The 119,652-nt window shown below is 36.6% G+C and overlaps 2 protein-coding genes across 2 annotated transcripts; one reads left to right on the top strand and one right to left on the bottom strand.

Moving 5' to 3' along the window:
• Positions 1–9,435: 9,435 nt before the first annotated feature.
• Positions 9,436–10,875, bottom strand: LOC145046369 (uncharacterized). The gene is made up of 3 exons (XM_078994650.1): positions 10,716–10,875; positions 10,147–10,661; positions 9,436–9,801 (listed from the first exon to the last, which is right to left on the bottom strand). The coding sequence occupies exons 1-3, from the start codon at positions 10,873–10,875 to the stop codon at positions 9,436–9,438; spliced, it is 1,041 nt and encodes a 346-aa protein (XP_078850776.1).
• Positions 10,876–13,119: 2,244 nt separating this feature from the next.
• LOC145046181 (palmitoyl-monogalactosyldiacylglycerol delta-7 desaturase, chloroplastic-like) lies at positions 13,120–63,580 on the top strand. The gene is made up of 5 exons (XM_078994485.1): positions 13,120–13,844; positions 14,216–14,356; positions 14,441–14,581; positions 63,070–63,176; positions 63,268–63,580. The coding sequence occupies exons 1-5, from the start codon at positions 13,182–13,184 to the stop codon at positions 63,470–63,472; spliced, it is 1,257 nt and encodes a 418-aa protein (XP_078850611.1). The 5' UTR covers positions 13,120–13,181; the 3' UTR covers positions 63,473–63,580.
• Positions 63,581–119,652: the final 56,072 nt, after the last annotated feature.

Raw genomic sequence — 119,652 nt, 5'->3', positions numbered from 1 at the left:
TTGAAAACAATGATTTGTAAACAATTTATGAGTTTGGGTTATGTTTTGGTCAAAAACTACACAAGTAGTAATGAATCAAATTGAATGAGAGGTTGTGATGTTCGAGTTTTATAAAATTGAATGATAAATAGAATGACACAATGATTTAAAAGGAAAGCCCTACAAGGAAAGCCCTTCAGAGGCTGTCATAGGTCTCTAATCATGTTTCCGCTGACTTAAGGATCAGGGCGGAGAGGGTTGAACAAGCCCTTCAGGGACAAGAGAGGATGTCGAAGGCGACCAACGAGGATCTTCTGAGGAGGGTGGAGCTGCTCATCAAATAGAGAGGAGGAGCACATACACGAGATGAAAGAAGTGATCTCTAATGTGAAGGTCATTGTTGCAGTGGCCGTTTGGGAGGCCAAGATCTGTCTTGCGGAGGATCTTGAAATGCGGGTTCCTGGGACGTGGACAGGTGGCGTGAGGCACTTGCCAAATTGTCTTTCAAGCTTGCTACCGCCAACCAGGATCCTGTACTGCGGCTGACCGAGGGGGAGGAAATGAAGGTCGATGATGACCAGGCTAAGGTCTAGGCCTTTTAGGTGATTAGGGTAGAATAATCTTTTGATGTAAACACATGACTCTTGCAAGGCTGTAGGCCTTTTTATTTAAATATAATGGTTGATTTCTCTTCTATGTTTCCTTTCATATCTTCCTTTCGATTTCTTAGCATGATAGTTATGATATTGGGATCCTTGAATAATTAAGATCCCGTAAAACTTGGTTCCTACAAAGAATTTTGAGACAAAATTTTCTTAGTGGATCATCTTTAGCATGCTTGAATTCTGATCACCAAATGGTTTTTTCTTAGGATCCTAGAAATTTTAAGATCCTTAAGCTTTGCAAGTTCTTCGACCTTGGAATTGACTGAGTACAAACCTCAACTTCGAAAAGAACTCAGGTTCAATGTTGATTTCTGATAATAAGGTTCTTCACTAACAAGGATCAATAAGGATCCTTAATAATGAGGATCCATGAAGATGAGTATCCTTAAGGGTGAGTTTTCTTCTTAACGAGGATCCTTAAAGATGAGGATCCTAGATCATATAGGGAAATCCCTCCTTAGAATAGTCCGTTTTGGTTATAGAATTTGACAAAATTCTTGTGTAACACCATAGGTTCAATAGATAACACGTTAATGTTATATACTGGGGAGGACCCCAACTTGTGATATAATTCATGGGAAAGATCCTTACTTATGATAACATGAAAATATTATGATTCTTGTGTATTTTCGGAGGAAAATTCCCAACGAGTGATAACATGAAGATGTTATAGACTGTATGTATTCTCTGAGGCAAGATCATAACTTTGGATAACATGAGAATGTTATAAACCTTAAGTAATCACTGGGGTAGGATCCAACGTGTGATAACATGATAATGTTATAAACCTTGTATGACTTCTGGGGTAAGATCCCAATTTTTTGATAACATGAAAATGCTATAAACCTTAAGGATCTTAACTTATGTTCAAATATAAGAGGGTTGCCAAGCCACTGTGTCCTGAAATGTGTGTCCTAAAATGATCCCCTTATTTGTATCCCATAGTTAGATATCGTGCGTTCAAGTGAGGTGTACAAACCTTAGTTCGTGTGAAAGAGGTAATTAGCTCTTTAAACCTTAGAGTGGATTAAGTACCCTTAAACGTAATTGAGATGATCAGTCTCTAGCTTGTGTATGTAATAGTTTAAAGTTCATATCATTAACATAATGGAATTGTTATGATGCTGAGATCTTTATGTGTTAGGAGGTTTGTGATTCAAGATCATTAAATCATGAGGATCCTTGTACTTTAGGATCTTTAAGCTTGAAGATCTTGGTGTTCCAGGATCTTTAATTTTGAGAATCCTCATGTCTCAGGATCGTTACTTATAGAGATCTTTAGTTGTGTGTCGTCCTGCATGGCAAATGTTAGCTTGATTTTGATGAAGGTTAACCGACCCTACTTACATGTAGTATGCTTTGAGATATATAGCATTCCAAGATCTTGGCAGAACATCTCCTTCAAATGTTTCCAACAAGTATGCTCCTTTTCCTGCTTCAACATGTATGAGATATGGTCCTTCCCATTTAGAAGCTAATTTACCTGCACTGGGATCCTTGGTGTTTTGGAATGTTTTCCTTAATACCAATTCTCCTATTTGAAACCTTCTAAATTTTATATTCTTATTGTAAGCCTTGTGATCCTTTGTTGGTATGCAGCAATGTGTATATTGGCAAGAACTCTGAGTTCATCAATAGTGTCAAGATCCTGGGCTACGGTCCTATCATTGTTTTCTTGATCTTAGAGCAGGTATCTTGCTGTCGGGATCACTACTTCGGTAAGGATCATTGCTTCTATTCCAAACACCAAGGAGTAGGGGGTCTTACCTATTGCTACTTTGGAAGTAGTCCTGTCTGCCCATAGGATGAAGGGAAACTCTTCTGCCTATCTCCCTTTATTCTTATCCAACCTTTTCTTCAAGTTGTTTACTATTATCTTATTGCTAGATTCTGCTTGACCATTAGCTTGGGGATGGATAGAAGTGGACATTATCATTTTGACTCCACAACTTGTGAAAAATTCTCTTGTCCTTTTTCTTATGAATTGGGATCCGTTGTCACATATGATCTTAGTCAAGATCCCGAACCTGGTCAAGATATTACGTTTAATGAATGATACTATCTCTGTGTCTCTTACCTGAACGAAGACTTCAGCTTCGACCCATTTTGAGAAATAATAAGTCATCACTAGTGTTTTGGTCAAAAATTACACAAGTACTAATCAATCAAATTGAATGAGAGGTTGTGATGTTCGAATTGTGCAATAGCAAATGATAAAGAGAGTGAGACAATGGTTTACAAGGAAGCCCTTGACAATGATCACCTGCCTTGATGATTTTATTAAAGTAAAATGATGATTACAAAGAGTATTCTTGTGAGAACAAGTAAATAATTTCATAGAGTAAGCTTCTAGGAAAAAACAACGTGTTGTGTGCGAGATACAAGTGTCAATTTATAGTCTAAACTAGCCAACAAGATGTCCGATATTTCTGGGATCCTCTATGACCAGCTTCACGAACGTTATTTGACCAAGTATTCCAGGTCTTAAGCATAGTTGAGATGATTCTTCGTTGAGAATTAGTCTTCCCTTGACTGCTTCTGCATTTATATAAACTATGAACATAATATAACCATTATGAATGTTAATAAAAAATAATGATGGTGATTGTCGGGATCCTGAGGTAGCTGAGGATCTTGGATATTTGAGGATCCTGAGTATTTCGAGGATCATGGCCCTAGCAACCAACATGAAGACTTTTCCCCTGGGAGCTACTGGAAATTTTCCCACTATATTCATTCCCCATTTCATGAATGGCCATGGAGAGATAATAGGATGTAGAGGTTCTGCTGGTTGATGTAGGATGTTGCTATGTCTTTGACAAACATCACGTTTTTAACGTGTAAGAAATAGTCTTTTTTTCATGGTTGGTCAGTAGTATCATGTTCTTAATATCTTGGAGCATAAGGATCTGCTCCCAGCTTGATTTCCACAGTCTCCTTCATGTATGTCCTTTAGGACTTGTGCAACTTCAGGATCTTCAAGGCATCTGAGGTATGGACCTGTCATAGACTTTTTATAGAGTTTACCTTGAATTATTATGAATCTTGAGATTCTTGTTCTCAATGCTCTTTCGCTTTTTTCTTTCGTTGGAATCGTTCCTTTTTGGAGATACTCCATAATGCGTTAGGTCCATCATCGTGGACTTGTTTGAGGATCCTGTTCGTCAGATTCCTTTTGAGGAGGGATCTGAGGGTCAGGATCTTCAATAGCTGCTATGCTTGTTGGTTGTTAAGGATCACCGGATTTTTCAGAGAGGGTTTCTCTGGCTGGGGTTATGATGTGGGTTATAGGAATATTCTTTTCTGGTGGATCCTAAGGGAGGATCCTAAGTTGGCTAATGCATCTGCTTCTATGTTTTCTTCTCTGGGAACTTGGGTTAGGCTAAAGTCCTCAAAATCAGAAGCTAATTTTTTAAGGATCTCCAGATATAGTGCTAATCTTTCACCTTTGTCACACCCCCGAACCAGACGGCGGAAACGTCCGGGGGCTGTTGTGACTCAATTGAATACCATCACAATGAATATACATGAAACATAACATTATACATCACCAAGCATTGGAATGATACAACTAGTAGCGTTCACATCCATTACATCGTTTCAAAATATTACATTCCAAAATACATGGTTCATTGTTACTTAAACAACCGCTAAACAATCATAGAATACCGTCCTTTCTTCACTTATCTGTTACCTGAGAATACAAGTATTTTGAAAAACGTCGACATGTGAAATGTTGGTGAGTTCATAAGTAATGTTTGAAATCCAATGTTTGTAATGTTATAAAAAAAAAGCCACCAGAAAATCCGAAAATAGAATAGCGTAAAAATATGTGAAGATCCGTGAGTATGCTTGTTTGAATTCTATAGATGTAAGCGTAAGAGTTGTGAAATTCGACATGTAGTTCATAAGTGTACTTGTTGAAAACCCTAGGAAAACCTGACGTTTTCCTATCACTTTGCTTTACTTAGTTTGTGTACTGTTATTTTGTTACGTTAGAGGTATTCGTTGAGCTCCGGAGGCATTGAGTATACAGTGGGTGGTGAATTGTTGTAACGTCCGTTAATGAAAACGTACAGTCGACAACCGTACCAGCGATCCCTTGGGCGTCGCTTGCACTTATTCACACAACTCAATCCTCCCGGACTTGTGTAGTCCCACGACCGGAGGGAAAAAGAGAAGGTGCGAAACCCTCGGTATTTCCCTGCATCGTTCAAGACCATTGCAATTGCGAAGGGCCCGAAGCCCAACCTGCAATCCTGAGTTCCCGACTTTACTAGCAGCACTGAAGGACCCTTGGGGACCAGTAGCATGTTTGCCATTGAAAGTCCTTTTACACGCGGTCGAGTCGTATTAGACCTAACTACATGTAAGCAAGTGTCCTTTGGGCCTAAAGATCATGTCATCGGGCTAGCTAGGCTCGACAAGCATGATTTGCAACTTTTGGGCCTAAGGAGTGTACGTCGACGTATTGAGTAAGTTCCACGAGAGTAAAGAGTTCCGAGAGTTCCATATGTGTATTGAGCGTTGTAGTGTTAGTAGTTTTGGATTTGTTATTGATTCGAGACCGAATCAATTCGTTTGGTAACGATTGTTGGTGATATTGTGTATTGTAATTCATCGAGAGTCATAGTGTCAATCTTTGTTCACAACGAGTGTATTGAATTATCATTGAAAATTTTCTGTTTTACAACCCCTCTTTATTTTGTAAATTTACTTTTTCACCCCTTTAGGTAAAATAATTTCCGGTTTAGTTCTTAAACCATTTTTCTTGACATTTTAACACCAAAAATTATTGAAATTAACATTTTTCAGCATATTTTTCATTGAAAACAGTTTAAGTCCCTGAATTTGCAGTTTTCTCGGTTGTAACCCCTCTTTTTCGCAATTTTTACATTTTTGACCCAAATTGGAAAATTTTTGCAACTTTGGTCCTTTATAAATTTGAAAAGCACTTTAAACCTTTGAAAAGTACTTGTGACACTAGTGGTCCATTGTTTTACAGAAAAAACACAGTCTTGGCCCTCCAAAACAGAAAATTTCGCATAATGGGCTCTATTGGGCCGAAATTGTCATTTTTAGCCCATTAAGCTTGAAATTTATGCTTTTAACCTTCCAAATAGTATATTTTCAGAAAATACATTATGGAAACTGTTTTGACTCATCTCACCCATCAGATTTCGTAATATTTCATTTTAGGCCCTTCAACTTTGTATTTTTAGCATTTTGTGTCAAAAAAATGAGTTTTTAGCCCAAAATGAGTGTTGTCAAGCCATTTGGCTATCTTTCTTGGTATACTTTGCATGTAGTAGTATATTTTATGCTAGTATAAGATATATCTCGGTTTTTAGCAATTCATAACTAGATCAAGCATCAAGATCATACAAAACATACATATAAGCATAAAAATCAACCAAAACATACACATAATGATGGATCTACACCTTTGCTTGTATTCTCCCCCACAAAAACTTATAAAAACCGAAAATAAGGGGGTATGAAGCTCACCTTGGGTGTTGATTCGGTTTTTGAAGAAAGAATGGAAGAAATGAAGTGATGTTTCACTCTAGCACCCTTTGATGATGAATTCGAGTTTATGGAGTTCTAAGACACAAGTTTATGATTTCATGAGAGTTAAGAGGAGATTTTTGAAGAGAAGAAAGAGTCCAAAGCATGGATCCAAGCATTAACTTACCTAGATAATGATTTTGGTGATGGATTCTCCTTGTGAAGCTCTTGATTCACGAAAATTTTGAAGGAGGAGGGAGGAATGCTCTTCAAGACTTAGAGAGATTGGAATTGAATTTTTGTGATGTGTGTGTGTGTGTATCCTCGGCCGAGAGTGAGAGGGAGGAAGAAGAAGAGTGACTTTGAGATGACATGTACATGGAGAAATGGGATTGCATGGAGGTTTGGAGTGTAATGCATGGATATCCATGAGGTATTATTGATGTGGCATGATGAAGTCAACTCTTCATCTTTGTTATGGGCTTTTGGGCCGAAAATAAAAAAAGAGAAGGGTTTTGGGCTTTAATGCCCTTAAGCCCATTATTAGAGTTAAGTTAGATGAGTTTCAACCTAAAAGGAAATATAATATGATTTTTATACTTTGTTGAGCTAGTTTAGGTTAATCATGGATCAAAGCTTTTAATTCATTTCATTCTAGGCCCAACATGGCCCAAAATATTGAAATAAATAAATGTGGGTCCAATTAGAGCCCATTTAAGGGTTCTAAGCCCATGATAGTCAAATTGGAAGCTTATTGGTCCATTTAGGTCCAATAAGGAAGTCCTAGTCCCAAAATGGACCTAATCAAGAACTTCTAGGGTTTCCAATTGCTTGATGTAGTGAATTGGGATTTAGTTTTCCATTGAGTAAGCATCATACATGCTCTTGAGTTTTTGAATTCAACATTTACTTGAGTATAGTGATTACAAGACACAAAATTTCTACTTGTGACAACCTTTCACTGCATAAGATCCATTGAAGTGATTAGTTAGTAATAAATAATCAATGAATACCTGAAGATCCCTAATTTGAAGATCCTTAGCCAATTGTAGTCCCATGATGAGTGCTTCATATTCGGCTTCGTTATTGGTAGTGTTGAATTCGTAACTCACTGCCCGGGGTAGGATGTCCCCCTGTGGCGACTTTAGTATGATCCTTAGCCCTATTCCTTTTTTATTTGAAGCTCCATCTTTGAGCAATATCCATTTTTTCAAGTGTTCATCTTCTAGGAGTTGCTTGGCTTCCATGTCTACTTCGTTTTGTAAATCATCACTAAAGTTTGCCACATAGTCTGCTAATGCTTGTGACTTTATGACGGATTTTGGTTCATATCTGATGTTGAACGTGCTTAACTTCACCGTCAATTTTCCATTGTTCCTGACATTTATGGTTTTCTCATGACATTCTTAATAGGATAATTATTTTTTATATGTATAGTGTGTGTTTTGAAATAATGTCTTAATTTGGTAGAAGTAGTTACTAAGGCAATAATTAATTTTTCGAGGTGAGAGTACCTGGTTTTGAGGATCCAGGAGACTTTTACTTACATAATAGATAGGATGTTGGTCTCTAATAAGATCCTTGGCTAAGACAACACTTACCACGTATGAGGATACTGAGAGGTAAAGGATAAGTGGTTCCACATCTATAGGCTTTACTAGTAATGGCATGGAATTCAAGTATTTTTTGAGTTCTTGAAAAGCTTTTTTTGTTATCTTCAGTCCATTCGTACCTCTTGTTCTTCTTTAAGATATCGTACAAGGGTTTACATCTTTATGAGGATCTTGAAATGAACATGTTGAGTGCTGCTACCCTTCCGGTTAGACTTTGGATGTCTTTTGTTGGAGATGGAGATTTCAGCTCGATGATTGCTTGCCCTAGGCTTGCTTCTATTCATCTATTGGTTACCATATATCCAAGGAAATTGCCCGACTTCATCCGAAAGTGGCATTTAAGTGGATTCAACTTCATATTGTATTCGTCTAGGATGTCAAATGCTTCTTTAAGAACCCTGAGATGATCTTCAGATTTCATTGACTTCACCACCATGTCGTCTATATAAACTTCCATGTTGTCCCCCAACTTGTCTTTAAACATCCGATTCACCAATCTTTGATATGTCGCAACTGCATTTTTAAGACCAAAAGGCATTGCAGCGTAATAATATATACATGTTGGTGTTATAAACATTGTATCTTTTTGATTAGATGGTTCCATATGGATTTGTTGCAATTCTACTGAATCATCCATGAAGGTTAAGAGTTCGTTGCCAGCCGTTGCATCTATCATAGAGTCAATATGTGGTAAATGGAAAGGATCCTTAGGACAAGATTTGTTATGATCTATGTAGTTTACACATACTCACCCTTTTTTCGCTTTTCTTTTGTACGAAAACCACGTTAGCTAGCCATCTTGGGAAGTTCACTTCCTTGATCATTCCTATCTTGAGGAGCTTCTCTACTTCTTCTTGGATGATATGATTCCTTTCAGGTGCAATCTTCCTTCGTTTTTGGTGTACTGGTCTAAAAGAAGGGTAAATATTAAGTTTGTAAGTGATAATACTCTTTTATATACCTATCATATCTTCGTGTTTCCATGCGAACATCTTGCTTTGGGTTCTTAGGAAGTTTAACAGATCTTGCTTAATTTATTCAGACATTGAGGATCATATACGGACTTTAGCAGGATCCTCGATGCCCAGGGGCACTTCCTTCGCATCTTGTTCCTTCGTTTCTAGAGCATGTCGTGCCCTCTGCCTTAATTGTTATGCTTGTCGAGGTTTGGTCTTAGATTTCATAGAGGTTTTGTAACATTCTTTCGATTCTTGTTGATCTCCCATGATCTTCATTGTTCCCCACAGAGTAGGAAATTTTACACACTGATGATATGTTGATGGAACCACTTTCATCTCGTGGATCCATGGTCTACCTAGTATCACATTATAAGAAGATAAGGTGTCAATAACACATAAAATATGTATAGAGTTTACCCCCTCTATGTATATTGGTAGCTTTATCTCCCCAATCGTGTGTTTTGTTTCCCCGCTAAATCCTAGGAGGACCAAGGATCTCTTGATTATCTCTGATTCTGGGATGTTCATCCTTTTTAGTGCGTCTAGGAGTATGATATTGACCGAGGATCCTCCTTCAACAAGGATCCTTCTGACGAAATGGTTAGCCATCTACAGTGTTATCACGAGTCCGTGATGGTGAGGATATTGAATCCATTCCATGTCTGTCTCGTCAAATGTGATTTCCTTTTCACTGCTAACCATGGTATTCTTCTATAGTCTATCTTCCTTTTCTATTTTATAGACCATGGCTTGTCTTTTAGCCTGAGAATAAGAAGTACCACATATGTGAGATCCGCCTGAGATAACATTAATTATCTTAGCGTTAGGGGGTAGAGATCCTGGTGTCTCTGGGATCTTATGACCATCCTGGCTGTTCTCCTTGGATTTTTCTCTTTTTCTCCGGAGGATCTCTTTGAGGTGTCCCTTGCTAAGGAGGTAGCTGGTTTCTTTTCTTAGGGCTATACAGTCCTCCGTCATGTGATCAAATTCTTTGTGGTAAGCACACCATTTGGACTTGTCTTTCCAACTGGTGGACTTGTTATCCCTCTTCGGCCATCTTGCTTTGTCTCCAATATCCTGCATAACATGAATTATAACTAAAATATCCACAGAAAAACAATATTCAGTGATCTTAGGAAGTTCCTCTTCTCCCCCCTCATCTCCGAGGGCATTGACCATGTGATGATCCGGTTTGGAATAGGGCTTCGATTTGTAGGATCTTGGGGTCGAGGATTCGACCTTCATGTTGGGATTCTTATATTGACTTGAAGGGTTGCTTCTCTTCTAGATTTCTTTATCCTCTTCAAGCCTTATGAACCTCAACGCTCGGCACCTGACTTCGTCCAATCTTTTACATGGGGTCATCACAAGGTCTTCATAGAAGGGTGAATCCTTCCTTAGTCCCATCTTGAAGGCATGTACATCCGTAGCCAGGTCGATGTTGGGGATGCTCAGAGCTTCCCTACCAAACCTATTAACGAAATCCCTAATTCTTTCCTTATGATCCTGAACCGCTCGATAGATATCACTAGTGATCTTCTCGAAGGTTCTGCTGCAAGAAAACTGGTTATTGAAAATATTGACTAAGTGTGTAAATGAAGTAATAGAGTATGGGGGGACGTTTAGCAGCCATTTGAGAGCTGATACTGTAAGGGTTGAACCGAAGCCTTTGCATAGGCAAGCTTCCTTCAAGTGCCCTGGGATGGGAATGATCTTCATCCTTTCTTGGTATTGTGCTATGTGTTCTTCAAGATCTGTAGTTCCACCATAAATCTTCATGCTAGGAGTTTGAAAGCACTTAGGAACTTCGGTATCGGCTATCGCAAGAGAAAATCTCGAGAACTTATGACCTGTTGGAGATGCTTCTTGTATGGGTTGGACCACCCTGGGTACGCTTGAGATCATTTGTATCAACTGTTGAAGTTCCCTAGCCAGTCCTATATCAATATTAGTATAGTTAGTATTAATAGTCTTATTGTTTAATAAGTTACTAGAATCAATGTTTCTAGGAGTATTGAAAGGCTCATTGAGATCATTGATCATAGATGCTCGGTTGCCCATAGCTGTCGCCCAGGGTGACGCCACAGTGGTAGGAACCGTGTTCTTCTGGTGACTTTCTGAGGATCCTGCATTATCGAAGTTCAGTATCATTGATTGTACGACTATGGGCGTTGTTTCCTAGGATTTTTGAAATTTCGCCTTCATCTTCTCCACTTCTCTAGGCAATGCTCTATTCTCCTCCTGTTGTTGGGTCACTTGTTGCGTCATTATCCTCATCATAGCGAAGACTTATGCAGTAGTGACCGAGGCAGTCGGATCCTGGAGTCCCGAAGATCCCAAACTTCCTTGGTTGGTGACCGGAAGGGGGTTTTTCTTGGAAGTTTCAGGTGTTTTCTTTTGACCAGGGGTCCACTCGGAGGAGGCGGTAGGTTTTTGGTTGGAATGAAAGGTGCTGAGGACGAAGAAAGGATTAGTTGTGTAGACATGATTTTTTTGAGGATTTTGAACACCACGGACCCATGGTAGGCGCCAAATTGTTTTGGTCAAAAATTACACAAGTAGTAATCAACCAAATTGAATGAGAAGCTCTGATGTCCGACACAAAACATTGGGAGGTGATTATGATCACCTTCATTGACGATTTTATTAATATAAAATGATAATTACAGAGAATTTTAGTAAGAACAAGTGAATAAATTCGTAGAGTAAGCTCATAGTAAAAAGTAGTGTCTTGTGTGCGAGATACAAGTGTGAATTTATAATCTAAACTAGTCAACAAGATGTCCAATATTTTTGGGATCCTGTATGACCAGCGTCACGAACGTTATTTGACTAAGTATTCCGAGTCTTTAGCATAGTTGAGATGATTCTTTGTTGAGAATTGGTCTTCCCTTGACTACTTCTACACATGTATTAGTTATGAACAAAATATAACTGTTATAAATGTTAATAAAAATAATAACGGTAATAGTCGGAATCCTGAGATAGCTAAGGATCCTAGATATTTGAGGATCCTAAATATTTTGAGGATCTTGGCCCTAACAGGTTGATTTTAAAAGTTTAAATTTCTTGTGATTTTTATGGATGTTACAGATAATATGCACATCAATTTAATGTTTTTTTTTTACTTTGCCTCTGTAGATGGATTTAGATTAATTAAAAAGTGCATAATGATTCTACAATAAGAAAAGGAGACATGAAATGCTCTAATCACCCATGATTGCAAGTGATAATCATTCAAACGATGATATCAAGAATTAAAATTTTGAATCCGGAGAGAAAAGAAATCTAGCCTGGTTGTGAGCAATGATTTCTCCCCCAACTAACTCAAGATATGATGCAACTCAGTTGACGGGATCAACATGTTCTTGTCCAAATTATAGAGTTCAAATGCTTGATGGAGCTCATTGATTGCTCTGTCTTATTAGTCTTCGGTGTTTTCTTTATAGAATCCAATGTTTTCTTGGTCTTCGTGTTGAGTTTAGTCATCACTTGCTTCACCTCTTCACCAGAGTTGTCAAATCCATGAAGCATTTGCATGGCCACATTGCTGGAAGACATGAAGGTCTACATCGGGATTAAAATCGGTCAACAGACACAACCATTTCAACGACTCCAACAAACACACACACATAGTGTCGATAAAAATGGAAGATCCAAAATCTCTAGAATCTTTGTTATATCATCGATCTTCCTTCCTTGGTAGAGCTTGCAAGCTCTCTCTTATCAACGAAACAACGGAGGGATGAGAAAGAGAACATTTAAGTTTTGCGAGGTATATGTAGTTGATGTTGTCGATGCCTAGATGGTGGGGGAAGAGGATGTTAGTGAGATTCAGATTCACGAACAAGGCCTCAACAAGAGTCACTAGCAGATTGATGGAAGGTATCCTAGTCGTCCGATCAGATCCAGATTGATGGAAGGTCATGGGGTTTTGTTGTCGGTGTTACAGGCCTATTGTCTCCATGTCACAGTGGAGGAAACGAATATCAGCAACAATAATATACTTTTTTTTTAAACTTTTAACATTTAAACCCAAACCTTTAGGTGGCAATGGTGTGGCTTATTACCACCATGTCACCGGTGACAACTAAGCATGGTAACATACAAACTGGCATGTATTAGGGTCGAAGTCTTGTTTAACAGGTAAAATGTAACTTTAATGACTAATTGTGCAAAAAATTAACTTCAATGACTAATCCAGGACAAAGCAAAAACTTTGTTGTCTGCAATGTCATTTTCCCTGGTATTAAATTCTAGAGAGCTAAACAACAACTTTTGTAGACATTTCTACAAACAGTTGGTGTTCATCAACACTACTCGGCAAGAGAAGACCATTAATTAACACTACAAGAACAAAAGCTAAACAAAATAATTATGGGTCGTTTGAGAACCCTAAGGATGAAATTACGTTTGCAAATAAACCATCACAACCTTATGATCGACATAATCTCCACATGGGTTTTCGTTACGTGTTTGTCGCTCTCGGTATGATTCGCATGACTTTGATGTCGTCTTCATCTTTACCTATGAGAAATTTAATTCAAGATGGGGATAAGAGAGACGCATCCTTTATATACCAAGCAAACAAGACAGAGCATAACATACCAATGGCTCTGTTACGGCCACCACCTACCATCGCATTCCACCAGAAACTTCACCACCGTCACCGTCTACCATGTTCACCATCGCACCTCTACACCGACCGAAGAAAGGTTTTACAATCAAAAACTAGTATCATCATAACCACCACCCACGACTATCGACAAGAATTGAGAATTGTAAATGTGGCGTCGCATCCGGATAGCGATGGAGAGCGAAGTAGTATTCTGTTATCGGAGGTGGTGGAAGAGCAGCCGAGAGAGGTGTGTACGGGTAGGAGGAAATGGAATGCTTTGGACATCACCACCGCCGGAGTGGTGGCGGGAATGCATTTGCTATGTGCTTTTGCTCCATTTACTTTCAGTTGGGGAGCTTTATGGCTGGCGTTTGGGTTGTTTATGGTGACTGGGCTTCTGGGAATTAGTCTTTCCTTCCATAGACATTTATCACATAAAAGCTTCAAGATCCCGAAATGGCTTGAATACACGTTCGCTTATTGTGGAGTTCATGCCCTTCAGGTGAATTAATTAGCCTTTTTAATCTAAAATACTTTCATAGCAAACATATACGTAATAATAGAAATATAATAAGTTTGTTACATTAAATGATTTAAAAAAAATATGTTGTAGTTGATAGAATAAATTATGATGTTGATATGTTTTTTTATTGAGTTTGATAAAAGGTTGTGTCTCCTTCTGTAATGGTTGGATATAATATTTAAATGTCTTAGCTTCGGTAATGGTTTCTTTCAAATGTATGTTTCTTTCAGATAATATTATTTAAAAACCTTGACTTAATCATATTTTACTCGATCCTCAATTATCAAACAAACCAATGTTGCATATGTCTTCATTTATGACATATCATTATCGTGTTTTTATATTTAAAGGGAACCCCAACGGATTGGGTGCGCATACATTGGTACCATCATCAATATTGTGATTCAGAAAGAGACCCACATACCCCGACTAAAGGATTATGGTTTAGTTACATGGATTGGTTGTTTGACACCGATAGGATTGCAAAGATGGTATATATGAATACAACTAATTACAAATTTCACAATATGATTACCTTTGAGTTAGTTATTTATTTATTTATTAGTTTTTTGTAGTGTGGTGACCCAAACATTATCAAAGAGATGGACAAACAACCGTTTTATAGGTTTCTACGAAAAACTTACATCTTACATCCGCTAGCACTTGCTCTTCTTCTCTATGCACGCGGAGGATTTCCCTTTATTGTATGGGGAGTGGTATGATACTTCTATTCTTTTTGTTTTAAATTATTATAAACTTCTACGTGAAATATGATCTTGGTGCCTCATAGTTCAAAAGAAAAGGATGAGCAGGTTTAATGATTTACTGATTTTTGGTTATGAACTTTCCGTTATCGTTATCATGCTGGTGAGTATTTAAAGGGTTTCCATTAAAGTTATCATGATGGTCAGGATTTAAAAGGTTACACCGACATACTCACATAAGTCATGTAACCTCGAAGTATATGTGTTATAATCATTAGAGGATGTTTGTAGAGGATAAGAATGGTTGATATATATTTTATCGTATTAATGTTCTACTAGTTTAGCCTATCCTTTTTTAGGCCCCAGCCCATATCCTTTTATTGATTGTATATTTGTAATATACATCAACTTCAATATTGGATGTGTTTGGCACCAAGCTTTTGCAAGTGTTTGGAAAATTCTAGTTTTTAGTTTTTAACAAAACACTATAGTTTAGACAAAAGCTCTGTTTGACAGTACGAGTGTTGAGCTTTTAGTTTAAACAAAACGCTCCAAATTTAAAACTTACTTCACGTAGTGTTAAACAAAACGTTACTGAACTTTTGAAATTAATTTCCATAATTACCCTTAAAAATATACTTATATATTTATTTATTTTTAATCAATTGTCCTTTCATGTAATTTTATATATTTCAAAAGCTTCCAAGTACCTTTGTCAAACACTCATATAACAAATAAAAACTAAAGTTATTCGTTACCAGCTATTCGCTACATGCTACCCGCTACTTTTGCCAAACACGTCCCAGACCACGCATTACATCTTCCTAGGCTATACATTCCATCACCATCGCTTCTGATGCCTTGACCAATCCACCTGCAAAATCATAATATCGTGTCACATTGTTTTTTTATGAAATGGTTCTCTTTTGACTTAGTGAGTCACCTCAAACCACCTATCTTCCTACAAATTTCTAGTAGACACTAATGAACCTTCCCACCTCTCTTGTTATACTTTCTCTACCACCACTCCTAACCATTGGTCTCATCCCAAACGGCCGAACCCAGGTCATCATTAGGCTCGACAACCACCGAGGCTACTCCCAACCCTACTAGGCAACTACCCTACCTAACACTCGACCATTACCGCCCTACAACCTTCCTACCATATGACAACTTGTGCCAAAGTAGCAACGCCTCAATTTACTCACCTCCTTTACCTCTTATGCTCTTTGTTCTTATATACACGTTAAACATGATTCTCACCGGCTTAAAGCAATCATTGTGGAATATTATGCTCTTACTTCCAATAGTATGTGGTTATTCGTCCCATGACACTAGGTGTTAATGTAGTAACATCTATATGGTTATTTAAGCAGAAACTTAATGCAGAAACTTAATGCGGATTGAACTCATGTTCAATATAAGGCATGGCTTGTTGCCAACTATTAGAGTTAAACTAGGGATTGACTATGACAAGACTTTTACCCTAGTTATCAAACTGAGTTTTTTCAATACTATTCTTAGCATTTCAATCGCTATATATTCATAGTCATTGTTATATATATATATATATATATATATATATATATATATATATATATATATATATATATATATTTATATATATATATATAAAGTTTATCATTAATTTAAGTTATAATGTTGATTGACCTACTTACGGGAGAGGTGTCTAGAATTGTTACGTGACATGGTTGTTGGATTTTAGAAAGACTATATGCTGAAATGGTCATGTCTCCAAACTATCTAGCCTGGTTAATCCTTATTTTGTAGAACTTTCAGTATTTATTAGGATTAGTGAAAGATCTAGTTTTTATTACCAGATTGTCATAGAAATTAATAGGTTAAAATATAATAAGTTAATACTTGTTCGTTGTGCTATCCACCAATTGAATCGATAGTAAAATCGCTCGGATAGCTGACAATCTGAGTCATTGTCAATGTGAGTTATCTTGTTATACCATGTACTCTAAAATGTGTGTGTGTGTGTGTGTGTGTGTGTGTGTGTGTATATATATATATATGTTAGGATAGGGAACGAGTTGAGTAGAGCTGGTAGTATAATTTCTATATGCTTAAGTGTCAACTCGTAGAGTAGAAAGTATAATTGTGCATGTTCTAGTAAAATCTAAACCGGAGTCTCTATATGTATAATTGTTGTAAGTAAAGGATTAGTTACAAGGTGGTGGCAGAATGGTTAAAGAAGTCGGGAGCCTATAGGTCTGCATGTTAACAAAATGACAAGTAGGCCGTTAGTACACATAGACCAGTGTTTACGAAATGGCATGTAGGTCGTAAGTATACATAGACCCGCGTTGACGAAATGGAATGTAGGCCGTAAGTACACATATTAATTGCGGAGCGTGAGCCATTATATGTATGCATGTATAAGCATTGTGGTCTATGGTATTTTAGAGAACTCACTAAGTCTAGCGCTTACCTAATCATTATAAATGTTTTTCAGGCACTTCGTGAGAAAGGCAAGGTTTGATTGTACACATGCGCATTCACAACATGTTTCCGCTAAATGTAATTATACTATGATATATTTTAATAAAAAAAATGAAAAATTTTGTTATGAAAAATCGGCACCTTTTATATATATATATATACACATTGAATCCGGTGTAGACTAAAAAAAGTGAAGACTACAAGAACAATTTTCTATCACCCACTTCGTTAAAAGTACAAACATCAAATGCAATCTTTGTATGTGGCATGATCGCATGCAATGTTCGTCCATAGACCGAAATATAGACTCATAATACGATCCCATGTTATGAACGTCTATGCTTTATTATTCCGTGTTTATTTTTATTTTTTAGTGTATTTAAACTCGATTTAAGTTTTTAATGTTTTTTGAGTTTTTTTATGATGTTTTTACTCTTTCTTACTTTTTTTAAACTATTGGTTATTTCTAGTTTTAAACTTTAACAGTCATAAAAGTTTAGAATCATAAGAAATTTAGAATCATAGTAATTTTGGATTAAAACACTATGGATGGTATCATTTGGAATAATATCATTTTGGTTCATTTCATCTTTGGATCATAATAAATTCAATTAAACCAAATTTTTGTTTGTAACAAAGTTTGGAACATTAACAGTTTGAATCATATAAATTTAAATTATAAAATATATAATTAATGATAATAGAATTTTTTTGGAACATAATGTTTTACAATCATAATAATTAATTAATGACCATAAACAATGAATCATAATAATTTTGAATTATAAATATTTTAATGTATTTAATTTTGTATTATATCATTTTTAATAGAAATTTTTTCATAAGTGTTGCATGTGGTTTCCAAAAAAATTGAGTTGACTCATTAACTTTTTAGATCACCAACAATGGTCCATGTGGTTTAAAAACTTTTAGTTGATGGTCCGTCACGCAAAAAAACAATTTATACCCTTTTAATATATTTTAATTTTTCATTGGTCAAATTGTAATTTAAAAATAAAATAAAAAATAAGATGAAGCTCTCTCTCTCTCTCTCTCTAACCCATAGTCTGCTACCATTTAACTCAACATTCTTTCTTGAAAATTAAAATACACACACATAACTCATACATACATACACTAAAAATAAAAACAAAACACACACACACACATACACAGGGAGAGAGAGAGAGAGAGACTTGTCCCCATTCTATTAAGAGACATACCTAAATCCTCTAATGCCACCTTAAAATGATCTCCCACCCAGGGTAATCGACAAATGTTATCTTTATCAACATACACTTCTCCCAAATTAGGAATTATGAAGTCATTCTCCTGGCACTTTGATCCGGTTTTGATTTAGGGATTTAACCGATTGGTTGGAGAAATTTAAATGCCAAATTGCTGAAAATCAATGAACATAACTAAGAACTACAAGGTACCGCTTGGAAAGATCATTAATAAAAAAGATCAAACACTTGGTGGACATCAACCATACTTTAGGTTCATGGGTTGCAACTTCACTACTCTTAAGTCAATGCTCCTCTCTTCTTCCCACCCGATCTAATACTCTTAGGATGGAAGGAGTGTTAACACTCTTAACACCTTGTCACGTCAGTTTTTTGAGTGTCACCTCATTTTTCTCCATTTAACACCTCATCTTAGTATTTGGAAAGGAGTGGTAACACTCCTAGCACTCCGTTTTTTTATTTTCTTTTTATAATTTAACTAAATTACTTTATTTTAATACACAAACATTTTTTGTGCACAAATAGTGAACAAAGTTTACTTTTTTAAACCACAAAAAATTAATATAATATAAATTATATTTTTTAAAACACAAATATGACTTAACACTGACAGACACAACTTAATACCTAGAAAGACGATTTAATAAGTCAAATCACGACAAACATGAATTAACACTGATAGACTCGACTTAATACCTACAGACACGACATAATACATAAAAAACACACTTCATAACTAAATCACACTTCATAAAAAACACTAAAGCAATAGGTCTTCCTCCAAAAGTTGGCCTTCCAATTCGTCTTCTGGTGATATATTTAGATGAAGATTGTCCATCGTCCAAAGATAATCGGTCAAATGGTGGCGAAAATCGCGATAGATTACTGCACTGTTGATTTTCCTTATTCTTTGTAGCCATTCTTAACCAATATATTCTAGTGGTTGTGTATGTGGAATGACTTCATTCTTGTCACACACACCTATGAAATTTCCTTCATGTGAGAGTATCATATTCTGCAATATGATACACATATACATCACCTCTATCATAGTAGAAATATAACGAAACATGGATGCTTTGGCAATTATCTGCCAACGCTTTTTAAGTGCTCCAAACGCTCGCTCAATATCTTTTCTTGCTTTTTCTTTGACTCTCTTAAATCTTGACCTATGAGGGTCATCCAGACATGACAAACTTTTAACAAAACCATAAAGTTCTTGATAGATCTCATCCACAATATAGTACCCAAATTTGTATTTCATTCCTCAAAGTACAAATAGCGAATCTGGGGTAGTAGCATCATATACCTTGTTAAATATTGGTGATTTATTGAGAATCTAATATCATTAAGCGAAACGGAACTACCGAAAAAGGCATGTCGGATCCACAAATCCTATGAGGCTACTGCTTCAAGCATGACCATAGGATAATGATAATTGCCCTTAGTGTATTGTCCACGATATGCATTAGGACACATACTCTATTTCCAATGCATGCAATAACATCCCAGGTAAACCATGCACATTCTCATGATGAGCATATAACTTTTGTATGTCACTAGAAGTAGGATGATGCAAATATCGTGGACAGTACAAAAACATGACAGATATGCAAAATTCGGTAAGATCTTCTCGTGCAGTATGTGCAGATGTCCTAAAACTCTTGTCTAGTGCATCAGGGGGTGGCATCTGCTAACATACAAAATACAGTAGTACATTTTTGAATTAGATCAAAGCCTAATGTACTTCTTGCATCCAGGCGTTTCCTCATATACTCAAACACTTGAACTCACACCTTCAACAATACATATAAACAAATTTTTATGCATCCGGAACTGTCGGTGGAAATATATCCTTGAATGAGAGCATGCTTGTCAAAATAATCATGCAAGAGATGTTGGAGGCTGCTTCACGTGTTCTTTGGATATATTTTCTTCCTTTATGTTGCACATCATTCGATTCATGGTTGTTAAGATTTTGTTCTAGCCTATTACATATGGAGAAGACCGACTGTACTACACTATCAAAAACATTGTCCGATGAAGACGAGGGCAATATTGTTTTTTATAGGAAAGAAACAATTTACGAGAAAAGGATTGGTAGTTTGTGTGTATGAAATGTTGAGAGTGTGGTGTTATATATAGTCGATGATATGGGAAAAAGTGGATGAAATATTGATGGAAAATTAATGAAAGTTGATGGAAATTTAAATGTATAAAACTTGATGGAAAATTTGGTGGAAATTTGAATGTTATAAATTATATTGTATAAAACATTTTTTATTAAATTGTATAAAACATTTTTTTATAAAAATTGGTGGAAAAATTTGGTCCATAAACTCTATTTTTTTAAAGACAAACACTTAATATTTAAATAAAAAGGTTACATTAATTTCAAACATAAAATACGATTAAAAATTTAAAACATGACTTACTTCCTAAATACTAGACTAAAGCACGAGTTAATGCTTGATGAAAAAACATAAATTAGAATTGTATCTAATACATAAAAACACTACGGCTTATCCTAGTTGTATTCTTTAGCGAGATCCCGCTTTGCATTGTTAAAAATCCGACGATGCTCCTCGGACAAGTTCTCTCTCGGGGTTAAGAAAAGCTTTAATGCACAATTCCTTTCTTTTACTGCACGATTCCTTTCTTTTATCTTTCCCAATTAAAAAATCCTCAAGCTTATTGTCCAACCCTTTAATATCGGTCATTATCTCCTCCACTTCAGTCGATGAACTTTGTGCCCCTTTCAGCTTTCTTTTTGCTTTGTCTCGTCCCATAGGACGAGTTCGAAGTTCATATGGCTCATCATTGTTGAGGTTAATCCCTCTGATACATGCATCAAAAGATTCACTGTGGGTTGAATCTGAAGTTTTGCTTCGTTTAGACATCCCCGCGTAATCATCCGGACTTTTCAGATCAAGCCATTTTCGATTTCCCTTCACAACTCCCCAAAACGACTCATTGGAAAAAGATTTTTCGACTTGCGCCTTCTAAATCTAATGAAATTTAGCCATGATATCCACCTCAGTTGCACTGCTTTGGGGGTTGTGCATCACATTCAGGTAGATGTCGTTCAACTCCAATGCGGCTCGTTTTGCGGTCCTCCATTTCGAGTAAAGTTAACCGAGATTGCAGTACTTCCTTTTAATGCGTTGATAAAAATTAAGCCAAACATTTTTCTTTGAAGGTTGTTGAGTCTTGGTTGTTGTCATGGATCGGGTCCTCCGACTCATCTAGCCATGATTGCGATAGTGCCCTCTCTTCATTATCTATCCACCCTCTATATGGATCCTTACTTTTTTTTTATACTTGTCGTTCGACTTTGGGCTCTTGAAATGACTCTTGAACGGGATCTTCAATGGGGCATTCATCGGAAGAATTGGTTGACATGCCGAGTAGGTAGCGTGGTTAGGATTGAAAATTACTTTGCGGTCAATGTTGAGAAAATAATTGAGTTTCTTGAACCATTTCAAACGGATCAAGATCGACATCAAGACGAGGTGTTGGTTGAGATTGGTTGTGGTAAAATGTCATTGGTTGAGAAGAGAATGGCTTGAATGAAACATTTGTGGAGCCATTATAGGAAAGTAATAGCTAACGGAAAAGTGAATAGGTTGATCAAATGATGGTCGATAACATGGTGTTGATGGAAGGGTTGGGGATAGATGATTTGGTGATTGAGTGTTTGTAGATGGAAGGTTAAGTGGTGGAAGGTTTGAAGCTTTCTTTTTTTGGTTCTTAGGGTTTTCTTTGTTTGGGATGAGGACATTTTTTTGGTGAATTGAGAGAGTTTGTGAGAAAGATAATGATATTTTGTGAGTGTAAAATGTTGAGAGTATGGTTTGATTTATAGTAGTTGAATGATAGTTGAAAATTTTGATTTTTATTATATAAAAACCTGTTTTTTATATTTGAAGGAGTTGGTGAAAATAAAAGTAGAATTAAATTGGGGGTCAAAGGCAATTAAATTGGATGGTCAAAGGCAAGTGGATCTGAGCCACTAAAAGAAAACAATCGTTCATCCAATTGCAGCATCTTTATAAAGAGATAAACTCTCGATTGAGTTTTAGTTATATTTGTATCTATATAAGTTGGAATTCGTTTTCTTTGGAACAAATTTGAAAGAAAACAAACCGGATATATATATATATATATATATATATATATATATATATGCTTAGGTTATTTTGTTTTTACTAACTACTGTGTGTCAGAATGCACAAATCTGGACTACCGGATGGAATACAATCAAAGGTCATGATCTGAAGGTCTATGATATTAAAATAGGATAACATGTATCATATAATCACACAAATTTTAGCATAAGAGCATTTTAGTCAATTAACTTATATTAAAAAAGGAAAATTTTGGATTTTTAGAGATAATTAATTCCTTTAATTTATAAAATCTAAATATTTTAAATTAATTCAATTTTAAAAATCCGAATTTATTCTGTCAGAATGACAGAATGCCAATCATAAACTAGTAAATATATTTTTTGATTTTATTCTGTCAGAATGACAGAATGCCAGTCATAAACTAGTAAATATATTTTCAATTTTATTCTGTCAGAATGACATAATGCCAACCATAAAGTAGTAAATACATTCTGAAAATAATACACAAAATTGATTCTTGAACTAATAATATGCCAAATAATTACATTGTATGATTGTGATTCATTGAATAATAACAACATTCTAAAAGAATAAAAAATGTAATTCTTAAAAAATAACAACATTCTTAAACATTGAGTGTGATCATTCTTTGATTCATTCTTCAAGCATTTCCCATCAGGTCTTCAAGCCATTCTTCAAGCCATTTTTATCACAAATTCATTGCTAAATATTTTGTAGTGATATATTGTAACAACTTCACATTAAATATATAAATAATTAACTAAAATTCTATCAGAATACAACAATAATATTATTATGGAATACTCTATTCTTGCATAATGGTTTTGGATATTCAGTTTCTCTTTATGTATAAAAAATCATGTTACAAGAAAAAAATAAACCGAATATCCAAACCACATGGAACATAGTAAGGGAACATCAAAGTTTATGTTTTTCAATACCAAATAAAAACAAAGAAGACGAAGATGATAGTTTTTCATTAAAATCTCATCAACAGCCTCATAAGCATCTTGACGTGCTGCTTCATGAACTGGTCTTGCATAATATCGAGGATCATGAGGTTTACTAGGGGTCTTTAAATTGTCGATTCATCGCATACCAATTTGAAAACTTGTTTTGCTTCTTCGGGTTCCCTATGTTTCTTCTTGATATCATCGATGTATATAACTACAAATTCTGACAGAATAAGGAACTAGCATCAACCTATTTTTTATGAAAATGACATCCAACCCAATCTAAATTAAGTTATATAGTTCTGAAAAGAATAAGGAACAAAGCAAAGGAAAAACATTAAATATTATTAACTATTTTTTCATTGAAGCATTTTATCGAACACATGGAGGCCATGACAGAGTGTTATTGTTTGTAAACAAAAATTCAAGTGACATCCATAGTTAAGTTGTAGATTATTTCATAGGTCTTTTCTGCGACAAATTTATTCGTATCTAAAATTTTGAAGTTCTGAAACTTAAACACTGGTGTACAGCAGAAAAAGAAGGAAAATGAACTTGAAATACCAAGAAAAAATAATCAGTGTCTTGGGTTATCGGTGTAGAAGTATCAATTCGTGAACTTCCGACGTAACCCCCAAATCCAACAGCTATAACACCTGATGGTAGCAGCGAAGCTGCTAAACTGCTATCAATCGATTTCAAAATCATTAATTTAAAACAAAATTAAACAAAACACATGTGTGTATCTACTTGTGAAGGAAAGAGAGTCAAGTTTCTAATTGGCTGTTGCTGGAAGGACGAGCTTTGCTTCTTGCTGCCTCTCGCTTCTATCTACCCATCATCTTATGAAGAACAAACCTGGATTTTCGCGGTGGAAGACGGTATCGACGATGGCTATTGTTGGCAATGATGGAAGTGTGGAACGAAGGTTTTAAAAACCTGACTGTGGTCAATGATTTCAAGGCCTTCTATGGTGATGGTAATGAAAACGATGGTTTTGTAGGGTTTAATTGATATCTTTATTTAGGGGATATTAACTAAATGATTTATTTTACCATAATTAGATGTGTTAATATTACCAAAATACCCTTTTTATATTTATCTATTATTTAATTTTTGCTAAATTTTGATTGATGCGTTTAGGAACACAATAGTAGTATTTAAACCTACCTCTCTCTCTCTCTCTCTCTCTCTCTCTATATATATATATATATATATATATATATATATATATATATATATATATATATATAGAGAGAGAGAGAGAGAGAGAGAGAACAAATTTAAGTATCTAACTCATTTCTTTTGGAACCAGAAAACTTGTTTTTGAAGATTTTCCTTTTTAATATTGCCTTTTTTACATATAATCTTTAAAAATAAAGTGAGTCAAAACTAATTTATTTTTGAATTTTGTCTTATAGAAAAATTCATAATATATAATATATAACAAAACTATTATAAGAACAAAAAATTTTACGTTTTAATTCTCATAAAAACTTTGATCTTTTTTTTTAACAAAACATAAGTATATTAATAACATTATTTTTAAAGATTTTTTTTTATAAACTCACTAAAATAGAAGATAAAGAACTAACACATTTGTTTTTTTGAAGTTATTTTGAAGAAGCTTTTATATATATATATATATATATATATATATATATATATCGTTTATATTAATTATAAAATGATAATTATAACATTTAGTTGATGTAAAATTATAATTTATTTGAACTATTCGTGTTATGTGTGTGTAAAATTAATTATATATTTCAAATATTTTAATTAAATACTATAATGATTTATGTTTTTTATAATTTTTTACGAGGTTTTAATTTCTCCATGATGATTATTCCAGTTATCAACCACTGTTTGTAATGTAACATAATTTTAATTTATAATTTATGTTATTTTTTAACTATTATTATTATGAGTTAATTTAAAAAACAACTTAATTGAATTTTAGTTATTTTAAATAAACAGATTGATATATTAATTTTGGTTATACATTTTACACTACATGGAAGCCAACTTAATTATGTATATCATATTGATAATTCAAGAAGTCTTTCATTTATGACAATGTTTATGATTAACAACATATTTAAGTTAATAAATTAAGTATATTATATTGAATTATGAAGAGTTGAAAATTTCAAATGAATGTAGTGAATGGGAAAATGCTTCCTTTTGTTAAACTTCTTAATCTGTTAGATGGTCGTTAGTAGTTAGTTAGCCTCAAGGGCAATTTCATCGTTTTATTTATACAGTTAGTTATGGTAGTTATAGCTTAACTGGATGATTTGTGTATGTATATTCTTCCAGTCTTCGTGTTAAAGTTTAATTAAAAGAGAATATTTGAAAATCATTCTTTAATTCTCTCTAATACAACATGGTATCAGATTAAGTGATTTCGTTCTTGCATTTGCCAATCTTTCAATTCATTTCTTGTTGATTCGACCTTTTATAATTAGTTTATTCATTTCATTCTCAATTCATCTCGATCGTGTATTAGTCTGAATTAGGTTCATCAGATATTTTTCCCCAATTCTTTCAGCCCTTATTTCACTGCTTCATCTAATAGCATTATATTCTCGTTTCCACTTTGTTCGCTAGTTTTGTCTATAATTCATGGAAATGATCTACGATTATGTTGTTAGAAACAAAAGAATAATATTGGCTTTATTGATTGATTAATAGTTAAAACTCTTGAATATGATCCTAACTTTTCCAACTGGTTTCATGGAAATCCCTTGGTTATAAGCTAGATATTAAACTTAACCCAACAAAACTTTGTTGATAGTCTTCTATTTTTTCCAACAACTAATGAAATATGGTCTGAATTGAAACGTACATATGAACAGTCTGATGGTGCTCTATTAAACCAAATTTAACAACTTTACTCTCTTTCACAAAGATCTGATGATTTTCCCTCTTACTTCACCAAATTGAGCAAAATTTGGGACGAATTAAGAATTGTTCAAAATTTCCTTGCATGTTCTTGTGCTTCTGATTTTGCTATTAACAAATTCCTTGAAGATCAATGTCTAATTTGACTACTGATGGGACTCAACGAATCTTAGAATTTTGTGCTTCTGATGTTGCTATTAACAAATTCCTTGAAGATCAATGTCTAATTTGACTATTGACGGGACTTAATGAATCTTACAATGTTAGTAAGACTCTAAAAATCATAGAAATTTTAAAATTATAAAATCAACCATTGAACAATCATTGTTTACAAAAAGAGTCATTGTTCAAAAGTATTATTCAAAATCAAAGTTTTCCCAAGATCCAATAACAAAAAACATGAAGATATGCCTTCGATTTCCTACGATCATCCGAAGTACCTGAAACAATAAACGAAAACTGTGAGCCAAAACTTAGTGAGTTCCCCCAGAGAACCTGATGGGATTTATACAAACAATCCTATGTGTGCATGCAACCCTAGATTTGGATCTATGTCTTCACTATTAGATATACAACATTATGAACACATAAAGAAACCCTAATGAGACCTACTATTTTCGAAATTCACCAAGAAGGTTAGATTACATACCTCTTGTTGTTATATTGCAATAACAACTTAAATCTTCAAACCCTAAGTCTTGAAAGCAAGCACCACAAGTGTAGTGCCTCTAATGGCTCACAAACACCACAAGCAATTGGAGGAGATATATAGAGAGAAGAGGGAGGTAGAAATCGGCCCTTAGAACCCTTTAGGAAGCATAGACGAATTCTTATGGCAAAGGGGTGTTTATATAGGTGTGGAGATTAAGGTTTCAGTCCTTATCCTTATCTCGTTGCTTGCCCACCAAGTAACAATAAGATAAGCCTTGAATGCCCTTATCTTTGGACGATTTCAAGGATCCATATCCTTTAGATTTCGTCCACCCATATTTAGGATAATCCTTACCCTACTTTGTAACTATCATATAATTACAATTCAGACCCTCTAGTTTAATTAATTACACTTGATCACAAAATTAATTCCTAATTAATTATTAACATATATTAATTAAACAAATATAATTTACCCTTTAATATATTATTCTTAATAACATATTAATAAATCATAATAACCTCTATCTCTATTATTTCTCCAGTCAAGATGCTTTGGTGAAGGCAACCCAAAAGGACCATGCACAATAGGGTCAAGTACTTACCAAATATGGTTACAGGCTTAGACACTAATCCAACAATCTCCTACTTGGATAAGTCTAGTAACCACTAATGTAAGTACAACTCGATTAGCAATCGTAGCTCTCAAAGACGCTGTCAAACTCTGATCTTATCAGTAACCTGTCCTTTAGATAAGGGATCATATATTCCTCCATTCTGGATATCATATAGACGTGAGACATGGATTGAAATCATTCTCTCAGTCTATGTGTTGTTTCCTGATTTCCGATTTACGATGACTGCCTAATTGAACAAATCAAATTAGCCCTAGCCTGGCCGAGCATTTACGTTTTTCATCACTAAATCATCGAGGGGCCCACATATATCGCTTTTATCCAACTTTAGGTAAAAGGAACGGATAAAATTCGACTCAATGTTTGCTTGCACTCACTCACCAAATCACACACAACAATAAGTTTTATAACACCAAGTTACTGGTGCGTTTACATATTATCAATGTGTAACCGATTTGCAAGATACAACTCACACATGTCGGTTTCAAGAATACACGATATTATCGTCTCACCAATCGCTCGTGATAAAATCCATGAAGCAATCTAGGTGAGCGCGGGTTTAACCCAATGCTCAAAATCATATTCATAAGCACTTATGAACGTTGAAGCAAACCTTTGCTATGTATAATACACTTTTAGACAATCTACAACCAATGCATGACAGTCTTCATTCATACTTACTTCCAACGCATGACCGACTATGGTCCGTTTGAATAATTCGATTATTCTTAATAAACTCGATTATTCTGGAAGTCAAAACATGAAAAGTGAAACACAAAATTAATATTAATCCTATATGGTCCCAAATCCTTGAGTATAAATAAAACACCTTTATTTAATCACCATATTGATTACTCATTATCCATTGTTTAATGTTTCAAATAATCAACTTTATAACTCGAATTATAACCACAATTGTCCCATGCTCCAAGCATGCGCACTTTGGTTTCCTATGGTCTATACTTTGTGAAATTGATCAAATATACACATTTTTCAATCATACTCATTTCACAATTCCCAGTTCTTATCATAAGTACAAGAACATCAAATTCTTGCCACTTATAGAATATGCCAAATTCTAGTATTTTATGCAACAATCCTCTTGTGAAGTTATGGCATAAAAAATCACAAAGACTCGGCCATCGAAATCACAAGGTACTCTATTAAAATAGTTACAGAACAATTCTATAGATGTGATGTCTCTCACTCAAAGCACATTCCTCGAATATCCTTTTGCATTCAAAATTTTAATCTAGACATAAATTGTTAATTTCCAATTCCCAATTATGGAAACATTTCCATATTTACCATATGGCAACTCATTCTTAATAGAATCTTATCTATTCATAATAATGTTGATATGGTCTATTCAATGCCATACTTCCAACTACTCATATGCAACCAATCCTTAGCGAACTTATGATTGTCCTTTGACAGTTGTTTAATTATCTTAGTCAAAACCGATTCTTGTCCTTTTCCCTCTTAATGCGCTAGACATTTGGAAAAATTTAGAACAGTCAAATATTATAGCATTTTCAATCGGTCCTATACCCGAAGCGTATGGGACACGATGCATAATGTCTTACATAAAGATACGATACTCTATCAATCTTCTGCCATAATATTTTATGTGTCACGTTCTTACAATTCGATCTATGAAGGGGACGCCATACTCATAATCAAAATTTAAGAATTCACTCTGTATCTTTTGACTAAATTTATTAAAATTTCTAAATCTAAGCCTTAGATTTTTTTTGAAACGAAGTACAATATTTTCTCCCTTAATTATAGCAAAACAACTTTTCAACTCTTACAACTTTGCAAAGTATAACTCTTGTTTTCTATAATTAATATTGCTAACTTGCGATACTTGATATCATGCTCCCACTTACATGATGATTATTTCTTTACCAGCATAACACTTATACTCCCACTAGCTTCGGCATGTATTCAAAAATCAGCTGAATTTGTAGAAACTCATAAGTATCTATCTAAGCTTCTCAAATTCATACACTTTTCCTTGGACAACTCATATGTATATGTCTGAATGATTCTAGGACTCATATCAATAAGTCTAAGATGTTCAGACCCATTTTCCATTTCCCACAATTCAAAATATGAAGAGGTATGCTGTAATCATACTTGAATTTGAGAAACCCAAATCACATAATGCTATCTTCAAAATCTCTCTTAGTGAAAGCGTTTCCTCACAACCATTCTCATGAAGGAGAGAAACCTTATGACACTTAGATTTTGCGGTGTATACATTTCCATCCATGTGAATTCTTTATAACCATAATCTCAAGATAATGTTAGTGACAAATCCAAACTCTTATGGATAGAACTTGTTCTTCTTAATTTATTGCCATCAAGGGTCCCACCATTAGTTCCAAGTTATTGAGCAGCTCACCCCTTCATTTTAATGCACTTTTCATTAAACAAGGTGCCTTGCCCCTATACAATCCACTGAGAACTCATAGAACTCACTTGCATAATTAACTCAATTCGGAATAGCACAGACACAAAATGGTGTCAGCACGATAGGTTTGTAGACCTAAAGTCGTGTGCTAGTGATGATTGATAAGGTTTATTCTTGATTTGTTCTTGAAAGCTTTCAAGACCATTAAGACTCCCACTGACTCCTTGATATATAAGGTTCTCTTGTCAAGAATCATTTCTTGACAAACAAATATTCAAGAGTTAGTGTAGTTTTATCAATACAAAACATCTCACATGATTGGTCCTAGTTGATGTTTATCTTATCCAAGACATCCCAACTTACCAATTTCAAATGTGCAAGAATAAGATAATCCTTTTTCCAAATTCCACATTTGAATGTTATAAACCTTCTTAAGACTTATCACTTAATTCACAATCTTGGAGTATAACTCTAAGACTTGACATTGGAACGAAGTATGATTGACTTCTTGATTTAACCATTTCCACAATTATCGATTCCTTTTTCTTAGACATACAAATTGTACTAAGATTCACTTAGAGGATCAATTGAGATATGGTTCTTAATCATTAAGTCCTATCATAAAACATAATAAAATGTACTCTCCCTTCTTCTTATAATAGAGAAACTTTTATCTTTTTGCCTACTTTATTCTTCTTATTCGTTCCGCTATTGATTCAAACTCTTTTAATCAACCCAGAATTATACTCAATCTTATAAGTATAACCATATTCACTATACTTTAGTAAATCATGACGAATATCTTTGTTACTCTTGTGGTAGACTTGATTAACGTACAACCTGGTGTACTCAATCTCTTAGTCCTTAATTTGACACTTTGTCATAAATTAGTCTAAATTTCCCAAATGTGAAAGTTTTTCATTCATCATGCAATACTTGTTGCACGATTCCAAGTTCCTATCCACTTGAAACTTTGGCGATGAGAAACTCTTCCTATTTGGTAAATTGTTGACACTTCCACAAACAACTTAATTAAGAATCAAATCCATTTTGCTAATAATAGAAGTACACAAAAATCAATTTTTCATATACGCCATTGTAAGGATAAGATAAAACCAAAATTTATTTTATTCATAAAGTAGCGGAAAAACATGTTCTTACAATGCAAAATTCAATTGAAATACTATGTAATCAAATACTCCTAACAAATCTATCATAACTTCCTAAGCTCAAAATCTGATCTTCGAATCCATGCTATCGAAATCCATTTCTTCGTGATCAGACTGATCTTGCTCTTCCATCAAAGTTCCTCTCTTTTCTCTAATCCTGCAAAAACATGAAAATGTAATCTTATCACATTATGTATAAAGAATAGGAATTTAATGGAGTTAGATAATGGATTTTATACCTGAAGTAAAGTCATACTTCTTGACTCTTTCATTTCTTATACTCTTCAGTTTCTTCGGGCAACTTCGTATGCATTTCCCTTTCCCTTGGCAGCAGAAACAGATGGGTTCTTCTAGAGTGTCCATGGAAGCATGGTTGGTTGAACTACTAGACAAATATGCTCCATTACTTTGCTAAATCATTTCTGATTCAGCAGCAATAGGCATGTATGCTAAGTCAATGAGGGTCACGTCAATATCTATCATATAATACTCTCTTATGAACTTATCATATGATTTAGGGAGTGACTGAAGAACCCAGTCCACAACCAATTTATTGGGAAAAGATGCACCCAGCATAATCAACCTATCAATGTGTGATTTCATCCCTAGGACGTGAGCACACACGGCTTTACCATCATCATGTTCCATTTCCAGTAGGGTTTCGGTGATCTTGAACCTTTCAATTATTTGATCTTGTGGGTCAGGGAGAACAACGGGAGGAGGAGGAGGAAGTGAAATTAAGCTAGTCCATGTTGATCCTTCGCTTTGGAACAAGCTTTTACTTTCAATAGGAACACCTTTTCCTTGGGATTCGGGAAGACCATGGTTAGAGTCAGACATCTACAAAACGGGAGAAATTTCAAGTTAGTTGATTGAATCCTTAATGAAACACCCAAATGAGACATTAAGGCTAGAATCCAACAACATTATTTACACATTAGAAGAGGGATGTCGTAATCCAACATGCAAAAAATTTGGAGGTAAGTGAATGATGATTCACTAATTCTTCACCAAGAAAAAAAAACATAAAGGATTAAGTTTTAAATGTATTAAGAACCCCTAGATTTCCTTTGAGAATCATTGAACTTTTCAACGGCATGTTTAAATCTCGATATGCCCCTCTCGTTTGTGACTGGGATGCCGAGGATCACGAAGTGGGTGTGAATAACCATGAAAATCTACATGGTGCCCTCATTGTTACAGTCACCTATTCAATGTGACGGTAACCCACACACACTCCATCGAACTATAACAAACATTGAGTCGCCCTTTGCCACCTTTGCTTAGAACCCAATTGGTGTGCCGGTTAACCACACACGCTCCACTAACATCTTAGCAAGGGTACAAAGTGTAATTTCATAGGATTGCATCAATTTCACTTTTGCCTAAAGTAACTAGGATTGGGAATTTGTAAAAGTATTTAGTTACTTTACATAGATTCATTATACTTATTAATGAAGAGAGGATTGCTCTATCCTACCCGTTCGGCTAACGACCCTCCACTAATCAAGGAAGCGGTGGGTAAGAGTGGATACCCATTAAACGACCATCTTATAGGCTATAACCTTATACCTCCCTTATAGATCGGCTTCATGAATGAGGCCTACTAACGGTAAGACTAGCATTTTAGTTATACATATATAATATTAAACTTTTAATGTTATACATAGTATAAGGGTGTATTTTACACTTTTAAAATACTAGGTGGTTTAAATTACACTTTTAATTAACCAATATTATTATGGATTTATTAACTCTCTTTTAATTATACACTTAATTAATTTAATAAAACCATAAGGGTTTAATTTGATTTTTTTTCAAAATTTGGGTTTTAGAATTTAGACTTTCAAAATTAAACTTTTAATCAACAATTTAAATTCCAAAACTTTAGTGCAGTTTTTGAAACTTTTCAAAACAATTATGTTTTAATTTCACTTAAAATTTTCTAATTTATGACATTTAAATTAAAATTTCAAATATTAAAACTCTTGATTTAATAATTATCTTGAATTAGATTATCAATTTTAATTATTAAATCATAAGGGATTATCTAAATCACGAGGATAATTACCATTTATACATTTAAGATATCCTAATCCCTTAAAATCTTCATAGATTTCGAAAATAAGGATGAGATATTCCAAAATCCTTAATTACCATATATAACAATTAAAGGATAATTACAAGATATGGGATAATCCAAATCCCTAACATTTAGGATCTTATCTTGGGGAGGAGGCCAATTTCGAAAATCAAGGGGTTATGACAAACCCTAGATTTCGAAATTTAAAGGTTTAAAGAAAGGATTTGAAAATCTTTTTCAAGCTTTTGCAAATTAGGGTTTGGAAACCCTAATCTCGAAAAACCTAGCCTACTAGGGTTTATTGGCAATAAACCCTAATATGTCAAGTTCATACAATTGTATAAAACTAATTGAAAACAAGTTAACCAAAGGCTCTGATACCACTGATGGGATTTATACAAACAATCATATGTGTGCATGCAACCCTAGATTTGGATCTATGTCTTCACTATTAGATATACAACATTATGAACACATAAACAAACCCTAATGAGGCCTACTATTTTCGAAATTCACCAAGAAGGTTAGATTACATACCTCTTGTTGTTATATTGTAATAACAACTCAAATCTTCAAACCCTAAGTCTTGAAAGCAAGCACCACAAGTGTAGTGCCTCTAATGGATCACAAACACCACAAGCAATTGGAGGAGATATAGATAGAAAAGAGGGAGGTAGAAATCGGCCCTTAGAACCCTTTAGGAAGCATAGACGAATTCTTATGGCAAAGGGGTGTTTATATAGGTGTGGAGATTAGAGTTTAAGTCCTTATCCTTATCTAGTTGCTTGCCCACCAAGTAACAATAAGATAAGCCTCGAATGCCCTTATCTTTGGACGATTTCAAGGATCCATATCCTTTAGATTTCGTCCACCCATATTTAGGATAATCCTTACCTTACTTTGTAACTATCATATAATTACAATTCAGACCCTTAGTTTAATTAATTACACTTGATCACAAAATTAATTCCTAATTAATTATTGACATATATTAATTAAACAAATATGATTTACCCTTTAATATATTAGTATTAATAACATATTAACAAATCATAATAACCTCCCTCTCTATTATTTATCCAGTTAAGTTGCTTTGGTGAAGGCAACCCAAAAGGACTATGCACAATCGGGTCAATTACTTACCAAATATGGTTACAGGCTTAGACACTAATCCAACAGAACTAACAAACAACATATAACAGCATAAACTGGGTCCACAGCTAACATATTGGATTACCCCTGTGCCCACAGTATGAGACTGGCTTCCCCTTCAGGCCTACAACTCGTATTTGACTTGCTCCTAAGCCCACAACATAAGTCTGGCTTGCCCTCCAGGCCCACATCTTATGACTGGTTTGCTCTTGGGTTTGTTGGCTACCGCACAAAGCAGTACTACTTCAACTCAACCATACCAAGTCAAGCTATACATAACATATAACATATATTCGACAACATATGAATATATAGCTAGTGATCAAATAAAGAGACATATATATAGATTACTACTACATCCTATTTACAAGGATACCGATCTAATAGATCACTATATCATATCAACATCCTCTATACTAGGATACATAATCTAGTGGGTTAGCATTGGTGCCTTTGACCCAAATGTACATTGAGGAAAACTCACCTCTCAGTCTACAAGGATATCTGACAGAACACAACTTTGAATGGCAACTCAACTGGACAGCTAAGCATCAAATAATAACATATTTCAGATACCACTCAAATTACCTAAAATACCCTTAGTTCAACTTGGTCAAAGGTCAAATTCAACAAACCAGCAGAGTATGTTGGGTGTACTCATCAGTATGTGGGGTGTACTCCATCTGACCCAGAAGTCTGGATCTTGAATGCGTACGCAAAGCGTACCTCTTGGTACTCCCAATCTACACACTTGGTCGACCCTTTTTCTCATTAAGATCTTGATACAGCAAGTCCAAAATACGTCCAAAGTCAGATCCAAGTCCAAAATGTCAACTTTGACCATAAAGTTTCCAACTTTATGGTCTTGCATGGCCATTAAGTGCTCAACACTAAACACCTTAACTACTTAACCCATTAACACCTTGTAGCACATGCATGGAAGGGAATAAATGATTAAGACCACATTTTTATGCTTCAAAACACCTCAATACGTCTGAAAGGATAGCTTAAATGGATTGGAGTAGCTCATACTCAAAATACCTAACTATTGGGACTAAATGGACACAAACTTCATGGCTAACTTAGATCTATGCATAGCCTCATCAAGATCAAACCTTTTTACCTCCAAGTGATGACAAATGGTGATGAGATTTTGGATCCAAAGAGTCTTACTCCGTCACGATGATCTTCTCTTCTTCCTATCTCCTTCAAGGTAACCTAAACACACACCCAAAGCTCAAGAGTGCTCAAAAGTGGATTAGGATTCGCCAAAATCATTTGGAGGTGTTGGAGGCTGATGAGAGATGAGGTTTGGAGGCTATAAAGTTGGTTAAATAGGGTCCAAAACCTAAAAATTAGGGTTTGTGGCTCACATACATACGCCCCGTGTACATGATCTCGCCGCAATAATTAAAAAAATGCCACTATGGACCATTTCGCAAGCTTTCTCATGGACAAGGGATAAAATGCAATAATTCTTATACTTAAGGTTACAATTAGAAATACCTCATCATTGGAATGTTACAATTCACCCCATCTAAACTAGACTTTTTCCTTGAAGTCCACTGGTGTGAATAACTCCAAAAAATACTCACGCATCTCTGACTTAGGTTCCCAAGTATATTCAGAACCCTTCCGATGCTGCCACTAAACTTTAACTAACGATACCACCTTGTTGCATAATGTCTTCGTCTTTCGGTCCAGGATTTCCACTGGTCTCTCCACATAATTTCGGTAATCATCAACCTGAATATCCTCTAAGGGAACAGCATCCAAATCATTCGACATACACTTTCAAAGCTACGAAACATGGAAAGTGTTGACATCTGGCTGAGCTCCTCAAGAAAATCCAATATGTATGCTACCTTGCTAGGCCTGGCTACCCCTCAAAACAAACTAATATATTAGGGCCCTAGCTTGCCCTACTTCGTGAAGCGTATTACACCCTTCCATGGTGATTCCTTTAGTAAAACCATATCTTCGACCTGGAACTCCAACTCGGATCGCCGCTTATCAGCATAACTCTTATGTTGACTCTAAGCTATTTGAAGTCTCTGCTTGATCTGTTAGATGAGCTTTATCATCTAAAGGACTACCTCAGTCCTTCCTGTGACCCTATGACCAACCTCTCTCCAACATATTGGGGTACGACACTTCCTCTCATAGAGGAGCTCGAAAGGCGGTGCATCGACACTGGAGTGGTAGCTGTTTTTTGTATGAGAACTCAGCTAAAGGAAGGTAGGAGTCCTAACTTCCAACCAAATCAAAGACTCATGCTCTCAACTTGTCCTCAAGTGTCTGAATGGTCAGCTCACTCTGACCGTTTGTCTACGGATGATAACCGGTGATGAGATGCAATCTCGTACCCAATTCCTCTTGGAACTCCTACCATAAACAATATGTGAACCTAACATATCGATTAAATACAATGGAGAATGGAATACCATGTCGAGCATCGATCTCGTGCACATACAAGTTGGCCAATTTCTCGGCAGATGAGCTCTCGCGGATAGTTAAGAAATGGGAACTCTTTGTCAACTGATCCACTATCACCAAAATTGCATCATGCCCCTTATCCATCCCAGGTAGCTTGGTGATGAAATCCATAGTAATATGTTCCCATTTCCACATGGGAACCTCCAAAGTCTACAATTAGCCATTCGGCCTCTAGTGCTCGGCCTTGACCATCCAACATGTAAGCACCTCTCGACATACGAAGCTATCTCCCTTTTCATGCACGACCACCAGTAACTGAGCCTCAAATCCTGATACATCTTGGTGGCTCCGGGGTGTATTGAAAACCTAGACATTTATGCCTTATCCAATATGGTCTGTTAAATCCCACTAAATACTAGCACCCAAACCCATCCATATCGGGTTAATAATCCACGACTGTCAATAGCAAACTTGTCAACCTCAGCCCTGAGCCTCTCCTGCTTCTAATTTTCCTTATTGACTCCTTCGGTCCAAGGCTACCTGATCAAACCCAACAATGGAGAATCAATCGAAATCCTCATACAACGACTCCCAATAGCAGAACTAGCCATCTTGCAGCTCAAGCACCAGCCACTACATTGGCTTTCCCAGGATGATACCGAATCTCACAGTCATAATGATTGACTACGTTAACAAACCTACGTCGCCTCATATTTAAATTTGGTTGATCCATTAGATATCTCATATTCTTGTGATCCGTGTAGATAGTACATGGAACCCCATAAAAGTAATGTCACTAAACCTTGAGAGCAAACACTACTACTCCTAATTCAAAATTGTGAATCGGATAACGGACCTCATGCGACCCTAGCTGCTGAGAAGCATAAAGCCTTCGACGTTGCATAAGCACTACACCCAAGCTCGTGATGGATGTATAACATAATACCACAAATCCAACACCCTCAGGCAGGGTCAACACTGGTGCCTCACACAACCTTTGTATCACGGCCTCAATCTTGGCCGAATCGACCAAAATCCTAGTTAGGTTAACATACATCTGTTCTCGCCTCAAAACTCCTAGAAGCTCTCAAAGGTGCTCCTTATGCTGCTTCCCGATCTTGGAATACCCACAGATATCGTCAATAAAAACATTGGTTGCTTGATAAATCATTGGCCTGCATACCCGATTCATCAAATCCATAAAAGTTGTAAGTCAATTGGTGAGCCCAAATGGCATCACCACAAACTCTTAAGACCATAATGAATCCGGGTCGCAGTCTTTTCCACATCCTCCTCTCTGACCCTCATTTGATGATACCTTAACCTCAAATCGATCATGGAGAACCAAGATGCACCTTGCAACTGATCAAATTGGCCATCAATCTCTGGAAGGGGATAATGGTTCTTCACCATCAATTTGTGAAATTCTCGGTAATTAATGCACATCTGGTGTGAACCATCCTTCTTTTTGACAAATAAAATCGGTACTCCCCACAGTGAACTACTCGGTCTGATGAATTGCTTGCCCAACAACTCCTAAAGTTGAGAGAAAAACTCATGCATCTCAGGTAGTGCTAATAGGTATGCCACCTTGGTAATCAGAGTCGCACCAAAGGCATGTCGGGTAACTCTTCTAGGAAAACATTAGCAAACTCTCTAACAAATGGCACATCAAAAACTAAAACCTCTGTCCCAACTTGGGTGTCAACCACATATGTAAGATAACCTATACACCCATGTCGCAGATACTGTCGAGCCCTGATAGCAGAACAAAAGACTGATCCAATCCTGGTACCCTCTCTATAGATAACTAGTTCTCCCCCACTTCGGGTTCAAACTACCACTCGCTGACCCTCGCAGTCGATCATATCCCCAGATCTACTCATCCAATCCATCCCTACTATCACACACATAATAATAAATAGAGACATACTGGTAACAACGTTCGACGCTACCATGACCTGCTCTGTTGTGAGCTGAAAAGCATGACCTCGAGCCCTTGGGGGTTCCCCCTTACCTTGATGTCCATCCATGATCCTCCTAGTAGCCGACGTTGGGGCATACATCGGCCTTACAGCAAGCAAGTGACAGTTAGCCTTTACATGGTCAACTTGCTCACAGTGATAACATATCTGGGTTCTCGGCACTAGGACCTGTTGGCAACAATCCTTGGCATAATGTTCCTCCTTTCCATATTTATGGAATCCTAAAGAAGATCAAAAAACACCATCATGAAACTTTTTGCATTTGCCACAAGTGCGGCCTCTGTGTCCTCCAGATCTCGAATCAGCGGACTTGAACCACTTCGTTGTAGGTTGTGACTGCACATGAGCCTACCTCAGCTCCTTCACCTAGAGATCCATCTCAAGCTCCAGAAGTGTACCATAGGACTGAGTGGACACAAACTGGTGGAATTTCATCTTTATGATGCTCAAGTACCGGGTCTTTTGAGCTTGCTCAAAAGCAGCAAACTCAGGAAAAAATAGAGATCTCTCAGTAAACATCTTGGTGATCTCAGTCATCGAGTCAGCCCCCTGCCTCATGTCCAAATACTCATGGGCCAAACTCTCCTTTTCAACGAATGGAACATATCTCATGTGAAATATCTCATAAAACTACTCCCATCTTACAACAAACATCTGCTCAGGAGTGTACAATCCAGTCACTAATCTCCACCAGTCCTTCACCCCTGCCACAAGTGCGGCCTCTGCTTTTCGCACTTGCCACAAGTGCAGCCTCTGCTCAGGAGTGTACAATCCAGAAGAAGGTTTAGGGTGCATTTGACCTTCTGATCATCAGGGCAAAAGCACGTAAGGAAACACGCCTCAACATCGGATAGCCACGTTATCGCAATGATCGGATCCTAAACTCCATGGAAAACCAGGGGCTTCATATTGTCAAAGTCCATGTACTAGAAGTCTCTCTCTCTACGAACCCCAACAGCTGCAGCAACTGTGGTAGCTGTAGCAACACCAGCCTCAAAAAGTGACACATAATGATCATCGAAAAACTCAATCATGGTAGTCTTAATAGAACCAAAAAAATCCAGTATCAATCCCCGGAAAGCAGTAACAACCTCAACAGAAGTCAACTCCCTAATCTGATCGTCGGTCAACCCTGGCCTATCCTGGCCACCCGCTTCAGCTCCTGAACCTGATCCCCTCATGAGCACCATACCGAAAATAATCCAAAAAATATTAGACAAGGCATATTTCATAACACACGAGCCATTCTAAATAATGAAACCCTATAGGTTGTGACTTCCCTGCTACACGTGCAGATCTTGTGCCTCAGGTAGTACCAACCCATACATCCTTCCACACCTACCCGTATTTTTCTCAGAAGATCATCATAACGATGCTAACAACAAACACTAGGATACTCATACTTTATATTCTCAATCCATATAGAATGGCTAAAAATTCTTCAATTGGCTGGCTGGTCACACATAAGCCCATCCACAAAACTTCCACCAACCCTGCATCACTCGTGTATTCTAATCATACATAACATTGGATCCTATAGATAGTTGAATACTTGATATTACCCTAATCCCTTTATCAAACAAGAACAAGAAATAAGGCCAAACCAAACATTCTCAGTATATAGAATCTTAGTTATGTACAACTATGATGCATACACAAAGCAACTACAGTAATGATGTCAATTCCATACAAGAAATAATCCTAGGATATCATGCATCACATATCAGGAAATTCTATCATGCAATTCCTGAAAATCCCTAGCCTACCACTAATATGTTGTTATAACATAAACATAATATCAATAACAATGTGGGTAACTTGGGGTATACTTTCTTGCTTTGGATGATTATACACATCGCATACTTCCTTGGTTACATTTGAAAACAATTTGAAAATATGAGCCAAAGCTTAGTGGGTTCCCCCACAGTACCAACACACAACATATAACAACATAAACTGGGTCCAAAACTAATAGACTGGATTACCCTTGAGCCTACAGTATGATTCTAGCTTGCCCTTCAGCACCACAACTCATATCTTGCTTGCTCACGAGCCCACAACATAAGTCTGGCTTGCCCTACAGGACCATATCTTATGTATGGCTTGCTCTTGGGTTTGTTGGCTACTGCACAAAGCAGTACTACCTTAACCCAACCATAACAAGTCGAGATATACATAATATATAATATATATCTGATAACATATAAATATATAACTAGTCATCAGAGAAAGAGTCATATCTATAGATCACTACTACATACAACATCCTATTTACCTGGATCCCAATCTAACAGATGACTATATCATATCAACATCACTTATACTAGGATACATAATCTAGTTGGTCAGCATTGGTGCTTTCAACCCGTATGTACAATGAGGAAAGTTCACTTCTCAGTCTGTAAGGATACCTGATAGAACACAACTCCGAATGACAACTCAATTGGTCACCTAAACACCAAATAATGCCAGATCTCTAGTAGCACTCAAATTATGTAAAATACCCTAAGACCAACTTGGTCAAAGGTCAAAGTTAAAAAAACCAGCTGAGTAAACCCAACCAAGTCAACCTAACCAAGTTAACATAGTCGAGTACACTAGGTGTACTCATCTATACGTGGGGCGTATTCTGTTTGACCCAGAAGTCGGGATCTTGACTGCGTATGCACAACGTACTGCTTTATACGCCCTACGTATGCACCTAATCAGCCTCTTTTATTATTAAGATCTTAATACATCAAATCCATATGTCCAAATTCAGATCCAAGCCCCAAATGTCGTCTTTGACCATAAAGTTCCAACCTTATGGTCTTAAATGGACAATAAGTGCTCAATACTAAAACCTTAACTTACTTAACGTATTAAGACCTTCTATCACATTCATGGAAGGGAAGAAATGATCAAGACCACATTTATGCTTCTAAACACCTCAAGACGTCTGAAAGGACAACTTAAATGGATTGGAGGAGCTCATACTTAAAATACCTAACTAATGGGACAAAAAAGACACAAAGTTCATGGCTAACTTAGATTTATGCGTAGCTTCATCAAGTACAAATCTTTTTTTACCTCTAAGTGATGACAAATTGTGATGAGATGCTTGATACAAAGAGCCCTACTCCTTTAAGATGATCTTCTCTTCTTCCTCTCTCCTTTAAGGTAACCAACACACACACACACACAAAGCTCAAGAGTGCTCAAAAGTGGATTAGGGTTTGTTAAAATCATTTAGAGGTGTTGGAGGCTGATGAGGGATGAGGTTTGGAGGCCATAAAGTTGGTTAAATATGGTCTAAACCCTAAAAATTAGGGTTTGTGGTTGATGAACATAAGCCCTATGTACTCTAGGTACACCCCGTGTACTCTAGGTATGCCCCGCGTACGTGAACCCATCACAATAATTACAAAAATACCATTATGGTCCATTTTGCATGCTTTCTCATGTACAAGGGATAAATTGCAATAATTTGCATACTTAGGGTTACAATTCAAACTGCCTAATCATCGGAATTTTACAAAATTGTAACAGGCCAAATAATCACGATGAAGAATTTACGCTTAGTCTCTATAACTGATTCCATCATTCATTGGGAAGAAAGACAAAGAGGTATCATAATTGCTTCAATCCTTCATCTTGATGCTATTGTCGTGCCCCTTTCTAGTGATAACAACTTGAATGCTTCCAAGAAATCCTTAATCTGCAATCATTACAAGAAGAGTCACACTAGGTCCTGATGTTACATATTGAATGGATTTATTGCCAATTTCAAATTCACAAAATCTAAGAGATTATGGTAAGTCGACAATTCAAAATGTTACAATTATAACTATACTTACAATCTCTTCAAAATAGTATGCACACTTACTATAACTTATTAACGCCAAAAACATCACTCACTATCAAGTTCAAAATGAAGTGAACTCCTCAATCACAAAAGGAGCTATGGTTGATGAAGGTAACTCTTGTTCATTCTCCAAGTTTGCTCAAACTACAAAAATATTCTCTAATACCTTGATGTAGTATAGAGAATCAAAGAATAAATTCAAATATTCTCCATTAACTAAACCTCAATATGACGTCCGAAAGAATATATATATATATAGCGTTAGGTTATAACGTTGATGAACAACTATTGTGCGGATGTGTGGACATTGCTATTCTATGAGAATTACTAAGAGAACAAGTTGTTTAGTAATGTGAATACGTTGAACCTCACACAACTATTTTCATTTCCATGCATTCTCACTAATTCTTATTCATTTTTGTTCTCACACATCGTTTTCCCCTCATTTTAATTCCTACAAAATACGACTCAATACACATTCAGACAACATCCTGACACAATGAGAATAATAAAAAAAAAAAGTTTATAATAACATTATAGACGATTTAATTAGCAAGAATACGTAGTAGTGACAATAGTTATGTAAGATTGAATATATTCAAATTATCAAACAACATATTGTCTTTGTCATTCTCACATAATAACATTGTCCACATGTCCACACATTAGATGTTAATCCACATTTGAACCTATATATATATATATATATATATATATATATATATATATATATATATATATATATATATATATATATATATATATATATATAGACACACACACATACTTATATTTATTCTTATATTTATAAAAATTAAATATGTGTAATATTATAATATTCTAAAACAATAATTTTAACATATTTTAAATTGACATATTCTAAACTATATAATGTTAGAATATATTGCATATTCTATTTTTACGAACAATAGAATACTAGAATATTTAATTAAAAAAATTTGGTGTTAGAGTCTCACAAAATTATGTTCGTCTCAAATGAACTCTTATATATATATATATATATATATATATATATATATATATATATATATATATATATATATATATATAGGTTTCGGTTCTATGGAGAACAAAAAACTCTAAAAATCATAAAAATGCATAAAAAAATACTTAGAGATCACAAAACTTTTTTTTGAGTATTTTTTTATAAAAAATCGCAGTTTTTTATAAAAACTGCTAAAAAAATCAATTTTTTTTATATAAAAAAAAGTTTTTTCCAATTTTTTTTCCAGCGATTATCTTTAAAAACCTGCGATTTTTTCTTAGAAAATGTCAAAAAAAAAAAAGTTTTGTGATCTCTAGGTATTTTTTTTTATGCATTTTTAGGGTTATTTTGTTTTCAAAATAACCTTTCCCTATATATATATATATATATATATATATATATATATATATATATATATATATATATATATATATATATATATATATATATATATATATATATATATATATATATATATATATATATATATATATATAGTGGCTAAGTAGCTCAAAGTTGAAGCTATATACTTATTAGGCCCTTGGATGTGGGTTATCGCCTCCTTCATTTCTTTTGTCTAGTCATCACAATATCGTTTCCCTCCGCATTTTCCTCTCACCCCATCACTGATAGGAAATGGTCACATATCATTCACCTCAAAATATGCAACAATATAACATGTAAATAGAGAGAAGTATAGTGGAATCAATTTGTATAGTCGGTCCACTGCACAGATGCACTCCACTAGTTGTGGTGTTCCCCATGCCCCACACCAGCCACTTCAGCCTACCGATATATATACACCACTATCTTTAATGAAATTATTATGAATAAGCAGTCTTGTAAAATTCTCAACTAGGTCTCCATTAATCTCTGATTAGATCCTAGGCACTTCCTAATCGACTAGAAGTCACTTAGCGAGTAATCTAATCGTTGCTTATAAAATGAACGAAACTATAACAAACGGTGAAATTTTAATACGTAGAAGATGTTCTATCTCAAAATGAACTATTTTAAGAAATGATCAGTGTTTTATTAGTTATATTTACCTATTTTGTTGTGATATTAGTAATATTTATGAATTTTGTTATGGTATTAACTATATTTATTTTTTTTAAATAAATCGAATTAGCCATTTAGGGTCCCCGCTTAATCGTCCGATTAGTTTCCGCCTAACCGATTAATCCTTTAACCCTAATCCACTGACTAGCTTAAGTCGAGTGTTTTTTAATACATTGTAAAATAAGTTCATATTAACATTATGTTAATAGTCAAATATGTTCAAACAATTACATGTTTTTTTATATTTCTAAAGTAATATATATATATATATATATATATATATATATATATATATATATATATATATATATATATAATAAAAATAATGATATTTATAAACTGATTGATATATCTAGATAAAAAGAATACTATTTAATAACATTAAGAGAAATTTTCATTAAAATCTCATTATTTTACACTAATTTACAAATAAGTACCAAACTAAAAATTTGTTCACGAAAAAACAAGAATTATCTATAAAAATGACAATTTGGCCATTTTGTTCCAGTTTACTGGTTTTATTAAGGAATTTGAAACATTTAAGTCTTATTATTTTATCATAATTGATGAATAAGTCCCAAAATATTTTTTTTACGAAAAAACATGAATTACCGATACAAGTAGTAATTTGATCATTTTCTTCTTATACGCATATTTTACAATTTTTTTTTGTTGACTTGTACGTCTAGTCATTGATTGAGCCGATGAGATGGATATGATGGGTTATATAATGATATTTTCAACATAAAATCTCATATCTATCTCATCAGCTCATTTAGTGACTAATTGTCTTGGTTAACAATTCAACCGATAAAATATGTGTTACTGGGAAAAAATGCGAGAAATGAGCTAATGAAATCGATATGTTGGGTTACCTAAAAATAGATAGATAATTTGCAATTTATTATAAACTACATATGTAACATCCCAAAATACAGACAAAATTTTTATTTTTAAGTTCATTCAAAACATATATTACTCATAATAAATCAGTCAAATGTGTATCATGGTAGCATATTATCAGAGTACAAAATTCCAAAATATATAATGTGGAAAAAACACAGGGTGATGCGATGCAATCAAGTCGGGCCTGTCCCCTTCAAACTGGAAGTACCTGAAACATAAACTAAAAACCATAAGCACTATCAAGCATATCTAGGTGCATGCCTACTCCTTCTGTTTATTTCAATCAAATACTATCAAGCATACCTGGTTGCTTGCACTCTCCTTCGGTCTATTTCAACCAGATACTATCAAGCATATATGGGTGCTCGCAATCCCCTCCGGTCTTATTTCAACCGGATACTGGGTCTATTTCACCCTTATTACTACAATATAATATCACAACAGGAATCACAGAGTCATCAAGCAAATATAGACATAATTGAAAATTGTCACAAAGACAATCATCAAACTACATCATAAACTAGTGAGTTAGCATTAGTGCCTTCGACCCACAAATACAACAAAGGAAAACTCACATCTCGATCGGTAATCAACTATTGCTGCGCTCATGATAAGCTACATCAGTGCTACTCCACACCTATATAATCATGTAAGGAAAACCTTAGATTTTCCCTTCAAAACCAAGAGTTCACCAAAACTCAACTCATATCAGAAGTCAATGCCTAAGGTTAAAGGTCAACTTTCTCATTAGCTCACCCTCACATCGTGGCCACTTAGGCTCATGTCATGAGGATTGACTCGACCCATACCCACTCAGCGATTCGACCCAGTTTCACTCATCCAACAAAATCCTCATATAAGGACAGCCACTTGGCTCACATTGTGAGGTTCCATTCCTCATGTTGTGAGATCGGTCTTGACCAATTTTTAGCATTAAGCTCTTAATCCTTTAATAAATACATCGGGACTCTCCAAAACACCTTCCTTGACCCTAAGGACCATAAAAATCATCACTATTCATTCATGCATGTCCAATGCATTACTTGCACACTAACTAGGTCAAAAGAAGTGTAGTAAGATCAAGACTCGAGCTTGCAGTCCAAAACCCAAACCAAAACTCATATCCAAGGACTGACATACAGAAGATGTTTCAGCATAAATTTGCCAAATTTATTGATCTCATGCATGTTAAACAACCCAACCATGCAAAAAAATGGTTCCAAAGCTTAGATCTAACATGCATAAGGAAAAAAGATAAAATCTTTATGACTTACAAATGCTCACAAGCTCAACAAATCCAAGATGTAGAAGTTAGATTGCCAAAAAGATGCACCACAATAGCCTTCTTTTACTTCGAAGAACCAAAAACGTCAAAGTAATCTTTTAAAATTCACCAACTATGGCCTAAGGTCTCAATGAGGTCGAAGTTAGGGTTTTCAGGGGGCTAGAGAGGGTGGTTGAGGATGGCCGATCCTAGACCTCTTATTCCATCAAATACTCGAAAATTAGGGTATTGGGTCATCATGCATAGCTCACGTCGTGAGACCTTATGCCTCGCATCGTGAGATTTGAGGATGAAAATCAAATAGTCAATGGGCATTCTCATCTCTTGACCACCATGACTCATGTTGTGAGCCTCCTGAAAATGAAAAAAAATTCAAGAATTGAAGTACCTCACGTATTTGGATGCTACAAAAAAAATGATGAAGTTATTGCTAGTTTATGTGCTTATTGTAGTCTTCATTGGATGCATGTCATATTCCAACAAATATGCAATGCAATAGGATATCAAGTTTTATGGTAGATGTAGCATTATATAACCAAATATATCCATCTTACCAGCTCATTTAATGACTATGCTTCCCAATCAACAATGAAACCCATAAAATGTGTGTTATAGGGAGAAAAGGGTCAAATCATAACTTTTATCGATAATTTATGTTTTTCGTAAACAAATTTTAGTATGAAAGTTATTTGTAAATTATAGTGTAACTTCCCAATTTCTTGACCAAAAATTTCATTTTTATTTAAAGTAAAACTTCCCAATTATAAAAGAAAAATTAAGAAAACCATCTATTCCTAATTAAAGTTATTGAAAATTAGAGTAATATAATGAACGTGAAATCCTCAATGCTATTGATAAGTGTGTATAGTCCCGCCTTTGCCTCCCCATACCCATCGATGATACTTGAAACAATAAACAATTGGGTAAACATAAATCTTAGTGAGTTTCCTCAAAATACCCCAAACGATAAACATAGAAACATGTATAACTACCCACAACCTCCAGGTTGGAATGCCCATGCCCAGACCCAATCAGTCCTCGAACTAGAATGCTAACATGCAACGGGTCCAATCATCCATTGGGCTGGAATACCCAGGGTTTCTTGGCCTACCGTCTCAACCCAAATGCTCTTCTCAAGCCTCTGTGTCTACAACTTATAGCTGGCCCGCATAGGGTATCTTAGCCTACAGCACAAAGCAAGACCGCCTCAACCCAATGCCGCCATATGTCGACATACAAACAATCAAGGATCAAGTAAGCACATAATACATGCAAACAACAATCTTACAGCTCACTACCGCTTACTAGTCCTCACACAACACACTATCCCGCTACCAGCTAACCTCCATGAAATTTGTAACCATAAGTAATCAGTGGTGAGATTGCCACTCGAACAAATGATCCTACTCTTGAGCCACAACCAAACAAGGAACGGGTAAGAAATCCTAGATTAAGAGTTCTCAGGTTATCCTAATATCAAACCTTAACATTATGTCATTTTATGAGCCCACCCATCTCTAACACAAGGTCCAAGGTTTTTGTGAAGTTGTTCATTAAAAAGTAGGAAAATAATATTTTACAAGTGAGGTTCTTGGATGGGTTTCTCAAGTGAGGTTCTTGGATGGGTTTCTCAAGTGGGAGGAACAAGTAGTTGGGTGGAAACGATTTCCATTTCACAAGTGATTCTTGATAAAGAAAATTGCAGGGTCTAAAGTATAGTTTGCAACTTCTATAACTCGTTCGAGATTCGGTTCAGCTAATTATAGGCAACTCCAATTTTGTTGTGTGCTCATTGTGAATTGCTATGTCATTAGATTTTTTCGGTTTATGGAATCCTCTACGAATCAATTTTATATAGAGGCGGAGATTCATGTCGCACACACCAAATGCTTGATTGAAGTCCTCAAAGAAATTAAATATGTTCTTCGATGAAGAGTATAGCTTCATGAGAATTTTGTACATATCTATGTATTAGAAAACCCATGAATAAGTATAAAGAAAGGGATATCACTTTGTATCGATATTTCATGTAGTTGTAGGGAAAAACATATTGTTAGGTGTAAGTCCTCTGAAGGAATGCCACAATATAAACATTTTTTAAAAGTGTTTTGGTTAACAGTGATTGAAGTTTTGTCCATAATAATGGTGATATTAAAAAAAATGTTTTGTGGAGCCAAAATAGTGTTTCCAAAATTTCAATTATTTACTTACTAAAACAACCTTAGAAAAAGCTTCTTACTGTTGTTTTCCCATGTTATGGAGAACTCACACATAAACTATATGTTTTCTCTCCACATCTGTATGAAATATTGATACAAAGTGGTATGTAAATCTTTATACTCATACGTTAGGTTTTCCAAATACATAGATGTACACAAAATACTCGTGAGCCTATGTGTAACGTCCCAAAAACCATGGTAATCTTTTTCATTTTAGAGGATATGAAAGTTATTTTTCATAAAACCATAAGGCATCAAAATCATTATTTCACCACATGACATAAAATCAGAGTATCAAAGTTATAACATCTCCCAAAACATATAATGACCAATGGATGATGTGCACAGTCACACATTCACCTATCCTTGATCCTTAGAAGTACTTGAAACGTTTAAACCCACAATTGTAAGCTAAAAGCTTAGGGAGTTCTCCAAAATACCTAACCCAACAATACACATACAATGCATGCACATAAGGCCTTTAGCATAGGGCTAGACCGCCTCATGATCCTACAACATGTAGTTGTACCTCTCTCCTGATCCTACAACATCTATTTAGACTGATCTCCTGAGTCTACAACATCTAACTAGATCTCTCTCCTTGGTCTACAGTATCGACTAGAACGTTTGGTATATTGGCCTGCATCACAAAGTTGGACCGCCTCAACCCAACCACAGTATGTCGACATATGCACATAACAATAACAAGCAAGCACATGTAATCATAACAAATCTATCTAGCTAATAGATCACTACATCATATCAACATCCTTATACACAAATGATACATACTACAGTACAAAGTATAGTGAGAAAACTCACATCACAAACAAGTAAACAAAACCATGACTCATGTTGAAGTACATACTTCTATAACCTACATATACAACAATTATAGTTAAATCCTCAATCTATGGCCTAAAACCCTCAAGTTAAAAAAAGAGCCAACTTGGTAAAAAAATGTCGATGGTTAGCGATCAAAGTCAACATCAGTCGGCTACCACATCATGACCAAGCATAGGCCACGTTGTAACAATCTTATGACAAGATAGTCATGAGAACCCTACCACCATGTCGTGGTGAACATACCACCACGTCATGGCAATTGTTGCGGATATCTTAAAGGGATCCCACCGATTCATAAAGGGATCCCACATACAAAAACATACTGAAAACATAGCAATTTACAATGAGCAAACAAATTTTTTTTTAACTTCCCTTTAATCACCAAAACTAAATTTTAGTGAAGCCATAGAAGTCACACAATGTACTTCACACTCTACAATTTTCATGATTGAGAATGACTTTCGAAATGGAAATCATTGTCACCTAATTGTTTCATTTTAGCCACTTGAGAAAGCAAGGCAATAAACTCACATTTGAATTACTATTAGATTCCATCTATGTGTTGGATTTGCATAAATGATGAGTATTCAATCAAAAAAATTATTATCTCATATATAGACCAATGAGGTAGATTATCATGATCGATAAGGTAAAATTTTTGACCAAGAATTGGTATTCAAACAAAAACAATATCATAAGAATACTTTATCTATAAGTAAACATACGTATGTATATTAAAATATATATGTATGTTATGAAATGTTAATTCTTGAGGAAATTGTGAAAATATTAATGGTAAAATGTGATTAAAAAAATTTAATGTTAAACATATACAAAAGAAAATTAATAATAAAATACATATACCATCAACACTAAAATATATGTTATCTTCCACGTGGGATGACACGTATCATGTTACGTGGCCAGTAACCCATTATATCAATAATGTTAATTGTATTTTTTTAACAGAAGATGAACTTAAAATTTCAATGATTATATGTATATAAAAACCATAATTTGAAGATAATACATATAAAATAAAAACTTTAATGTTATTATATATATATATATATATATATATATATATATATATATATATATATATATATATATAATATTTTATTATCTTTAAAAAAATATTTTCCCTTAAAATATTTAGTGAGAGCGGTGATTTTTTTTCCTAGGTATACTATGTAAATGGACATGTCCATATACATGGATCGCTTATGAAATCTTAACAAAGTTAGACTGTTAAATTTGTTATAAAATATGATCAAATACCAAGATAAATTATACAGTAAGGAGAACTTTATTTCAATACTTGTGATGAAATCATCAACTTTCTAATACATATGGCTCACTATTTATACTACCAAAATAAGATGAAATATGAGTTATAATATAAATACACATTATGATGGTGCTTTATTACACTCATAAAACACATTGAACTGGTTGTTACTAATACTAAATAATGATGAGAAGTTATGTGAGAAATGATGAATCCAATGGTCACTCAAAACTAATATTTCATAACACTCCCCGTTGAATGACAATTGTGTCATGCATTATTAAAGCCTTAATAGGTAAAACCTGCTGGAAAAACACTTTATTAAGGAAAATAGTACATGATTAATGATGGATAGTAGGAATAATTGTCTTGTTAAAAACCTTGCTAAGAAAACCCAGTGGGAAAAGCATAGTTAAGGAAAAAAGTACAATATGCTTCTAACTCCCCCTGATTATCACATCAATTGATTTACTTAAAGCCCCGCATGCCAATGTTTCGTACCATCTTTTCAATTTTGGATGTAGGAAGGGCTTTAGTGAATGAATCACCCAAGTTGTTACTTGCTTCAATTTTCTCGATGTTGATGCCACACTCTTTTTGAACATCATGAGTGAAAAAAAAAACTTAATTGATAAATGCTTTGTTTTGTCTCCTTTGATAAACCCTTCCTTGAATTAGGATATACAAGACACATTATATTCATATAGTATGGTTGGAACATCCTTGTTTGATGTTAGACTATAATTCTCATGAATATGATAAGTTAAATTTCATAACCAAATATAATCACAACTTGCCTCATGAATTGCTATAATCTCTGCATGGTTAAAAGAAGCAGCAACTAAAGTTTGTTTAACAAAACGCCATGAAATTACGGTACCTTTACAAGTGAATAAATAACCTGTTTGGGATCGATCTTTGTGTGGATCATGAAAATATACAACATCTGCATAACCAATTAACTCCACATTTGATGAATTTGAATAGCATAACCCCATATCCATTATACCTCGAAGATATTGAAGAATGTGTTTAACTCAATTCCAGTTTCTTCTTATTGGGCATGAACTATATCTTTCTAATAAGTTTACGACAAAAGATATATCAAGTCTTATATTATTAGCAAGATACATTAGTGCACCAATAGCACTACGATATGGTACTTCAAGATGAAGAAGTTTTTCATGTTTTTCACAAGGCCGAAATTGGTCTTTTATGGTATCTAAGTGCCTTACTACCATCGGGTTGCTCAATGAATATGAGTTATCCATATAAAACCTTTTAAGTACCTTTTCTAGATAACATGATAGATATACAAAAACTCCATTTTTGGTGTGCTCAATTTGAAGAGCCAAACAAAATTTTATTTTACCAATATCTTTCATTTCAAAATTTTATTTTGAACAAGAAATGACATTTTCCGATTCTCTAGGAGTTCAAATTATGTTTAAATCATCTATGTAAACAACAAGTATCACAAATTTTTATACATATCTATTTTATGAATACACATAGGCTTAACGGATCATTTTTATAGCCCTCTTTCAACAAAAAATTGCTTAAACAATTGAACTACATACGACCAGATTGTTTCAATCCATAAAAAATTTATTTATTTTTACCGAATATACTTTTCTTGAATTAGAAGTTTGTGCTTTTGGTACCTTAAAACCTTATGCTATTTTCATATAAATATCATTCTCAATGAACCATATAAATAAGCAGTAACTACGTCCATCAAACGCATATCAAGTTTTACATGTGTTGCCAGACTTATTAGATAACAAAATATAATTACATCAACCACATGAGAGTATGTTTCTTCATAATCAATTATGAGGCTTTAGGTAAAACCTTGTGCAACAATTCGTGCTTTATATTTTATAACTTCATTTTTCTTGTTTCTTTTGCACACCAATACCTATTTGTGTCTCACTAGTCTTACTCCGTTTGCTGTACAAACTATAGGTTCAAAAGTTTTCGTTGAGTAAGAGAATTAAGCTCTTTGTTGATTGCATCTTTCTGTTTTGGCCAATCTTTTCTATTTCTACATTCTTCTATAGATTCAGGTTTAAGATCCTCATTTTCTTCCATAACCTCACACACAACATGCTATGAATAATTATCATTGACATCTATCTTATTTCATTTCCATCTTATTCCTATCATACATAATTTATTGAGATCTCTTCATTTTCATAATTTGTAGGTACATCGATTTCTTTTGTTATGTCACTGGGCTCTTCTAGAGCTTCACTAATCTTTTCAAAAGATTTTGTTTTCCTATTTTTAGACCATCGGTTATATTTTCTCCCTTGGAGGATTTTTATCTTTCGAACCGGTTGGTCTTCCATATTCCAGGCATGCCTTAGATTCGTTTGTAGTTGTATTTTTCCTTCTAGGATATCAATTATAATTAGGACATTTACACTTGGTACATGAGACTTTGTTACTCTCTTAGGGTCAGTAAATGCATCTAGAAATTGATTTGGTACATTTTGTAAATGAATTATCTTTTTCAGTTCAAGTTCACATTGACTTAAACGAAGATCTAAAACTAAAAGTGATAATTCATTCCAAGAGATTTTATTTTCAAGCTTCTTTATTTCTCCCCCTAATGTTGGAAAAACTGATTCATCAAAATGACAATCGTGAAATCTAACTGTAAATAAATATCCAGTTGATGATTCTAAATATTTTACTATAGATGGAGATTCATATCCAACATAAATTCTCATTCTTCTTTGACGACCACATTTTTATGTGGTGAGGTGGAGAAATAGGTACCTAAATTGCATATCGAAATGTCCTTAGATGGGAAAATTTTGATTCCTGACCGCAAACCAGTTTAATAAGGGAGAACTTATGATAATTAGTTGGCATGATGTGTACAAGTGATGTTGCATGAAAATTTTTATGTCCATATGTCGATGTAAAAAAATTAGAATGCATTAGCAACGGTCTTGCAATTAACTAAAGACGTTAGATTAACGACTCAACTAGAACATTTTGTGTATGAACATGTGCAACAAGATATTCAATAGTTATCCCAATCGACATGTAGTAGTCATTAAAGGTTTGTGATATAAATTCTCTAGCATTGTCAAGTCAAATTTTCTTAATTAAATTTTCTTAATTAAGTAATCGGGAAAATGTGTGCTTAGGTAAGTTATTTTTTCAGGTAATCTTGCAAAAGCAAGATTATGACTAGAGAACAACATACATGTGACCATCTAGTTGACACGTCAATTAAAACTATAAAAAATCTAAATAGTCCACATAGTGGATGAGTTGGTCCACATATATCCCTTTGAATTTTTTCTAAGAAACTAGGACTTTCATACCCAACTTTATTCAATGATGGAAGAGAAATTAGTTTTCCTTGAGAGCATGCAACACAAGACAATTCATTAGCTTGAAAAATCTTTTGGTTTTTCAAGGAATGACCACTTGAAGATTCAATTATTTTACGCATCTTAATTTATTAGGGATGGCCCAACCGGTCATGCCAAACTTTGACTATGTTATTATACCTTTTATATTCAATAGCATAAGATTCAATCATTTTAATATTTGTATAATACAACCTGGAGGACAATATAAGTAATTTTTCCAAAATGCTTTTCATACCCGATATCATTTTTTTAATATTGAGATACTTTTATTATCATAATTAGTTGTTTCAACATGATATCCGTAAGACCGAATATCCTTAAAACTTAATAAATTTATTAGTGATTTGGATGAAAATAATGCATCACCAATTGTAATTATTGTCTCTTATAGTAATACTATATTCGGTCTTTCGGTGCCTTCAATAATTTTTTACACTACCCGTTATTGTATTAACATTTTGCTTATCCAATTGATAAGTAAGTAAAATAATTTTCATTATTAAGAATGCTATGTGTTTTTGGACTGTCTCCAATACATATATCTTCCTCATTTCTTTTGTGAATGTCCATATTTCTCTTCAATAGATAAATAGAAATAAAGCCATATTTTATTACTTTGATAAGATTATGACAACATCATTTCTCATGAAACAAAACTACATATTGATCTTCCATCACCATCCATAGTACCACTTGTCCCTTCTGGGTAGACAAGAAAATCAACAACATGAAAATATGTCATTTATGGTTGATCTTCGTGAAAGTCATTTTGAATAAAATTTGTTTCAATATTCTTTCTTTTTTTTAGATTTTAGAGAAGCTTGATAATGATCTACAAAATGATTTAGAGAGTGGCATGTACGAGAACAGTGACCAATCATTCTACTTTCCTTGACCACTTTTATCATTAGGATGTTGATTTTTGTTATTTTCCAACTTCTGCTGGTTACTTGCAATCTTGTTATTGTTGTTACGATAATTATGACAACCTCCACGACCTCGGTTCGACCCATGGCTATTATGATTAGATGATGTTGCATTCACTTCAGATAATGAACTAGAACGGGTCGGACGTGATTAGTGATTTTTCATCAATAGTTCATTATTTTGTTCAGCCACAAGAAGAAATGAGATTAATTCATAAACTTCTTAAAACCTTTCTCATGATATTGATGCTGCAGGAGCATGTTAGTGATATGAAAAGTAGAGAAAGTTTTCTCTAGCATGGTTTTCCATAGTAAAATACTAATAAAAAAAACTTACATGTTAATGAACAGTTATTTAAGAAAGTCAATAAAGTAAGTTGTAAGCATTGTAAATGCGAGCATATAAAAAAAATACATACCTGAAAATGACAAGAACAGTAAGGAGTTAGAGCTCTATGTTAGAGTCGGGCTGATAACATGTTATACAATATGATCAAATAACAAGAGAAATTATACAGTGAGGAGAACTTTTATTTCAATATTTGTGATGAAATCATCAACTTTCTAATAGATACGGTTCACTATTTATACAACCAAAATAAGATGAAAGTTGAGTAATATTATGAATACACATTATTACATTCATAAAATACATTAAAATTGTTGTTACTAATGCTAAATAATGATCGAGAGGTTTGGAAGAAATGGGGAATTCAATGGTCATTCACAAGCTAATATTTGATAATAGAATTGAAGTATAATTTTCATTATACATTTTTAGGATATATATACTAAAGTTCTAATATTTTCAAAGATTTGACAAGAAAAGCCTATCTTTTTTTGATAGAGTAAAGTCCTAGTTACCGATAATTTTTTTATATGTTAACCCTTTTTTGCTGGTTAGCACGTAATTAGGACTTTACTATCAAAAAAATAAAGTTAGAACATTCTTGTCAAATAGTGGAAAATATCGGGACTTTAGTGTATAGTCTTTGTTTCCTTAGAATCAAATAATTTTATCAGCCGAGTGAGACCCTATTCTTAGCACACAGGAACTTTTAATTGTGATTTTTGTCGTAGCACCACTATTTTCTTACAATCATCATCTTTACCCTGCTACAATCACGATTAGAGGAACACATGCAAAAGAGAGAGCGAGAGAGGGTGAGAAGACTTGTAATGCTTTCTTCTTGTTTTGCCACCAAATCTTAAACTGAAAAGAGGGAACAGAGTGTACAAATACAAATACAAACAACACATGTCTAGTCAAAAGGGTGTGAATGTGGAGAAGGGATAAGAAGGGAAGTTTCATCTTTTCTAGTTTCTTAGTTCTCTATTTTTAGGATTGCAAAAAGCCAACAAAACCTCGGTTCTTTTGTTCTTTCTTGATTTTCTCTATTTTTTCAATGTTGGTTTGCTGAAATTAAAAACAATTATCTAACATGAAACAAACGTTAAAGATTTCAAGAGGATCTAGCTAACCACATGTTCCAATAACTCTTATGCTTAAAGACCATCACACCATCAAATTTCTAACAAAAAAAGGGGATATATAATAACTTCAATAGACGGTTACGCCCTTTTACTTTTTTTGGTAATTTTTTATAAATTTTCAAATACTAATTTAGTTTAAAAATAAAAAATAAAATAATTATCCCCCAACCCTCTCTCTCTCTTTCTTTCTTTCTTTCTTTCTTTCTCTCTCTCTCTCTCTCTCTCTTTCTCTTTCTCTTTCTCTCTCTCTCTCTCTCTCTCTCTCTCTCTCTCTCTTTCTTTCTTTCTCTCGTTTTAATACCTAGAACACAATCCATCACCATCATCTTCTTCAAAACCTAGCTCCACCCTTCTTCCTTTCTCACTTATCGATCCTCTCCCCCCATCCAGTCGAGCACCATGTTCACATATTAGATGGAAGAAAAGGAAACCCATCAAGCAACACAACAACCATCATTGTTGAAAAAATCAACCCAAACATCTTTGTCGAGCTCCATCATCCACGAGACCAGAGCACCAAAAAAAAAACAAATCGGTGGTCTAACTGCCACCAACAACTCCGTCCTTAGATACACCGCCAAATCCAAGTTTCAAGCCCCTTTTTTGTGTTGTGGTATTAATAGTAAAGGTTAATCTTCATATTCACATTTATTGGTGGTTTTTTATTTCGAGGGTTAGGACAATCGACGTCGCCACCATCTAATTCTCGTACTCCGCCATTACAACCTCCAACCATCATCACCGCTACAACCAACAATGACCATTGTCGCTGCAATCTCCTATGGGTTTTCTAACCTGCAAAACTACCCATATATGATGGGTAGAAATTAGAAGTCTAGAATCGATCCTCACAACATGCTTTCAAGCTAGAAATCCACAGACCCTTATTACTGTTCTTGGTTTGGAGTCACGTAAAACTCACAAGATAAAGTTTCTAAATCGAGGATACGAGGAGGTAATTTTGCTCATTCGGTTTCTTGTTTGAGTAATAACCATTTTGACCTTAAAAGGAACTATTCATCTCCTAAAAAGGAGAAATTTTTTGGATGGGAAATTGTCAAATGTAATTGGGAAGCTCTTTGAATTTAAGGTTTTTTCAGTTCCATTTCAGAATCAACGGTGAGTTGTCAGATAAAATTTGGGGGTTAAAGAGTCTTGAAGTGATCGACATTAAAGGGAATTTTGTTAGTGGAGGCTTATCCATAAAAAATTTCTCAAATTTAAAGAAGTTGCAGGTTCTTTTACTAGAACCCTAAGAATCTTTTGACAAACGATTTGCTATTGGTTTTTGGACTTTGACTTGGGTAAGATTATAAAGTACTTTGTTGTTGAAGGAGAATGAGGTTTCATTGTGTTTTTATGGGACCTGTGGTAGGGTTCGATCAGCAAGAGGCTGGTCAGAAGGAGGGTTATGTCGATGGTGTTGTGGAAGATTGTTAAAGATGAATATGAATAAATTTGGGTTAGGTTGCTAAGCTTAGGAGGGAAATATATATATATATATATATATATATATATATATATATATATATATATATATATATATTATTTTTGTTAATTATTTAAATACCAAAATAAATAAAAAAAATAAAAAAAAAGAAATAAAAAGTGTAAAAGTGACTATTCAAGTGTTTGAGAGACAAAAACATGGAAAAACCTTAATTTTGGATATTTAATGTAGGTTTGAAACTTTTTGGATCTTTTTTAAAGTTTTTTGAATACCACAGAAATAAATCACATAGTTTTATCTAATTTAATATATCAAAGTATTTAAAAATATATAATAAATTATATCGTTAAAAAGATCACTCAAAATAAGACTAATGTTATATATTATTGCTAAAGATTGTCTTTCTAATTTTATAAAAAAGGTAAAAAGATTTTCTTTTTTAATTTAAATTTTTAAATACGTTCAACCCAATTCTCAAAACTTCGATCTTGCCCCCCAAATAAAGAGTAATGCCATTTAACCCCTTAAATCTAAAATCATTTGTGGTGCCGATTGTTAAGCAAACTTAAATACATATAAAACAAAAAAAAAACAAAAAAAAAATAGACTTTGATTTGGTAGTATCTAACTATTAGCTTCACGAAAGCCGTAGATTAATAAACATTAAAAACGTTTCTCATGTTAAATATTAGGTGTAAGATCTATATATTAAATGGGTTAATTAAAAAAAATATAAAAATCTAAATATTTAAGAACTTTGGATTTACAAAAAATAAGAAAAATAATGAATTATTAAAATTGATTTTTTTATCCTTTAAATTTAAATAAATAAAAAATCAAACTAATGAGTTTTAATTTTGGAATTTTGAAATAAAAAAATAAGTCTATTAATGAAATTGATTTTTTTATCATTTAAATTTAAATAAAAAAAGAAACTAATAAGCTTTAATTTTGAAAATTTTAAAATCACAAAGTAAGTTTATCAATGAAATTAATATTCATTTATTGTTACATTTATTGCAATTATTACATTAAAATATTTTGTGGAATTTAATAAAATAGAAAAACTCATAACATGAAATGTGGAAAAAAAAAATTAATTCAAAATAACCACAAAATGATATTTGACAAATTAAATGAGAGAGTGACAAGTGACAAAAAAAACCCTTCATTTATTCGAAATTATCCTTTAACTATTTCTTCCTATAAATCCCTGTATCCTATTAAATAGTGACATGTGTAATATTTAATGAAATTTAATAAATTTTATTATATTAATATGACATATGTCATCATTTAAATGACCATAAACAAAAAGTAGGAAGATATTTAATTTCTCTTCTCAGGAAAAGAGAAATTAAATATCCTTTTACTTTTTGTTCTTATAAATCTTGATACCAAATTAAATAGTAGTATATGTAACATTTAATGTTAATTTAATGATATTTTGATACACTAATATAACATATGTCATCATTTAATTGTTAGCATAATTTATAAGAACAAAAATAGGAGGATAATTAAGTTCTCTTTTGAAAAAATTTATGTGAAATGAAATTTCACAACAAAAGAAGGCAAATGAATGTCAAATGAATCTCGGATATTTCCACAATTGTGTAATTACAAACTATAAGAATAGGGTTACACAAATTAGGTTTGGGATCTCTTATTTGTTAGCAAAAACAAGAGAAAACCATAGTATACATTGCTTTCTTTTGTCTTTTTAGAAAATAATTTATAGAAAACCTTTAGGAAAAAACTACACTTCTGCAGATCCAAAACGTATTAAAAAAGGAATAGGCATTTAATTTTGATTATTTGCAACTTCTTCTTTTTTGTACATAATAAACCAACTAACTTGTTTTAACTGTTTAAATTACACAAATATTACCGGCTAATACCTGTTTTAACCGGTAACTCAAAGGGAAAATGACTTAGGAGGGTAACTACCTTTTATTCGTGTTCATATATTGGCAACTTCTTATTTTTTGTACATAAGAAAGCAATTAACTTGTTTTAACTGTGTAACATCCCAAAAATCATGACTAAAAATTTCGTTTTTAATTTAGTACTAAAACCATAATTGTCAAACCATTAATAATACTCCAGCATTGGGCCTCGCCCGGCATCAGGCCCCACTTGCCATCGAGCCCTGCGCGGTATACATATCTGTCTCTCTTAGGCCCTGTCTGTCTCCGGGCCCCGCCCGCTAAACACATACAATCATATAACATGCTAACACATAAATAAACATACTCTCCTGTATCCATATCCTAAGAAACATACTCTGCTAATAATGTGATACGGAACTTCGTCCGTACTCAACTAGTTCCAGCCAGGGCTTCAACAGTGCAAGGTGAGTCTCCTCACTGTGTGAATGGGTCTAAGGCCACAATGCCAGCCAATATAGTCTATGAGTAGGAAGACCCGAGGGTCAGCCCTAGGCATTGTATGCTAGTATGTTATTCCAGACCAAGGTTTGATGTTGGGCAGGTGCCCGAGGAATGTTTGCATGTTAGATTATACTTGTTCTCTGTGTGATAATTGTATGTGCCTGGTATAGAGGTGAGTGTGGGCGAGGTCCCGTATCCCATCACTAGCTGAGTACGAACAACGTTTCGTATCTCATTATTAGCAGAGTATGTTTTTTAGGATAGGGATATACTAGAGTATGTTTCTTTATGTGTTAGCATGTTATATGATTGTATGTGTTTAGCGGGTGGGACCCGAAGACAGGCGGGGCCTAAGAGAGATAGATCTGTATATCGAGCGGGTCTCGATGCTAAGCGGGGCCTGATGTCGGGCGGGGCCCGATGCCGAAGTATTAAATTAATGGTTTGACAATTATGGTTTTAGTATTAAATTAAAAACGGAATTTTTGGTCATGATATTTGGGATGTTACACATTTAAAACAAGTTTGTTGCTTTCTTATGTACAAAAAATAAGAAGTTACTAATATGTGAACACGGATAAAAGGTAGTTACCCTCCTAAGTCATTTTCCTTTTGAGTTACTGGTTAAAACATATATTAGCCGGTAATATTTGTGTAATTTAAATAGTTAAAACAAGTTAGTTGCTTTATTATGTACAAAAAAGAAAAAGTTGCTAATATGTGAACACGGATAAGAGGTAGTTACCCTCTTAAGTCATTTTCCCAATATATATATATATATATATATATATATATATATATATATATATATATATAAACAAATATATTTTTTATACTAAGGATACAATTTCAAGCCGCTGCCAGGGGCTCCTTGGAACATAGAGAGGACCCTATAGAGACGACTAGTCGTCACTATAAAGTTGGCAAATTAAGTTTGACCTCCAAACTTAAAATGACGATAAATCATCTCCATAGGTTGAGCGGGAAGGAAAAATGTTTCATGGGTATCCGAAAAGTTGTAAGGTTGATATATTATCCTAAACATACATAAATTTAAATATACGTTCTTATCTTAAAATCCAAACGCCTAACAACCACCATCTCAATTTACTTTTGATCATTCTCAACTACAAGTTCCAAATAGTCATGATGTCAATGAAGAAGATGACGAAAGTGGAGAATATGAAAATAAAGGTGATGAAAATGAATAAAATGATTAAAATGATGAAAATGAAGAATGAGAAAGTAGTTCTAGTAAATATGATAATTTGGTTGTTTTGTTTAGTTTGGTTTGTATCAAACATCTAAACAATTTCAAAACAATTTCAAATTAGGTTGTTTGTTTTTTTGGTAAACCAAGCATGTAAGATATTTTTAAACTTTCTATCATATGGTATTTAAAATGATTTAGATTTAAATATACTGTTTTTGGTTTTATTTTATATGAAAATTTTATTATATATATATATATATATATATATATATATATATATATATATATATATATATATATAGATATATAGATATATATTGCTAATTTAACAATTCACAAGGGTGGTTAAAGATGTGTAAAACCTATTCAGTACCTATAGGTATGGGACAACTTATTGTTGCTATAGGTTTACTTATTGCGACAGTATGTCATTGCTATAGGTGTGGCTATGGCGACAATATGAAGTCGTTATATCGATAACTATGACGAAAATATAATATCTCTATATGTCTCTCTATGGGGACGATTTGTCGTCTCTATAGGGATGCCTATAACTACGAAGGCTATGGTAACGACAATATGACCTAAAGTGACAAATCTATGATGACGAAGTCTATGGCGACGACAAGTCGTCGCCGAGGTCTATGGTGATGAATTTGCACTCTATAGAGATGATTTTTGTCGTCCCCATAGGTCCAAAATCTCGTAGTGGCACCTCCCGAGCTCATGCTCACAATGAAACAAAAATTGAGCTAAACATATCTTGACTAAAATGCTTGTTTTGTGAAATAGAAATAGGTTTTGATTGGTTTATGTAGATTTTAGTGTCATATCTAATAGTCATTAAAAATGTTTAAAGTTCTTTTTATAGAAAATGAACCTGTCAGTGACAAATTTTATTCGATAGCAGGCAATGAGGGTAGTATGCTTGTACCATATGTCATGGCTAGTGAACGCGGTGTGCCACGGATTGGGACACCAAACATGGGCGACAACTGATCTTTCTCGTAATATTTGGTAAACGATAACTTCTATTAAAAGTAACCATGATTTCATTTTTAGCCATACATGCTAGTAAAGATAACCAACAATCATGAACACGAAATAGGTGGATTGGAATACTATCATTTGGAGAAGGATGGCACAATAATCATCATGCATTTCAGTACTCAGCAAAGTTTGGTTTAGAATGGTGGCAAATTGATCTGGCATGGTATATGATACGCCTCCTTGAAACTATCGGGGTGGCGACTGATGTTAAACGACCATACCAAACTGATATTCAAAGAAAGATAGTTCATTCCAAAACCTGATCACCCTTACTCTAGTTTTGGTTGTGGAAGTCCTCTAAAAGGTTTTCTTATTTGTAGTTTTTTCATATGTAACTTTAAACACGTCATTTAGGGGTACATTGAGTCTTTTAATAGTTATCTCTTATTGAAACAAATTGATTTAGTTGTTATTATTGAATTAATAAAGAACATTTATGTCTATACATGCTTTCTGTTAATATTCTTTCTTTTTGTTATTGTAAATGTTGTGGGAGCGAAATGACGTAATTATCTTAGAATGCATATTAAGTTCATGAGAAATTGTAAATCCTCACAACTCTCTCAAGCCAGGAAGCAATGTGTGCACTAAATTTAGTACAAACTTTGGTATAAGAAAGACAAGTTTTTGAGGGGATTGACATTCATAGTATTCGTTTTAAGAACAAGCTGAAAACTCTTAAAATGAGTATTAAGAAATGGTGAAATGAGGAAAAACTTAAAAAATTGGCAACTAAGACGGATCTTCTTTAATTGACATTAGTAAATTGGTTTATGATGGGAAAAGTGAATTGTCTCTAATGGAGTAAATAAGTGGAATTAGATCTAATTTGTGTATTTTGGAGAAAAAGATTTAAGCGATATTCTCAAAAATCGAATATCAAGTGGAGTATTTATGGGGATGAGAACTCCAAATATTATCATGGGGTTTTGAAGAAAAAAAGACGACAACTTCAAATTCAAGGTATTAAAGTTGCTGGCGAGTGGAGTACAAAAGTTCGGTTAAAAAGTTTTTTTTTTCTTTTTTTTTTTTAAGAGAAATTAAAGAAAACACAAGTTATTCATGTCATAAGTAGAAGTAAACGGCTTAAATAATTGTCGATAGAGCAAGCTAATGGTTTGGAAGTTCCTTCCACTCTATAGGAAATTAAGCATGTCGTCTGGTGTTGTGGTAGTGAAAAAGCTCCAGGACCAAATGGTTTTAATTTTGTATTTACTAAAAGATATTGGGATGTTTTACATCTTGATATTCTGGATTTTGTGTGTGTTTTTGAAATATCAAAGATCCTATCTTGTTGCAATTCTTCTTTTATTACCTTGATTCCAAAGACCGGGAGTTCTTTAGTGATTAATGACTAACGTCCTATAAATCTTGATGGAATTCAATACAAAATTATTGCAACGATTTTAGCTATGAGATTAGCAGATGTTATTAATTCAGTGGTCAGTCTTGAACAAACAACTTTTGTGAAAGGCCGTCTAATATTAGATGGGCATCTAATGGTTAATGAAATTTTCGAATGGTACAAGAAAAAACGAAAATTCATGTTGCTTAATATTGATTTTGAAAAAGCATATGACTTTGTAAGTTGAGATTTTTTAGATCGTATTATGGATTCTCTTAAATTTGCTAAAAAGTGGCGTTCCTAGATTTATGCATCTCTTATGTCCACTAAGGCATCTATCCTTTGAAATGATAGCCCTACCGAGGAGTTTGATTCGCAGAGAGGGCCTAGGCAAGTAGATCCCTTGTCTACTTTTCTCTTTATCCTAGTTATGGAGGGGATGTATGTTACCATTGAGGATGCAATGGATGCCAACATTTTCTTGGGAGTTAGAATTGGTATGGATCTATTTTTTATATCTTTTTTTACGTTGATGATGTTGTATCCTAGGGTGAATGGGATAAAGAAAATGTTATGAATATGGTTAATATTTTACAATGTTTCTATTTTGTGTTGTAATTGAAGATAAACTTACAAAAATCAAATCTTTTTGATTAGTGCTCATTGGGTGGAGGTTAATAGTTTTGGTAGATTAGTTGGATATTGGCCTCACAAACTCCTGATTTTCTATCTTGGTCTTCTGGTTGGGCAACCGATAAAAGAAAATTTGTACAAAAAGTTATCTAAGTGGAAAATAGATACGTTTTCTATTGTTGGGAGGTCTATGTTGATTAAATCGGTTTTAGATCCTTTGGGTTTGTACTATATGTCGATTTTTTATGTCGGGTAAAGTTGTTATAGAGTTTGAATCCATGCGTGTGAATTTTTTTGGGGTGAGAATGAAGATAAGAATGATGGATTGGGTGAAAAAGGATTTGATTTTGGCTGGTAACATAGTGGTGGTTTGGACATTGGAAGTCTTGTGACTTTCAATCTTTCTTTAGTTCAAAAATGGAGATGGGGCTTATTAAATAACAGTAACTTGATTTGGGTTCGGCTTATAAAATCTATCCATGGTAATAATGGTGGAATTGAGATTTCGAGATATTCTATTCGTGGAGGGGGTCCTTAGTCTAAAATCATTGCTTCGTTTGCTAAATTAAAGAAGAAAGCTCCATTTTAAAGAAAAAAGTGGGAGATCGTGTTGCAACTAGATTTTGGACTGATATATGGACTCGAGATCAACTTTTTTCTTCTAAATTTCCTAGGATGTTTCATTTGGAATCCGAAAAGATTGCTTTAGAGTAAATTATTGAAATCATCCTTATGGTTTGGTTAAAATTGCATGTTTGGTCCCTAACTTTTCTTTTGCACTCGGATCGTCCATATGGTTTGATTTTGTTGTGTTTTTCGTCCCTTACATACATAAAGTTAGGGACCAAACATGCAATTTCGACCAAACCATAGGGACAAAAAATGCAACAAAATCAAACCACAGGGACGATCCGAGTGCAAAATAGAAGTTAGGGACCAAATATACAATTTTAACCAAACCACAGGGATGATTTCAGTAATTTACTCATTGCTTTGTTTTTAATGGGTTTATAATTTAAAGAGGGGTAGAAATATTGCAATTTTCTCAGCTGTGTGATTTGTTACAAGATACATGGTGGTAAATGGATCGATGATAAAGTCCATCTTGTGGTTGATAAGCAACTCGTTGGAATCGTTCCTTTCCATGGAAAGTAAAATTTTAATTTGGCATGTTTTATTGGATAAACTCCCCACTAGTGTTAGCCTTAGTTTATGAGGCTTAGATATCCTTTCTATCCTTTGCCCGATTTGTTCTTTAGAAATTGAACAGCTTGATCATTTGTTCCTTACATATAAAGTTGCGGCTATAACCTAGAATGCAATTTTCAAATGGTCAGAAGTGAACTTCGTAGGGTGCGATTCGGTGAGTGATTTGTTTACGTTCATTGACAACTTCCGAAACAATGATAAGAAAAAGTCTCTTATTGATGCGATGGTCTGTGTTACAGTTTGGTACTTATGTAAGTTTAGAAACCAGAAAGTTAAATCTCAATGACTTTTCAAAGACAAAAACCAAAACGAGTTTGGAAAGTTAAATCTAAAAAATCAAAAGTTGATAATAAAACAAATGAACCAGTTTCGAAAACTCAAAAAACAAAAGCACAAATTTGCAACAAGAATATTCAAAAAGTTGTAAAAGAGGAAGGTGTTTCGATGTCAAAAGCACGAAACAAAGTCTATTGGGAAATTTTCAAGGCTTTTCAGAAACAAAAAGCTTTCAATGTAAATCCATTAGTCGAAAGGGAGCTCCATGGATTGATACCTAATGTTGATGTTGATGGGGAACGTAACAATTCTAATAGTTTTCATGATGTTTCCAATAATGTAACGGATGAAATATTCAAAGATGCACCTTTGGAGTTTGATTAGGCATATCCACTAATGGACAGATGGACACAAAATCATCCAACAAAATAGGTTCTTGGTGATCCTCATGATGTAGTGATGACGCGTGCACAAATTTGAGCTAAAATGAGATACTGAATGTTCACTAGGAATTCTGTATGTTTAATGTGTTCTTTTCTAAAATGGATGTGAAAACAGTTAAGGTTGCATCGGAAGATCCTGATTGGATTGTTGCAATGCAATCACAACTTGCCAAATTTGAACGAAATAAGGTTTGGAGACTAGTTCCAAAACCTGATGATGTTTTGGACATTGGATTAAAGTGAATTTTTAAAAATAAAATGGATAAAGAAGGTAATGTTGTTCGAAACAAAGTATGACTAGTTGTAAAAAGATATTTGCAACAAGAAGGTATTAACTATGAAGAAACCTTTTCCCCTCTCGCAAGACTTGAGGTTCTTCGAATATTTATTTCTTATGCAGATCATAAAGATTTTGATGTCTTTCAAATGGATGTTAAGTGTGCTTTTGTCAATAGACTTTTAGAAGAAATTATGTCGAAAAACCACCAGATTTTGTAAATGTAAAATTTCCTAATCATTGTTAAATAATAGATAAGGTTGTCTCTGGCTTAAAATAAGCACCTCGAGTCTGGTATGCAACTCTTTCCAATTTCTTGAAACCCTCTAAGTTTAAACAAGGATCAGTTGATCCTACTCTATTTTGAAAGAAAGTAGGGGATCATTTGATGCTAGTTCAAATTTATGTAGATGATATTATTTTTAGCTCGACTGACCCTTCGTTGTCTAGGGAATTTGAAAATATGATGAGAATCCAGTTCGAAATGACTATGATGGGTAAGATAAATAATTTTCTTGGATTGAATATTCATCAATGTAGGGAAGGAACTTTCATAAATCAAGAGAAGTACCCTCGAAACTTGCTTGAGAAATTTGGCATGCTGAATAGTTTGAAATTGAAAGTACCGATAACACTCCACATGCTTAGGTCCTTCATTGGATAAGCCTGTTGTGGATCTCACTTTGTACAGAAGCATGATAGGTTCTCTATTATATCTAACTGTTAATAGACTTGATATAAAGTTTGATGTTTGCAGTTGTGCCAAGTATCAATCGAATCCTAGAGAACCCCATCTAACAGATGTGAAGAGCATATTTTGATATCTCAAAGGAACTGTGTCATCGGGTTTGTAGTACCCTTCAAAGATTGGATTTTTCATACAAACATTTTTGGATGTAGACCTTGGTGGGTGTCAACTTCGCATAAAAAACACAGCTGGTGGATGTTTACTTTTAAATGGGAAGCTTTTTAGATGGAAATCGATGAAACAAACACGTGTTTCGATTTCCACAACAGAACTTGAGTATGTTGTTGCTGCAGCTTGCACTTCTTAGGTTATATGGATTCAAAGCCAACTTCGTGATTATGCAATCAATATAAAGTAGATAACTTTATATTTTGATTCACAAAGTGTAATATGAATTTGATATAATCTGGTTAAACATTCAAAGACAAAGCACATATCTCTTCGATATCATTTTATCAAGGATGATGTTGAAGATGGTTATATCAAGGTTCATTTCATCAAAACCACATATCAACTTGCAGACATACCACAAAACCTTTGGATGAGAAATCATTTCTAAGGATCTTAAATGGTTTGGGAATGATTGATGCAAATTCACTTCCTGGTTTGTTATCATCGTAAATCAACAGATGTCAATGTACTGCTGGAGCGTTTAGAGGTTACTGTTCATCATTCAGCATTCAACTACCATCTCTTTCAGAATGCCTCTAAATGGTTTAGATCAATCTTCGCTATCTGGGAAGAAATGTAGTTCGATGTACATTGAATGGAAGTGTATACTTCTTACATCGAATGTTCGGTAACATTTTGTTGTTTTTGACTTCATTATTATAAAACAAAAATTCTGAAAAGATTTTCTCATTTTTGTCTTTAAACAAAAATTTGAAAAAGATTTTCTTATTTTGTCTTTTAATTTCAAAAAAAAAAAAAAGTTTTTCTTTATTCTGTTATGTGTTTTAAATCTTTTTTGTGTCTCACAGAATCAATATATTGTAGTGGCCAAAGCTCAATGGAATATATTCAAAAGCGGGACATGTACAACTTCGAATCTTTGCACTAGTCAGGTGTCCCTAGAAGCATTTTGTTGTATGTTGACCTTAAGCCTCAAAGAATCAATGTGTTTCAAAGCCTTAATGAATCTCTCACTACGAGTGTTCCTACCCAGTCAGGCTATATTCACATTTGTGAAAGTGCTACCTATCTCTTCTAGTTTTTTAGTAAAGAGATTACTGCTAAGTCCATATTATTTGCAGAGTTACATAGTATTTTCTAAACCAATCTTTTTCAACAAATTTTTTCTTCACGATCAAACACTTGACATGCATATCCTTGAAATCTCTGGTGAAAACCAACTTGAATGTAGATATTGCACAAGTTTGTGTTTATGATCCAGATTCATTTTTCCGTGGTGACGGTGAAACCCAACAATCCCAACTTTTAAAGAATTGATGGTGAACTTCATGTTCAAGATTATAACAAAACATTTGTTTCAGTACCATATTTCTATATTCTAAATCATATTCCTTTTGTTATGTGTGATCTTGACAAATTGTTCTTTAATCAAGACATTTTAACACACATGATCCAGCTTTTATTTAGAATATGATTTTCGTCTAAATATCTTTTCGAACTCTTGTCACTTCGAAACTTTTCTCACCCTCACTTGTTCCTGACTACACCGGTCATACAAGTAAATTTGTTCACTCAACTCACACTTATGTTAAGTTGTGGTTTTGAACAAAATTGTGCCTACATTTGAAGCCTGTGTAAAAAAAGGCCTTTCGATACTCATTGAGGAGTATTCGATTGTATTTCACGGGAAACCACAGAAGTAGTTTGTAATCTGTCTTGCTGTCGAATGAAGTGATCTTTCCCTGAGATCCACCAGATTTACATCAAATATTTTTTGATGTCACTATATGCACATGTTTAAAAAAAATTATTCCCGCTATTTCTTTGGCACACATTTGCACTGAAATCTTCTAGGTCTTGGATAATACCAACTCAAGCCTAGATTTTGCAAAGTCTAGCATATGATTTCATTTTTCATCCCAAAAGAGAATGAGCCTTACCACATAACGAAGGTAATGTGTTCTCTTGGTGACGAAGCTCTATTGTGACATTTCAAAACAAGTGATAGTTCGTATCTCACTGGGACAAATGAAATGTTCGGTGGATGTGATGGTTCAATTTTCACGGGTTTTTACAAAATTGTGATCATCAATTTTCTACCATGGCGACTTTTCTAGAAACCAACCCACTCTACTAGGTAACACGTGGCAAGATGTTATTGGTTAATGGTTCAAATTCAAATTCTACGTTGGTTATAAAAGGAATTTTGTGGCTTAATTTGAAGACTTTATGCACTCAAGTCAAATTTTCCCAAATTTTCTTTTCAAGGTAATCGTCTTTTCACAAACCCTAACAATGGCGACACCAACTGGTGATGTTGATCCATCAAATACCACTACTGAAGAAGTAACTTCTCAACCATTGATGAAGATTCAGAGTTCCAAATTTCTTGTTCAACCAGATGTTATCAAGTATCCTGAACAATTATAGATATTGATTGTTGCTCTCGATCATTCTATTCTTTCAACGATTATGTCTTCTTCGTTCTCAGTACCTATTACCTGGTTATTACTAGCCGATTTAACCGCAATGTTTAACAAGACGAAGAAAGTGGTGACATTTCAAGTAACGAATGACAAATTGTACAAGCTTACGAAGAGACAATTTGCAAATATGATGAAGCTTCTAAATATAGGTATGTTTTATGAAGTTACGACTGAACAAATAGTTTACATGTTCAATGAGATGGGTCACCAACCACCACTCACCGGAATCAGTCATTTTTGCAAGACTTCTTTCTCCTGTGTATGGAATTTCTTATTTGGGATTTTTCTATGTTGTTTAATTGGTCATAGTTCATAGTTTGATAAAGCAAAATTGGAAGTGTATGCCATGATTGTAGGTCTTTACTATGATCTGAATGCCGATTTTGCAACTGAATTGTGGGAAGAATTTGGAATAGGGATTTCTCATATGAATGTTACGAATGGAGCATCATGTGCTAGATATTGGAGTCTTATCCTTCGCAACGTTTATGAGAAAGAGGGTATTTTGGTACATTCGTAGGATGCAAAGGTGGAATTTTCCATGTATCACACCCCAAAAGTTGTTACTAGTGCTCCAAGTCTGTTTCCAAGCGTGGCTAGAATTCCAGATGCGATGTTATGCAAATCAATCCTGCTAGTCCAATACTTGTTCAATATTTGACCATTGTGAACCCAAATGTGCAAGTTGGGATTTTATTGCCCAAGGGGGTTGAAGACACGTCGAAGGGTACTAAAGCTTCAAAGAAAACAAAGAAGCCTAAACAAACTTAATCTATTCCTGAGCTAATAGAGAAAGTGGTTACGGAACCACTTAATGAGAAAGTTGAAAAAGAAGCTTCCAGGGAGTTTGTACCATCGAAGACAGGTATTCTAAAACGTACAAAGAAACGTGCTCATCGACCATAACATTCTCTTAAAAGACCAATCATGGAAGAAGTTCCTGTTGAGCCCTTATCTTCACGTAAACCCCAAATTAACAGGAGGGGTGTGCGTATTTGTGATGTTCCAATTGTCGTCTCACCTTCTTCAAAGAAACGCAAAGCTCAAGAAGTAGTTAAGAAGATTAAGAAGAAGAAGAAACAATTGGCTGATCCACTAGACGAAATTGTTGAAACATATCTTGATAGTGGAAACGAACAAACTCCTGTTCGTTATGAATAAACTGAATTTGGCTTCAAGACACCTCACAGGGACTCCCCAATTAAGTTTACTTTCTAGGTGAGTGGAAGTCTTGGTGGCAATGTACATGTATCTCATATGGATACAACCACCAATTTGGGTGAATCTCCATCTTTTACCATCCCTGTGAAAGCAGTTGTCATACCACCCGAGGTTTCACAAAATGAGTCGGTTACAAAGGACGTTCGAATCTCAGGCATCCTAGTGTACATATCTAATATGGACACAAATGTCAATATGGGTGAAGAGATGAAGCATATCAAATCCCACAATACATATTTCAATGAAACCTCTTCTATTCCTACCACACTCATTTTATTTTCTACTATCGAAACTATAGTCATTGATACTTCAAATTCTTTATCACGTTTCTCATCTCCAATCCCATCTTCATTACCAGCTTCTACCATATCACCAACATTCTCAAACATCATGCATCAACCTATTACATCTCTTTTCTCTTCTCAGTCCACTGAAGGTGAAAAGAAAGTTCAAGAAAATGAACCTGATGATGATGATGCCATGGTCTCCTTTACTGATATTCAGTTTGAAACTGAAGAGGAGAATATTCCTGATCACATACTCATGTCAGCAAAGTAGTTTAAAATTCTCAATCACAAGTGAAATTCATTGTTACAAATCCAGGCCGTACAGGATGACGACATAATGTTTGTGGTGTTGAGGTGGATTTTATACTCAAGTCACAAGAGAATCATTTAAAGATGGCCATAGAGCAGATTAAGTAGCAACATGAAGAGATTTTAAAGCATCATGATTGAAACTTTGAATACGAGGTTACAAAACTTTGTGATTTTGCAAAGGAACGACATGCGATTTTTGTTTAGAAAGTGAGAAGGTCGAGGACTCTGTCAATCTCAAAGTCGTTGATCTGAAGTCCAAGATGATGAAGGAGGTTGAAAAACTTGAGAAGAATTACTCTATTCTTCATGGCAAGGTGGATATTTTTGTTGTTGCAATTTCGAAGCTTGTGGAGTATCACACTTCGTTCTAAACCAAACTCGATGTCAAGAGAGATCAAGGTTATAAAGTGTTTGCAAAACTGGAGAAGTTTTTGGTAAGCTTGAAAGAGTCTATGTCAAAGATCGATTTCTCCCAACAATCTATAGTCTCTAAGGAATCCATCTTGAAAGCTTGTTCGAGGGCTTATTACAAAATTTTTGATACTATGTGGTCAGAGCGAACAAGGTTGCTTGTGACTTCTTAGTTGTTGATTTTCCTCTAATGAACTTAAATAACCTTATCAATGTAATGAAGATTCTAAGCTCTATGGATGTGTCAAAGCTTCAAGAAAACAACAAGGATGATTTTTATTTGGTTTTGCTCATATCAAAGTTTTCAGAATAATAACAAGAAGGAGGTAGAATCATGTTATTAACACAAGTTTAAATATCTAATTCGTGTTAATGTTTATCTCATTAGAGACAAAAGTGTAGTTCGTAATTTATCCGTTATGTCATTGTAACACCCCATTTTCGTCTTACAATATAAACGAAAAATTACGTGAATATAAGTTTTTGATAAAGGATTATTTTGGATAAATAGTCTTGATGAAATTCGTAATAATCGTAAAAGTGAGAGTTTGGATATAAAGAATGCCTAAATATGACTTCGTGTGAGGTGGTTATGATTTTTAGAAGTTTCAGTATATAGTAGTGTGTGACATAGAAACCAAATTTTAGATCGGTCGATTGTTAGGGAAGAAAATATAGACGAGAATTGAAGATCCCCTAATTAGGAGTTCATTGATATATAGATAGTCAACAATGAACCTCTAGTGAGAGAGATATGATTTCTATACAAACTTTAACAATCTAAGCCTCTTAAAAATATAACTTTAAAAATAATGTCAGGATCAGCCGACAGAGTCTAACTGAAAGTTGTCATAGTCGTAAGTAGCCAAGCACTGATATAAGGAAGATCAAAAACAGAGGTTGTATGAGAAAGATACAATTTTCTAAAGTTTTTCGAAAAGTACCCTGTGTAGGTAGGTGCGATACGCACTTGTAGAAAGAGGATACGCGGAACAACAAAGAATTGACACATGGCAACACTCGACACTACCTAAAAGCATGGTGCACAAAGTAAAAGCCATGACACACCCTAACTAAATTTTTCCTATAAATAGTAGCCCATGCGTCATTCCACCTCACATAATTCCCTGAAATCTCATTAAATCAATTCTCCTCTCGAGTTTAGTTTTCCTTAAATTTTTGGAAATAATTTGTAGAGCCCAAATTCGTTGAAGGGTTGAACAAATAGAAGCTCTCAGGCCATAATTTTTCCTGTGCGATTTCCTGGTTTTTGTTAGAAACTCCTATAACTTAAGCTGCACTTACTACACTTTAAGTGTAACTTATATTTATATTTATAGTCGTTGTTATGAATGTATAAATAATATTTATCAGTAATTCTTGTTATAATACTTATTGATCTACTTATAGGAGAGGTATCTAGAATGGTCATGTTGGCTTACTCGTTGGATTTCAGAAAGGCTATATGCCGAAATGGTCTTTCCTCCTAGTTGTCTTGCCTGGTTGATCCTTATTTGATAGAACTCTCGGTATTCATTAGGATTAGTGAAAGATCTAGTTTCATGATCAGGTTGTCTTAGGGATTAATAAGTTATATAGTAATAGAGGTTAATACTTGTTAGGTGCATTGCCCAATAGTTGGATTGCCAATATGATCACCTAGATAGATGTCAGTCGTCTGAGTAATTGTCTAGGCGAGTTATCTAAATATATTATGTATTATAATATATATATATATATATATATATATATATATATATATATATATATATATATATAAAGAGCTAGTATACTAGAACTGATAGCATAATCCCTAGGTGTATAAGTGTAAATGTGCATGTATTACTAGAGTCTAAAGTTTAGTCTCTAAGTGCATAATTTTTGGGATATTGAATTGTTCAAAAAGATTTAGTTAGGGGATGATGTCAGAATGAAAAGGAGGCCAAGCTGTAGGCCTACATGTTGACGAAATGACATGTACGCTGTAGGTACACTTAGAACCATGTGTTAACAAAATGGCATGTAAGCTGTAAGTACACATATACCCATGTGTTGACAAAATGGAATGTAGTTCGTAAGCACACATAAACCAGTGTTGACGAAATGGCATGTAGGCCGTAAGTATATGTAGCCCCATGTTGAAGACGAAATGGATGGTTCATAAGTCTAACATATAGATATTATTGGCATATTATGACCCATTATTTCTATGCATATATATATATATATATATATATATATATATATATATATATATATATATATATATATATATATATTATGGGTTCAAACCCATGTAGTGGAGAAAAAACCCTTAATGCAATAGTGCAAAAGGAAACTTAACTTGGATTCAGCGTCAAGATCCAAGAAAGTTACAACACAAGAAGCTTTGAGAGGAGTTATTAGCTTCAACTGTTGTTTTGTAAATGAGATAATAGAAGTTTTTGTTGTAAAGTAAGAAGAAGACATCAAATTGTGAGTTTAAACACTACAAGAAAAGTTGATTTTTCTAGGGAATGAATTTATTGCAAAAGGCTGAAATTCCGTTGCAAAATACGAATTTCTATGGGGCTTGCAATGAACCATTTCCATCCCTAAAAACCTCGTAGTTAGGGTTTACAATGGAAACAATAATTCCACAACAATCGTGACAACGAAATGAAATTCATTGTAGATGGTATTCCGTCATGGATTCCATAGTAGAATTTTGTTATGAATTCCGTAGTAGTTCTTCCATCACAAATTCCATTGTAGTGGATCTGTAGCAAACTCTGTGGTGATGAATCCCAAGTAAAACATATGGTTATGGATCCCTAGCAAATTTTGTGGCAATGAATCCATAGAAAAATCCGGGGTGATGAATCCCTAGAAAAATCTATGGTGATGTCTCCCTAGCAGAATCCGTTGTGGTGGATTCCTGGCTAAATCCATGGTGTTGGTTCCATAGAAAAATATGTGGTCTATATGATATAGCAGATTCCATAGAAAATTACTCAGACATGCTTCTGTAACAAAGTCTGTTGCCAAATTTCCGTAACACAGTCCATAGACACATTTTGTAGGAATATTTTCGTTACTGATGGATAAAGTTGGATAACACAAAGTTGGATAGGTACTGATGGATAATTAATTTACAAATTAATTACCAATTATTTTGGACAAATATATAAAAAAATAACATAAAATGAAATAAGATTTATACCATAAAATAAAATAAGAAATATTTATTACATGGAATTGAAAAGTAACCTAATTCAAATAAAAATTTTTGTGAGAAATAAATCAACACTCTATGATATACTACTTTTGCAGTTATTTAAAAATGTTCATAACCATCATTACCGATTGTAGTTGTCATCTAGGTTGTTCTCATTTTTTGTTGTGTTGTTCATCTTTGGCCTTCATTATTTTCTTTAGTTTTTAGTTTTTCTCTTTTTGTTTCCTTACAATCTCCCTCAATTCTTCTAATTCATCATTTTTTTCTGGAAAGAGGCTTATTGGACCATATTTGAAGAGTTTAGGACCATTCTCATCATCAATACCCAACACCATAGACACTTCAATAGTAACAAATCAATAAAATCATGCACAGTCATAGTTATTCCCCCTTGAATTTAAGAGATAGGTAAATCGTCCTACGAAATCTATGGTTATGATTTTTCCATGGACATTTGCTTAGACATGCTACATAGAGCACACACAACCTATCACCCTTAGGCATCTGCTTCTATCATGGGCCAATAAAAAAATGACTTTCCAGGTGAGCTAGAGTTTGATCAAATCCAAAGCCTAATCTAACTCTGGTGTCTTGAAGGATTGTGACACGCCTTTCTTTTCCCAACATACTCTATCGTTCATGAAGATGTGAGTAAAGGGGCTTTGCTGGCTTGCTGGCTAGTGACTTAGTATGCATGTTGGCTTAAAGCTCTTAGCCTATTTTGAATGCTAGATTGGGTTGGTGTTCGGTTAGAAAAGGGAGACCAACTAAGCACCTTGCTCTTAGGACCCTTCAGTCAAGCTTCTCTAGTGAGACCTTTCTTTTAGACAGACGATAGATTCAAATATTGGTTTGGAGTATTTCTCTTATTATGTAGCTAACTAGGAGTTACCAAAGGTTGTTAAAATAACTCATTAGCTATTTCACGGAATAGAATCAGGCCTTTACCGATGAAGTGTTGGATCACAAAAAATAAGTAGGATAATAGCTCCAAGTTGTCTAATGTAAGCATGTTCAATATAAGCTTGCTATTGGTCAATAATCTTGCAACATATAGATTTATCAACACATAAAATGATACAACATAATATGCTAAATGGAAACCAGATACCATAATATGATTAATACCATGAAATTACATCCATATACATTTACAAGACTCAGGATGAAAATACCCGTTCAATACAAAAACATCCAAATCCATATCCATATTATCTAAAACTTCAAATAATCATATATTGAAAAGATTTTGTTTTCTAACCTGTGCTAAATTATATATTCTCTAAATGAAGACTTGTAATTAGAAGTTGTGAAAGCAGAATATACCTGATGCTTCACATATGCATGCTAACTTACTTGTCAGTAAACCATATGAAAGAAGATATATGAAAGAAGATAGATGTCTGAAAGCCAAAATATACTTGCAAGAGCTACCGCAATCAAATCCAATCAAACTTAATCTTTTAAAAATTACCTTTAGTAATTGATTTCCTAAAACATGTGATCTGTTAGCATATCCCTAAATATATGCGAAAACATAGAATGTTCTAAAAAATGGTAACCACATGGTCATAGAAATATAATGATATCATAGAACTATAAACTATACCAATGTTCAAATGATTTACCAACGTTTTTTTTTCCTTTTTTCATCCTTGTTGACTTTCGTTTCAACAATATTTTCAATTAATGACTAATGAAGCATGACATTGCAATTGAGTTGGATTCAAAAGAAAACTCAATTTTCAATCAACAAGTCCTCTCTAGTTCCTACTGTGACCTAACTCAAACACAGTGTGAAACAATTCACAAAACCATGCTAAAAACACAAAAACCATATTATCAGAAACTAGAATGAGAATATCAGGATATCGAACTCCCCAAAATCAGAATAACAAAATTCTGTAATAAAAAACCTCAAAATGAAATGACTACAATGTCGAGCTTTCAATCGCAACTTAATCTTATAACAGGGCCAATATCTTCATGATAAAGGATAATATTGGAGAAGGTGTCGAATGTAAGAAAAAGAACAGCAGGGACAAATGGTTTTAGATTTTTTCATTCCTCTTCTTTGCCAATAGGAAACAGTCGGTAAGTAGAATAGATTACAAAGTGATGGAGTTGGTTAGAAGAGGTGGAAATGCGACATGGTGGTGTGGAGGTCCTCGATGGTCAGTGGCTAATGACTCTTGGTTGTGTGAGAGTTGAGGTTGTTGTCGCCGTGTGTAACATCCCAAAAATCATGACCAAAAATTTCATTTTTGATATAAGGATTCGTAAAATAATTTATAGAAAACATCATTAAGTTATTTCAGTTCATAAAAACCATAGATCATATGTCTCGAAAGCATGTCATAATATGGTAACAATCTCAGAGTACAAATCCCAAGAATCTCATTGTGGAAAATTATGTGTGTGTGTGTGATGCGCTGCTACCATGCCGACTCCTTTCCCTTCAAAGAGGAAGTACCTGAAACCAACACTGAAAATCAGAAGCACAAAGCTTAATGAGTTCCCCCATCATACCACATACTGTACATAACACATACTATCTAACATATCCGGGTACTTGCTACCCCTTTTGTCTCTTTCAACTGGTAACTTGCCTAGCATATCAAGGTGCTAGCCTACCCCTCCAGTCCTTTCGACTGGTAACATGCCTAGCATATCAGGGTGACGGCCTACCCCTTCAGTCATGTTGATCAATACCTCGACTAGCATTTCAGGGTACTTGTTAAGAGTTTTGGACAAGATATTGAATTGGTATTTTAAGTAGTTACACGTGCATCAAATACTTTGTTTTGTTGAAAAATATTATTATTTAGTATTTTGATTTTTTTTCGAAGTTGGAAAAAATCTTTTACAAAAGGTTATCCTAAGGATCATTTTGGTATTGTGAAAACTATTTTATTTATTTATTTATATTTTTTTTGCAGGCTTGACTTTGTATTTGGATGATCACACCTATTTATTTTCTTTGAAAGTTGATCCATGTATACTTTCTAGGCTTTTCAAACCTAACAGTTTTATTTTAACATGTACTCAATTTAGAAGAGTTAACGAACACTAAAGCCAAAATTTACTTTTGCATACTTGGTAGACATTGTAGAGGTTGTATTGTTGCATACTATTTATTTAAACTATTGTCTTTTGAAAACTTGCGTTACATCATCGTATTGTTGTATGTTGTTTATATAACAAATAAGAAACCTAAATGGTATGTAGCAGACATGAACAAAAAAGACAAGTCGCAGACCTGTCATGAAAATTGATCGAAACTAGACTGGAAAATGATTGGTTCAGAAAAATATTGGTCGAGGCCTTTCTAAAAAAAGATACGACCAGTCTAAATAAACTGGAAACCAAAGTTTATATACATATCATTTTTTGAGTTAATCACATATTATCTAACTTATCCCTTATTTTTTTTATTAAGTTTTAATGTATCACTTTTGATAAATTTTAATGTATTATTCATGTATTAATCACATATTTTGTTAACATAAAAAACCTAAAATGAAACAAAAAAACTCCGAAACTGAATCGAAAAGATGCTCACAAAGGCCACAAGATCAGACTAATAACATACCAAGACTAATTCCAAAAGTGACTATATAGGAAAAATCCAGTTAGAAAAGGACCATCGGAGACCAATGATCAAACCATTTTAAAACTGACCCTAGACAGGTCTAGAACGGCTATTGTACATATATAATGTGTGCATAGTAACCTTTCAATTTTGTACCCTAAGAAATGACATGCTTGCATAGTACATGTGCAATTTAGTGTTGTAGCATAGCAGCCCATAAATTGGTGATGCACATGGAGGTAGTTGGGAATAAGGGTATGTTTGGAGGTGGTTGGGACTAAGGGTAACTTTACCAACTGTGAGTGCAATTTTTATTTCTGAAAAGGCATTTTCTTTCTATGAAATGGGCAAAATTATATAAAACACATGCAAAATTATATAAAAGATAAAACCTAAAACCTAAAAACTTTTAAAACCTGTCAAAAACTATTTAAAAAGTCTTTTATATTAACAGTTTTTTGTTTAATATTTTGTTTAATCTAAAGTACATTTAAAAAGTTCAAAGTCAAAACCTACAGATTTTTTTTTTTTAAAAAAAAAACTTGTTGCATAACAATTAAAATAACTAAAACAAACGGCATACGCATAGGAGTATTATTTATGAAATATCTTAATGCGTAAAGTTTATATGATAATTCTTTTATATGAATTAACCAAATTTTCTATTTATTTTTTTTTTGGAAAGGGAACTTCCCTAACGAGGGTTTCCGGGCCAGCTTTTGCGCACCGACTAATCCCCGCTGCAAACATAAAGCTTTGCCTCATACCCTGGAGTCACTGCAGGCGAACCTCCATGGCCACAAGGGCTGAGTGGTGCCAGGATTTGAACATGGGTCAATAGGTTATCCACCATATATTATATTAAATCGAAGAAATGTTTTTTTATGTTATTTTGTATTTATCATTTAACTCATCAACTAGTTTGATCAAATTATATTACATTTTCAGAAAAGTTATCAACTAGGATGTAATTTATAACTAGAGACTAAGATGTTGTCTGCATTTCCGAAGCAAAAATTCAAAAATTTTGTGGACCAACTCTGCAAACCTTTGCAGTAGAAGAGGTGTATCAAACGATTGCAAGCTGTAATAAGAAGCGTGTTTGTTTTTGTTAACATCTACAATTGTTGCAGACATTAAAAATTTAAAATAAACTAATTTAAAAAACAACATTAAAATGAATTAACTTATGTAAATCAAATGGAAGAAAACAGTTAAAGGAATATAAATTTAATATATTAAATGGTAAATGTATGAAAATAGAATATAGTATATAAGTAACGGACCATAAACATAATATTAAATATACTTCATGGACACTATTTAAAAAACAACACATGTTTTTGTTAGATTTTTGGGGGAAAAAAAAAGGGGGGGGGGGGGGGGGGGACACACACTCACACACAAAATTAGGGGTCTTTAGAATTGGGGTCCTAAGCCCTTGATTAGTTTTGCAAAGGATAGAATCGGCTATGCCAATGGAAACACAATCGGATGAAGACCCTCATCTGATGAAGAAATCGTTGCCCTTTCCCTCTCCTCTCGCAATCATTTTTCTTTTTTGCTTGTATATTGTGCATTAGGACTTGTATATTGTTCTTGAAAGATAAAAGATAGGTATAATATGGTTTAAAAGACATAGACAGGAAATAATATGACGTTAACATTGCGTATAATGGTGAAAATAAAAAAATATTATAACTAAGATCCTTCATTTTGAAATCGATCGTCCTTGGGAAGTTTCTACTTCTCCTAAATATATACACACCCACTCACACACAAAATTAGGGGTCTTTAGAATTGGGGTCCTAAGCCCTTGATTAGTTTTGCAAAGGATAGAACCGGCTATGCCAATGGAAACACAATTGGATGAAGACCCTTATCTGATGAAGAAATCGTTGCCCTTTCCCTCTCCTCTCGCAATCATTGTTCTTTTTTGCTTGTATATTGTGCATTAGGACTTGTATATTGTTCTTGAAAGATAAAAGATAGGTATAAGATGGTTTAAAAGACATAGAAAGGAAATAATATGACGTTAACATTGCGTATAATTGTGAAAATAAAAAATGATTATAACTAAGATCCTTCATTTTGAAATCGATCGTCGTTGGGAAGTTTCTACTTTTCCTATATATATATATATATATATATATATATTATCAAATTGAATTTCTAAGACCATATGCTATACTCTCCACGACAACGGTCATTGAGAGCTTCCAGATCAGCCACCGGAGTAACCATGAATGACCCCACCACAACCAGAGTACTCTTTGGTGTGAACAAAGAGAAAGAGCAAAGATAGAGAAAGAAGATGGATGAGAGAGAAGAAATCGATCAAGAGGCCTTTATTGGGCCTTGCGTCTCGTTCTTGGCACCACGATCCATCACGAAAACGACAAACTAGGACCCGTCGGGATGGTGTGCACAACCGCTGTCCATGGCGACGTAAACCACGATCAAGTTCGTGGTCCATATACCGGATAGCCTAAGTATGAGTTATTGTTCATTACAAATTCATTCTAAGCCGTTGGATGATTTTTCTCTTTTACATATACACATATGAAAGCATGATTCATTGATAGTTGGACGTGCATTGTATTGTTATTGGACCACCTCTATATTTTTTTTCTTCATTGTCATTTCACATACACATATTTACTGTTCATTTCGTTTTTCATTTCTCTCCCTAAACTTTATTTTCTTTTTTATTCATTTCCCCAATTATTAACTTAATATAACGATTAGGTGCCCAAAAGATAATTAACTGCACAAAAATTCAATTCATGAAATTGGTCAATCAAATACAAATCAAATTTAGGGTTTCTAGTTTATACAATAACATAATCACTAGAATAGAATCATAAATCAAACATCAAATCATATGTTTTGAGTCAAGAAATCAATATGTTTTGAACAAGAACTATAATTTAGGGTTTCTTAGCCACAGATGGCTAAGAACAAATCAATAAAAAAGAAAGATGGAATTGGAAATGTTTAATGCTTACAAATGGGAATCAAAAGTGTTTGCAATGATTAGAAATCTTCAAAAGTTCCCAAAAATCTCCCAAAATTGCCAGAGAAAGCTTCCAAAACCGTCTTTTTTGTTTTTAAGTGTCGATCTCCTCCAATTTAGCACCACAATTAATTGTTCACGTGCATTCCATGAGACCATGCATTTTTAGCATGGCCATGCCTTTTGCACATTTGTTTTTAGCATGGCCATATGTCTTGACCCTATGTTTTTGGCATGGTTCATGCTTTTTGCTAAAAGTTCAATAAGTCTTCACTATTGGATCCTTCTTCGGTCTAGCTTCACCACCAGTCATGTTGCTCAAATATAAGATGAGAAAGGACAAACGCGGCCCGTGTCGGTGTGACACGAACCGTGTTTCAAACATAGTCCTTTGTTATGATGACAATGCAACAACGACTCCGGTTATGTCTTAATGTTTTCTTCCATGGCATGATCGGTCCATCTTCTCTTCATGCTCCATGCTCCAAGTTTCATGCTCCAAGCTCCATGCTTCATAATGCTTACAAAATAAATCAAAAATAGTGAAGTACCATGCATTCATAATAAAATATGCAATTACCCAAACAATTAACTAAATGCAAGAATTATAAAGTAGAATGCTATGAAAGGACGGGCATAAACATGCAAAATAGGTGCATAAAATACACCTATCAAACCTCCCCAAGCTTAAACCTTTATTGTTCTCAAGAAAGAACAAAATGAAGAATCACCCTAGAGAAGACGATAGGTGACTAAAAGAAATTAAGATGAAAAGAATGGAAGGAGTGAAAAGGACCTAAAGGGAATTAAGAGTGAATGCATTCAATAAAAGAAAAACTAATGAAAATAACATATGTACAAAAAGATTAACAAAGCTTCAAATATTTCATTTTCGAACATCAATGTAATAAACAAAACAAAACAAACATATTAAATCCAATTAACCTCATTGTATCATACAGTCGAAGGTGTACCTATCGTTCCTTGAGATAACTTGGCATTAACCCCACAAATATATATATCAAATTTAAAACATTTTTTTTAGCCACTCAACAAAATCAAAAGTTGCAACACTTGTCCACTTTTACCGGTATTAGGTTAGCACTGTTGGATTAGTGTCTAAGTCCATAACTATTTTGGTATGTACTTGACCCGATGGTGCATGGTCCTTTTGGGTTGCCTTCACCAAAGCAACTTGATAGGATGAATTATGGAGAGTAAGGATTAAATATGATTTATTAATATATTATGGGAATAATATATTAAAGGAGAAATTATATTGTTTAATTAATATTAGTCAATAATTAATTGGTAATTAGTTTTGTGACTAAAAGAGATTAATTAAACTTAAGGGACTGGAATTGTAATTATAGGATAATTGCAATTTGGGCCATGGATTGCCTTATATTAAGGGATGGACGAATTCTAATGGGAAACCCATAAGGAAATCGTCCATGGGCTTAATTAAAGGAGTCTATGGGTTGCTTAGGGCTTAAGCATCCTTGTTAGATAACCCTAAATTAGGGTTTCCTTGTTAGATAACCCTAATAGCCCAACTATATAAAGACCCCTTAAGGCTCAAAAACGTGGCTAAGCTTCTTGTAAGGTTTTACACACGTTTTTAGCAGCCTCCAACCTCTCTCCTCTTCATCATCTTGCTTATGGTGTTTGTGAGCCATTAGAGGAGTGACACTTGTGACTCTAAGCATTCCAAAGTCAATACAAGGAGATTTGGGATTGTTATTGCTACATAACAATCAAGGTAACACTATAAACTTATTCTCATGTTAATATGATTATATGTATGCTAGAATTAGGGTTTATAGTCTTGGATTCAAAGCATGTACAATAGAGAAACCTAGATCCAAGCATTAGGGTTTGTATGAGCACATAGGATGTCTTATGACCAAAACCCATCAGTGGTATCAGAGCCTAGCTTGGTTTCAATTGTATTGATGCATTGTATAACTAAAAATCGTTTTTTGGGCTTTATGGCTGAGGTACTCGGCGAGTAGACCTCAACTCGGTGAGTACAGTGTGGTACTCGGCGAGTTCGAGCGTCAGATAATGCTTATCTCGGGATTTCTTGTTGTTTTTGTATTAGGATAGTTACCTTATCATATTAGATCAATATAAATCCGATTTTATGATATATATGACTATATTCTTGATCTAATTAAAGATAATTATCAATTAATAAGATAATTGTTTCCTTATAAGATAATTAATTAATTATCTTGAGTAAATTGATAAATTGTTTTGCAAGAAATCATTAAATAAATCAAATATGGATAATTATGTGATTAAATGTTAATTTAAAATTATTTGTTATTTGATCCTTGTTGTTATGAAAGGTTTCATATTTTCCCCTTTAGGTTTTATAGTTTAAATTTGAACCCAAAAGTTTTGGTGTTTTGAAATTTAAATAGTTAAAACCCTAATGTTTTGAAAAAGGTTTCAAAACTTGCCCTCAAGTTTTGGAATTTAAAAGTTGATTAAAGGTTTAATTAGAAATGTTAAATTCTAAAACCGTAGTAATGTTTTGAAAAGTTCAAATCACACCCTTATGGTTTTATTAATTAATTAAGGGGTATAATTAAAAGAGATTTAATAAATCCATAAAGGTTTAGGTTAACTTTTTTAATTGAATTAAAAGTGTAATTGTTAAAGTTAACCATATAATATTTTAAAAGTATAAAATACAACCTATACTATATATAAACATTAAAAGTCTAACATTATATATATGTATGAGTAAAAGTCAGTCTTACCGTTAGTAGGCCTCATTCACGAAGCTGGTCTATAAGGGGTGTTTAAGGAAATTGCCTATAAAATGGCGATTGAATGGGTATCCACTCTTACCCACCGCACTCTTGACTAGTGGAGGGTCGTTAGCCGAACGGGTAGGATAGGACGAAACCTTCCATTATAAGTATAACGAAATACAAAGTAACTAAATGTTTTTCAAATTCCCAATCTTAGTTACTTAGGCAAAAGTGAATTGATGCAATTCCATGAAATTACACTTTGTGCCCTTGCGAAGACGTTAGTGGAGCGTGTGTGGTTTACCGGCACACTAAATGGTTCTAAGCAAAGGTAGCAAAGGGTGACTCAATGTTTGTCATAGTTCGGTGGAGCGTGTGTGGTTTACCGGCACATCGAATAGGTGATTGTAACATGTGAGGGCACCATGTAGTTTGCATGGTTATTCACACCCGCTTTGTGATCCTCGGCATCCCAGTCACAAACAAGAGGGGCATATCGAGATTTAAACATGCCATTGAAATGTTCAATGAATCTCAAAGGATCTAGGAGTTTTAAAACTTAAATTTCTTTTTCGTTTTTCATGGTGGAAATTAGTGAATCGTCATTCACTTACCTTCAAATGTTCTGCAATTTGGGTTACGGCATCCCTCTCCCGATTTGTAGGATATTGTGTTGGGTCCTAGCCTTGGAATTTATTTGGGTGATTTACCAAGGACTCAATCAATCAACTAACTTGAATCCGTTTTTCTCCCGATGTCAAAGTTCGACAACTATGGTCTTCTCAAATCCCGTGGAACAAGTATTCCACATGAAGATGATATTCCACGATTCGATCGAGGAACAAGAAATCATGCTTCACTTCCTCCTCCTCCTCCAATTATTCTCCCTAACCCACAAGATTGTAAAATTGAAAAGTTCAATATCACTCAAGCCCTTTTGGCAAGTAAACATAAAGAGGGCAAGTCGGTGTGTGCACACGTCTTAGGGATGAAGTCACACATTGATAGATTAAGAATGATGGGATCCGTTGTCGGTGAAGCGATGGCTGTTGATTGGGTTCCTCAGTCACTTCCTAACTCGTATAGTGAGTTCTTAAGAGAGTACTATATGATGAACCGCGACATGACACTTATAGATCTCACCTACATGCTTATTACTGCTGAATCAACAATGGTTTGGCGCAATAGAAAAGCAAAGTTGATTGGTGAATCTGCCTTCAAGACCTCTATGGATATAGACAATGGCAATGAAAGACATGCAATGATCGAAAAGTTTGATCATAAGAGAAAGGCGATGTCTGAAGTAGTTCCATGTGTTGTTCCAAAGGAGTCAATTTGCTTTTATTGCCAAGAGAAGGGGCATTGGAGACGAAGTTGCCCTATTTACCTAAGAGATCTAAGAGATGGGAGAGTCAAAAGTATGACTACGCTTTAGGTAAGAATCCACTATCTAACTCCATTAAGTTCCTATTCATTGATTCTTAATACATGATGTGATAAGATTGCATTTGAATGTTGTGTAGGATCGGTGAAAAGAAAGGAAGCTTTATAAGAGAGCAAGATGAATCTAATCACAAGAGATGGATCTCGATCTCATGGACTTGAAGATTGGATTTTGAGCTTAGATAGTTATGATAGAGTTGTTAGAAATTTTCTTTTTTACATAGTTTTCAATAGATTTTGCATTGTAAGGACAAATGTTTTTCCGCTGCTTTTATAAATAAAATAAATTTTGTTTGACTTATTTATTTATTTGTTTACTTCCTTGCAATGAAATCGTTATGTGAAAATTGATGTTTGCATATTTCTACAACGAATGGATATGATTCTTAGTTATGTTATTTATGGAAATGTCGAGAATTTACCAAATAGGGAGAGTTTCTCATCGCCCAAGTTTCAATTGGACAGAAACTTGGAATCATGCAACTTGGTTGCATGATGAATGAGAAATTTCGTATTTGGAAATTGGACTAATTCATTGACAAAGTGTCAAGTGAAGGACTAGGAGATCGAGTACACAAAGTTGTGTGTTGATCAAGTTCACCATAAGAGTAACAAAGATATTCGTCATGATTTACTAAAGGCTTAGTAAATATGATTACACTTACAAGATTAAGTGTAATTTTGAATTGATTAAAGGGTTTAGATCAATAGCAAAACGAATAAGAAGAATCAAGTAGGCAGAAAGATAAGAGTTTCTCCATTCTAAGAAGAAGGGAGAGTAGCTTTTATGCTTTATGATAGGTCTTAATGATTAAGAACCATATCTCAATTGATCCTCTAATGAGTCTTGGTACAATTGTATGTCCAAGAAGAGGAATCAAAGATTGAAGAAATGGTCAAATCAAGAAGTCAATCATACTTCGTTCCAAAACAAGTCTTAAAGTCAAGATTGTGACATTGAGTGAATAGTATTAAGAAGGTTTATAACATTCATCAATTGTGGAAAGTTGTGATGTCTTGGATAAGACAAAGACCAACTAAGACCAAAATTATGAAGTGTTTTGTTTTGATATAAGCTACACTAACTCTTGAATATTTGTTTGTCAAGAAATGTTTTGATAAGAGAATCGTATATGTCAAGGAGTTAGTGGGAGTCTTAATAGTCTTGAAAAGTTTCAAGAACAAATCAAATAAGCCTTATCGATCATCACTAGCACACGAGTTGAGGTTTACAACCTATTGTTAAGACATTATTTTGTTTCTGTGCCAATCCAATTGAGTTAATTATGCATGTGAGTCCTATGAGTTCTCATTTGAATGCATAAAAGGCAAGGACCTTGATCAATGGAAAGTACATTGATAGGAAAAGGTGAGCTGCTTAACTACTTGGAAAACGTGGTGAGCAGCTGTGCTACCATAAGGCAAGAAATCAAGATTAAGGAAGTTCGATCCATATGAGTTTGAATTTGTCGTAAACTTTGGTTTTAACAAATTCACATGGATAGGAACACATACACCGTATAAATCTAAGTGTCATAAGATTTCCTCCTTCATGAAAATGATTGTGAGAAAATGATTTCACTAAGAAAGATTTTAAAAGATAGTGATTGTAAAATTGTATTCTCGAATTCGATCATGGTTACGGCATCCCTTTCCATAATTTGAATTGTGAGGTTTGGCAATTAGTCTTAATTGTTAAGACACACATATGAACTATCTAAGGCAAAAGTGTATAAGTTCAAGAAGCCTTGATAAAAGATTATCAAAGCACTAAGTATTAGAAACATGAACTTAAGAAATTCAATAAGTATTGTTTTCTGAAAGTTAAGATGTTTATGAATACATGTCGAAGCTAGTGGGAGCATAAGTGTTATGTTTTATAATAATAATCATGATAGTGGGAGCATAAATGTTATGATTGTATGATTATTAAGACACGTATTGCAAAGTTAGCAATATTAATTATAGAAAACAAGAGTTAAACCTTGCAAAGTAGTAAGGGTTATAAAGTTGTTTTGCTATAATTAAGGGAGAGAATATTATGCTTCATTTCAAATCTAAAGGATTAGGTTGTAGAATGTTAATAAATTTAGTCAAGGGTACATAGTGTGTTCTTAAAATTTCGATTATGATTACGGCATTCCTCTTCACAATTCGAATTTTGAGAACATAGCAAATAAAACATTGTGCATCATGTCCCATACGCTTCGGGTATAGGATGGATTGCAAATGCTTTAATGTTTGACCATTCTAAAATTTCCCAAATGTCTGGTGCATTTAGAGGGAAAAGGGACTAGAATTGGTTTTGACTAAAATAATTAAACAACTATCAAAGGACAATCCAAAGTTCGACGAGGATTGGTCGCTTGTGAAGTAGTTGGAAGTATAGTATTGGAAATTATGGAAATGTTTCCATATTGGATGGACAATATCGACATAATTACGAATAGATAAGATTCTATTAAGAATGAGTTTTCATATGGAAAATATGGAAGCGTGTCCATATTGGGAAGTAAATATTGAAAATCTATGACTAGATTAGAAACCTTTATGCAAAAGGATGTTCAAAGGAATGTACCTTGAGAGAGAGAGACATCATATCTAAGGAATTGTCTTGTAATAATCTACGTTAGAGGACTTTGTAATATCATTGGCAATAGTCTTGGAGACTTTGGTGCAGTGACATTACAAAAGGATAGTTGCATAAAGTGTTAGAATCTAGTATATTCTATAAGTAACAAGAATTTGATATTCTTACACTTAAGAAAATGGATATGGAGTTGTAAAATGAGAATGATTGGAAATGTGTTCAATTTGTCTATTTCACAAAAGTAAGAACCATAGGTAAACATTGTGTGCATGCTAGGAGCATGGGACAAGTGTTGGAATTCAAGTAAGAAGTTGATTACCCGAAACGACAAATAAGGAGTAATCGATATGGTGATAAATAAAACGTGTTTTGTTTATACTCAAAGGTTTGAGGCCATATGGGATTAGTATTATTCTTGTGTTTCACCTTGCATGTTTTGACTTCCAGAATAATTGAGTTTATTAAGAATAATCGAATTATTCAAACGGGCCACATTCGTTCATATGTTGGAAGTAGATATGAATGAAGACTGTCGTGAATTGGTGTGTGGATTGTCTAGAAGAGTATTAGACATAAGCAAATGCTTGCTGCAATGTTCATGAGTGCTTAGGAATATGATTTGAGCATTAGATTAAACCCACGCTCACTTGGATCACTATCTCGAGTGATTAGTGAGACGATAACATCTTATATTCTTGAAACCGAGATGTGTGAGTTGTATTTTGCTGATCGGTTGCAGATTGATAATATGTAAACGCACCTGTAACTTGGTGTTATAAAACATATTGTTGTGTGTGATTTGGTTAGTGAGTGCAAGCAAGCATTGTATCAAAGTTTATCTGTTCCTTTTATCCAAGGTAGGATAAAAGCTATATCTTTGGGCCCCTCGATGGTTTAGTGATGACAAACGTAAATGCTCGGCCGGGCTAGGGCTAATTTGATTTGTTCAATTAGTCTGTCGTCATAAATCGGAAATCGAGAAGTAGTACAAAGAGAATGATTAGAAATCATATCTCATACGATATCTAGAATGGAGGAATATATGATCCCTTATCTAAGGACACGCGTATCTGATATGATCAGAGTTGACAGCGGCTTTGGAAAGCTACGATTGCAGATCGGGATCTGAAGTCATACGCAGAATAGTTGTTAGACTTATCCAAGTGGGAGACTGTTGGATTAGTGTCTAAGTCCATAACTATTTTGGTATGTACTTGACCCGATGGTGCATGGTCCTTTTGGGTTGCCTTCACCAAAGCAACTTGATAGGATGAATTATGGAGAGTAAGGATTAAATATGATTTATTAATATATTATGGGAATAATATATTAAAGGAGAAATTATATTGTTTAATTAATATTAGTCAATAATTAATTGGTAATTAGTTTTGTGACTAAAAGAGATTAATTAAACTTAAGGGACTGGAATTGTAATTATAGGATAATTGCAATTTGGGCCATGGATTGCCTTATATTAAGGGATGGACGAATTCTAATGGGAAACCCATAAGGAAATCGTCCATGGGCTTAATTAAAGGAGTCTATGGGTTGCTTAGGGCTTAAGCATCCAAATTAGGGTTTCCTTGTTAGATAACCCTAATAGCCCAACTATATAAAGACCCCTTAAGGCTCAAAAACGTGGCTAGGCTTCTTGTAAGGTTTTACACATGTTTTTGGCAGCCTCCAACCTCTCTCCTCTTCATCCTCTTGCTTATGGTGTTTGTGAGCCATTAGAGGAGTGACACTTGTGACTCTAAGCATTCCAAAGTCAATACAAGGAGATTTGGGATTGTTATTGCTACATAACAATCAAGGTAACACTATAAACTTATTCTCATGTTAATATGATTATATGTATGCTAGAATTAGGGTTTATAGTCTTGGATTCAAAGCATGTACAATAGAGAAACCTAGATCCAAGCATTAGGGTTTGTATAAGCACATAGGATGTCTTATGACCACAACCCAACAAGCACATGGAACAAATTATTATCTTACTTTCGCCAAAACATGCCATGAAAAACATGCTCAATCATATTCATTTTACAAAGCATGACAATGATCGACTCCAGCTATTTGTTGACTAACAACAATATTTTTCTAAAAAATATTTTCTAAAAATTCTCTAATATTTACTCAGATTAGTCACATGTTTCAAACCACTTACACTAGTCAAAGTAGTTCACAGTCAGTCCCGATGTCATAAGTTCAAGTTCAAGTCCAAGGGGATCTTTTGACAGCCAAACAATTTTCCTAGTTGTAATTATTCATGCAACTGATGTGTTTTTTCTTTTGCATTTTCTTGACTCTTTTTTACTTAACTCTTTTATATTTTCTTTCCTACACAACTCCTTTGAAGTTCTGTTTGCAAGGGCGCACTTTCAAAGTATCAAAAGATGCACTCATGCTTAAATGTTGGCTTGACGCGATATACCAAGATGGTGTTCTCAAGGAAGGTGCTACTGTGGCATAAACAGAGGAGTGCAGTTGTGAGGGAAGAGTACACATCTACATGTTTAAGTTATTTTTTTCATCTAATTCTTTATTTTTTTGTCCATGACTTTTAATTGTTGGGAGATATCACAGTCTATTACATTGAGAGACTTCTAAGACATTTTTAAGGGACTGATGTAAACATGTAAAGACCCGTAATTATAGTTAGAAATAATGTCCCCAAGCAGGATACTTAGAAAAGAATAGGTAGAAAGGAATTTTTTAAAGCACTGGAAGATTCGGGTCACTGAAAATTTATATTCATTTTATGATTCTTTTGAATTTCGAGTTTGGGTATGATCGAGCATGTAACGTCCCACAATTTTCATTTTTAAATTAATAAGAAAATTATCCCAAAACATCATCATATATCCTAAGTGGAACAAATGTATCGATACATTATAAAATATCAGAGTTATCATGAAAATTCTGAACAGTATTGTGTATGTACGACAATCACCCCGAACTCTTCCCCTTTGCACCAAAAACACTTAAAATATAAACTGAAAACCAAAAGCACAAATCTTAGTGAGTTCCCCCCCCCCCCCCCCCCCCCCAAAAAAAAAAAAAAAAAAACAAATACCACACATATCAAACACATAATGGACCCCGCCCGATGAGTGTAACGGGCCCCTCCCTAACTCACATAATGGGCCCCACCCATTGAGTATAACGTGCCTCACCCTAACTCGCATAACGGGCCCCGTCCTCTAAGTATAACAAGCCTTACCCTAACTCGTACAACGAACCCTGCCCAGCATACAAACATACAAGTATAATAAGAACTAGCATATAGAATAGCTAGTGGGCCCCACTCACTAAGCATACAAACACATACATAGGCAAGTGCCACGCAGACATCTAATATCCTAATATAATAAACCATGGTTTGGCATTAGTGCCTTCAACCCGCTAAACTTGGTGAGGAAGACTGAACTCAAGCTGTTGAATCACTAGAATAAATCTCTAGCTGTTGGTTCGATAAATACAAGTACTATCAATATCAACAATATCCAATTTATTAACTAGATCTCAGTCCATAATCATAGGTCTAATCTATTGGCCCAGACCAAGGTCCAATCCATTTATTAAGAGAGTCCACACTATAATTAACAATCCAAGGCCCAATTATGGCCCAATCTTCCAAACTGGACCCAAAACCCACCATAGGCCTAAAATCTAATGAAGCCTAACAGGCTATGAAACGACCCAAAAATACGACCCAAAAATTTCGTTTTTCAATATAACCAAAACCATAATCTGAGTGTCATATCATAAAACCATACGTGATGTATCCCAAACATAATAAAAACACTGTGCGGAAAACTGTATCATACTATGTCAAGTCAAAACAAACTAAATCAATTCCCAGGATAAAAGCTAAAGCTGTGGTGTGTGCGATGCTATCACCCCGAGCTCTTCCCTCTGCTTGCGGAAGTACCTGAAACCAAAACTGAAACTGTAAGCACGAAGCTTAGTGAGCTCCCCCAAACTACCACATACCATACAATATATAAATAAGCACATATTGGGCCTTGCCCACTGCATCAGACTGAAGTCTGGAACTAGCTGCATCGGACCGAAGTCCGGAACTGACTAGGACCTTGTCCCCTGCATCGGACCAAAGTCTAGAACTAACTGCATCGGATTGAAATTCGGAACTAACTGCATCGGACCGAAGTCCAGAACTGACTGCATCGGACCGAAATCCAGAACTGACTGCATCGGACCGAAGTCCGGAACTGACCGATCATGGCATAGCATAAAACATAACACTATCATAATCACATATACTGCATACTGCATCGAAACAGAGTCCGGAACACATAACACAAACATGCTTGTATCACAAAGACATCAAGCACTCTAACTACGGGAAGGAAACTCACCTCGTAAACTGGCTACTGATTGTATGGCTCTGGAGGCTAACTGATGCTGCTCCGGTACCTCCCCGGCTACAAGTCCATAAACACACTCAATCAAATACTAAACACTGCACTTGGGTAAACTGACTCTTTTACCCTTGGTCAAAGTTGACCCTCATTTGACCTGACTCGCCGAGTTGGGCCGCCAACTCGCCGAGTCCCTACTCTCACTCCTCAACCCTACTCGCTGCTACTCGTCGAGTATGGCATCGACTCGACGAGTACCCTCTCGATCTAAGAACTCAGACAATCTTCATCCGACTCGCCGAGTCATATGAACAACTTGACGAGTTGTTCTTGAGCTTAAGAAGATTGCCTTGGACTCGCCGAGTTGTATGAACAACTCGCCGAGTCCCTCCATTACTAAGTCTACCCTCAACTCGCTGAGTCCACCCCACTACTCACTGGTCCCACTCAACAGACACCGCTCAAAAGGAAGAAATCGGGGACTCGCAACTCGACTCGCCGAGTCACCGCCATGCAACTATTCTACACTCGATTCTGCTCGAATCCAAAACATACAAATGACAAATCTGAGTCCAATAAGCTGGTTTACCACGTAAAGTTTCCAACTTTAAGTGTACAAACACATGAACAAGGGAAAAAGGCTAAAAGATGCTTAAAAGGGGTAGATCTAGGGTTAATATGCAAAATAGCTCCATAAAGGCAATAGATCTGGGCTCTACAACTCCTAAATAAACAGATCTAAAGATATCTCGGCATAATAGGGCTTCCATATCAACATAAGGCTTGAGAAAAGCATCAACTAGATCTAAAAAGGGTTTTTAAGCATAAAAGGGAAGGAAATCTGAAGAATACCTCAAAGAGCTCTTGTTTTCCCTTGAATCACTGTTCTACAATCCTTCTCCTTGCTCCTTTCTTCTTCTCCTTCTTCAAGCCTTCACAAATGCACACAAAAATCACTTACAATCACTCAAGAACGAATTAGGGTTTTCTCACAGCTTCTGAGGGTGAAGGAGGCGAGAATGGGGGCCATAAGGTGGCTTAAATAGTGGGCAACCCAGGGATTTAGGGTTTCTCCCAGACGGACAGACTCGCCGAGTCTCCAGCTAACACGTGCTCGAAATCCCGACCCTACTCGGCGAGTCAGGCTATGAACTCGCCGAGTCCCTCTTGCAAAACTTCAAAATAAATATCAAGGAATTAACATACCGGAAACGGGTCATTACAATTCTCCCCCACTTATCTCAGACTTCGTCCTCGAAGTCTGCTACGGCTGAATCTGCAAATATCTCTGGGTAGTGCGCTCTCATCTCTTCCTCAGCCTCTCACGTCCACTCAGACCCCTTCCGGTGCTGCCACTGCACCTTCACTAACTGAATTACCTTGTTCCTCAAGGTCTTGGTCTTCCGGTCCAGAATCCCGACCGGCCTCTCAATATAATTCAGGCTGCTATCAACCTGAATATCCTCTAGGAGAACGACTGCTGACTCATCCACCAAACACTTCCTCAACTGAGACACATGGAAAGTGTTGTTGATCTGACTAAGCTCCTCAGGAAGATCTAACCGATAAGCAACCCGACCCACCCGGGCTAAAACCCTGAAAGGACCAATAAATCTGGGGCCCAACTTGCCCCTCTTCGGGAACCTGATGACACCCTTCCAAGGTGAGACCTTCAGAAGGACCATATCTCCCACCTGGAACTCCAAGTCCGAACGCCTCCTGTCGGCGTAGCTCTTCTGCCGACTCTGCGCAGTTTGCAGCCTACTACGGACCTGCTGGATCAACTCAGTCGTCTTGAGCACCACTTCTGTGCTCCCGATGACTCGCTGACCGACCTCGCCCCAACAAATCGGGGTCCTACACTTCCTCCCATACAGCATCTCAAAAGGAGGTCGATCAATGCTCGCATGATAACTGTTGTTATACGAGAATTCCGCTAACGGAAGATACGTATCCCAACTGCCACCGAAATCTAGAACACATGCCCTAAGCATGTCCTCGAGAGTCTGAATCGTCCTCTCGCTCTGCCCGTCCGTCTAAGGGTGGAAAGTGGTGCTGAAATAGAGACGAGTACCCATCTCGTCGTGGAACCGCTTCCAGAATCTGGATGTGAAACGGACATCTCGGTCTGACACCACCGATACCGGCACTCCATGACGTGCCACAATCTCTCGCACATAGATATCGGCTAACTTTTCCGCCGATATACTCTCCTGGATCGGAATAAAATGGGCACTCTTCGTCAACCGATCCACTACTACCCATATCGAATCCACTCCTCGTGCGGTCCTGGGGAGCTTGGTGACAAAATCCATGGTGATGTCCTCCCACTTCCACACGGGAATGTCTAACAGCTGCATCTTGCCGTGAGGTCTCTGTTGCTCCGCCTTGACCTTCCGGCAGGTCAGGCATCTCTCAACATACCAGGCGACGTCCCGCTTCATGCAGGGCCACCAATAATCAGGTCGAAGATCTCGATACATCTTCGTCGCCCCTGGGTGGATAGAAAATCGAGACTTATGAGCCTCGTCCATCAATACCTGCCGTACTCCACCCCAGTACGGTACCCACACCCTCCCGTGAAGCGTCAGCAATCCCCGACTGTCATAATCAAATGAGGCTACTCGGCCTACTATCCTCTCACACTTCTACCTCTCCTCCTTGAGGCCCTCCATCTGAGCCTCCTTGATCCGCTCCAACAACGGAGTGATCACTATCATCCTCAAACACAGATCTCTGATAGGGGCCGCCGACACTTTGCGGCTTAGAGCGTCGGCCACCACGTTGGCCTTCCCTGGATGATAAAGGATCTCACAATCATAATCCTTTAGCACATCCAACCACCTCCTCTGCCTCATGTTCAAACTCGGCTGATCCATAAGATACCTCAAACTCTTGTGATCCGTGTAAATAGTACAACGGACCCCATAAAGGTAATGCCTCCAAATCTTGAGGGCAAACATAACTGCCCCCAGCTCCAAATCGTGGGTAGGATAATTAGCCTCGTGAGGCTTCAACTGTCTCGAGGCATAAGCTATCACATGGCCTCGCTGCATCAATACTGCTCCCATATCTGTGATCGAAGCATCACAATAGACTACGAAGTCCTCTACTCCCTCTGGCAAGGTAAGGATCGGAGCCTCGCACAATCTCTGTCTGAGGGTCTCGAACGCTGCCTGCTGCTCAGGCCCCCAATGAAATACCACCGACTTCTTGGTCAGTCGGGTGAGCGGCACTGCTATCTTGGAGAAGTCCTGAATAAATCTTCGATAATACCCTGCCAACCCTAGGAAGCTCCGAATCTCAGATGGAGACTTCGGGACCTCCCACTGCATCACGGCCTCTATATTGACCGGATCTACCAAAATACCCTTCTGGTTGACGAGGTGAACCAAGAAACTGCACCTCGCGCAACCAGAACTCACATTTGGAGAACTTTGCGAAAAGTCTCTACCTCCTCAAAGCCTCCAGCACCTCCCGCAAGTGCTCCGACATATACCAAGATATCATCTATGAATACTATCACTGACCGATCCAGCATCGGCCTGCACACGCGGTCATGAGATCCATGAACGCGGCTGGGGCATTGGTGAGCCCAAATGGCATCACCACAAACTCATAATGACCATACCTGGTCCTGAAAGCAGTCTTCTGTACATCCTCATCTCTAACCCGCATCTGATGATAACCGGAGCGTAGATCAATCTTGGAGAACCAAGACGCTCCCTGAAGCTAATCAAACAAATCATCTATCCTCGGAAGTGGGTAACGGTTCTTCACCATTACCTTATTCAACTCCCGATAATCAATACACATACGATGCGACCCATCCTTCTTCCTCACAAACAGGATCGGCGCTCCCCAAGGCGAACTGCTCGGCCTAATGAAACCCTTGTCTAACAGCTCTTGCAGCTGTGTAGACAACTCCTGCATCTCAGGGGGAGCTAGTCGATACGGTGCTTTGGCTATCGGAGCCGCACCAGGAATTAGGTCGATCCTGAACTCAACCTGTCTCTCAGGAGGTATCCCCGGCAAATCCTCGGGAAACACATCCGGGTAGTCTCGAACAATAGTAACATCATCAACTGTCGTCTTGCCCTTCTCCCGGGCATCCAAGATGTAAGCTACAAAACCGGCGCAACCCTGCTGAACATAGCGCCTCGCCCTTGCGGCGGAACAAAAGGTCGGTCCTCGTTGTGGCCTCTCGCCCTGAATCACTAACTCTCCCCCACTGGGAGTGCGAACCCTCAATAGCTGAAGCTCACAATCAATCACCGCCCCATTGGGCCTTAGCCAATCCATGCCCACAATAACCTTATCCCCACGCAGGGGAATAGGTACCAGGTCCACTGAAAACTGCTCATCAAACATCTGAAGGGAACACCCTCTATGCACTCTGCCGACCCTCACGGTCCTATCATCTGCTATCTCAACCTCTAATGGACAATCCAGCTCCCCAGGAGCTCTACTAAATCTCTTGCTAAGCGCAAGCGATACGAATGATCGGGTAGCCCCCGAATCGAACAATACCAAAGCAGAAATGCCGTTCACAGAGAACGACCCTAAATAAAACATACCATCATAAGTAATATTCAAACGATAATAATAATAATTAAGAGATGAAGGGAAGATACATACCCGTCACCACATCAGGAGTCGCTCGCGCCTCCTCTTCTGTCATCTGAAACGCCCTACTCTTCGCCACTGGCGCATCAGTTCGGCCCTGCCGGCCATCTGTAATCCTCAAGGTGGCAGGGGCAGGTGCAGCCACCTTCCCTGCTGTGGCTAAGCTTGGACACTGGGACTTTTTATGTCCCCTCTGATTGCACTGAAAGCAAATCAGATCTAATGCTGCAACGGCAGTAGCAGGGGCCGTACAATCCCTACTCAAATGCCCAATCCGACCGCACTTGTAGCAGCCGGAACTCCCTGCCTTGCACGCCCCCTCGTGCAATCTCCCACACTTGCCACATTGACTGTGGCTCTGCTGACTCCTAGACCTGTGATCTGAAACCTTGGGCTTTTTGCCCGAACCGCCTGAACCCGAAACCGCCTCCAGTTTCCTCTTCTTCTCCATCTCGAGATCAATCTCCCTCTCCTGAGCTCTAGCAATCATGTCATCCAGCGTTTTACAGCTAGACCGGCTCACAAACATGCGGATATCACTCCGCAACATCTCATGATAACGGGCCTTCTTCATCTCCTCATCGGTTGCATACTGAGGAAAAAGAAGAGCCCTCTCCCTGAACTTGGCGGTGATCTCCGCCACTGTCTCTGTAGTCTGGGTAAGGTCCTGAAACTCCCTAGCTAACTGCTGCACCTCAATGACCGGTGCAAACTCCGCCCTGAACCTGGTAGAGAAATCAGCCCAGGTCATGGCGTCCAATGCTGCATCATCCCCGATGGCATGTCCGACCTCCTCCCACCAATCCTGTGCCCTATCCTTCAGAAGACAGGACGCCAATGTGAACTTGTCCCCCTCGGGACACCTGCTAGTGCGGAAAGCGTTGGCCACATCCGCCAACCATCTGGTACTCGCTATGGCGTCCCGCGCCCCATGATAGTCTAGAGCTCTGCATGCCCTGAACTCCCTGAACGTAAGTGTGTGCGACCCCATCATGGCCGCCATCTCGGCACGGAAAATACCCAATCTCTCATCCATCAGCTCTAAAATACCCTCCTTGATTGAACCGAAGATCACAGGAGTCTGCTCCAGTATGATTCGGGTAACCTCAGAAGAAAGGAACTCTCTGGTCTGCTCATCCATCTGCCCGGCCTCCGGGCCTGATCCTGATCCTGATCCCCCTCCGGCATCTGAACTGCCCCCTCCGGCATCTGAACTGCCGACTGCTGGTCTCGAACGCAAAACTACCATTTTGAAACATATCATAACAACATCAGAACAATGAAATATCTCAAGGGATCATGATATTACTACTAGCTTCCTGGTCTTGTCTTGGCCTTCCTTGATTCGAGTACGGATCCTCTACTTTCAGTAGTACGGGCCCATACTACCTTCCACATCTATCCGTACTTTCCTCAAGAACTGCCTTGACTCCACCAAGTCACTTCTACTACTGCTGCTCTCTGCTACTCTCATCCTAGGCATGCCCTTGGGAAACCTCAGGCTCAACTCAACTAGTCCTTAGCTGCTGAAGGTCTCCTTATAATGCTAATTAGCCACCACCTGAACACCATCACATGTGAAGAGGATCAGATAATCTTTCAAGTAAAAGACCCGTCCCTATAACGGTTGGACTCAAACTAGAGCTGCGCAATAGGGCCAATTCCAGCACTCTGGGATTATTCAACCCTGATCACATGTGGTGTGACGTGTTCACCTAATGGCTAACTCCCATCACTCAGAACCCCACAAAGCACGAAGCAAGCAGCATTCAGATAAGGGAAACATACTCAGGCAAAACTATTCTCATAACGAGAAACTGTACTAGCATAGGATGCTAAGCTCATACCATCAGGCATAACCTAAACAGGCTATCCTACTGATGTTTACTCAATACTAGCATGCAATACTCATAAAGCTGTAACACATAAAGCAGGCACATAAGGCATTCTCCTAGATCCTTAGTCCTATACTAGCATGTTGTTCTACTGAAACTGAAACTGAACAAATAACTTGTATGGGTAATTTGGGAGTACTTACTTGAGCTCGGCTGATCGCATGCACACACCTCTATCTCGTTAAAAAAAAAATTCTTTCTTTCTAAGTGCTTTCAAAATTCTTTTTAGAAGACGTATTCTTAAAAAAAATCTTTTTATTTCCCCTTAGTTTGAGTTCAGATACACCCGGAAGTGTATCCGAATCCCTCAAACCAGGGCTTTGATACCAACTTGAAACGACCCAAAAATACGACCCAAAATTTTCGTTTTTCAATATAACCAAAACCATAATCTGAGTGTCATATCATAAAACCATACGTGATGTATCGGACTAGAGTCCGGAACTAACTACATCGGATTGAAATTCGGAACTAACTGCATCGGACCGAAGTCCAGAACTGACTGCATCGGACCGAAATCCAGAACTGATTGCATCGGACCGAAGTCCGGAACTGACCGATCATGGCATAGCATAAAACATAACACTATCATAATCACATATACTGCATACTGCATCGAAACAGAGTCCGGAACACATAACACAAACATGCTTGTATCACAAAGACATCAAGCACTCTAACTACGGGAAGGAAACTCACCTCGTAAACTGGCTACTGAGTGTATGGCTCTGGAGGCTAACTGCTGCTGCTCCGGTACCTCCCCGGCTACAAGTCCATAAACACACTCAATCAAATACTAAACACTGCACTTGGGTAAACTGACTCTTTTACCCTTGGTCAAAGTCGACTCTCATTTGACCTGACTCGCTGAGTTGGGCTGCCAACTCGTCGAGTCCCTACTCTCACTCCTCAACCCTACTTGCTGCTACTCGTCGAGTATGGCATTGACTCGACGAGTACCCTCTCGATCTAAGAGCTCATACAATCTTCATCCGACTCGCCGAGTCATATGAACAACTCGACGATTTGTTCTTGAGCTTAAGAAGATTGCCTTGGACTCGCCGAGTTGTATGAACAACTCGCCGAGTCCCTCCATTACTGAGTCTACCCTCAACTCGCTGAGTCCACCCCACTACTCACTGGTCCCACTTGACATACACCGCTCAAAAGGAAAAAATCGGGGACTCGCGACTCGACTCGCCGAGTCACCGCCATGCAACTATTCTACACTCGATTCTGCTCGAATCCAAAACATACAAATGATAGATCTGAGTCCAATAAGCTGGTTTACCACGTAAAGTTTCCAACTTTACGTGTACAAACACATGAACAAGGGAAAAAGGCTAAAAGATGCTTAAAAGGGGTAGTTCTAGGGTTAATATGCAAAATAGCTCCATAAAGGCAATAGATATGGGCTCTACAACTCCTAAATAAACAGATCTAAAGATATCTCGGCATAATAGGGCTTCCATATCAACATAAGGCTTGAGAAAAGCATCAACTAGATCTAAAAAGGGTTTTAAAGCATAAAAGGGAAGGAAATCTGAAGAATACCTCAAAGAGCTCATGTTTTCCCTTGAATCACTGCTCTACAATCCTTCTCCTTGCTCCTTTCTTCTTCTCCTTCTTCAAGCCTTCACAAATGCACACAAAAATCACTTACAATCACTCAAGAACGAATTAGGGTTTTCAGCTTCTGAGGGTGAAGGAGGCGAGAATGGGGGCCATAAGGTGGCTTAAATAGTGGGCAACCCGGGGATTTAGGGTTTCTCCCAGACGGACAGACTCGCCGAGTCTCCAGCTAACACGTGCTCGAAATCCCAACCCTACTCGGCGAGTCAGGCTATGAACTCGCCGAGTCCCTCTTGCAAAACTTCAAAATAAATACCAAGGAATTAACATACCGGAAACGGGTCGTTACAGGCTAGTTCAAGTCCAACACAAAAGTTTGGTGGCCCAACAAGGCTCAAGCAATGGAAGCCCAAATAATAGCCAAAAACTAAGAATGTCTAATTTAAGCCCATCTACTGAATACGTGGGGCGTACTCATCCTTGGGTTAGTACACACAACCTACTAGCTAGGTACGCCAAGCGTACTCAACAATGTGTCACCCCCACTCCATTAACCACTTAAACTGTTTAGACCCTATTCCATACTCTCAAACCCTGACTCAAAAGATGACTTATCACATAAAGTGTGCAACGTTACATGCATGCATGGCTTAATGGGGCTCTAGAGTTCAAAAGAGCTTAATCAAAGGTTAAGCACATGCATGAGTCAATATACACCATAAAGTTTGATTTTTTATGCATAAAGTACCCTAAAATGTACAGATCTAAAGGGGTAAGCTTATGAAATGACCTTAGCTCACAAGGACCAACCAAAAGGGACCAAAATAGCCATAAACAAACCAAAGTATAGATCTATATAAGGAGATGACAAGTTGTGGACTTTATACCTCAAAAGTCACAAAAGTATGATACAACTCTGGATCTCTAAGCTCTTCTCCAAAGAATGTGTCTTAGTCCCCTTCTACCCCCTCAAAATACACAAAAACAAACCAAAATGCTTCACAAGAGCTCAAAATCACCAAAATAAAGGCTAAGGGCGAGGTTAGGGTTTTCAACATATGGAGGCTGGTCTAAAATTGTCCGGAGGTGAGTTTAAGATGCTTAAAGAAGGAACAAACCCTAAATATTAGGGTTTGTCGCAGGCCTGCGTATGCCCTACATACTCTACACATATGCCCATCGTACGTGGGTGGAGTCCACGATCAAAACCTCGGGCTAGAACACCAAGCATACCACCTAGTACGCCCCGTATACTAGCTTAAGGACCAAAAAGCAAGGTTTCTAAAATAAAGAGGTTAAATGTGAAACTTACCAAATACGAGTGTTACAATTCTCCCCCACTTAAATCAGACTTCGTCCTCGAAGTCCATTGCTCCAAATAACTACTGATAGTGCTCCCTCATCTCATCATTCGGCTCTTACGTCCATTCTGAACCCTTACGTTATTGCCACTGTATTTTCACCAACTTAACAACCTTGTTCCTCAAGGTTTTCATTTTTCGGTCGAGAATCACCACCGGTCTCTCAATATAATTCAGGTGGTCATCCACCTCAATATCCTCCAATAGAACCACTTCGGATTCATCCACCAAACACTTCTGCAGCCGAGAGACATGAAACGTGTTGTGGATCTGACTGAGCTCCTTGGGAAGATCCAAGCGATATGCAACTCGGCTCACCCGGACGAAAACCCTGAATGTCTGATATACATGCAGCCCAACTTGTCCCTCTTCCTGAACTAGATGACACCTTTCCAATGTGACATCTTCAGGAGAACCGTATCGCCCGCCTGTAACTCAAGGTCTGAACGGTGCTTGTCGGCATAACTCTTCCGCCGGCTCTGATCCGTCTGGAGTCTACTCCAAACCTGTTGGATCTACTTGATAGTCTTGAGTACCACCTCGATATTCCCTATCACCCGCTAACCAATCTCACCCCAACATATCAGGGTCATACATTTCCTCCAGTATAACATCTCAAAAAGAGGTCGATCGATGTTGGCGTGATAACTGTTATTAAACGAAAATTCTGCTAATGGAAGATACGTATCCTAACTCTCACCAAAGTCCAAAACACATGCCCGTAACATATCATATAGAATATGAATGGTCCATTTGCTCTGACAGTCAGTTTGTGGATAGAAGGTCGTGCTAAAATGCAAACGAGTACCCAACTCATCATGGAACCTCCTCCAAAATCTGGAAGTAAACCTGACATCCCTGTCTGATACCACGGAAACTGGCACCCCATGTTGTTCCACAACCTCCCTGATGTATACCTCCGCTAAATTCTCTGTAGATATACTCTCCTGGATCGGGATAAAATGCATGCTCTTGGTTAATTAATCCACGATGACCCAAATCGAATCCACTCTTTGTGCAGTCCGAGGCAATTTCGAGATGAAATCCATGGTGATCTCCTCTCATTTCCATATGGGAATCTCCAAAGATTGCATCTTTCCGTGAGTTCGATGATGCTCAGCCTTGACTTTCCTACAAGTCAAGCACCTCTCCACGTACCAAGCCATATCCTTTTTCATGCATGGCCTCCAATAATCAGGATGAAGATCTCTATGCATCTTCATCACCCCTAGATGAATGGAGAACCTAGAATTGTGTGCCTCATCCATCCGAACCTGACACACACCACCCCAATAGGGATACCCATACCCTACGATGAAGAGTCAACAACCCTCGACTATCATAATCAAAGGAAGCCACCTAACCCACAATACGCTCACTCTTTCAATGCTCTTCCTTCATAGCCTCGATTTGAGCCTCCCAAATATGCTCCAATAGCAGAGTAATCACGGTCATCCTTAAACATAAATAATTGATCAGATTCGTGTCTGCCTTGGGGCTGATAGCATCAGCCACCACATTGGCCTTTCCCGGGTGGTAAAGGATCTCACAATTATAATCCTTCACCACATCCAACCACCGGCGCTGCCTCATATTCAGATTTGGCTGATCCATCAAATACCTCAGGCTCTTGTGATCTATGTAAATAGTATAGCAGACCCCATAGAGGTAATGTCGCCAAATCTTGAGGATGAAAACTACATCCCCTAGCTCCAAATCATATGGCGGATAGTTCGCCTCATTAGGCTTTAGTTGCCTCGACGCGTAGCAATCATGTGACCCCTCTACATCAAGATTGCCCCAAAATCCGTGATCGAGTCATCACAATAAACCAAAAAATCCTCGACACCCTCCGACAAGGTTAAAATCGGTGCCTTGAATAATCTTTTCCTCAAGTTCTCAAAATCTGCCTACTACTCAGGACCATAGAGAAAAGTAACTGTCTTCTTTGTCAACAAAGTCAAAGGAACAACTATCTTAATCTTGGATGAATCTCCGATATTAACCTGCTAAACCAAGGAAACTCTGAATCTCATATGGAGACCTCAAAACCTCCCACAACATCATGGCCTCGACCTTGGCCAAATCGACCATAATACCATTCTGGTTGACAAGGTGCCCCAAAAATTGCACCTCGCACAAGGAGAACTTACACTTGGAGAGCTTTGCGAAAAGTATCTCCCTTGTCAAAGTCTCAGCCACCTCCTTCAAGTGCACCTCGTGCTGCTCCTGGGTTTTGGAATAAGCCAAGATATCATCAATAAATACAATCACATACCGATCCAACATTGACATGCATACGCGGTTCATGAGATCCATTGGCCAGCCCAAAAGACATCACCGCAAACTCGTAATGACCATAACGAGTCCAAAAAGCTGTCTTCTGCACACCCTCATCGCTAACCCTCATTTGATTATAACATGAACGCAAATCAATCTTGAAAAACCAAGATGCACCCTGAAGCTAGTAAAATAGATCATCAATCCTCAGGAGTGGATAACGGTTCTTCACTGCTACCTTATTTAGTTTAGGGTAGTTAAAGCACAGATTATGAGACCCATCCTTCTTTTTCATGGATAATATTAGTGCTCCCCATGGCGAACAACTCAGTCGAATGAATCCTTTGTCTAATAGTTTCTTTAGTTATGTAGACAGATCCTATATCTCGCGAGGAGCCAACCAATACCGTGCTTTGGTTATCGGAGCCGCAACTGGAATCAAATCAATCCTGAACTCAACCTTCCTTTCCAGAGGCACCCTAAGCCAATCCTCTGGATACACATCTGGATACTCCAGCACGATAGGCACATCATCCACTGTTGCCTTACCCTTATCACAGGTATCCATAACATAGGAAACAAACCTGAAACAACCCTGCTTAATATAGCATTTGACCTTCATATTAAACACAAAATCGGCCCATATTGAGCTCTCTCTCCCTGAACGACTAACTTTCCCCTACTTGGGGTTCGAATCTTAACTAACTGCAGCTCACAATCGATCACTTCGCCATTAGGCTTAACCAATCCATGCCCACGATAACGTTGTTGCCGCGTAAAGGAATAAGAACAAAATCGACCAGATACTGCTTGCTAAACAACTGAAGAATACAACCCCGATGAACCCTCGCTACTTGGACAGATCAATCATTTGCAATCTCAACATCTAAAGGACAATCTATCCCCATGGATCTCCAACAAACCTCTTGCTAAGCGCAAGAGACAAAAAGGATCAGGTAGCCCCCGAATCAAACAATACCAATGCAAAAAAAATTGTTCACGAGGAACGATCCTAAAATAAAACACATAAATATAAGTAGGAAATTCAACATAAATAAAGACATAAGGAAATGATAAAATACGTCACCACGTCAAGAGCTGCACAAGCCTCTTCGACTGTCAGCTGAAAATCCCTACTATTCACCATAGGTGCATCTACCTTGCCCTGGAGGCCATCATTAATCCGTAGAGTTGCAGGAGCGGATGTTGACACTGGTCCTTCTGTAGTCAAACTAGGATAATGGGCCTTCTTGTTTCCTCTCTAATTGTAATGAAAGCAAATCATATCAGATATCGGGGTGGTGATGGTGGTAGTAGTACAATCTTTACTGATTGACCCGTCCGACCGCACTTGAAGTAGCCAGAACCACCCATCTTGTACACCCAATCATATGTCCTGCTGCACTTTCCATAGTGGCCACAGCTCTGCTAGCCCTTCAATATCGTAATAACCTTGGGCCTCTTTCTCGAACCCTCTACACTCTACACATAATCTAACTTCCTCTTCTTATCCATATCTAAATCAATCTCTATTTCCCTAGCCCTTACTATCATATCCTTCAACGTCCTGCAACTAGATCACTAACATATTGTGGAACCAAAAGTGCCCTCTCACGAAACATTGCGGTGATCTCAATCATTGTCTCAATAGTTTGGTGTAGATCTTGAAACTCTCATGCCAACTAATGCACCTCGATCATTGATGCAAACTCATCCTTGAATCTAGCTGTAAAATCATCAGATGTCATCAAATCAACAAAATCATCACCAACTGTGTGCCCAACCTCCTCTCACCAGTCTCGGGTTCTATCTTTCAGAAGATAGGAAGAAAGTCTGACCTTTTCCCCTCGGGACAACTACTAGTGCAGAAAGTGTTAGCAACATCCGCTAACCACCTCCTGCTCGCTCTCGGGTCCTTCGCCTCGTGGTAGTTTGGAGCTCCATATACCCAAAACTTCCTGAAGGTCAATGAACGCGCCCCAATCAAGGCCACCATCTCAGAATGGAAAGAGCCCAAACGAACCTCCAACAGCTCTACAATACCCTCCTTGATTGTAGTAAAGATTACAGGAGTCTATTCGAGAATGCAACAATGAACTCCATCTGGTCATCCAACTGCCCCGCTCCAGAACCTAAGCCTAAGTCCTCACCAACACTAGAGCTACCAACCTGTCTGCCTCAAAGAGTCACCATACTGAAAATAGACCATATAAACCATTAGAATACACATCAAAATATATAGAGGAATCACAAAGTCTACAAGGTTCCTGGTTTCAACGCAACTCTCCTTGACTCGAGTACGGGTCCTTTGCTTCCAGTAGTACGAGCTCATGCTACCTTCCACATCTATCTGTATTCTGTACTTTCCTCAAGGATTGTTTTGAATCATCCAAGTCACCCCTTATTCATACTACCAATTCTCATTAACAGGGCCGGTCCAGACGGTGGGCACCCGGGCGACCGCCTAGGGCCCACATCTCCAAGGGGCCCAAAATTTATGGTCCTAAAGTTGGTTCAAACTCAAAATAGCTCAAAAGATAAACAATTTGGTTTGCTTGTTATTGCTAATTGAACCAATCTATAGTGAAGAATAAATGATATCTTTTTGAATCTTTATTATATTTATCTTTGAGGGGCCTTTTTTTTCTTTTCGCCCCAGGCCCGATTTATGTTTTGACCAGCCCTGCTCATTAAGATAAGGCTCCCATCACTAAATATCTTCCTAGGCTTTCCTAAGGCAGTCACCAGGTTACTCTCCTCCATCAACTGTAGAAGGAACTCCCATTAACTCCCCCTAACTAGCTCACGAATACTATTACATATCATCAAAACCATATAATTTTTTAAATGAGAGTTCTCACACTACAACGATTGGACTCAAACAAGAGCTTCACAATAGAGTTAAAACTAACTTATCAAATTATTTAGTCTCAACAATACATAACTTAACATATTCTCTTACTAGTTAGTTGAAGTTAATGAGAACAACTAAAAAGAACAAAGCAAGCAGTGTTTGAGCATTGAGTGATCGGAACCAAGCATAACCTAATCGGAAAATCTTATCACTAACTGATCAATACTAGCATACAAGTCTATAAGCTCACACAATAGGCATACAAAGACTTCTCTCCTAACATTCTATCATGCAAATACTGAGCATATACTTAGACCTAACTACCATACGATTCACAGATTCACAAATCAAATCATAACAAATAACATGTACGAGTATTTTGGGAAAACTTACTTGAGCTCAGTCGATTGCATGCACCACAACATTTCTCATATTAGAAAACCCTTTACTTTAAAAACATTTCCTTATTGAAATATTTTTTACTAGATCCTCACTTTGAGTTCAGACACACACGAGAGTACCTCCAAATCCCTCAAACTAAGGCTCTGTTACAAACTTGTAACGTCCAAAAAATAAGATCTAAAATTTTCATTTTTAAATTAATACAAACAGTATCCCAAAAAAATCATCATATATCCTAAGTGGAAAAAATGTATCAATACATTATAAAATATCAGAGTTATCATGAAAATACGGAACAATATCGTGTGTGAACTGCAATCACCTTAAGCTCTTTCCCTTTGCACCAGATGTACTTGAAACATAAATTGAAAACCGTAAGCACGATGCTTAGTGAGTCCCCCCCCCTAAACAAATACCACATACCACACCCTAACTCGCACAATGGGCCCCACCCAATGAGTATAACGGGCCTTGCCCTTATGATGAGATAAAAACTCCAAAGATTGAATGATTTAAATAGGTAATAGAAAAAAAAGAGCACAAGAATGGATCAAAATATGCTTAATGATTCAAAGTCATGCCCCGAAAGAAATCGATGAAGAATTGCTACTGTAGAGGTGTGTAGGGTTACAAGGCTATTTTTAAAAGGATTAACAAAACACGGTGCATGCATGCACCTTAAATAGATAAACCCTAATAACCAATTAACAAGTGGACATGCCCAAACCCAATTACATAATGGACTATTCTGTTATACACAATAACACAACACTTATACCAAACAATCTCCCCCTTTGTATCAATTGAGGCGGGCGGCTCTTCACTACTGTGTTGGGGATGACTATGAGAAGAGTCTTATGAAACTCTATGTACCATCGTATCATATCAGATTAATCCTTCTTCATAGATTTGTCATTCAGTTTATATTGACATGTGATCTCCTAAATAAACTCCAAGCAAGTTATAGAGAACAAATGCTTATCAGGCAATGCGAAGAGGCACTTTTGCAAGTTACCACAAGCTTCTGAACCACGGTGAAACATCACGGGCTAGTTATCTATCTCGATCTTACCCATCTGCATCTTATTAATGTCTTTTGCCTTACCAGTGGGGGGGGGAACAGTGGGTTTCCTCTTCAAAACATTGGCGATTTCAATGTCAAACTTCGGCACTTCATAAATGTACGAAGTTAGCATTCGCTTTATATTCCCCAGAACAGGTTCATATTTCTTTTCTTCTCTCAGAAGGAAATGTAATAAGACGATCCAATCATAGGGATTTAGGCATGGCAGATCAGCCAAGGAAAACTCGTGAACAACACTTTCAGATCCTCTTGCTGTTTTGAATTTGACATTCACGAAGCTCCCTGTTTCAACAGGCCCCTATGACCTTCACATCAGTAATATTTTGTGTACTTTAGGTTAGGTACTGAGGCTTGGCATGGGTCAAGTAAAACTCCATCAAATATTTATCAACGTTCTCATCTGATGGAGGAGCATTCACAGTTGCTTCAAAACTGCGAAAGAGAAATGCTCTCTGAGTGATAGGTATGTCGAACAGAGAATCCTATGAATTCTACAGATCAAAAGAAGTTATAGGTTCCAACCAATGAATGCTTGGGTTTTCAACAGCCTCACTTATCATCTGCTCCAATGTCCTTTGTGGAAACAAAGTCTTTTGACTTTCCAAAGTGACTTGAGCTTCACGATTTGCTCGCTTCTTTTCTTCAGCTTCAGTCGTAATGCGAGCATTTTCATCAAGTATCTGATCATGGGCCTTTCTCTTTAGCTTATCATCTTTACTTTATTCTTCATCTTTGCTTTCCACCAGTTTTTCTTTGCCTTTAGAACCCGAAGCTACATTATCCTTCGGTTTACTAGAGACTTTCGTTTTTTGTTCGTCATGACTAGATGCATCAGTATTGGCCTTTGGAGGTTGTTAAGGTTGTTCTTTCGATGATTCTCCCCCTTGTTTTGGAAGGAAGGGGGACTCCAAAACAACCTCAATTCGATTAAGCATGAAAAGAGAAGGGCGAAAATTTTCAGCCAAATGCCTTCGAATAGGGATTGTAAGTAAAGCATTATGAGTATCAAGAAGATTGGAGAGCAGAGCATTAACATCACCAACATAACTCTTAATTACAGCTCGTTCAAAATTAAGCTCCTCATTTTTTTTTTGCATGGACGAGTATTACAGCTTGAACTTTGACTTTTGTTGTTTTGGCATCAAGTTCGTCCATCATCTTGCTTTCAACTGCCAGATATTTTTGTAGCTTATCAATTTTTGTAAAGATTAAGGTCTGAAACTGAGTGTTATCCGTTTGCAGACCAATGCAAACATGCACAAGAGCTTATTTTTTATTTCGTAGTGTGGTGTTAAGACCCACAATCACCTCATTCGCCTTAGAGGTATTTGACTCAGCAGATGTTTGTAGCGTTTGCATAAAGGTCTGAGCATTAGAGATTAGTTTTTTGAATTTTGAGGTCGCTTCTTTGCACATAGTAGTTGAATCAGAAACGGCTTCATTCTCCTTTTCTAGATTCTCCTGATGTTCTTTCGTCATTTTATGGGAAAAGGTTTCAACATTTTACTTAGAATAAACATCACTTGATGAAGCTTTTGAAGAACTGATCAACGAATCTAGCTTCTCGTTGATAGCTTTAATCTGTCTTTGAGTTACAGGGGCGTCATCATCACTATCCTCCTGAGCTATGAAGGGACTGTACTGAAATGATTCGAAATCGAACCCATCCCCTCCAGAAAATGTATTTGAATTGCCTTTTCTCAGAGGAGAAATAGGAGGTATTGAATGACCAACTGTGAAACCTGAATCCCCTGGCCCTGCATCAGATGTGTTGACAGTGACAGGAGGGTCAGTGGTCATGTTTGTGGTAGTGGTGGTGGCTGTAGAGTCTGTGAAAAAAGGATTGGAATGAGAAAGAGTGGTTTGAACTTGCAAACTCATAGGGGGTGGACACGTTGCAATAGAGATGGGTATTGTAGAAGCATTGGAGATGGAGGAGGTGTTTGGAAGAAATCATTTGAAAATTGTACCTCAGGCTTCGTAGTGATAGGGTTGAGACTGGTGATTGTGAACTCTAAGCAGTGTCATCATCTTCGTTGCGAGCACTCCCATCCATGTGAATCTCAGACACAGATTTACACTGTGATCCTCCTTCATCTGCACTGGGAGTAGGAGTTATTGGTTTGCGAGTGGCTTCTTAACTCATTTCCTTTTCAATGTTTGGGCTGGTTCGAAGGGACTAGCCTTCCCAGCTCATTTGTTGCATCCTTCTTTGGTTTGTCTACTTCACCAACTGTGTTTCATATCTCAGTTGTAAAGGGAAGAGTGCCTAAGGATGGAAGTTTTTCGTATTCTTCAAGGATTCTGCTTGTAGCTAGCACACTATGAAACATTGCTTCAGGAATGGAGCCCACGAACGAGAACTTGGAGTTGTTAACAATGATAATGTTCATCGTGTGAAAGATTGAAATAGTGGTAATTAAGGAGTCTTCCATCACATGAATCTTGAGCTTCTAGATAGCGCTCTGAACAATGATTGTCCAGAAGCGAGCACAGGAGATTTCAATGTGTCGAGTTGCAGAATTGGTGTTTTTAACCAATTGTGCCCAAAGAACAGCACCAAAATCGATGTCGTCTCCAGTGTAGATACCGTATATGAGGTTCATGAATAATTTGCTAGCGCAATCGGAACTAGTCACCCTTTCAAAAAAGGCCTTAAATAACAAGGTAAAGTGACCATTCCATTGAGGAGGAAGATTAGGTTTTATGAGCTTGGAAACAACGGTTAGGGTTTCTTTGTACCCCATTTGATAGAACATCTCTATAATGGCAGAGTTAGAGACTGATTCAGGATCCACAATGTCAGTGTGTTGAGTAATCCCTAACAAAGAACAAAACCTAGTTTTGGTGATGTCTTCTTGTCATGAATCTCGAAAGTAATTCTTTGTTCTTCCTTGATGTACCATGCAAAAGAATAAGCCTTTGACAGAAGCGACATTGGAACATTCTCCATTCTAGTCAAACTTGGGACCAGAGTGGAGTATTTCAAACACTCGATGACAAGAAGATGGAAGCTATCATATTTGAAAGGATCAAGATCGAGAACCAAGTTCGAATTGGGCTTGATGTTGAGAAACGATGAATGTGTTGTAGAGTAGAGAGAATAATCGCTTGAGGGTTTTCGAAAATTTTTGAGAGTGGTAAAGAAGAATTAATCATTGAAAAAACCCTCTATACCCTTAACCAGGAGAGAGAAATATTTGAATGACGGTTACATTTTAGTCTCTGAAACGTCACGTGAAAACGCACGATTTGACAATTATTGTAACGACATAAAAATTTAAAACAAATTTTCATTTTTCAAACAACATAAAACTCATTCAATATTCTCAAATCTCATGTTTAACAAATGTCATCATGATAAAAACATACCCCAAGATCATAAAATAAATCCTCTGCTAGTGTGTACGGATCATGTCGGTGCCTTCCCGCGATCCTCGCTAGTACCTGAAACATATAACACATAACACTGTAACCATAAATGCTTAGCGAGTTCCCAAAAAGACCATATACAACACATACGCCACTCAAGGCCATATCTCTATGGGACCTTCTGGTCCGTGTGTCTTAGGGGACTTCCGTCCCAACCTTGGTTGACCTTCCGGTCCTACACGTAATGACCGTTCGGTCCATACACTGTTGACCTTCCGGTCCATAACATGATGACCTTCAGGTCAAAATACATACTACTCATAACATAACATAACACATACATATCGCATATCACCTATCAACATATATCACATACTCTTCATAGCAAATAGGACCTTCCGATCACATATAATTACCATTCTTGTAACGTATAGTGAGAAAACTCACCTCGTATGTTGTCTAGTAACTCACGTGTTAGGTATCCCTAAACCTCGTAACAATGACCTAGCCCCTCCTAAACACTTAAGCAATCATCTCAAATCAATAACGGCTCTCCAGGCTAGACTAGTCCTTTCCAATGTTCTCTCAAAAGGCTAAAAGACCATTTTACCCTTCTATAGTTCCAAAAGTCCAAGTGTTGACCAAACCCTAAAAGTCAACGAAATTCAACTATGGTCAATGGTCAAACTTTGACTAGACTCGTCGAGTGCACTCGTGTGACTCGACGAGTCCATGCGTGTCCTTATAATCCTCATACATCCTCAATAGACTCGTCGAGTTAACCTTTCTCTCGACGGGTTACCACTGGTCACGAATCGTGGGGCAACCCGACTCGACTCGTTGAGTCCCCTTATGGAATGGGTGAGTTCCTTCCATGCCAACACTCAAATGACCTTATGAGGTCAGATCTGTTTATCTAACCTATAGATATGACTTCCCAAGGATCAATAACTACATAAAGGTTCAATCTTTACACCCATGCAACACATATAAGACTTCTTATGGTGAAATAGCTTCTAAAATGGCAACCTAGGTTCATATCTCTAATGGAACAACATAAAGCAGGGAGGTTAGGGCTCTTTGGACCTCTCAAGGTCCAGATCTAGAGTTTAACACTCAAAGGAGCATCAAGAGCATCATATCCAAGCCAATAAAGGGTAGAGAAAACCCTAGATTCAAGGGTTCTACACCAAAATAGAAGAAGGATTGAGTTAATACGTCAAAGATGGAGTTCCTTGCTTGAAACCATAGAATAGCAACACCATTGACCTTATTTTGTTGGATTCTCCTTCTTTGCAAAAAGCACACCAACAAGGATCAAAATAGCCCTTCATCTCACACCACACGCTCAAGCTCACTAGGGTTTCTCTCTCTGGATTGGTAGCCGAAAATCAGGGCCATAAGGTCCCTTAAATAGGGCACAGGCCCGAGGATTTAGGGTTTCCACCCACAGCACGGACTCGCCGAGTCCACGCATCGACTTGTTGAATACGTTCATCAATCTAGTCAGCAAATCGCGATCGTACTCGATGAGTCTAGGCGTCAACAACTCGAGTCTCTCCTCATAACTCAAAATAAACAATTTAAATATGGTACCTGTAAATCCGGATGTTACAATTCTCCCCCACTAGAATCAGACTTCACTCTCGAAGTCTCTTTCTGCAAACAACCCTGGGTGTTGTTTCCGCATCTCCGCCTCGGGCTCCCAATTCAACTCGGACCCTCTCCGATGTTGCCACTCGACCTGAACCAAGGGCACCTCCTTGCTTCTCAGAGTCTTGATCTTCCGATCCAAGATTACGATTGGCCTCTCAACATAATTCAAGCTCGCATCCACCTGAATATCCTCTAGTGGTACTATTGCCGACTCATCAGCTATACACTTCCTCAACTGAGACACGTAAAAGGTATCATGTATCTGGCTCAATTTTGCAGGTAGCTCTAAACGATACGCTACCTTGCCTACCCTCGCGGTCACCCTGAAAGGACCAATGTACCTGGCCCCCAACTTATCCCTCTTCCTGAACCGGATCACTCCTTTCCAAGGAGATAACTTCATGAGTATGAAGTATACAACCTAAAACTCAAGCTCGAATCGTCACCTATCTGCATAACTCTTCTAGCGGCTCTGGGTTGTCAGCAATCTCTGCTTGACCTATTGTATCTGCTCAGTCGTCTGAAGCACTATCTCAGTGCTACCCATCACTCGCTGCCCCACCTCTCCCCAGCAGATGGGAGTCCGACACCTCCTCCCATACAACAACTCAAAGGGAGGCATACTAATGCTCGAATGGTGGCTGTTGTTATAGGAAAACTCAGTCAATGGTAGGTACGTATCCAAACTTCTTCTAAAGTCCAACACACATGCTCGAAGCATGTCCTCGAGTGTCTGAATCGTCCGATCACTCTGTCCATCAGTCTGTGGGTGGTATGCGGTGCTGAAATGCAACCTCATACCCAACTCCTCATGGAATTTCTTCAAGAATCTGGAAGTGAATTGTACGTCTCGATCCGACACAATCGAGATCGGTACTCCATGTCGTGATACCACCTGCCTCAAATATATCTCTGCTAGCCTTTCTGTAGAAGAGCTCTCACTGACAGTAAGGAAATGGATGCTCTTCGTTAGCAGATCAACAATCACCCAAATTTCATCGACACCCCTCGCGGTCCTTGGCAATTTTGTGATGAAATCCATAGAAATTTGTTCCCACTTCCACTAGGGAACCTCAAGTGGCTGCAACTTGCCATACGGACCCTGGGGCTCGACCTTAACCCTGCGAAAGTTCAAGCACCTCTCAACGAACCATGCAACATCCCTCTTCATGCAGGGCCACCAATAATCTCCTTTTAGGTCCAAATACATCTTAGTGGCCTTGGGATGGATCGAGAACCTCGATCTGTGTGCCTCTTCCATCAGGATGGCACATGCCCTACCCATGAGCGGCACCCAAATCTGACCCTGAAAGGTCAAAATCCCTCGGCTATCGGTAACAAAATCTGATACCTATCCACTCACTCGCTCTCTTTTGCGGTTCTTCGGTCTCACAGCCTCTTCCTGGGACTCTCAGATGGTATCCAACATCATAGTCATCATCATCATTCTCATACAAATATCTCGTATCGGGGCACTCTCCACCCTACGGCCTCCACCCATCGGCTATAACATTAGCCTTGCCCGGGTGGTACAGGATCTCATAGTCATAACCCTTTATCACATCCAACCATCTCCTCTGGCGCATGTTCAGGTTGGGCTGGTCCATTAAGTACTTCAAACTCTTGTGGTCCATGTATATGATACAACGATCCCCATACAAATAATGACGCAATATCTTGAGGGTGAACACCACGGCCTCCAAATCCAAATTGTGGGTGGGATACCTCACCTCATGAGGCTTCAGCTGCCTTGATGTGTATGCTATCACGTGCCCTCTCTGCATAAGCACCGTACCCAACCCCGATTTTGATGTGTCACAATATACCACAAAATCCTCCATCCCTTCTGGGAGGGCTAATATTGGGGCTTCGCATAATTTTTGGTGAAGCATCTCAAATGAGGTCTGCTGCTCGGGACCCTAACTAAAGTTCATGCCCTTTTGAGTCAACCTAGTGAGAGGAACGACAATCTTGGAGAAAACCCTGATAAATCTTTGATAGTAGCCGGCCAATCCCAATAAACTCTTATTCTCAGTCGGGGATTTCGGCACCTCCCATCTCATAACCACCTCAATCTTGGCCGGATCGACCAATATCCCATTCTGGTTAACGAGGTGTCCTAAGAACTGGACCTCTCGTAACCAGAAATAACACTAGGAGAATTTTGTGAAAAGCCTCTCCGACCTCAATACTCCGAGAATCTCTCTCATATGCTCCTCTCCAGATCTCGAATATACCAGAATATCATCGTTGAATACAATCACCGACCGATCCAACATCAGCCTGCACACCCAGTTCATGAGATCCATGAACGTTGTCGGTGCATTGGTGGGCTCAAAAGGCATCACCACGAACTTGTAAAGCCCATAACGTCTCCTAAATGCCGTCTTCTGGATATCTTCATCCCGCACTCTCATCAGATGATATCCAGACCTCAAATATATCTTGGAGAACCATGACCTTCCCTGCAACTGATCGAACGGATCATCGATCCTTGGTAATGGATAACTCTTTTTGACCGTCAACTTGTTCAACTCCTGGTAATCAATGTACATCCGGTGTGAACCATCCTTTTTCTTGACAAAAAGGATCGACGCTCCCTACAGCGAGCTACTCGGTCTAATAAACCCATTTCCCAGCAGCTCTTGAACCTGCAAGGATAACTCATGCATCTCTAGCGGCACAAGGCGATAAGGCGCCTTGGCGATAGGTGCTGCCCTCAGAACCAAATCGATGCAGAACTCCACCTGCCTCTCGGGAGGTACACCCGGAAACTCCTCGGGGAAAACATCTAGGAACTCACGCACTATCGGAACATCATCAATCAAACTCGGTCTCTCCGCGCCCCCTCGTGTATCCATCACATAAGCTACAAACCTGTTGCAGCCCTGTTGTAAACTCTGTCTTGCTCTAGCAGCCGAACAAAATGATGACCTACATCGGGTAACCTCGCCATATACAGTTAGCACTCCCCCACTAGGGTCTCGTATAGTAACTATCTGCCGCTCGCAGTCTATAACCGCCCCAAATTGGCTCAACCAATCCATTCCCACTATAACGCAAATGTCCCCCATCGCAATTGGGACCAAATCTATCGAGAACTCAACGACGAAGATCTCAAGTATACATCCTCGAATCACATTAGTAGCATACACCGCTCGTTCGTCAGCAATGGAAACTCGTAGAGGTCGACTCAACGCCTCTCGTCGAATACTGATGTGCTGACTAAACGCTAATGACACAAAAGATCGAATCGCACCTGAGTCAAATACCACCACAGTAGGTACGGAATTCAAAAGAAAAGTACCTACACATATCATAAAATAAGCACAATATCTCAACTCAGTATAAATAAATGAAAGAATACGTACCAGCCACGACATCGGGCGCTGCACGGACCTCCACTATTGTCAACTAAAAGGCTCTCTCGCGAGCCTTCAGTGCCTCGGCCTTTTACTAGCCGATTCTCAGCATCTCGTGCAGTAGCACGGGCAGATCCTGTGCTGATCCCTGTAACAGCTGCAAGCACTCGGCCTTCCGATGGCCCGTCTGGTTGTAATGAAAGCAAACCATAAATCCTTTGGGAAAGTCCTTGGCTATATTCCCCTCCTTGCCACATTTGTAGCAAGCACCCGACCGACAGGCTCCATCATGTCCCTTTCCGCACTTCCCACAGGTGCGGCTCTTCTTGCCTCCGGATCTCGTATCAGCGGGCTTGGCCCGCTTGGCTGCCGGCTGAGACTGTATCGGCCGCCTATCCTTCCCCTGAGACTCGACCTCCTCCCTGGCCCGAGTCTCTTACTCAATCTCCCTCTTCCGGGCATTTTCCTGGAGCTCAGTAAATGTTCGGTAAGTCGAGTTCGCCACAAACTCCCAGATGTCACTCCTCAGAATGCTCAAATACCGGCTCATGCATGCCTGCTCAGACGAAACGTGCTCAGGTGAAAACAACACCCTCTCATGGAACAACCATGTAACCATAGTCACGGACTCCATCCCCTGCTTAAGGGACAAAAACTCCTGTGCCAACCGTTCCCTCTCCACCGGGGGAACATACTCGTCTCTGAACACGGTGGTGAACCTCTCCCAGGTCACCTCCGAAATCTCTGCAAGAGTGAAGTTCACCATCACAAACTTCCACCAGTCCTTCGCTCCGAAGCGAAGCTGTTTCAGTGCAAACCGAACCCTCAGATGCTCCAGACATGAACAGGTGTAGAAGCATCCCTCGATATCAGAAATCCATCTCATCGCAGCTATCGTATCCTGCGTCCCATCAAACTCCGGGAGCTTCGTGTTGCTGAACTCCCGGAACAGCATCGAGTCACCCCCTAAGGTCTAGCAACAGCCACAACTGTAGTAGCTGTAGCAGTCGCAACCTCAGTAACCGTTGTGTATCTCTTGTCAAACGTCTCAATCAAAGTGGTCTTGATAGACCCAAACAACTCCGGTATCTCTGCTCGTATGGCCGCAACCACCTCATCGTGGATCATCTGATGAAGTTCCTCGTCACTCACTTTGTTGGTCTCTGGTATGTGGCGTGTCCCAACCATGAT

This window comes from Lactuca saligna, chromosome 5, assembly GCF_052625555.1.
Source record: "Lactuca saligna cultivar CGN05327 chromosome 5, ASM5262555v1, whole genome shotgun sequence".
Taxonomy (NCBI): Eukaryota; Viridiplantae; Streptophyta; class Magnoliopsida; order Asterales; family Asteraceae; genus Lactuca; species Lactuca saligna.
The sequence above is the reverse complement of the archived record's forward strand: the minus strand, read 5'-3'. Positions and strand labels throughout refer to the sequence as shown.

Bases quoted from the DNA above. Each gene is read 5' to 3' on its own strand.
- LOC145046369 (XM_078994650.1), bottom strand. From the start codon at position 10,875: ATGATACTGAACTTCGATAATGCAGGATCCTCAGAAAGTCACCAGAAG. The intron at 10,662-10,715 runs GTAACTTATTAA...ATATTGATATAG, and splicing joins TCCTAGAAACATTGATTCTA to GACTGGCTAGGGAACTTCAA. The intron at 9,802-10,146 runs GTACATGCCTTC...CATGTTATGCAG, and splicing joins ACATCGACCTGGCTACGGAT to GATATTGGAGACAAAGCAAG.
- LOC145046181 (XM_078994485.1), top strand. From the start codon at position 13,182: ATGGGTTTTCGTTACGTGTTTGTCGCTCTCGGTATGATTCGCATGACT. The intron at 14,357-14,440 runs GTATATATGAAT...AGTTTTTTGTAG, and splicing joins CCGATAGGATTGCAAAGATG to TGTGGTGACCCAAACATTAT. The intron at 63,177-63,267 runs GTAAACGATAAC...AACACGAAATAG, and splicing joins GATCTTTCTCGTAATATTTG to GTGGATTGGAATACTATCAT.